Source organism: Lygodium microphyllum, chromosome 5 (genome assembly GCF_053477565.2).
Source record: "Lygodium microphyllum isolate KBCC chromosome 5, Lygodium_microphyllum_v1.1.10, whole genome shotgun sequence".
NCBI lineage: Eukaryota > Viridiplantae > Streptophyta > Polypodiopsida > Schizaeales > Lygodiaceae > Lygodium > Lygodium microphyllum.
The window spans coordinates 88,107,939-88,252,117 of NC_141139.1; the positions used below are offsets into that span (position 1 = coordinate 88,107,939).

Here is a 144,179-nt window from a genome sequence, read left to right on the forward strand (position 1 = left end):
CCTTCAGCTTATAGAGGTGGTTTAGCCGGGGGTTCTAGCACCCAAATCCATCAATTGCCAACATAATACCCTTGATCATGTAGCAATGCTTTGGATATCCATCGCGGCGTTGTGCTGGCTCTCCATCGATACCTTCATCTATAAGGCTTGGCCTTCTTTTGTGGTCTTCTACGATATTTGTAAGTCCAAAGCTTGTCCTTGGCATTATCTCCTAACCTTCTAGTTTCAAGCATGGCCCCACTCACTAGTTCTCTCTGTTCAACATGTGCTTTTACCAACTCTTTCAACAAGTCCTTGCTCTCGTTACTAGGCTTGCCTGGTATGTCAGAATGTTCCTTGCCTTTCCCTCGAGGTTTGATGAGGTCACCTTTACTAAAGGTTGTGATTATCCTCACACCTGGTAGTATCAAGTGTATCCTCTGTGTTACATAATCAGCCTCACACTTTGTCGCTCTTTTAAAGGGTCTTCTTAGGAGGGTTTCTTTTTCACAATTTAGCACTATTTGGAGGAACATGGAATAGGATAGGCAAGCTTTATGTTTCAATAGTTACAAGGATTTTGCACTTTCCTATAAGTGCTTTGAGTGTCCCCCGCAAGGACTAAGAGTTGCATTAGCCGGTGTGAGCTCTGGTTGGCCTAGTTCCATGCTTCATAGGTCAAGATATTAAAATCTACTCCTTCATCGATGAGAGCATCGACACAGTGCTCTCCTTTTGCGCTGAGTTTGACCCTATGATAAGCAAGTGGTACTATGTCTTCATACTCCGGGTCTTAGCTTGTAAATTTAAGCCTTCTGATGCATGCCTTCGCGTGTTTTCCCTCCAGCCCACTTGGGGAAAGTGCAGAGGGGGCAGAGCCCCCTCTGTGGGGGTCCAGGTGGGACAGTTCCCCTAGCCCGCAGGGCCGTTACGCTAAACACCATGAGTGATTTGAAGGACCGGTTTTGAACTACTTGCTCTAGATTTTGGCTCTATATGGTCTCTGGGTCAGTTTCAAAGGGCCTGCAAGTTAAAATTTGACAAAATCCAAATTCAGCCCAACAGGTCCAAATTGCAGGGGCCGAATGTCAAATTTAGCCCGTCCGAATGGCCGAGGGCCAAATGCAATTGGTCCGAGCGTCAAACTTGGATAGTCTAAGTGCAACTATCTGAGGGCCGAATCAAGTGGGCGGAGTCGTCAGGCCTGAGGGCCAAGTGGTTCATCCGAATGGGTCTGGGCTGCACGGCCGAGGGCCAAGTCAGCAAGGCTGAGGGCCAAATATTAAGTTGGTACGAATGGTTGACTTCTCAAACATCGTTCCTTCCTATTTGGCATGCTCATCCTTTGTATTGTCTACATAGATAGTAGAGTTTGGAATCATTAGGTCGACTTTCTTGACATAGATAGCAAAGATGGAATCACGAGGTCACCTTTGTTGACATCTAGAAGTCATTGGAATGGATTTGAGAAGAATGCTACTTAGAAGAAGAGGATTGCAAGTAAGAATAATTTAGAATAGTGGTAGAAATGGAGATGGAAGAAAGAAAGAAGCTAGAGGCTATGTAGAAGATATTGGTGATTGTGTGGCTATGGTTGTGTAAGCATACAAGAAGATATTAGATTAGAAGAGTTACGGATTGGAGGTAAGAGAATTATCAAACTAAAAGCATTTCAAGGGGAAGATTTTTAAAATTTGGGGGTCACCTTTTTGGATGCCCAATGGGACCCACCTAATAGATGGGTGACAAAAGTAAAGCATATGTAAAGAGGACATTGGAAGACAAGCCTATAAGTGGTAAGCCCAAGAGAAACAAGGAAATAGATAAAATGTGTACATGGCCCCTCTCCTATTCAGCCATCTTAAATCTCTTGCAATTAGGAAATTAACTCCTAAGCTAAAAGGCCCTTTTTGAGTCCATATTTCTCCTAATTTGCATCATCCCCTCTCCTATTCATCCATCTTAAATCTCTTGCAATTAGGAAATTCATTAACTCTTAAGCTTAAAGGGCCCTTTTTGAGTCCATATTTCTCCTAATCTGAATGTGTGGTGATGCGAAGGTATTGGGATTAACTCCTACATTCTTCACCGTTGCTTACTATAAGTATAGAAAAAAGAGAAATTTGATCATGGGCCACTAGGTTAATCAAATATGTGGCTTACTACTAGGGCAGCCACTTGATTGCAGAAAAAAAAGAAGCCTTACATCAATCTTTGATCAAGAGAGGGTCTCCAAGTCACACACACACACACACACACACACACACACACACACACACACACACAGAGTGTGTGTGTGTGTGTGTGTGTGTGATTTTTTCTTACAAAGAGAATGGGCCAATCTAATTTATATTTCAAACCAAGTCGATTTTTTCTTTTAAGATAAAATAACCACAAAATTTCCTTATTTAAAAAATGTCTTAAGCTACATGTGTTTTAAAAAAATAAGTTATAGGTCTTAAGTTGCATGTGTTTAAGCTAATCAATTATAAAAAGTATTGAGCATGCAATTGGTTAGTCTAGTATTTTTGTGATATCATTAGCATATAAGTAAAGTTTGGAATATAATTTCGGATATGTCTAATAGTGACAATCAAGTAGATGCCACGCTTAAGAATGTTGTAGTCTTAAGCTATAGGTAAGCATAGCCTTCTTGCCTTTTCAAAAGCATCAGTAAAAAACGGTCCCTAGATCATTTGATTAGGTATGATGAGCACATGTATGGGACAATTGGCCTTTTCAACTCTCAATTTTGCTCATTTGCTTAAGATATTATGTGTAACTTTTCTACATTCAAGCTTTACCTGATGATGGATATATATAACATCTTCCTTCAATGCAACTTAGAAGTTTCATCTTTTGAAACATCATTACTTAAAAATGTGCACATGTACAGCCCCCCAAAATGATGGATACATGACATCTTCCTTCAATACAACCTAGAAGTTTCATCTTTTGAACATTATATGGGTTCCATCTCATCCTCTTGATGCTTAGACAGGCTACCATGTCTATGGAGATAAAATTGGCTTGTCCTCCATTATCAAAGAAGATCAATGCAAGCTAATATTTGATTTCCCCCCATGCTCTGTAAAGTTTAGTAGCATCATCATGGGGATAACCATTCACTTCATCGAGCACCAAATCAATGGATTTTTTTGATTCTTACCCTTGGGACCTTCTTTTTTTTTTAGCTTTAACAACTTTCTACCTATTGGGATAGTCCTTTGCCATGAGACCCTCCTATTCACAAACAAAGCATTTATTTGTAGCCATTAATTTTCTATGTTGTGCAACCAATTTCCAAGTCTTCATTTGTTGTATTTACCTCTTATTAGCCTTATTTTCAAACTTTCCATTCTTATCAACCTTTGAAAACTTTTTGGATGGCTTCCCATCATATTCTTGGAAGCTTGAATCCTTTCCATGTAGCAAAGCATCGATTATACCAGTTGTCTCTATGAGCTATGACATACTAGTCATAGTAGTCTTTGTGCAAAAAAAAATCATTCCTTTAGGTATCCCACAACAATACTTATCAATTTGATCAGAAAGGGGAATTGGATGGTAAGTACCAAGCAAAAATAATGCATCCCAAAAATTATTATTATATTGCTCTACAATTTTACACTACGACACATCCAGTTTATTTCAAGTGGTCACAACATCCACTTCAAAAGTGCTTGTCAATAAATTTGAACTAAACATTTGCTTAAATTATACCTATCTTGATGGTGCTCTACCTTCCATTATAAGTGTGGATCACTAGTGCAATGCATTTTCTTCCTGAATAGGTTGCATCAAATTATTGAATGATACTCGAAGCTTTCAATCTATCTTGCTTGGATGATAGTCAAAACTTTCAATCTATCTTGTGCACCACTAGAGGGCTCAAACTTCACCCCTTTATAACCCTCATCATAGTCGTTTGGTAGCCCCTTTGGAGTCAAGTTATCATAAACTAGTAGCAAAAAGGGTGCATTTGTTGTATTGGCATTATAACCAACATCATATGACGCATTTCCATGACCAGCATTCATTCCTTGAGCCCCATGCATACTAGGGGGTGCATATGTATTACTATACATGCCACTTTGTACCCCAATGGTCATACCTGTACTACCATACATGGGGTTTTGCATTCTACTAACCATATCTAAATATATTGGGCCTTGCATTCCATGCATTGGTTGTTGCATACCATAAGGATTTGTACCATTCATTTCCCTATGTAGTCCTTGACCAACCATAGCAAGATGTTGTTGACAAGTTGGAAACTCCTAGTCCTTCTTGTTGCATGTTTGTGTACTACTATCGTTTCGATGAGAAGTGCTCCCCATGGCTTTGCCTAGAAAATTTAGAGACCAACCAATAATTCAATTGGCCAGGAAAATTAAATTGATTGAGAATTGCTCCTTATGGCTTTGCCAAGAAAATTAACTAAAATAGCCAACAATTAAATAGGTTGTGCCAATTTTTTATGTAAGTATTCTAGAGCATTTATTAACCCATGAACTAGCATTAATTAACTAATCAATGCTTAGTTTCAATTTTCATCATTGATATTAATGGCTAATAAAGTGATCAAGGCAAAAATTGTCATCCGGTACCACGTAATACCTATCAAAGTTATTACAACTTTCCCTTTGGCATCAACTACTATCTTGGGGTCCTTGGCAATGTCATTGTGAAGTAACTAACTTCCACATCACATGTGCAAGTAACATTTTCACATTTGATTAACATTTAATTAAATGCGAGGAAAAGTATCAACTTTTATATCATCATGACAATATTGCTATTGAACATAAAGGGGAGATTAGTTATTTTACTATCAAATCCCATTCTAAACATTACATGCCCTAGATATGACCAGCTCTCTTTCTCAAAAGCTTTTCCAACATCTAGTTGTAGGATAACTAATGTTTGCCCAACATACAAGTCCATTCCAATTATGTGAAGAATTCAAAATAATGTCCAATAGATACATCTCCTTGATAGAACCATATTGACACCTATTTATACATCTCTTGTAATACAAGCAATAGTTTAAGCATTAGAGCTTTAGTAAGAATTTTATGTATTGTACCCATCAAAGAAATAGGTCCCTAATGCCCTATTTTTGTACACTAATTATGCTTTGGAAGAAAAGTGAAAAGTGATCACACTTCTTTTTTAGGAATCAAATATGCCCCAGATGCCTATTATTCATTGACCATTTTAAAAATGTGAACTAGTCTAGCCACATTGACCATTTTAAGAATGTGAGCCCTGAGGTTAGGCTAGAACTCCTTGATCATTTCTATAGTCATACCCTCAGAGCTAAGGGAATTCTTGGCTACCACACTATTGAGTGCTTTAGACAACTCACCCTCATGGATTCCATATGCATTTTTATCCTCCTTTGATACCATCCTATTGATTGGTTAGAAGATAATCTTTAGAGCCTCAAGATCACAATGGTCATCCTACCCATATAAGGCATTGTAATATTTCTTTTATTCATTCATAACCTCCATTTGGCCAATTATCTATTCACCATCCTACATTTGAAGGATAGTAAGGCTCCATTTGAATCTACTTCTCTTCAAGTTCTTATTTTGAACTCCAAAGATAGACACTACAAATCCAGGACAAGCTTTCTATTTAAAAATAAGGTGATTTTCACCATTATCTGACAAATGAAGCATGCCTTATGACTTGCCATATCCTCAGCATTAATTTTTTGCTTGAGCTCTTATTTGCAAGTTTCTTGAAACCCCTCTAGCCCAATCAAGATCACTTTTTTCTTTCTCACACAACAAGATGCCTTGTGACTTTACGCAATATTGAGTAGTGCCCAAGCTTTACACTTGAGGATCCTACATTTTCATCAACATATGAGCCTTGAGAGCCTATATAGAACCCTCCACCATATAACTGAATTTAGCATGCCTAAAATACCTAGTGTTTGCCCCACAAGGAGCTTATTCTAACCTTTATCTCTATGCAATTCAAAACAGCTTAGAGTAAGCAAAATAGGGGCATGATCTAAAAGTTAATAGACAAAGTCAATATTGATAGAAACCTCTTAAGGAAGACAAAATCCTAGGTGTAATATCCCAAGTGGCTAAGGGAATTGAAGGTAAGATACATTTCTTTTAGATGCAAGTAGTGTGTGATATCCAAAAGGCCTTATTACTGATCGGCCCACTCTAATGAGCAGATTCCTTATCTTAGAGTTTGGTTGGTTGCTTTTGAGACAAATGCATTATCCTAAACCGGATTGAAATCTCCTCCAAACAAGCCTTTTTTAGAGTCCAAGTTACCCAAAAATGGTCCATATCCCCTTTCTTAGCCTAGCATCATTATAACCATACGTATTGATATATCCAATGCATCCCCTTCTTAGTATATGTTATTAATAATAGCATGCTATCACTAGAGTTGAGCTTGAGTTTGAGATGCTTGCAACTTCTTATGTCAGTGAAACAACCTCAATCAAATCTCTTCACTCCACCTACAAAGCATGCATAAGCTTTGCAAGAAAGCTCAATGCTAGTTTTGTGATGAAGTTTCTGCTCCTAAAATGAAGACCATATTCAAAATGCAAGTAGTCCTATTTTTGACTTCATCTTCCTAGCTATTGAATGTGGCCAACTTGATTTGTTCCTAAATCCAACCTCTCAAATCCCTTATTCCAATTTCCCCATTGCACCATGCTTATCAAACCAATAATTAACAAATATATTACCTTGTTTACTTTATTTATCCTTATTAACTTGGACAGCAAATCACTTGTGATGCTTAGATCCACAAAACTTTGGCCCATCATAGCTAGACAACATGTGCAATTTAGCACTTGTTCCCAAGTATTCTTGGTCCAATTGATCTAGAGGAATTTCATAAAGGTTGGGAAAGCATTTGCTTTGTCCCTACTACCTTTTGGTAATTGTGACCTTATTTCAAACTTTATTAACCTATGCGGTCTAGCCCACATGCATTTCAGGCTAACATCTTCTACTTAGATGGCACTAATTTTTCTTCCTAGTTGTTAATAATTTGCCAATCTTTCTCTTTGTCAACCTCATCAAAGTTTGTAGTAGTACCTTTTCCTTCTACTTTATTACAAGTTGTAACATAACCGTTACATGTTTGATGCATATTGTTGTCGAAAACTTTGTCCCAACAAGATAAAAGAGGATTGATTCTCATCTTGTTCATTGTGACACTCCCAAAAGTAGCACCTTTGTAATCCACAATTATAATAGGCCCTTGCAAACTTGCTCCAAGCTATTTTGTATCTAAGTTATCCCATAATAGGCAAAATATGTTCTTAAAAGGGCTAGCCAAGGCAAAGCGTACAAGCCTTTCCCAAGCCCTTTCATAATATGTGGTTAGATGTTCCAAGGTAAGCACAGACTTTTGGGATCCCCACTATGGCAAGGCACTCCTTAGTATGATCCTATATGTAGTTGGATGTTCCAAGGTAAGCACAATGTTCCAAGATCTCCACCCTTACAAGGCACTCCTTAATACAATCCTTCCCAATCTCCACAAGCTACCATGACATAATGTAGACCAAATCCGAACACCCAAAATGTATCCCTTGATTCAGGACTTTTGAGTAGCTTCCTTCTAGTTGAATGCGACTTTGAAGAATACCCTCCCCCCCCCCCCCTGGTAAATTTGATCCGCAATGCCTTCATCTTTGAAGATAGTTGACATTGCAATAGACTTTGTTTGTATCAAGCACCACCCTCTTAGAGGTACCCTCTTCCTTCTTCATATTCCTTTTGATGAATTCAACCAAGTCCTTAGAGATCAATTGTAGGTGTATAGTCTCAAGCTAGGGCTTGATATTTTCTTGTGTCGATAGCACGATTCTTAAGGTTTGGATATCCTCCAATGGTTAGCTAATGTAAAATAGAAGCATTAATTTTGATCAACTCTATGCTATCATATTTTCACCCACCATAGCTTCATTCTTCTGTGCAGTGCTTTAGATGAGTGCATTTGCTAGCTCCCATGCAAAGAGCTTCGTAAAGAGGTGGCCCCAAGGTGCCGAAGTAAATAGTATTAATCAGTCACACAAATGAAGTTAAAGCCGCTTCGCCACTTGCCCACAGAACATGCCTTCAAATGTTTTAGGAATTAATGTGAAACTTCTCACATGTCCTAGTTTGGCTACTGGCAGTGACACCAATATGTTGTTTAGCTAGGCCCGTGTTACTTGCCACAATCTCAATGCCTTCAAGGGTTCTTCACAAATTTTCAACAAACATTTAATCTTTTGACACATTGGAACGGATCACCCATCTCTAAATGAGGCTAGCCCTAGGAAGAGGAGGGTTGACTTGGTATTGAGGGACCAAGAATTGTAAATCCACAATACCATGGCATTATGCTAATGACTTTTTTCTTGACAACTACTTGGGAGTACAAAAATACTGGAGCACTAGCTTAGTTGTGAAGATATGCTAGGGTTTTCATTGAGTAAACACAGCATCTACAACCAAGACTAAGGGTTTTGGGGAACCACTGAAACTATCTCAAAGCACGCATCAAATTTGCATTTTTCATTATTTAAGCATGTTTTGGGGTTGTTTAAAAATGGTAATTAATTGTAAAGTATGCGTTAGTCAACACCCCCTCTCAAGCCCAAAACTGCGCCTAAAAGGGAAGGCCTACAATGTTTAGCCCAAGGTGCCCTAACCCAAAGTAGCCCAAGGCATTGGACAAAGGGTACACATTGGCTGCCTAGTCGCCTACCAAGACTACAGAGGCAATGGTTATCTTACCAACAACAAGGGAGTCCAAGTAGTCACCCCAGAGAGGACAAGGCATTGGACAAAGAGTGCTCACTGGCTGCCTAGTGGCTTACCAAGCCCTACAAAGGTGGATGGAACCACATTGAACTTTTTTTTTTTTTTGGTTTTTTTTTGTGGTGAGAAGTTAATTTTAGGGGTGGTGGACAATGAAGTAATAGAGTAAAATCGGTACACCCAACACATCGCAAAATAGTACAAGCTTACCTAATCACTCGAGGATGTCGATGACGAGGGGAAGGTCAAGAAGTATCATGTGAAGAAGGATGGTGGTGTAATCCGTCGATGGAAATAGCTTAAGATCCATCCAATGGTGCTTTGCACAATGGCATGCATAGGATGTTATATGCTAAGAATGCTCACGCAAAAGGTGCCACTTGGACAATGTCCCTCATGGAAAAATTGTTCACTTGCCCAAGCTCCCTAGTACAAAGATGATGAAACCATGCAATGCATAAGGAAAGGTACAATAGAGGGGGGAAGGCCGATTTGTCAAAGACAAGTACTAAAACATGTAGAATACCAAGAAGGGTAGAAACTCCCTCTCAACATGGATATTGATGCCAAAGAGGGAAGATGAGCCTGAAGATGTCGGTCTTCATGTGGTGCTAAGAACCATATGGATGAAGATGATGAAGCATCCCTACTAGAAAATCAAGGATAGAAGTTACCGCCATGATAGCATCAAGAGGGATGCTACATGATCCACCACAAGAGGGGAAGTCTCCATGCTTGTAGAAGAGCAAAACTCTAAGTAGATGAAACCATGAGAGAAATGACACCCATCTCATTTCTCCAACTCAAGAAGAACTGGTGCAAGCCTACATGTTAGCCCAACATTGAAATACAAAATTGTGCAAAAGATATCAAAAAATTTGCAAGCACAAAGGTGAGTAGTGAGATGCTCCAAAAACAAAGCTGAAAATAAAATAAAGCAAGGCTAAGTGCAATGCAATGAGTATGTAAGTATGCAACGGAAGTCTAAAAAGAGAAAGGCTAAGTACGTGGTCACCATCGCATACGACGAGGGGGGAAAGTGGTCCTACAAAGTGCACTGGATATCCTAGGAATGGATGTGTAAAGTGCATGCAATAGATGAATCACTAGCAAACCAGTCAACCAATCCTTCAAGAGTAGTGAAGGAGATAGGTTGTTGAGGCTATCTGCACGCCACATATCTAGCAGTCATTGGGGCAAATGGAGTAGATGATGCAGCAACAAAAGCGTAGCCCCACTCAACTGGCCAGCCACCAAAGTGGAGGCAGTCGCAATAGCCTACTGTGGTTTTCTAGGAGAAAGATCTTGGGCCTTGGTACAATACTTCTTATCCACATGATCGGATCTTTGGCAATGTGTGCAAAATCTATTTTTCTTAGGAATTCTTTGCCAAAGGGATCGATTTTCTTTAGTTCCATCAAAGGAAGTGGTGTCACCCTTGTTTTGGCTTGCCTTCGTATCTTGTGAGTTTTGGCCATTATTGGTTTTTCCTCCCAAAGAAGAGGCAACCAACCCTCGCCCCTCTAAATGGATGTATGTGGAGGACTTCTTGTGGACTTGATCATGTAGTCTCACATAACGCGAGAACTGACACTAGAACTCATAAAAGGTCGACAATCTAGGTAGTAAGATAATGTGTTGGATAAAATGAAAGTATTTGCCAGGCAACTTGTTCAAGAAGAATGTGCCCTAACTTCGGGGAGCCAATAGTGGCAAACTCGACTAGTAAACACCGATACTTGGCCAACTTGACTTTTAGATCATCCCCTTTCTTAATGAAAAACTCTTGAAGCTCAAAATCGAGATTGATAAGTCGAGTGCGATCTTGTGCCACATACCCGGCCACATAGCGGTCAATGAGATGACTCCAAAACTCTAATGCGAGGGAAAAATGTTGTGACTGAGAGTGGAATTCAAGAAGCAACCCCTGCATTAACTCAACATTGGTTGTGACATTGCGGACTCTCCATTGACGGATGTGATCAAGGTGAGCTAGTCAAGGATCCAATATAGGTTTGGGGTGAGCTAATCGAGGGTCCGACATAAACTCATTACCAATGACGAGATCCCAAAGTCCTTGAGATTCGAGCACTTGTTGCATGAAGTTCGACCAAGTAGTAAAATCTGACTCATTAAAATGAGTCTTACTCATGAAGGCATTCTTGGTCGTTGCAACAAGAGTGGTAGTGCTAGGAGATGGAGAAGGTGTGTAATGGGGATAGGGTGGATAGAGAGGATAGGGAAATAGAGCAAAGTACACTTGGAAAGTAATCCCAAAGTGTCCACCATGCATATGAGAAGTATGCATAGTGGATCCAAATGTAAGCAAGGGCGGATTGGATATGGACATGGTAACCGCTTGTGTAGCCCATGGAGGGATAGGGACACATGGAGGAGTGGATGAAAATCCATGCGTAGGAACAACCCAAGGGATGTGTGACAATAGTCCATAAGCAAAGGATGGATATCATTGCATCTTATAGGTCATGTGGGGCATTTGTGAGTGTCTGAGGGTAGTGAGGGGAATGTCTATCACAACCATCCCAAAGTGAAAGGACGGGGTAAAGTGGGGATAGGTGGAAGGTACAGTGCTAAAGGATGGCATTCCCCCTAACAATGCACCAAGAGTGAGAGAATGGAAGGTAGGTAGATTGTGGGATAGTAAATGAGAAAGTGCTAAGAGTTAAGATGGAAGATCCAACCCCAGTGTGCTTTGAGCGGAAGTGGAATGTAAACCAAGATTTTGGAATGAAGATGTGAGAAGATCAAAATGTGGAGAGGATAGTGGTGGGATGGAAGGGAGTTGAGAATTGTGGTTTACTTGCTCAAATAAAACAAATGATAGAGACATACCTGATGAAGGGTATCTACTTCGAGAGCCTCCTCTATTAAAGCTAACATACTAAAAATCATCCAACTCTTGCACACCAAAAGGAGAAACAAGATAGGGTTTTAGCTCATACAACTCAAATGAATTATACGAACCTGACATAAGGCCTGACTGAGATAAAGGAGATGGATTGCCAGACACACCGAATGTCGTGCTCCCTCTAAGATTAGAGAGATGGCCAATCTCACCAATTGGTCCAAATGGAGTAGTAGCACTCCTTGGAGCGTAAACCAAATTATACGTGATGCACAAATACTCCTCAAACTCTTCATCTGTAAAATGACCAAAATGAGAAGAATAAGATAGTAAAGGTAAAGGTGTATCTACCTCCTCTTCAAGACCATAATGCCTTCTCAGAGCCTCTAATGACAAAGAAGCCTAATATGGCATCATAGGGTCCAAAGGTGTGTGAGACATTATGAGTCCGAATCGAGTCACATGTGAGTCTCACACAAAGCATAGCCTCCATAATCACCATAGGATACTCTTTAGAAGAGCATTGGCTCTAATACCATGTGAAGATATACTAGGGTTTGCACTGAGGAAGCACAACATGTATGACCAAGATTGAAACACAAAGACAAGCAAAACTCAAACCCTAAATACAAAACGCAAAATGCAAAAACTCAAAAACACAGAGAAGAAACTCTGAAGTGAATGAATGGTGTAAATGAATATAAGAGTGTACATAATGTCTAAGGACAAAGCAATGCAATGTCAGAGAGTAATATCCACCAAAGACAGATCCCAAGTGTTGTGGCACGAGTCGGAGTGTCAAAGTGCGGGAAACACCAAACGGCAATCACTTGAGTGTCAGGAAACTGAGGTGACAACATGAGAGGTGTTTGTTGATATAGATGGCCTGCTAGCTAACAAAAACACAAGTACTGCAACAGCCATCTATGGTGGAGAGATGGCAACAACCTATTGCTTGATACCAAATGCTAAAAACGCAAGATGATGAGGCACTACAATGACATAGCAAATGGAGACCTCCAAACAAGGTAATGGTTGAAAACAAGCCGCCTAGGGCCAGGTAGTAATGGGCTACAATCATTGATGGTTGGACAACAAATGGTAGGTAGTTTATGGCTGAAACCTGCACGGGCTACAATCATTGATGGTTGGACAACAAATGGTAGGTAGTTTATGGCTGAAACCTGCACGAGAGTAAGAAACTTGCACAAAAAAATAAAGCTCAATGACGAACAACCTATCTATCTATAGATGTTGAAGGGTACCCCAAAAAATTAGGGATTTGGGACAAACACTCTCGAACGGCACACCAAATTTGCATTTTTTAATAATTGAGCGTGTTTTGGGACTATTTAAAAATGCTAATCAACTATGAATGACATTATGGGTGCCAATACGAGGATAAAATGTATTGCCAATGCATGACGCAAGATGCAAGCATGGAGGAAAATGAAGCAACGCTCCTATTAGGCATGGGTGACAATAGAGTAAGACAAAGTGAATTCGTTTGTTTGCCTACTAAATTTGGAAATAATAATTTGAATATAGTAATTTATTTACTAAGTTAGGTACTTTATCTTCTTTTGTATGTTCTTTTTAAGAATATCCTTTCTATACTTGTCACAAATCTCACTTTGCATTGGCATTCTCCAAGTTGCAACACAACTTATCCACAATTGTCCATCCTCAATAAACACTCTCCCTTTGCCTACGCATTGACAATCTACAAGTAGTTGCACAACTTGTCCCCATCTTATCAATGCTTATTCGTCTTCTCTCTTGTGGCTAGTTCATATAGTCAATAGCTAGTTATTGAAACCCTCCTAGATAAGAGCTTGTTCATACGCAGTCTTCAACGAGTTTTCAATATTTTCATCACCTCCTATGACCTAGAGGAACTCAAAAGTATTGATGAATACAACAAAAAAGATAGACCCAAGACTAACCAAGAATGGCATCTCTATAGTCCACGAAGCTGGTCATGGCATCCTACTAGACTTACCACATTCCATGCACTTATCAAGCTAGTCAAGCAACTTGGATGTGGCCAAAACCTCAATTTGCAATGAGTTAGCCTCCTTTCTAGAGTTAGTGGGACGCCAAGCAATGAAGTTAAAAATCTCCTACCAAGAAGCAATCAAGTGTGAAAGCAAAAAAGATGGAGGTGCTTCGGTTGCCTGCATCCAATCCAGAACATGCCACCAAGAGGCCTAGATTCTAGTGTGACCATGTGAGATGAACATTTTCTCAATAAAACCCATAACAATTTTTGCCCAAGGATGATGCTGCTCACAAAAGGATTGTAACAGGGCCATCCACAAAGCTATCATATGTATCTTGAAATCCAACAAGGCAGCATCACCCAAATACTTTGGCATGGTAACATATTGACGAGAGACCCATACTTCACCCAAATAAATTCCCTACTTTTTCCATGGCACAAAACCGATGGGCTGCACCAATTCTTGAAATGACTTTTGAGAGCAAGGAAGCAGAGGCAAGAAATAGAAGTTTATACTTATCATCACTGTCACTGCAACTTTGAGTTGCACATACAAAGACCAGCCCTGGTCTCTCTCTCTCTCTCTCTCTCTCTCTCTCTCTCTCTCTCTCTGCGCAGCACACAAGTCAAGCTGGCCTAGCATAAGTAGTGAGCATGTTAGATCAGTTATCCTAGTTAAATTCACAATTAAGAACTGAAAACCCCAGGCAAGAAATAGAAGTTTATACTTATCATCACTGTCACTGCAACTTTGGATTGCACATACAAAGACCAGCCCTGGACTCTCTCTCTCTCTCTCTCTCTCTCTCTCTCTCTCTCTCTCTGAGCGGCACACAAGTCAAGCTGGCCTAGCATAAGTAGTGAGCATGTTAGATCAGTTATCCTAGTTAAATTCACAATTAAGAACTGAAAACCCCGGTGTTGCATATCTATTAGTGTCTAACACCTTGTCACAATAGTAGCTAGAATTCATATCAAACCAGACCAAAATGCACAGATCATCATGCAACGTAACAACTACATATTGATGTCAAGGTGTTGCAGCACTCGCGGAGTGCATGTGTTGGTCATTGCATCACAGTCAACCGCCTAGATAGTTGAAACAAGTTGTTCCCCTGCTTTAGTTATGACAGTCAATCACCTAATCAGTCAAAACAGAATGGTTTCAGCTGATTGCCAGTCCCTTGAACCATTTGTAGCTGACCTGGAAAGCTCAGAGACAGATGATGCATTCACAGTCAACAACCTAGAGGAGCACATCTCAATCTAGCTCACAGCAAAAGAAACATTTCTATCACATGCTAGGAAATTTTCTATTACCCTGGAGTCTGTATAAGCTTCAGCAGCAGCTTGTTCCGACACTTCTAAATCCTAATCTAGACACAGCCAATGGCTGCCCCAATATGTACATACCGATAACCCATCCCCTTCATCAAGTGAGAAATCACATGCTAACATGTAGCAGGCAGCATTACAAAACTTCCATGGGGTTCTGTTGTATCTGTGAACTAAAGGATGTTTGCAGCTCGTAAGAGGCAAGAACAAGGTCAGCTACAAGTCAGCTGCACCAGAAGCATCCACCAACAGCAGATGCAGCCAAGACTAGCTGTAACCATCAAGCAAGCAGATTATTTACAGTCAATAGCACTTAATCAGCAGGTATTGAAATCATATTAGACCAGATTGTTGGCTGATTGCAGAGACTTCGGGTCCTCACAGAGAAGTCTACCACTAGTTAAGGCCTGTTGTAAACACTTAAATTAACAAATTTTTGAAAAGCCTTTGGTTCATGACAAACAGGCCTAGGGTTAGATTTAAGGCCCTTTGAAATCACTCAAATAAAACAATTTGAACAGCTTATTTTGAGCAGAGAAAGTTGTAAGTCAATCCAAGTCGAGTAACCCTGATCCCCATGTGTGAATAACAAACACCTGCACACAGCAACTGTTGTAGAACTTATATTATAGAGCTCCCTAGTCAGTCTTAACCCTTAAAAATCCCACCAGCTCAGCAAACTTAACAGTGAACATTCTACTGTCACCTGCACTATGAATTACACAGCTGCAAGGAGAGGGGCATCAATTTATTTACATGACTTTTTGAAACTTGAAAAATAAGCAAGTATTGAATCAGACAAGGATGCTGACATAGCAACAGAACCACCATGAGAGAATTACAGGTACCATATTAACAAAGCTCCAAGGGAATGAACAGAGTCTGCAAATGGATCAGAAGACACATTCCAATCTGATGAAGTCAGTGTGGATCTATCTCCAGACAACATCCACTCTTACAAGAAATCTGACAGTGATCAAGTTTATATGTCAGCCTGTGGTAATGTATGCAAAGCTTTGGGAAGTATATGCTCTGACGGTAAGCAAGCCCATTTATCAGGTGCCCCAGGGAGTTCATCCAATTCTTATTGCACTTTAGTATCCCTTCTATGATATAAGCCAACAAGAGCAGTAAACCTTGTTGCACAACTATACTATAAGGAAACTAACCTTGATAAATTGCCTGCACTACACTGGTATAAATCATATAATTGAGCATCCTCTTTGCAAACAAGATTGAATTAAGGAGTGAGACATTCAAGAAAATGAGTAGAACGTTTCCATGTAAGAGTCCAGATTTTTCTGATCAACCAAAATGAATAAATAGATGAATGATGAATGATGCAGCCATGTTGAGACAGCTAAATGAAGCGCAAGTCATAAATGCTAAAGTGCATTGATGTTCATCCTTGATTATTCTGTATGTAGATATCTATTGATTTCACATACAGACTATTGCTTCTTTAGTAGTCGAGAAGATATTATCATCGATCAGGTAACAATTCGGAAACTGATAAGATAACATAAACTAGAAACCAAAAAAGGCTTCATATTTGAATAAAGCTACACAGAGCCATACCTGTGGAGAAGGACAAGTCCATGGAAAAAAGAAGCCAATTGTCAGAAGCAATCCAACTAGATTTTCCAAAATACTTGTTCAACAAATATCAGGGCCTGAACAGATGCCCTGTTTAGTGATGTTATTGAGTACTGTCAAGGATTTCTAAGGACTTGGATCCGTAAAGGCAGGTAGACAAACATGTCATTGTTCTGCATGACTACATTCGGATCCAATGTTTTACAGCCTTCAGAAAAGCCCCATAGAGGCAGCCCAATTCCACCATTCGGTTTGCAGGTCAACCAAGCCTGCAGAGCCCATATTATGAAAGTTGGCAAGTCTTCGTGTTGCTTCCGAGCATGGAGTATGGATGATTGATCAGGTGTGTGTAAATTGCCACAAGAAAACTCGCTTAAGTGATTCATCTACTCCATCACAACAGTGGCTCCTGCAGCTGTCAGCTTCGCAACAATGTCGCTCCCCTCCTCTTTTGATATGCCAGTTTTCACGAGAATTGGCACTTTCTCCACAAGTTCCTTAGCCTCCTTCAGCCCAAGTGACGTAAAAGCCCTAATTTCCTTGATGATCTTGATCTTGGCGGCCGCATCGAACTTCTCAAGCTTCACATTGAATGTTAACTTTTCCTTCTTCTTCTCCTCGGCAGCTTCTGCACCTGCTGCAGCACCACCGCCTGCCAGAGGACCTCCTCCCATGCCAAACCCCATCATGGGCATGTTGCCGATCTTGAGCTTCTTCTTCAGGAGGTCTCCGACGTCCGAGACCTCAAGGACGGTGAGGCCGATCATCTCATCGGCGATTCGCAGCACACGATCAGAGGGGCGGCGACCGAGCTCAACAAAATGCGGGTCGTTGCACAGGTCTAAGAGAGAAGGGGTCCCTGCAGTTGCGACGTCGGGGGCGACAGCAGGTGCCTGTTGGAGCTGCGGGGGCGCGGCCGATGCATGGAATCGAGCTGAGGGAGCCGCAATGTATGGTGAGGGCGTCCTCCTGCGGAAGCGAGCCAGGCCAAGCGAGGAGCGGAGAAGCTTGGTGGACAGTCTCATGGCCGCCACAGGGATCTGCTCTGCTCTCCCTACACCCCTAAACCCTACTTACCAGGGGAGAGTTGTGATACACATGTAATCATGGGAGTACGACACCACTCGCAACAATTTCAGAGAGTGTTTTGAACCCCAAAACATTAGTAGGAGGGAGTTGCGAGAGGGGGGGGTATTTGTAAGGGCTTTGTAGTTATACCATGGCGTTATCACCGGAAACACCTATATAGAAAGTAGTAGTGACTCAAAGCCCTGCCTTGTTTCCACTCTACATGTAATTCTCTATATCCAGTGGTAAACCCTCTTATGTGTGGCGTCACGAGAATGTAGTCCTGGGATGTACCTATGTTATACCGCTTCTTTGATTGAATAATACAAGAGTATATCTTGATCTCACATATTGTGTTACCTTTCTATGTCGTGTTGAGTGCGTAACGAGTGCAGGTGTATCACACTTGGTAGGAGAGAAGATCCAATGCCCTGAAGTGAACGAAGTCGTAATGACCCACATCGTGACGTCCCGTGTCGCGACACCCCGCGTCGCGTCAACCCCCGTCGGGACACCCCCTCGCGTTGGCCCTGGCGTAATATCCCAACCCCGACACCACCCACCATCTGAAGACGTGACGCGGCTTCCACGCAGCACGAACGCTACCCCCAAAGGCAAGACGCAGCTTCCCCACACCGACAACACCACCAACCACAACGCAGCCTCCCCGCGCTGACAACACTACCAACCACATGGAGGACAATAGGGAGAATGTCACCCTCCCAACAATGGAGGAGATGAAGAAGAGTAGAGGGCAAGAATGGAGAGTAGTCCAAGAAGAGAAGGTAGCCGAATAAGAAAGGCACTTGGAGGGCATGTCAGGCATGCTGGAGTCAATTTGGAGGAACATGCAGATGAATGAAGAGGAAGAGGAAAGAAGGAGGAAACTAGAGGTGGAGCAGGGCTATAGAGATTGGGTGTTGCCGCAATAAGAAGAGAAGAAAAGACACAAAATGCAAGAGGAGATCGATAGAATGGGTAGAGAGGAGACGTCTAAGAGGGCGCAAGATACAAGGAAAGAACAGGAGAAGGTAGTAGAAGCAGGAAACAAGAAGAAGAACAAAAAGAAAGATAAGAAGCACAACCGAAGGGAAGAGAGAGACAATGATAGTTTAGAAGATGACTATGGAAAATTCAAGATGCCCCAACCTGGATTGCAGAGGTGGACAGATACTTGAAGTATGCCTGAATAACCGAAGATAGGAAGGCGGAAGTGGCAACCATTTACTTGGAGGAGGACACAGCCAGTTGGTACCTGCTGGAGCAAGAGCAGGGCCACACCATCTTTTCATGGGAAGAACTCCAAGAAGAATTCAAATACTACTTCATTCCAAAGTTTGAGAAATTCAAAGTGAAAGACGAATGGAGGAAGCTCAAACAAACACAAGGGAAGATGAAGGAATACGTCAGCAAATATAGGCAGATTATGTTGCAACTACCAAACATGGATACTGACACCAAATTACATGGATTTTTGTTTGGGATGCAAGACTGGGCTAGAAGGGATGTGGAGAGACAGGAGCCAACAAGCTTAGCAGAAGCCATGAGAATGGCCGAAAGACTAGTGGACTTGGAAGGCAAGAGAACGGCCCAGGGGAACCAAAACAGATTCAACACCAACCTCAACAACAATTCATGGACCCCGAGGCCCAATACCCCTAGAGGGTCATTCACGGACACGCGGAGCCAAACCCCCAATACCACACCAACCGCATCGCAATCCGCATTGGTACCAAGAGGAGCAACAGGAAGATGGGAAAACAACCATTACAGGCCAACTCCCAATGCATCATATGGATCCGCAGGATCAAATACAACATGGTGGAGACCCCCAGGCCCATCCATCGGAATTAGATGCTTCAAATGCGGGGGTCCACACAACCAAAATAGATACCCCGTGGAAGATACAACCTCATCAAGCAGGTCGAGGGTGAATGCCACTAGCACATATGGAGGAGAAGAACCACAACCACCACGTATCTAAGAAATCCCAAGCGGAAGTAATGAAAGCATGGACCACCCAAGGGTGGGGACAATCAATGCATGACCGCAATGCATGATGGCAGCCCGAGTAGCAGCACTCCACCACCTATACATCAAAGGCAGAGTGAGCGAAGGAAATCAAGCCATCATGGTGGATATAGGGGCCACGCACAACTTCATTACCCCAGAGTGCACAGGCAAACATGGATTGAAACTATCTAAGGCCCCATAAGGATTAACAGTAACATTCGCACAAGGAGAGGCCAAAGAAGTGAAACAAGTCTTTGCAGTGCAAGTAGAAGCTTGAAAATGGAAAGCAAAACTCAACTTCTTAGTAATCCCCATGGATGATTTTGAAGTGATCCTAGGCTTGGAATTCTATGACAAATATGTCATTGCAATGTTTGGGAAAGGAGTGAATGAGATGATGCTAGATATGCAAGGAAAAGGTGTCAGAGTACCCTACGAAAGAATGCAATTACCTAGCAGGACCCCAATCAAAGTGCAAATGAAGGAGAATAAGCCAGGAGTCTCATGCCAAACAGTGAAGCCAAGTGCAAATCAACCAAGAGGTCCAACCCAAGCAACACCGGTCCAAGGGACCATTATCAGGCCACGCATCATGATGTGCAATGCCAAGCAAGTAGAGAAATCAATCAAGTAAGGAGATATGGTCTACTTGTGTATGATTCAACCCATTGGGCAAGAAGACAGCAAAAAGTCCAAACATCAGAGCAACAACGCAGAAGTGGCAGAGATACTTGAAGAATTCAAAGATGTAATGCCAGCGGAGCTACCCAAGGGCCTACCACCCAGACGAGATGTGGATCATAAGATTGAATTGTTTCCAGGATCCGCCCCACTGGCCCGAGCATCCTACTGCATGAACCACATCGAGCTCATGGAACTGAAGAAGCAGCTGCATGAATTAGAGGAACAAGGTTTCATCCACCCTAGTAAATCCCCCTTTGGTGCCCCAATGTTATTTGTCAAGAGAAGAAGGATGGGGGACTTAGACTCTATGTAGATTATAGGCCCCTTAACAAAATCACCATAAAAAACAAATACCCAATGCCCCTAGTGGAGGACCTCTTAGATAGATTACATGGAGCCAAGTACTTTAGTTGCATAGACCTTAGATCATGTTACCATCAGATCCGCATAGCAAAGGAAGATATCCCTAAAACAGCCTTCTGCACCCGATATGGTAGTTTTGAGTGGTTAGTCTTAGGATTCTGCCTAAGTAATGAACCAGGCACATTTTGCAGCCTCACGGATGGAGTCTTTAGACCCAAGATAGATGTCCTTGTCATTATCTACATTGGTGATCTACTAGTCTATAACAAAACCTTGGAAGAACACAAGCAACACTTACGCTTGGTCTTTGAGAAACTGCGACAACATCAGCTATACACCAAACCTGAAAAATGTGGGTTTGCAGTAAAAGAGTTGGAATTTTTAGGTTTCATTATAGGAGCAGCTGGTATCAAAGTGGATCCTAAGAAAGTGGAAGTTGTCCAAAGATGGCCTATACAAAAAACTGTAAGAGAAGTGCGAGAGTTCCTCGGCTTCACAGTATTTTGCCAAAGAGTCATCAAGGATTACAGTCTCATCATTGCCCCCCTCTCCCACCTCACCAAAGAAGATAACTCTTTTACATGGGGAGTGCGCAATAGGTCTCTGGCCTCTTATTACCCTATCCAGTCCTACATTCACCTTAGTCTTGCTCCCCTTACCAATATTTAACCCAAATTTTCATTTTTTGCCCTTCTTTTCCCCGTTTTAGCCTGTTTACAGCAACAGAAAATCCTATTGTGTGCTCCAATGTTTTACTCCTATCCTACCTAAATGCAAGCAAAAATCATAAAGGAAATACATACACTATTCCAACCTACTTTTTCAAATCCAAAAAACCAAAATCCTACTCACTAAGGAGATCAAATACCTCTTCAAACTCCATCGCTTCCTACATATCTGCCTCAAGCATTGATTCGGAAAAAACCCTACTTTAATGCTTGATTTGAAGCATGCAAGTGCTCAAGGCTTGAATCCGTTGGTCTCGGCCGGAACCAAAATGTGGAGGCGCTCAACCAGCAAGACCCACACACTGCTTATTTCTTCAAGCATTCCAAGCTGAGCACTAATGGCTACCTCTCACATAGCCAACATGCCATCCATCTATATGAGTGTAATGAGCCTACCTCCATGCCCGATCGAGTTACCTCCTCTCTCGAGCACTCCGGTATCTCCACGATCCAAGTGCAAGCTTCAAGCAAGCTCCATCCTCAAACTCCATGCTCCAAGCTCCATTGTCACAAGCAAGAGAAGAGAAGAGAAGAGAAGAGAAGAGAAGAGAAGAAGAGAGGAGAAGATTGAGAGCTTTGCCTCCACGGTCCCTCACCCTCACACACTCACTCCCTCATACTCTCACACTCCCTCTCTCAAGCCTAAGCTCAAGCAAAGCAATAACAAGAAGAAGAAGAAGAAGAGGAGGAGAGCTACTTTTGGCCACACACAAGAATGAGCTTCTCATTCACTTTTCAACTTTATATACAAAACCCTAAATCCCTTTTGGGTGGTCAACCCCTTATCCCCTTTTTTACATGGTCGTGGCCCTTTTTCCCATTGTCCTCCTATCTTCCTGACTTCCTTCCTACCGCCCATCTACCTTTACAAATTGCACGGGGTGAAAGCCTGGCGCTCTTAAAATAAATCGTGATGCGCCTTGCGCTATTTTACAAAAGTATTGACTTGTGCTTTTCCTTGTGCGCCTTTCTCCTTGATTTGGGACTTTTCTGCACTTCTTGTGTTTCCATATTTTTCTTGGCATGCCTTCATCTTCCGTTTCACTTTTGCCTTGGCCTTTGTCTTCTGCTTTAGATTTTTCAAATTTTCCACCTTATTCGTCTAAGGGTTAACAGAGGTCCTTATTATTTACAAACTGTCCTCAACTTAAACTCACTATGTGTGTGTGTATGTGCATGCGTGCTCTCTTCCATGCACCATGCGAAATTAGGTTTTTAGCTTTTCTTAAGTGCACTTCAAGTGTTGGAAAATAATTCTTATTGCGAGTACTGTGACAATTATAGCTTTCGCACTCTCATCTATGTACTAGGCCTAATGGGGCTCTAGGCTTGATTCTTGGCTGCTTTCATTGGTCTCTAGGTTTGTGCTACATCGTTCAGCTTACTCAGGGTCACATGGGGTCTATAGCCTATAGCTCTAAGTGAGTGGAATATGTTGATGTGAGTGTCAGCACTTTGCCAAGTTGTTTAGTTGTGGTTTCTAGGGTTAGATTTTCCTGTAAGGCTTACAGTGAATTCTTTCGTTGCGGGTTGTGCTCTTTGTCATTTCGGTCAAGCTAAATTTGTCAATTTTGATATGTTAGAATCTAGTCTAATTCTACAGAGTCCGATTTTGTAGTGTACGATTTCAGGAATCGGGCGTCCGATTTGATAAGTGTCTGATTCTGAGATGTCTAATTCCGAGTGGTCCAATTATGGGAGGTCCAATCGAATAGGTCAAGATGGTGGTCCAATTTGAGTGTATCTGATTTCCAGAATAGGACAGGGTGGTCTGAGAGTTCGATTTTCAAAATCGAATGAGGTCACGTCCGAGTGTCTGATCCTCAAGATCGAACGCATGGTAGTGGTTGGATTATTGGGGTGTCCAAGTCTGGTGTGTCTAAGTGTTCAATTATGATCAAATTGGTCAAGTTACTCCAAGTGTTGGCCATCTAATTCTTGGAATTTGATTGGTTTAGGGCATCCGAGCATTCGATTCGGGAAATCAGACACCTGCCGATCACATTTGATTCTGCCGGCACCTAAATAATGGGGACAAAAATCTCTTTGTGCCAATGATTTTTTGCCACGTACACTAGCAAGATTCACTAGGCTCCAAGGTTAGATATCGAGAAAGGTCTCTACACACTTGATCTAAGCAAAAAACTCATATGGTCTTCGATCGATTCGCCAAAAGCACCAACTCTTGCACAAGCTCTCTCTCTCTCTCTCTCTCTCTCTCTCTCTCTCTCTCTCTCTCTCTCTCTCTCTCTCTCTCTCTCTCTCTCTCTCTCTCTCTCTCTCTCTCTCTCTCTCTCTCTCTCTCTCTCTCGCAAAACCTGAAAATGACGTCTCCCTTGCCTTCTAGGTCTTAAACCCTTGCTAGACTCAGCCTTAATCTACCCGATCGCTCCCTATGCAATTCTAACACCTCCAAGCACCCTTTTTTTCCATTTTTCTCCCTATTTGAGCCCTATTTGGGCCTGTTTAATAGCAAAAACCCTAAAGGTTTTTCCCTCAATTTATTGGTTCTAACCTACTCTAAATGCAACAAAAATTAAAACCAAAATATTGAAATGATTCCTCCTACTTTTCTAATCACCAAAAAACCAAAATACTTACTTGTTGTTGCAGAGATTAAAAACCAAAAACCTCCTACCTATCTCAAGCTCCACTTCGAGCATGAAACCCTTGCTTCGTAGCTCAATTGTGGTCCTGACAATGGAACCAAAATTTAGGGGCGATGAGCTCACGCTCAACTATCAAGACCCACAAACCACTTATTGTTCAAGCATTTCAAGCAAACACCAATGGCTATCTCTCACCTAGCTAATGCACCTTCGATCCTATCGAGGTGTAGTCAGCTTACCTTGATGCCCAAACGAGTTGCCTCCTCCCTCAAACACACCGATAGCTCCACGATTCATGACACGAGGTCAAGAAACCTCAAGCCTCCACCTTCAAGCTTCATTCTCCATAGCCGCACGCGAGAGGAGAGAAGAGAAGAAGAGGGGAGATAATGGAGAGATTCTTCTCATTGATCCCTCACCCTCACACACTCACTCCCTCTCTCAAGCACACACAAGCAAAAGTAAGAAGGAGAGAAGAAGAGAATAAGATGAGTCCACTTTGCCACACACCAAAGAATGAGCTCCTCATTCACTTTTCAACTTTATATACAAAACCCTAAATCCCTTTTGGGCGGTCATCTCCTCATCCCCTTTCTTATATGGTCGGCCGTGGCTTGGGTCCTTTTTCCCTATTGTCCTCCTATCTTCCTAGCTTCCTTCCTACCACCCATCTACCTTTATAGTTTGCATAGGAGGGAGCCTATCACTCTTTCACAAAAAGCGCATTTAAAAATGCGCTTTTGCCCTTGCCTTAGCTTTTGAGGCCGCCCTTGCCGCTTTCGATTGTTTCCCTTCTTGCTTCTTCCGTTGTGTCCGATTTCCTTCTGGGCCGCCACTTTTAGGTCCCGACTTGTACTTTTCCGCTTTTTCTTGTACTATGGTTGAGAGAGAGAGAGAGAGAGAGAGAGAGAGAGAGAGAGAGAGAGTGTGTGTGTGTGTGTGTGTGTGTGTGTGTGTGTGTGTTTTTTTTTTTAAGAAAGTGTGAGATAGCTAACTAAAAATTGATCGATGCATCAAGTAAACATGGGATTGTTGAGATTTAGAGATCATATCAATCTAGCAAGGAAAATCAAGAGTATATGCTTATACAAAAAATTCCAAATCATGGGTAGATGATTTAAATTACATTGAACTATCATGAAATTGATTGAGATATGAGACATGAGAGTCATCCAATAACTGGAACACTCATTTGCAGGCACAGAAGTGTTGAACACATGATGAGATGATAGCTTTGTCACCTACAAACAAATTGATGATACAAATTAGTGAGCATTGAGAGGTATTAGCAAAATACAAGTGTTAGGATACCACCTCAATACCTATCCCCTTCCCACCATGTAAATGGTACCTAATTTGAGGTAGAAGATACAATGATGTGATCCAAAGAGTAAATAAGAATTGCCCAAGTCTCTCAAAAGCAAGTTGTCTTTTAAAATGTGAAACACTTAGGTTTGAGAGAGTGCATTTTGAAGGCCAAGAATGTAACAACGAATGTAATAGATGTGTAGGAGTCAAGCAATGCACTTTAGATAGGTGAGAAAGGAGGCTAAGAGAGTATGGCTATGAGGGGTGAGAGTAACAACACTCTATGTGAGACTAAGGTAGGACAACTATATAAAGCCGTGATGGGGTCGACCTGCATGTGTGTGACCATGGCCATCTTTATTTACCATTCATGATATTGAGGTGAAGACAAAGGTATTCAATTTCTCTTAATGGTGGCCACTCCAACACAATAGCTCTTCCATACTCATTTCCAATAGTGGTGATGGCTTTTTATTTAAGGGTTAGGATTTCTAACTTCCAAAATTGTGAAGGATTTTTAATAAGTTAAAGCCTTTTGCCTTCCTAAGGTTGCCAATAGCTTTTCATACTGCAAAATAATATCTCAATATGAAACATGTAGATGCCCTCCATGGAAAGGGCTCAACTAAATGAGGAATAGTTGAAGATTTGGGATGCCTAAGAGGTGTCATACTAAGATGGATTTGGAAGGACAGAAATGAAAGAGTATTCGGGAAGAAAGCCTATTGGAAGAAGCAGCTCAAGGAAAGTTGGTCAGGACCTTAGGTCCAATGTCCTACAATGTCTCAAAGGTCTTAGAAGCTATAGTCAAACCTACAAGGTTAAGAATAGTTGGACAAGGCTCTATGTGCGTGCACATGTGCACGAATTTAGGCTTGAGCAAATGCATGTGTGAGACACACACACATAGATATTTACCAATAATTTTTAATCAAAGCACGTGAAATATACATAATTAGAGGAGGGTGTAATCTAAGTGAGAAAAAAGGTTACCACCCATCAAGATAATCATCTCTACCTGAACATACAGATTCAATGCTAGAGGTAGAGACCTTGGATGATATCCATGATGCTTATGATTGTCAAGATGAAATTTAACATTTGATCATCAAGTTTGACATTCATGTCATAATGGCTCAAATCATTTGTGTGTGCAAATTCAACAAAAGAATTAAGAAGAAAACCTACATGCCACATTAAATCTAGAAAAAGCTTTTGACTTAATGAAAAGATGGACCTCTATCTTCTCATCAATTGGCATTGAGTGTGCTTCAAAAATCTAAGAATATTGTAAGTGATGCCAGGAGGCATATTTCACGGTGGATTCCGTGCCACGGTGGATTTCATGAGGTTTTACGGTGGATTCCGTAAACTTTGATGATCGGGGCTCATACACAAAGTGGATTCTTTGTGCAAGAAGTTGATGGGGACGCCTATCCTTTTCGGGCGTTTCATTAATTTAGTGTGTACATGGGTGATTCCGCAAAATGCATATTAAATTAATAAGCGTTTATGAGTTTAGAGTGCGCACTCGTAATAAATTAAGGTTAGGATTGATTTCTAACCAATTGATTTATTTATGTAGTTGAAGACTGCTAGGTATTCACTTTTGTCGGTTTAATTGTATTATTTTACTAACGATTGTGAATGCTTCAGTTGATGTGTAGAGATAGCAGCAGTGGCGGAAGAAAGCATTGGAGGATAGCGAGTATTCGATTTATCATTTATATTTTGATGGGCGCATACCTTAGGCATGGCGCCTATATTTTGTCGTGCCTATTTATTGAGGCGTTGGATATTTATTTATTATTTTGTATGCGCATGGGTGCACGATTATGTTATTTGTACTTAGACATCGTATTGGGTATGCCAGACTCTTTGGGCACCGCCCACTAGCTTTATTTCTATTTGTGCTAAAGCAAACTCAAAAGCTAAAAGCTTGCTATTTTGTAATTTAGGCTATTATTTGAGCTTGAAGATGATTAATACATAAAATACATGCTTTGTGGAGTGCTCACACAAGGCATGGGGGAAGATTGCACCCAATTGGTCTCTTGTTCATGTTGTGCATGCTTTTTACCTTGAGTTTTGTGCAAAAAGTAGAGTTCTTTTGTTCTTGGGGACCTTTCGGTATTCACTACCCGAGCGTACAGCATCCGATCTGCGCACCAGTGGTATCAGAGCGAAGCTGAGATCAAGAGCTTCCAATCGCTATCCATCTTGTGCGAAGGCGGAGCTCTTGGAACGATCGAGCTCTACAGTCAATCTCGTGGCGAACGGTCGATACGGGTGGATTCCTGGCGATCAAGAACCTCTGTTTCCATCTTCAGATCGCGAAGGACCGGCCTGCAGCAGCGGAGGACCACTCCTACATCCTCTTCTTCAAGTCGTCAAGAAACAGAGATAAGCTCTCATAATCTCAAAAGTTTAAAAGCTTAATCAAGCTTCATAAGCTTAATAAGCTTGGTTTAAGCTTAAAAAGCTTAAACTAATCAAATCGTCAACGACTGGTATCAGAATATGTCCGTGGAATTTTCGGCATCAGAAAAAATGGCCCCCCTCCTAAAATTCGCCGTTTTGATTCTCATAAGCCACAAGCTTAATCACTTAAGCTTTCAAATCTCACAAGCTTCATAAATTCTGCAAGTCTTCCAAGTTTAAGTTCTGCAAGTCTGCTAAATCAGCAACCAAGTTCTGCAAGTCTTGGTACTCTGCAAGTCACATAAGTTTGCAACTCTGCAAGTCAGACAAGTCACCTGGAGTCAAAACTGACTTTTGTTCAAAACTCATAGAAGGGCTGTTCCTGCGCAGAAACTCCGAACTGCAAAATTGTTCATTGGAAGGTACTGTTCATATACGCAGGTTTGCTAAACCATTTTCAGCACACGCAGAAGGATAAAACGCAGATTTTTCAAAGATTACAAATCCCGCAATAGCCAAAGACGAAGATTGTGAAAGCCACACACAAAAATATATAAGCCTTGTACACTCGATCTTGAGCTATGCTCATCCCGCTAATTTTATTATGAGAGTGTGAGGTCTTTTGAGTTTTGCAGGATGATGGAATCACATATGGATGATTTAATGGCTGAAGGTGATCTTCCTGAACCTACAATGGAGCAAAAGCTGGACTTAATTATGATGCAGTTGGATGAAGAACGACGAGCTAGGCAAGCATTGCAAGTTCAATTGGCTAATTTACAAAGGATGACTACCGACAAAGACAAACCTCAATCTGAAGACCTTATTCGACGTACCATCGACGCGACTCTCGAAGCTCAATCCATCCGCAAGGAAACAAAGATAAGTAAAAGAAATTTCAAATTCCGTACTTTCAATGGCACTCGAGAGGGAAAAACTGTTCTTGCATTCATCAATCAGTTTAATGACTACTTTCATGAGGAAACATATGTAGAAAAAGATAAAATCAAGTGTGTCACTAATCACTTAGTGGATAGAGCATCTCTTTGGTGGACCGTGGTTCGTAAGAGTATAGATTGTCCCACTACTTGGGAGAATTTCAAGAAGAAGTTTATGCAGAGTTTCCTTTCTCCACAATTTCATGAAAAAGCCATAAAGCAATGGGACCTTCTTCAGCAACGAGATTGTGAGCCTATTCCTCAATACACTGAGCGCTTTTGGAATGCATTACTCCAGTTACGCATGCTTAAAGACATACCTGAAGCGACACACAAGCACAAGTATATGTCTGGATTACTTGGGCATTACTACATTGAAGTTAATATGTTCAAGCCTGCAACTCTTGAAGACGCAATTTCATTAGCTCATGACACTGAAGACAAGCTGCGAGGAAGAGACAAGCGTCCACAGCAATTCCAAACCAATGGTAACTATGGATCTAAGCAATTCAACTCAAATTTTACAAGATTTAATCAAGGTCGTTTTCCTTCATCATCTTTCCGTAAAAATTGGGCAAAACCACCTGCTTTACCATCCAATACCAACCAAAACCCTAAGCCTATTCCACAGCCAAATCCTAATATCCCTAGACTTCCTGCCATTGCAAACAATGTAACCAAAGCCAAGCCTATAGTGTGTTATAAATGCCACCAACCTGGACATCTAGCAGCAAATTGCCATTTGAAGAAGCCACCTGTCCATATCAACTACCTTGGAGCAATGGAAGATGATGAACATGAAGAAATGCCTGATTTCCCGGAAGATGAGGACGACATTACTACTCCTTCGGATACTTTACCAGGTATGCCAACTCCACATTCTTTATTGACAATGAAATGTTTAGTGCATGGAAAGGAAAAGATTATTTTGCATGATGATGGTAGTACTCATGATTTTATTTCTGCAAAGTTAGTGAAAGAATTGAAATTACAGACTGTACCTACGCATTACCGCATTAAAGTAGCATTCTTAGGCACTAGGTATAATGGCACATAGGAAGTGCATGATTTAGGAATTCAAATTGGTGAATACACTGAAAGAAGAAATTTTCTAGTTGTACCATTACAGTCCAGTGACATTATTCTAGGTATGCCTTGGCGTCATCAGCATAACCCAGATATAGATTATTCCACACATTCAATTAATATTCAATTTCAAGGAAAACATATTACATTGTATGGTATGCATGCATCTTATGCTTTTCCACTGCTTTCTCATACTCAAGCTAAACGTGCATTACGCAGAAGTAGTAAATCCTATCTCGTTTGGGTGAATGAACTGCAAGTTAAAGAAAATCATATGCACCCTAGCCATAAAGAATTTCTTGCACAATTTAAAGACTATTTTGCAGAAGATCTACCACGTGGTTTACCTCCTTCACGTCCAAAAGACCATAAAATAGATTTGATTCCTGGTATACAACCACCTTGTAAAGCACCATATAGGCATAACCAGATAGAGCAAAAAGAAATTCAAAATCAAGTTGAGAAATTATTAAATAGAGGATTGATTAGACCTAGTAGTTCTCCATTTGGTGCACCTGTTCTGTTAGTAAAGAAGAAAAATAATGCCTATCGTATGTGCATTGACTATCGTGCTTTAAATAAGATCACAGTAAAGAATAGGTATCCAATTCCTAGAGTCGATGACCTTATGGATAAACTGCAAGGTTCTGCCATATTTAGTAAAATAGACCTTAAATCTGGTTATCATCAGGTAAGACTAGATAAGTCTGACATATTCAAGACTGCATTTAGGACACAATTTGGTCATTATGAATTTTTAGTGATGCCTTTTGGATTGACTAATGCACCTGCTACATTTAGTAGAATGGTGAACCGTATATTTTTGAAATACCAACATTGTATTATTGTCTTCTTTGATAATATTTTGGTGTTTAGTCAAAATGAGAAAGAACATTATGAATATTTGTCCTTGGTTTTCCAGTTATTAAAAGATAATCAACTGTATGCCAATCTGAAAAAGAGTGAGTTCTTTAAAACAGAAATTGAATATTTAGGTCATATCGTATCATCAGATGGTATTAAGGTTGACCCTAAGAAAATAGAAGCAATATTGAATTGGCCTATACCTAAAAATGTGCATGAGTTACGATCATTCCTAGGTCTTGCTAGTTTCTATAGGAAGTTTGTGCGTAATTTTTCATTACTTGCTTTGCCTTTGACCAAACTTTTGAAGAAAGGTATTGTTTATCATTGGTCCGATAATCAACAGAAATCCTTTGACTTATTGAAACATGCATTAACCCATGGTCCTGTATTACAACTACCTCATTTTAATAGACCATTCTTTTTAGTAGTGACTGATGCTAGCAGATTTGGAATAGGAGCCGTACTTATGCAGGACAATCATCCTATAGCCTATTCTAGTTGTAAACTGAAACCCTCCAAACTTAAATATTCCACATATGACAAAGAATTATTAGCTGTAATACAAGCTTTAAGACAGTGGAAACATTATTTAATGGGCTCTGAATTTATGATTAAGACCGATCAACAAAGTATCAGACATTTACTTAGCCAACCTCAAATATCTGACCGACATATCAAATGGGCAGCCTTTATTCAGAGTTTTCATCCTATTATTCAATATCAACCCAGTAAAGAAAATGTAGTGGCCGATGCATTAAGTAGAAGACCTGCCATTCATAATATTTTTGTTATATCATTTGATTCTTTAACTCCTATGAAAGATACTTATCATCAAGACATTACTTTTTATGCTGATTGGAATAAATTAGTTAGAAATAACTGGATTCCTATTGATTCACTGTCTTATAATGATGGATTCACGTTTTATGAAAAGAGATTATGTGTTACAGTTCCATTCAGATCTTTTGTTTTGAATGAGATTCATTGTCCTCCATATCAAGGTCATAGAGGTATCATATCTACTTTACGTATATTAACTGAAGATTTTTATTGGCCGCATATGGACACTGATGTATCTAACTTTGTTTCTGAATGTTTGATTTGTCAAAGAGTTAAGAGACATCATGGTAAATAGTATGGATTACTTATGCCTTTATCTATTCCATCAAGACCATGGGAACAAATTTCTATGGATTTTATTACTAGTTTACCTAACACTAAAGCTAACCATGATATGATCTAGACAGTAGTAGACAGGTTTAGTAAACAAGCATATATCATTCCATGTAAGAAAACTTTAACATCATCATAGGTAGCACAGTTGTTTTTGAAAATTGTTTTCACTAACCATGGATTACCAAAAGTTATTATTTCTGATCGTGATTCTAGATTTTGTAACAACTTTTGGATTACTTTGTTTGCTAACCTAGGCACAAAGATTGATTTCTCATCTGCATTTCATCCTGAAACTAATAGACAAAGAGAAGCCACTAATAGTACTATTCTAGATCTTTTACGTGCTTACACTATTTCTAAACCACAAACATGGGACACACATTTGCATTTACTGCAGTTTGCATATAATAATACACCACACACATCTACAAAGAAAGCACCGTTTGAAGTGATTTATGGTTATAGATTGTCTACACCTGTTGCATCTTTATCAAATAGAATTCAGAGTGCTGATGATATTGCTAATATGCACACTACTATTTTTGATGAGGTTAAAGACATGATTGCTAAAGCCCAGCAATCATATACCAAACAAGCCAATAAGAAAAGACAAGCAATGAATTTCAAAGTTGATGACTATGTTTGGTTGAGAATAGAAAAACGTAGATTACAACGTGTAGATAGACATCCAGTTGTCAAATTAGCCCCTGGATTCTATGGACCATTTAAGATCATTCACAAAATTAATGACAATGCATTCGAGTTAGAATTACCACCTCACTGGAAAATTCACAACACATTTTATATTAGTTTATTAAGACCCTTTAGAGGCCAATTACCTGTACACCCTATTTATGAAAACCCACCTTTGTTAGAGGAAGAGACTGATATACTTGAACCTGAAGCTATCATAGACACTAACTTTATGACCACTAGAACTGGCCGAAGATATTCTAGATATCTAGTCAAATTTAAGAACCATACTGTAGAAGAAGCCCAATGGATGCACGCTAGAGACTTAAATGCTTTCCCCACTCTACTAGCTCCACATTGAGCTGATAGCAATTGAGGTCAATTGCTATCCCACCCCGGGGGTATGATACCAAGAGGCTTATTTCACGGTGGATTCCGTGCCACGGTGGATTCCGTAAACTTTGATGGCCGGGGCTCATACACAAAGTGGATTCTTTGTGCGAGAAGTTGATGGGGACGCCTATCCTTTTTGGGCATTTCATTAATTTAGTGTGTACATGGGTGATTCCATAGCGGGTGATTCTGCAAAATGCATATTAAATTAATAAACGTTTATGAGTTTAGAGTGCGCACTCGTAATAAATTAAGGTTAGGATTGATTTCTAACCAATTGATTTATTTATGTAGCTGAAGACTGCTAGGTATTCACTTTTGTCGGTTTAATTGTATTATTTTACTAACAATTGTGAATGCTTCAGTTGATGTGTAGAGATAGCAGCAATGGCGGAGGAAAGCATTGGAGGATAGCGAGTATTCGATTTATCATTTATATTTTGATGGGCGCATACCTTAGGCATGGCGCCTATATTTTGTCGCGCCTATTTATTGAGGCGTTGGATATTTATTTATTATTTTGTATGCGCATGGGCGCACGATTATGTTATTTGTACTTGGACATTGTATTGAGTATGCCAGACTCTTTGGGCACCGCCCACTAGCTTTATTTCTATTTGTGCTAAAGCAAACTCAAAAGCTGAAAAATTGCTATTTTGTAATTTGGGCTATTATTTGAGCTTGAAGATGATTAATACATAAAATACATGCTTTGTGGAGCGCTCACACAAGGCATGGGGGGAGATTGCACCCAATTGGTCTCTTGTTCATGTCGTGCATGTTTTTTACCTTGAGTTTTGTGCAAAAAGTAGAGTTCTTTTGTTCTTGGGGACCTTTCGGCATTCACTATGCGAGCGTACAACATCCGATCTGCGCACCAGTAAGGCTTAAGGTGTGGGAGGAAAACAAGTCATGAGGCTAAAGGCATGCCACTTTTATTTATAAGCACTCTCATACAATGTGGAGGAATATCGATGCTCATAGAGAGAGAAAAAATAAAAGCACGTCCCCGAAATCCATGAGTATGTAGGATTCAATTTGGGAAAAGCACAATGCTCAACGATTGATATAGACAATAATTACATTGGAGCCTCCCCAATTTCTAGACAAATATATAAAAGTAACATGCAAAGCATGGGAGTAATCTCATGTATAGGTAGAATTTACTTGTGCTAGTGAGGGGTCGATATAATCAACACTAGGATTCCTGGTAGGCTTGGTGCATAGGAAACACTAGGCTACTTCACTTCCCAAACTTGGAAACAAATTAAGAAATCTGTGAAAGGACAATACCTAACCCCATTGTTTGAATCCATTTAGATGAATGAGTTCTACATCAATTGAGCTCGACGATGGAAGGCTATTGCTTAAAGTTTATGAGCCTTCCCAAGTATGGCCCGCCAATGATGGTGTCTCAACAAATTGCAAGATTTTTCCAAGGGTTGAGTCCACTCCTAGATACTCATCTTGAATCAATGAGGCCAACAAACCTTAAATAATCCATCATGCAAGCAAAGTCCATAGCCAAAGATATTACTCGAGACTATCTAAAGTGTAGGGCTAATGTGAAAAGTGCTAGAGGAAATGGATAGGCTAATGCTATATATTTCAAGGATCAAGCATGCTAAGTAACAACTAATGCTACCAATGCAAGAAGACTTGACACTTGAGAGATGATTGCCCCAACCATCCTCAAAACCCTAATCAAAAGGAGCTAGTCAAAAGAGGCCATGAAAATGTAATAATAAGTGTGATTGAGGACAAGAAAGAATGGCCGTCTTGAGTGAACCATCATAATAGGCCAACGTGAAATACACCCTAGGAGAGAAAATTGAATGAGGATCCATACATGAAGGCATTGGAAATAAGGCAATAGGAACACCAGATTTATGTTATCTAGACTTAGACAATTTATATTGGGTATGTCCTTCAAAATTCTAATTGATCCCAGAAGTACGCATCCCTTTTTTGCATTGAAGATAGTTAAAAGATTGCATCTATAATTGATGGAAATAAAAAAGAAAAAGATAGTAAAGTTGGCTTGTAGGAAGGAAATTACCTCTATTGAAAATCCAAGGAAATTTTAATTTGAATTAGAGATATAGGAAATTAAACCCGAATTTTAACTTTTATCATTGGGAGATACTACAACTGCATATTGGATGTATCTTGAAAATAAAATGGCTCAAGAAGAAGAAATTCCAAATTCTGTGTTGAAGAAGAAGTTATCTTCCAGGTTTTGGAAGGGGACACCATAAGAACACATGAAAAAGCTAGGAGGACCATAGTCCAAATGGCGAAGCTAAACTGACTCTAAAATGGGTTAATGAAAGAACAAGTGGTCTATATATGATCCAACTAAACAAGGTTGAGAAGACGAAAGAAGAAACAATGACTTTGAAGATGTCTTGCAAAAGAGCTAATACCACTGCTCCCAAAACAACACGCTGATCTTCATGAAATAGAGATGAGACTTGGAGCCGAAATAGTTTCCAAAAAATTGTATAATATGTCCATCTCGAAGCCATTGAGCTTAAGGAACAACTGAGGTAATTGGTTGAGTAAGGATTCATCCACCCTAGTAATTCACATTGGGGCATGCATGTCCTTTTCTAGAAGAAGAAAGACGAATCCTTTAGACTCTACATTCACTTCAAATGACTAAACCAAGTGACCATCAAGAATAAGTACCCCATACCAAGAATCGGCAATCTCCTCATTTGATTATATGGAGCAAAGGTCTTTTCAAAGATAGGCTTGAGATCCATATATTATCAAATTCAAATCAAGGAAGAAGATATCTCAAAGAATGTCTTTAGGACTATGTATTCATTCTATGAATCTAGATATTATTAAATCCAAATCAAGAAACAAGATATCCCAAAGATTTCCTTTAGAACTAAACATAGATCCTATGAATGCTTGATCACGCCATTCAGGTCTAACTAATGCATTTGATAGAGATAAAGCAAAATGCTATTCTTATTCAAATAAATAAGCTTCATCTCATATTGTTAGAGATAAAGTAGAATGTTATTCTTAATAAAAGAAGTAAGCTTCCTCTTGCTTGCATTAGTTGTGTGATGTGCATGTCCTTACCTCTTTTATTGATATAATGGTACTCCTCATCTCTATGCTATGTTATTGTAAGTAACTTTGTTAAAGATATAGTTTACATTGTTTGCATAGGGGCATATGTAGTTTGTGTCATCATTGTGCTTGCACAATCTGTTCTTGAAGAGTTGCCTCCCCCTTCTCAATATGGCCACTTTACATTGTAGTTAGCCCTCCTAGAAGTCATCAATAATTCAATCACCTACATAGCGAATTAGTACTAATGAATGATGTTCTATACTTGACATACACAGCAAAGCTGATCATGACCATATCCTAATCGATCAGGTATCAAATTATCCACCATCGGAACTAATGTTGACAATTGATCATCTACATGACTACAATGGAAGTTGCATCAAGGATGGGATCAGCTTGTTGTCTTTATGCTTTGTAGTTGCATCAATAATGGGATCAACTTGCTATCTTTATGCTTTGTGATTCACGAGCAATAGTGTTCATAATTGGAAGAGTATCCCATTAATCCACAAGAAGTCATGGTTGTTTGGGAGACAAGTGGCGGAGTAGAGAAGGAAGTTGAGAAAAAAGACAATGATTAAAAAGAGGAGGACCATGAAAAAATGGGTGAAAAACTAGAGGAAAAAAGTGGTAAACTACAAAGGCAATGTAGGCAAAAAGTAGAATGAGTAGGAGAGAATTGGGCAAGAAGGGGCGAGATTAGGAAGAAGATAAAAGATATAGGTTGAGAGAGCGAGAGAGAGAGAGAGAGAGAGAGAGAGAGAGAGAGAGAGTGTGTGTGTGTGTGTGTGTGTGTGTGCATGTGTGCATGTCTTTGCATGTTATATAGGTGATCAACTCCACTATGGGACATGAGACCCATCCCCTCCATGCTCCACCCCCACCCTTGGCCCCCCCCACGGCCACACTGGCCACAGTGACCATGTAGCTTATTGCGCTTGCAAGTAAGGATAAATTCCTTGGGGTAAATCTTATCCTATTCATGAGGCAACGGGGAGGGGCTAGTCAACATCACCGATTTTCCTTAGAGGGAAAAAAAATCGCAAAATTTAAAAAATATACACTATAGCCAAAATCTAAAATGAAGCAACCCTTGGGGTGTAAGAATTGAACCTGCAATCTACACAAAATGATGCCACAATACATTTACTATGGCATAGCATAAATCAACAAAACCATTGACCTTTATTAACCAAAACTATATAGTTCTCCATTTGCATTTGCGTTTGCGTAATTATTTTAGCGCGTGCCTACTTACCCCTACCCATGTCCCCTCCCACCCAAAAGGGCTATTGCTATTGATCTCATGGCACATGTTGGGGTAAAGGCGCCTCTGCCTAGCTGCTACAAAGGAAGGCCCGGCCACACATTGTGGTTGTTGGAGTTTCCATTTTGAGTTTCACTCTCTCTCTTGCTCTTGCGCTCCATCTGCCATAGCTCTCATCGCCAAGCTTCTTCCTCCTGGGTTTCACTTCCCTTTCAACTGGTATCAAAGCAAAGGCATTGGAGCTTGCCTGGCATTCTCTTCGGCCCGGATTTGAAGAGCTTCAACCCAAGCTTCAATGGAAGCCATTGCACCTTCATTTGCAGGTATGTTTTGATCTCTTGCCTCCTCCCCGAGCTTTCGGACTTCCATTGGCACCTTCCAGGGCTGCATCAGAGCCCCCTCGACACATGCATTGACCGTTAGAGGTGGCAAACATAGCAGGAATGATAATGATCATAAAGGGCAGGGACTCTTAGAAGTCCATGTCTAAGTCACGTGGTCGCAGTAAGTCCCGTGGACGAAAGTGGGAAAGTAGGACATATTAGGCCGCAGTGCCATAAAATGCGCGATGATAAGTACAAGGAAAAAGGAAAAGAGAAAGTGTAGGAAAAGTCTTCTGAGTGCAGCATTGTACCTGCAAAGTCTAGTGTGAATATAGAAGAGGTAAATGTCATGCAGGCCACTAATTCAGATGATGATTACATACTTGCAGCTTCTTCATGCGATGCCTTATAGGCTTCTGAGATACATTCTATGTATGCGCAGTGCTGGCTCTTGGATTCGGGTGCGTCATTTCATGTAACACCCTGTAGAGATTGATGTATACCTATCGTACCATCTCTGGTTCTGTGCGTCTTGGTGATGACAAGTCTCTTGACATTGTGGGCATTGGAGATGTTAGGCTGTAGTTTCCTTCTGGCAGTTCTTTTGTTTTACATGATGTATGCCATGTACCTGCGTTGACTCATAGCCTTATATCAGCTAGACAACTTGATGATGCAGGGTATTTTGTATCTTTTGGAGACTCTGCATGTAAGATTACTCGTGGCAGGCTTGTGCTTGCAAGAGGTGCTAAGTCTGGTAGCCTCTATCCCTTACTTGTATCTGGAGCTACATTGGATCATGTTTTGTCTGTGGGTTCTATCCCCCATTTATCCCTTTGGCATGCTCGTTTGAGGCATATGTCCCTTAAAGGAATGAAAATGCTCTGTGCTTTGCACTATCTTCCGCCTTTTGACTCTTCACATTTTGATTCTTGTCATCATTGCTTGTATGGCATGCAGACTAAAAATACACATAAAAAGTCTGGTAAGAAATGCATGGGTGAGCCCTGGCCTCTTGTGCACTCAGATGTATGTGGGCCCATGCCCTGTCAGTCACTCGGTGGGGCAAAGTACTTTGTTACTTTCATAGATGATTACTCACATACAGTTTAGGCTTATCCCATAAAGAGAAAATCCGATGTCTTAGACACATTTCAGCGTTGGCTTGCATTGGCAGAGAACCAGTCTGGGAAAAGGCTAAAATGCCTAAGGTCAGATAATGGGGATGAGTATGTATCATGTGCTTTTGAGCAGTTTTGTGATAAGTAGGGTATTAAGCGTCAGTTGACCGCACCTTACACCCCTCCCCAGAATGGTATGGTTGAACACATGAATAGGACCATTCAAGAAAGGATGCATGCTTAGCCAGGCTAGCTTACCACAGCACTTTTGGGCTGAGGCAGTTACTACTGCAATGCATCTCATTAACAGGTCGCCTAACAGTGGCATTGACTTTCAGGTTGCAGAGGAGGTATGGGCAGGCAAGCCCCCCTCTTATGATCATTTGCTTGTCTTTGGATGTGAGGCATTCCGCCATGTGCCCAAGGACAAACGCAATAAGCTGGATCCTAAAAGTATCAAATGCATTTTCATTGGCTATGGAGATGTATAAGAGATGGGCTACCGTCTATGGGATCTGCAGAGCAAGAAAGTGATCTGCAGCCATGATGTCATCTTTCATGAGGACAAAATGCATATGCAGCCTACGAAAGTGGTTGAGACACGCAGAGTTATCTTTCAAGAGGAGCCACCTGCTCCTGTTCAGCTCGTTCCATGGCCAACTAGACAGCGTGCAGCATCATCTGATGCTCATGGCCCAGATGTTAGATATGCTGATGTTAGACAGGATGTCGACCAAGCAACAGAGCCTGGGTTGAGGCATTCTACTAGAGATAGATGACCTCCTGACCGTTTTGCGCCCTCTATGGATTATGTACTTGTTACAGATGCAGGAGAGCCTCTCACTTATGATGAGGCTATGCGTAGGGGTGATTGTCACTCTTGGGAGAGGGCTATGCAATCTGAGCTTGACTCATTGCATAAGAATCAGACTTGGGATTTGGTTTCCTTGCCTCAGGGTAAGAAGGCTTTGCCATGCAAGTGGGTGTACAAGCTGAAAAGTAACCCTGGACACCCCAAGCCGGCATATAAGGCTCGATTGGTTGCTAAGGGTTTTAAATAGAAGCGTGGTGTTGACTTTGATGAAGTCTTTTCTCCTGTGGTCAAGATGACCACCCTTAGTCTTGGCCTTGGTTGCAAAGCTTGACTTGGACTTGTACCAGATGGATGTTAAGACGGCTTTTTTACATGAGGACTTGCATGATGAGATTTACATGGAGCAGCCTAAGGGCTTTGCAGACCCTAGCAGGAAACACCTACTGTGTATGCTAAAGAAGAGTCTATATGGCTTGAAGCAGACGCCTAGGGAATGGTACCATAAGTTTGATGCATTCATGTAGTCACAAGGCTACAGCCACAGTGCTATGGATCCGTGCTTGTACAGGAAGAAAGCCCGTGACGGTTCTTTACTGATTCTGGTACTCTATGTGGATGACATGCTTTTAGCAGGAACAGCTCATGAGGAGCTAGATGCTCTTAAGGCTCAGCTCAAGAAGAGCTTTGAGATGAAAGATCTGGGACAAGCCTCTCATATACTTGGTATGTGCATTATGCACGATAGATCTCAGGGACTACTCTATCTGTCACAAAAGGAATACGTTCATAAAGTCCTTAAGCGCTTTTGTATGCAAGATGTTAAGCCTATTGGATGTCCATTACCTTCTCATGTGAAGGTTTCACAGACCGATTGTCCGCAGACAGATGAGCAGAGGGCCGAGATGGCCAAGATTCCCTATGCATCAGCCGTGGGTAGTCTTATATATGCCATGATAGCCACCCGTCCGGATATAGCTTTTGCAGCTGGGGTTGTGGCACGTTATATGGCTACACCTAGCAAGAAACATTGGGATGTTGTGAAGGGTATCATGAGGTACCTGAAGGGTATAGCAGATATGTGTATTTGCTATGGCAGCCATGATACAGGAGTCGTGGGGACTGACTCTGATTATGCAAGACATGCAAATAGTAGGAAGTCCACTTCTAGCTATGTGTTCACTTATGCTGGAGGGGCTATCTCTTAAATATCCAGGGCGCAGAAGTGTACAGCCCTTTCTACTATAGAGGCCAAGTATACTGCAGCCATAGAGGCTTGCAAGGAGGCTATCTAGTTAGGCCGTTTGATTGCAAACCTTGGTATGACAGATGTTATGCCTACACTGCATTCGAATTCTATGAGAGCCATTCAGTTGGCCAAGAATCCGGTCTTCCATGCGAAGACAAAACATATTGAGGTGCTGTATCACTTCATTCGTGAGGTCATTGAGGACAAGTCTGTTGACCTTGTCAAGATTCCGACTGAGCAAAATCCTGCAGACTTGCTCATGAAGAGCCTCACTACAGAGCGTTTTACCTTTCTCAAGAGATTGATGGGCGTTGGATGAGATGACGTCTTTTTCATTATCATGTTGTACATGTGTACATGTTGTATTGTTTTTTCTTTTTTCTCTCTCATTGGGGCAGATTCGCCTTTAAGTGGGAGGTTGTTGGGGGAGCCGCCCGTGTATTACTACACTGTCACACACCACTGCACACTGCAGGTGGTGGACGCCCCGTCACAGTCACTTATTCTTTATTCTTTTAGTGACACTTTGAATAAAGGAAGGCTCGACCACACATTGTGGTTGTTGGAGTTACCACTTTGAGTTTCACTCTCTCTCTTGCTCTTGCTCTCCATCCACCATAGCTCTCGCCGCCAAGCTTCTTCCTCCTGGGTTCCACTTCCCTTTCAGCACAAACAACAAAGTAGAGCCCAATGAATTTATCCATCCTAGTTTGCCGAAGTCCATTGCAAGTCATTTATTGAGACTAAGCCTCAAATATTGTACAGGTATTAGTTTGGCAAAGGATCAATTTTCGAGGTCACATAATGTTGTGCTAAACTAGACAAGATGACTATGCATGGCTACTTGCAATAGCAATGATAGAAAAAACCATATTTTGACAACACGATCAAATGAACTATGAATAGAGGTAACTTCAAAGGGTGGCTTATTTAGGGTTCTAATCACCTAGAAGGCATCTTGAAAGTTGCCTTACCATACTACTCAAGGTACTATTTATTAACCTTTAGTTATAGGATCATGCAATTGACATACTAGAGATAAAGAAACTAGAGGAAGTAATAGAAATCTTTATAGCCAAGGAATTCAAGTACCAATCCAATCATAGATTGATTGGATCCAAGCAATTCCACTCAATGACAATACTAATTAATTGGTCTAATTAAAATCCAATCATAGGTTGAATAGATCAAAGAAAATCCAATTAACAATAATATTAAATAATTATTTTAATCAATGATAACTAACTCACTAATTATACGAATTAATTAGTATAAGTAATGATAACTAATGATAACTATTAAGTATTAATAATTAAGTAACAACTTAACCAATGATAACTATTTAGTTAACAACTTAGTTGATACTCTAATTAGTTAATTAATCAACCACCTAACTAATTAGTTAATTGATCGTGCTATTAGTTTGTGATGGCTTGGTGTAACTACTCAACCAATTAGTTAAATCGTTTGTAATAGCTCATTATATTAATCAATAACGAGAGAGAGAGAGAGAGAGAGAGAGAGAGAGAGAGAGAGAGAGAGAGAGAGAGAGTTCTTGCAAGACTAGGGAATGGCACCCTCCCCCATATCTATAAAACAATGAAGAGACTTGTGACAACTCTTCAACATGTTTCTTGTATATCATGTTCATATGGTTTTTTGTACTACCTATATGCTTTTAAGAAGTTATAAGTCTTAACAAAATAAAATTAGAGAAATATGAAAGCCATACATCTTAAACTTTGACCAAGCAACTTTTTGGTTTTTCATTTTATGTTTTGGAAGATACTCTTCATCAATACAACATGTTAGAAAGCCAAAACCGATTTCCTTCCAAAAAACTTGTGTATTGTCCATCTAATAAATAGTTTTAAAGAGGCATTTCATTTTGATTAAATACGGATAGAAACACATTTTTTCTTTTGCTTAGATATGATCAAGAATGCATTACATATAGATTAAGAGGAGAAACCATATGTAGTGATACAATCATATGATTGTCATGAATACACATACATTTTCATACTAATAGAATACACAATAACAAAAAAGAAACACAATATCACTACCTAAACCTAGCTGCACGTATTGACCTAGTTCAATTTTAAAGATTAAAACATAATTTTTAGATACTTAGAAATGTGAAATACACTCTTCTTCATTATGTGGAGAGGTGTCAAGCAAAGAGACGAGCTAACTCATACTCTCATATGCCTCACTAAGTTAGCTTCTCCCCTCTTCAACAAATAAAAGATGAAGATCTAAAGCTCTTGGTTCAATGGACTTTGGGTTTTCTCAACATGCTCTCCTCCACCTTGTCATGAACTCTTGAGCCTCTCCCTTTATGAAATCCACAAGTTGTCATTAAATTCGTTGATGTTAGCATTCACCCTATTGTTCTCTTCTTCTACATCGAGTAATGCAACTTCAAACAATAAACTCTCACATTGAAAGCTCATTGTATTTGTGGGCGAGTTCGGATGGCGAACTCTTGTCTCCATGTTAGTCTCTCAATCTCACTATCTTTAAATTAGATCCAATGTCACTCTCTGAATCTCATTGTCTTCAAATTAGATCCAATGACATGTTAAATGGAAGCAAACATTTCCCTCAATATACAAAATTGGTGCCCCAAATTCAATCATAGTGCATCCTCATCCAAAAGACCTAATCCAACCTAATCAATTGTCATGAAGCTAGTTGATAGAAGGGCCAATTCATCAACTCAAGGGCTTTTTAATGGTTTTCACTCAAGTTTATCCATCAAATACTTACTCATCATTATGCACATTGATATGCGTGTGAGTATGAGTATATCATATGCCAATCGCTCTTATGCTATATTCAATACAATCAATAAGTGCTCATGAGTGACAATGATACCTTGATCAACTTCTAGAAAACATATAATACCTTAATCTTGAATGGCATTTTCATGTTTGGCATGTATAAATAGCAACCTTATACAACCATTTTAGAGGCAAATAGATATTTTATTTTGCCTTTGGGGATGTTTTGCATAGGGTTTGAACTCATACACTCTTATAACTCAACTCACACCCAAACTACTATGCCACAACCCCATTGGCTTCTACAACCATTTTGCAATCCACACAAAGAAAACTTTTTAATTTTTAAGAAGCATCTATTATATGTTTGCTTTTCTATCTAAGTGTTCTATCTATCAATCTTCTATCATGGCATTGCTTAACATCCCTAATTATAAGCTTAGGAATAACCAAAAGGATGTGGTAGATTGTTAAAGAGCTCAAGCATGTGTACAAACTTTTGCATTGTATTCTTTAAGTGAATTTTATTTTTTGTTAGTGTAATAGGGTGGAATGCTACCTTTGGCTATCCTCTAATGGAACTACAAGGATACCATCTCTTTCAAGAGGCATGAATACTTTTTTAGTAAGATTTAAAAGCTTGTAAGAAAATTTTAGTTTTCGTATTGTAATAGGGCAAGATGCTACCTTTAGCTATCTTGTAGTGAAACTATGGGAACACAAAATGCAAAAATACTTATTGCGTTGAATTCAATGGCCCACTAACATTTACTCAATATGGTGGTGTCATCACTATATCCAAGCCCGATGCCTTCTTAACATTGGTTTACAGTTAGTGTAGATTGACAACTTTATTTTTTTCAAGTTATTTATCTTGTTTTTTACCACTAAGAAATGGTACAACATTATTGCTTGACATTGGAAAGGCATGCTCCCACCATAATTATGAATTCTTGGAGAATACAATGCCAATTCTCCACCATACTAGTGTCAGAGTGCAGCGATGCGGAAGCGTGGGACCAAGACTGAGAGAGAGAGTGAGCACAGAGAGAAGAGAGAGAGAGAAAGAGACAATGGAAGATGAAGATCTGCTGTATAAGGTGTGCTGTATACAAAGATATGCAGATATATACACGAGCGCAGTGCGTGGGACTGCGTGTCTCCACCTCGACGATGCAACCTGCTGTCCATCTCGAAATACACTGTAGTCTGCACGAATCTCCAGCCTGAAATCTACAAACAGAAGTGTGGAACAATGTGTAGAACATCAGCTATAAATAGCCAAAAAGAATGAGATCAAAAATGGCAGGTCGGCTGCATTAAATGCAGCCGACTGGTACAGTCTGACCAGACTGCCACGTGCAGCTGACATGGCATGGCCAGGGGATGACAATCGCTAACACCCCCTCTCAGAGCCTGGACGGGGCAAAAGCCTGAGGGATCTGGCATGTCTCCGAAGTAGAGCCTAGGGAAGCGCCTTCATAAATAAATCTACAAGATTGTCCTCCGTCTTGCAGTACTCCACATCTATGGTCTCATCCAGAAGCTTCTCCCTGATGAAGTGGTACTAGATCTCTATGTGCTTCGTCCGGGCATGGAAAACAGGATTCCATGCCAAGGTAATGCAACTCTCATTGTCGCATCGTAGAAAAGTAGGACGAGTCTAAGGGCAACCAAGCTCCTCCAACAATCTCCGAAGCCACACAGCCTTACATGTGGTGGAAGACACGGCCCGATACTCCGCCTCAGTAGACGAAAGGGCTACCATGGGCTACTTCTTGCTACTCCATGAGATAACACCTGCACCCAAGGTAAAACAGTAGCATGTAGTAGACCGCCTGTGGTCCACATCGCCAGCCCAATCCAAGTCGCTCCAACCTGCAAGTACAAGATCTGAACCACCTGTGCCTGCTGGATAATGAATCCCTAAGTCAGAGGTCCCCCTCAAATACCAAAGTATCCTCTGGGCAGCCTGCCAATGCACCGTCTGAGGTTCACTCATGAACCCCGCCAAGAGACCAATAGCAAAACAAAGATCAACACGAGTGTTGAGGAGCCAAATCGATGATCCAATCAACTGACGGTAGCGAGAGGCATCCGCCAAGGGAAAATTGGAATGTGAAGTGGCCTTCCAGTTCGGATCCATAGGAGTAGAAATGGTCCGACAATCCTCCATCGCAAAAGAAACCAAGAGCTCCTGTACATATCTCTACTGAGAGATGAAAATCCCCCTCTGAGATTGATAAATCTCATGGCCCAAGAAGAAGTGGAGTAGACCCAAGTCCGTCATCTCGAACGCCTGATATAAAGCCGCCTTCGTCTCTTTGACCTTCTGAGCATGATCACCTGTGACAATCAAATCGTCAGCATACAACACAAAAAGCACACAACCATCCCCAGAAGTGTGTACATAAAGCTACGGATCGGCCTTGGAACACCGATATCCCAATTGTGACTGAAGGAATGAGTCAATCTTCTCGTTCCATGCATGCGGAGCCTGCTTGAGGCCATACAAGGCCTTCTTTAACCTGTAGACTTGCCCATCTGAAGATCCAAAGCCAGGAGGCTACTCTACATAGATCTCCTCCTTTAAGTCACCATTGAGGAAGGCCGACTTCACATCCAACTGGTAGATAGGCCATCTCCTATGGCCAGCCAAGGCAAGAATAGCTCGAATAGTCGCCATACGAGTAGTGGGGGCAAAAGTATCATGACAGTCAATCCTTGGGCACTGTGCAAAACCTTTAGCAACAAGGCGAGCCTTGTGCTTGTCCAAAGAACCATCGCTAAGGTACTTGGTCTTGAAGACCCATTTGACGCCAATCACCTTCTTATGCGAGGGGCTAGACATGAGATACCAAGTGCCATTCCTCTGAATAGCCTCCAACTCGGCTTCCATAGCTTTCTTCCATGGTGTGGACTGTAAAGCCTCCTTCACGAAGGTGGGCTCTCGATCCTGCATAACACGGGTCATCAAACAATAGTTAGAGCAAACAAGCTCCGTAGAATGTGCCTAGTGCCTCCGTGACCGCCGCGGACCATCCTGCGGTCCCCACTCCTCAGGGACCCCCTCGATCCCTGAATCTCGAAGTGTGTCACAGGCCCAACGAGGAGGAGGCCGGACCTCTCCTCGTCGCTCTCCATCAGCTGAAGACTTTGGGATATCCGCAGGTGGTAACTCCTCGGGGGTGACCGGTGGAACAGTAGACTGTGTATCGGAAACAGAATCGGAATCAAAAGGCGTGGGCTCCAAAGAAACTATCTCGGGAGCCCAACTCTCCCCTGGATCTCCAAGAACGGGATGCTCCTCACCCGCTGCTATGGCCGGAACCTCCACGAACCGCACATCTCGACTGGTATACACATCCTGCTTGACGAGATCATACAAGCGATAGCCTTGGGACTGAGAGCTGTAGCCAACAAATACTTGTCTTCGGGAAGCCGCTTCAAATTTATCACGATGAGTCTTGGGAATGTAAACATAGGCATCACACCCAAAAACCCTAAAATAAGAAACATCGGGCTTAGTCCCAAAGTAAGCCTCAAAAGGTGACATCCCATCAACAGCCGAAGTGGGGGATCGGTTAAGGATGTGAACTGCAGTAGCCACAGCCTCGGCCCACAGAAACTGAAGTGTCTGTCGGTGCTCCATCATGGTGCGCGCCATCTCGATCACACTTCGGTTCTTCCGTTCAAGAATGCCATTTTCTTGAGGAGTGTTGGTGTTAGCAAACTCCTGGTGAGCTTGGCTCGCACTTTTATGGTCTTTGGCCGTCTCCCTCGTACACGCAAATCCCTTTGAGGTACGACTCCTTGACAGAAGTACCAACTTGCGAAATTTGGCTTTGGAAGGCCTTAGGGTTCTTGTGAAGGCCCTTGCGGCAATGGAGGCTTGAGAGCTATTCTTCTCCTTGAAAATTCCGAGGTTAGGAATGGTTTTGTGGGGCCTTGCGGAGAAAGGGAACTCTAAATCCCAAGCCTAGGGGCTTATGGGTGATTGGTGGAAAGGGATTTATACTTATTTTCTTCAAAATCCCGGGGGTTAAAGATTTTGTGGACAAGGGGTTTAGGGAAATCCTCTTCTTCTCTACAAGACCCGGGGGGAAAAATAGGGATGGGCTTATGGGGGAAATCTAGTGGAAAGGGCCTAGAGAAACCGCTCTTTTCTTTACAAAGAACCGACCCTAAGGCCTTCTGGGAAATTTGGTAGGAAGGCCTTATAGGCTTCCTCTTCGAAACCCAAGGAGGAGAAGATGATCTACTAGGAAGAGCCTTTGTCGCCTCTTTTTCTTCAAGCCCGGGATGGGCTTATTGTGTGATTTGGTAGGAAGGGGTGTTATGGAAGCCCCTTAGAAGCTTCCAAATAAGAAGCTTCTAGGAGCTTCTGATCACGGACAGCAGCGTGGTATTACCACGTGGGTTGAAATGACGACGATCGGTCGGATGGAAACGGTGGACTTTGACTTGGGATGGTGGTGGCCTAACAAGCCTCAGGCAAAGCTGGCGGCGGCGATTGCAAGTTTAGAGCTTTTGATCTGCAGGAAGAGCCAGTCAGACAGGCACCTTCCAATCCATTGATCGTCTGGAACTCCAAGTCAATCTCTGTAGACATCTTCACCTGTAATACCCGCACAAACACAAAAGCAGCCCCCTCGACTGTGAAAACGCAGCCTGCTAGGGCTCTTTCTTCCGCGTTCCGAACCTTCTTCACCTGCCGGAGGCGATGAAAAAGTAAAACCTGCACTTGAAAGTTGAAAACACAACCTTCCTCCTCTTGAAACAACAGTAAACAGCAGCAAATCCACCAGCTGGACTCCTTTCCCGCGCGCCCACGCTCGCTTCAACCTTGTTCCGATGCGCAGCCCTCTCTCTCGCCCTCGAACGCTGAAAACGCAGCCTTGTGTCGCGATGGAATCTCCTCTTCAGACAAGTTCTTCACTCAGTCAGCCCTTCTTCACTGCTCTGATACCATGTCAGAGTGCAGCAATACGAAAACGTGGAACCAAGACTGAGAGAGAGTGTGAACACAAAGAGAAGAGAGAGAGAAAGAGAGTGAAAGATGAAGATCTGCTGCATAAGGTGTGCTGCATACAAAGATATGCAGATATATACACGGACGCAGTGCACGAGACTGCGTGTCTCCACCTCGACGATGCAACTCGCTGTCTACCTCGAAGTACGCTGCAGTTTACACGAATCTCTAGCTTGAAATCTACAAATAGAAGTATGGAACAATATACAGAACGTCGGCTATAAATAGCCAAAAAGAATGCGATCAAAAATGGTAGGACGGCTACATTAAATGCAACCAACTGGTACAATCCAACTGGTACAGTCCAACCAGACTGCCACGTGGCAACTGATGTAGCACAACCAGGGGATGACAATCGCTAACAACTAGCATGTTCTATGTTCCATGTTTGTTAAGTGCTTGTGCCTAGTCTCATCACTATACATACATCTTCTTTATCAATTGCCTAGCCTCATCACTATACGTACATCTTTAACAATTGCCTTATTTGCTTCTTTTTCGTGCAAGATGCTACAAACATTGGTCGTGCCTCTTATTCACATGCTCAACCACAACATTATGATTCTTCAACAATATAGAGTAGATTTTCATTTACCCTTTCTTTCATTCCAAGTTATGCATTAAAAATTTTGAGTTAAATACAACACAACATATAATCCCATACAAATTGAATTATACAATTAAGTATTATAAGCTAACGATATTTGCGATGAAGAGTTAATTTTTCCTTTGAAATTGCATTACCAAGAAAGTATAAACTAAGTTACATGTGAAATGATAACATGTCGAGCAACATTAGAATGTCTCTTCTAACCAAAATCAATATTATTATGAACTCAAGTAAAGATCATAGAAGGCTTGATATTATATGCTTAGCTTTGCTAGGGCAGGTTTAAGAAACGTTTGCTTTATTGTCACTCTTAGCTGCACACGTCTACCTAATGTTTTTTTTTTTTTTAACTTTTCTTTAAACCTTCTTGACCTAACATCTAAATCATGAGGCATCTAAATTAGCCGTTTTCATCTCTTCTTCATCAAGATACGTAAAGTCAAAATAAAGGAGAGATGACAGCAGCATGTATCTTGTCTTCTTCACAAATGTTTTATATTTTTTCACTTATTTGTGGAAAATTAGCCCTACACTACACACAAAAGCCCTTTGGATAGGCCCAAAAAAGAATGGTGCCGAGAAATATTCAAATTTATTTTATGCATGTATCACTACAGGCACTATAACTAAGGGCACACTCTCTCAAGCCCAAAGCACACTGCAAAAAAAGGGAGCTTTTCCAGTGTCCACATGGTTTTCTTAATGAGCTAGTGCTGTGTTCTGCACAAGTGGTGAAGTGCATATCATAGGGAGATCTCAAAGGCATTCGCTGCCTTTCGAATGCCCACCACTGACCTAGTTAACATCAAGACCACGTAGAAAACCAGCACTACAAAATGAATGCCTTGGGAAACCTACTAAGCTAAAGTTTGAAGTCAGCACCATCAAACTCGCCACAGATTCCACATGAAGCACCTCACTGCAGCTTTCTATTGGTTCTCAGAAATGATTGCAGAATGACTAAGTGTGATAAACACAAAAAGGCACTCAATGAAAGAATGTCTTCTCAACAACTATGTTCTATGAACTTTTTCTTTTTTCAGTCCATTTGAAAGGCCAGCTAGAACCTAATATAGACAAGTAGTGTCTAACTGTGCAGCCTGCTATTGTTATTTGAATGGAAGAGACAATACATAGTTAACTCCAATGCACTATTCGAATGGAAGACACAATATGTGGTAACTCACTCAAGAGGTGTGAGATTCTCTGGCACACATTGACAAGAACTGATATTCCATATATTACCACCACAATTAAACAGAGCATGTCCGCAATATCCAAAATCAAGAGAATGTATTAGGCGCTCAGATGGAGACAGTACCGTGTTAAGGAATGAGTACACATTCCACGACTTCCAATAGCTTTGAAGCCCATAAGGAAAAATTTGGATGGACCTCTCCACAAACTCCAGAGAAAAACAAACAGAGATGTAATATGATGAGGCAAGACCTCAGGGGCATCCATTCCGAAAATTGGCACATCTACTCTCTTCATAATACAAATCTGAACCCCCTTTCTCTGACCTGCTTCAAAATTGCACCATGCAAAAGTCCAAGTGGATTGTGAACAATCATCACAAACGATGAATTATCTTTTCAAACTGCCCATCGCCCAGTACACATTTCTTATTGTAGCTGTTATTTAATTTCTATAGCCAATTCCAAAATGAAACCGTCGTTGGTTTATGTCATTCAACGCATACTCAAGCCGCAGTGGACCAAGAGGGGAGTCCACACGGATACCAGCTCCGTATCCAAATCCTGTCCCAGGTTTACCTCGAGCGCCAGCTGGGTCCCCTGCATTTGAAGAGATTATCAAATAGAAACTGTCCAACTGCCTTCATGCTCACAATTCCCCAAAAACAGCAGACAACAAAAGAATACTTCTCACCTGGAACAGTATGTCCAGAACCAAGATCTGTGCCGTAATCAGCAAAAATAGCACCTTCCACTGGTCCAAACTGGTAAAAGCATAAATTTGGAATCAATGAAATTCTGCAGCAGTCATTTGACAGAAAACAAAGCTTATGCTTGTGAAAGGCTATGAATTTCAAATACCAAAGAGTCACATCGTGGGTGCGCATTACTGGACATCATCGTAGAATATAACCAAACTATAACAAAGATAAAATCAAACTTAGTGAGAGAAAGAGGAAGTCATCAAAGAGCTTGCCAAAATATTAGAGATCCATGGTGTTGATCGTTGATCATTGGATCGTATGTCCAATGCCTAGCATCACACAAGGATTTTGTAATTTCAAGAGATGGTACAAAATGAGATTCTAACAAGGGAATTGGAGTAATAAGGCCATAGGACCAGCCACTACATCAACTGTCTTTGGGTTTTTTTTTTTTTTTTGGGAAAGGCGAGGGAGGGTTTTAGTTGTGGTGGTGTATGTGTGAGGTCCCTGCTTCCCCTTCCCCACTTTGGAGCTTTGTAGCTATTCCTTGGCATGATGTCCAAATGCACCTATATAAGTAGTAGTGACTCTGAGCTCTACTTGGTTTCCACTCTACATGTGATTCCCTATACTCAATGGTGAACCCTCACTTATGCGGTGTCATGAGTGTAGTCCTGAGATGTGCCTATGTTGTACCTTTTCTTAAGTAATATGAGAGTATACCTTGCTCTCACATATCATGTTACTTTTTTATGCCGTGTTGGGTGAGTGATTGATTGAAGCTGCATACCCTTGGTATTAAAGCAACTCTTGCTCAGAGTCTAGAGGTGCTCATGAAAGCAAGAGGGAAGATCCACTGCTCCAAAGTCATGCCATGGCAACCCACATTATGATGCCCCGTAGCATAGTTGCACTCGTACGTAGTACGAACTGGTTGGTACTATACGGCTCGTACCGTACCGTACCGTACGAATTCATACCAAAAAACAAACACTTCTTTTTTCTTCTTTTTTTTTGCATGGTGATTGTTGGTGGTGGTGGTGATTTTGTAGCCTTGATCGATCAACCAAGAAAGGGGGTGGAAGCTTGATTAGACTCCTCATACATGTTTTGTTATGATTTATCCTAGAGCCAAAGGCCATACATAAGGTATTCAAGCAGTTCCAAACGTTTCTAATTGATGTCCCATCATTTTTCACAATATGTTAGTGTCATTGATAAATAAATTCAGCACCATTTGAGAATCATCAAGTAGCTTAATCCTATTGATTTTACCTTTGTTCACAGCTCATTTTGCACCACCCAACCCAAAGCATTAGTACACATTGCTAATAAAACTAGGCTAGAGGATAGCTTGGCCTAATGTACCTTCTGAGAGTACACGAATTAGTGAATGTACCATCAGTAGCTACTTTAGCCTTAGCAATGCCAAACAAAACCATGACAAAATTCATAGATCTTTTACCAAAACCTTTGGTGGTTTGTTTGGTAACTGTTGGTCTCACAGGTCATTTTGGCCTCTTGTAGACGTTAATAAAGCATCTCATGTCATTTCATCTCGCTCTCTCTCTCTCTCTCAAGCATACATGCCTCTTCTTTGTATGATCATTCATGTATGATGTATACCACTCCTATGTATGTACTTGTAAGTTGTAGCGCATGTTGCACATGCGGCATATGCCATAGAGGTTTTGGCATGTCACCCTCAAGTATTCATCTTATATACTCCAATAGCATTGCTATTTAAACTTTAAACATCTGTTCTATCATCTATAGTTCAAAATAATGAAGTTTTTTTTTTCGTACTAATATCGTACCGTACCTTATAAAATCTTAAGGTACCATTTAGTATCGTATTTTATCGTATCGTACCATACCGTATTTTTCGTACCTGACAACTATGCCTCATAGTATGATGCCTGTCACGAGGATATGAAAATTTGATGCTTTGCTTATGTTTAATTGACATTTGATTAAAGGATTAATTAAATGTGCAATTAAAAGATGCACATGTGAGGTGCAAGCTACTTTCTCACAGTTGAAGACCGAAGAACCCTGTCAAAAAGATGGGTGTCAAAGGCAAAAGTTGTAACAAGTTACACTTGTTAGATTCTAGGTGAATTTTGGTGTCAGTTTGCCCCTAGGACCATTAATTGGCCATTAAGTGTCAGTGGTGACACTAGGGACTAGGCATTAATTAATGGATTAATGCTTGTCCAAGGGTCAATTAATGCATGGGACCACTTTGGGTTGCAAATGGCCTAGCCAATTAATTTTTGGATGGGCAAGGCCAATTTTCTGGGCATGGATTAAGGGCTGAATTAATTTTCAGAATTAATTAATTCTGAAAATTAATTAAATGGCTGGAAATTGCTGAAAATGGATTAAGAAAGCTGCCACTTGGCAAAACTTTCCCATGCAAGTGGAGGAAAGGCTAAATAGGGCTGAAGGGAGAGAGAAATCTTGTTTTTTCATTTTGGAGCTATTGGAAAGAGGTGTTGGATTGTTGCTGCCAGCTTTTGGAGCCAATTTCCAACCATTGGAGACCATTTAGTGATGGAGATTGTATATTCTTGACCTTTGGGATACATCAAATCTCTTGATTTGGTGGGACCGAGGCACCTAATTGCAAGCCAAAGCTTTGTGCTAGTGCTAATTTTTTTGCTCAGCTGAGAAATTACGGCAACATGTCTTCATACAGTGAGATGAAATCAAGCAGTGATGATGCCTCTCAGTATGGACATTCTCATGGGAATGAAGGAAATGCAATGCCTAATCTTGGACAAGGCTCTCATGATGGACAACAAGCTGAAAATGTTGCTGTTGGGCAAGATGTAGGGCCTTCAAGCCGTCATGAGGTAGATGACCAGCAAAGTGAAAAGGAATTTGATTACCAGTTCAAGAATCGGATGAGGACAGCAACAAATCTCTTTGCTGAATTGGCAAAGAATCCTCAGTTCACTCGATTTTTGAATGCTCCGAAGAAGGACAACAAGAGCAAGAAGAAGAAGTCAATTTCTACACCTTCGGAACAGCAAGGTGCACCGAAGGTAGTGCCAAATCCTTCACTTGAAGCTCCTAAAGAGGCCAATGAAGCTAAACAGTTGGTACCTATGGGCAAGGAATGCAAATGCAAGGCCATTATGGAAGTGCCAATCCAATGGATTTTGGACAGCCGAGCATGCATGCTATGATGGGGCAGCCAAGATACTTTGGTGGTAGTACGAATTTTCATGCAATGGTTGGCCAAGGGCCGCATACGGAAATGCATGGCACAAATCCCTATGGTATGCAACAGCCAATGTATGGTGTGCAGGCCCATTGTTTTCAGGTATGGTTGGAAATGTGCAAAACCCTATGTATGGTAGTATTAGCTTGATGCTTGGGGCACAAAGTGGAATGTTTGGTAATGCATCTGCGCCCCCCAAATGCTTATGGGGCTCAAGGAATGACTGTGGTCATCCAAATGCTTCATTTGGGCTTGGTCATGATGTAAATACAGCAAATGCACCCTTTTTGCAGCAGCCAGTGTATGACAACTTGACTCCCAAAGGGGAAGCAAAAGACTATGATGAGGGTGGAAAAGCAATGAAGTTTGAGTCCTTCAGTGGTGCACAAGATAGGCTGAAAGCTTTGACCTTCATTCAGCAGTTTGATGCAGCCTATTCAGGGGGAAACTTCACCGAATCCTCTAAGATTCGAAAGGCAGCCACTTTCTTGAAGGGGAATGCATTGCAGTGGTGGTCCACGCTCTTGATGCAAGGTAGAGCACCGTCAACATGGGTACAATTCAAGCAAATGTTTGCATCGAATTGGTTGACTAGTACCTTTGAGGTGGACATCATGACAGCTTGGAATAAGCTTAATGCAAAGGAATGCAAGAATTTAGAGCAATACAATAAGAAGTTTTGGGATGCATTGCTGCCCGTCACTTCTTATCATGCCGTACCCCTTCATGAGCAAGTGGAAAAATATGTATGTAGGCTGCCCAAAGGAATCAGGGATTTTTGCATAAAATCCATCGTGTCTAGCATGTCTCAGCTCATACCTAATTTACAGTAGAAATTAGGGTTTAGCAGCCACCTTGGGATCTGTGCCATAGATTGAAGGCTCAAGGGACTGAAATCAGCAGCTGATAATTGAAGATTATCAAGGGATTTCAAGAGCCAACCCATCCCGAATTGATTTGGGGCAACATTTGGCTAGCCAATGGTCAAATTGGAGAATAAGTCTTCGGTGAATCAAGGGGCAAATGACCCAAAAGGCTTGCTGGTCATTTATGATAGCAAAAGCAATTGGTTAGCAAGAGGCGATTGAAGAATCTCAAGTTGTACTCCTTCCAATTGAATGAAAGCTAAAGAAATACCGCAAGGGGCACCAATTTTGGGGCCAACAGGGTGTCTACTATCCAAGAATGTTATGGTAAAGTATGTATTTCATTTTATGTGCATTTATTTATTGCTGTAATTAAGTGCTTAATCAGGTTAAACCACCCTATTCCGAGAAGAAAGGCTGGCTGAGAAAAGGGGCATATTTGAAAACCAGCCTGAAAAGAGGCCAAAACAGCAAAGAAAAGACTCGAAAACATTGGCACAACGTAGGGAATTGATGGCTGCAAATAAATGCTTTATTTGTGAACAGGAGGGTCTTATTGCAAAGAACTGTCCCAATAGGCAGCAAGCTGCAAAATCAAAAAATCAAGGAGATCCTAAGGGTAAAAGGCCCAAAACATCAGTGGGATTGGTGCCCAATGTTGTTAGTGATCAGCCCAATGATGATGCTACTGAGTTGTGCAGAGCATGCGGCAAAATTAGGGATCAGCATGCATTGATCTTCTTTGATAATGGTGCACGAGCCAACTTCATCTCTACTGACATGGCAACCCGTTTGGGCATCAAAGAGGATGAGATGGGAGCCATGGGGGAAGTTGGAATGGCATGTAAGGGTCAAGCAAAACCTGTCACACCACTCATTGGAAAGCTTCGGTTGCACATACAGGGATATGTGGACAGTGAAGAGTTTTACATTGCTCCACTTGAGGGTTGTGATGTGTTGCTTGGTATGCCATGGTGCCACCGTATGCATGCAGTGATTGATTCATATGCAAAGGAGATCACTATTCAACATAAGGGAAAGACACTCACACTTAATTTAAAGTTGAAAGGGGAATCTGTCCCTGTTGTATCTGCAGCTGCTATTTCTAAAGTAATGAAAAATCATCTTTCAGCGTATTTAGTTTTTGCTAAGGATAAGGATGATAGTGAGAATGTTGGGAATATGTCTAAATTAGAGAATGATCGCATGTCATTTCTGAAAATGTATGTTGATTGCTTCTCTCAGTCACTTCCAGGGCAGCTACCACCTAAAAGACCCAAAGATCATGACATAGACCTTATCCCTAGAAGTAGCCCTCCTAATAAGCCACCCTAGAGTAAGTGCAGCCCAACAGGAGGAGATTATGAGTCAGGTAAATGAGCTGTTAGAAAAAAAGGGCAGATTCAGCCTAGCTCATCTCCTTTCTGTTCTCCAATGCTTTTGGTGCAGAAAAATGATGGTTCATGGCATATGTACATTAACTATCGTAATCTGAACAAGATCACGATAAAAAACCGCTTTCCGATCCCTCGGATCGATGATGTTATGGATAGATTGCAGGGGGCAGCAATATTCAACCGTATAGATTTGAAAAGTGGGTATCATCAGATACACATTAGACCGGAGGATGTGCCTAAGACAGCTTTTAGGATATCTTTTGGGTTATATGAATTTCTTGTCATGCCTTTTGGACTTACGAATGCTCCTGTCACTTTTAATCGGATGATGGATCGCATCTTTCGGCCACATAGAGCATTTGTGGGTACTTTCTTTGATGACATGATTGTCTATTCAAAGAATGAGACGGAGCATAGAAAGCACTTGGATATTGTTTTCAATGAGCTACGTAAGCATAGGCTGGTTATCAATGATAAGAAGAGTGAATTCTTTTTGCATGAAATCCACTTCTTGGGGCATATTGTATCGGCTGATATTATTCGTATGGACCCTGCTAAGGTTGAAGCAATACGTTCATGGCCAGCTTTGAAGAATGTTCATGAGATCCGCGGCTTCTTAGGTTTAAGTTCTTACTATAGGAAGTATGTACGCGGGTTTGTTGAAATTGCATCTCCATTGCATGATTTGCAAAAGAAAGATGTGCCATTTAGATGGACAGCAGTGGAAATTTCAGCATTTGAAAAGTTGAAGGAAAAGATGACTTCAGATCCTGTGCTTGTATTGCCTGATCTAAGGAAGTCATTTGTGGTTCAGTGTGATGCATGTGGTAACAGCATTGGGGCTGTCCTTATACAAGATGGCCGAGTTGTGGCTTATAAGAGCCGAATTCACCACGGTGCAGAGAGGAATTTACACGTTTATGAGAAAGAGCTCTTGGCTGTAATTCATGCATTGTCTACGTGGAAACATTATTTGTTGGGGGCTAATTTTATAGTGCAGACAGACCATCAGACTTTGAGGTGCTTTCTGACACAAACAAAGTTGTCAGAGAAGCATGTGAGATGGGCAAATTTTCTCTCTATGTTTCATTTTCAGATTATACACATTGATGGTAAAAAGAATGTTGTGGCTGATGCACTGTCACGTAAGCCACAAATTTCAGTCGTCACTATGGTTTATCACACTGAGTTGGATGCCATGAAAGAGCAATATGCTGCTGATTCGGACTTTGCTAATGTTTATGATCAGCTTTGCAATGGCCAAAGGCATGAGCATTTTATACTAAGAGATGGATTTTTGTTGGTGCATGGACGACTGTGTATCACAAAGCAGTTGAGGCCTAGAGTGATCATTGAAAGCCATGCTCCTCCATACGCAGGACACAGAGATATTGATGCCACAGTCAAGGTAGTGGAGCATTTCTTTTATTGGCTAGCTTTGAGGCATGATGTAGAGCAGTATGTTAGGGTATGCATCATATGTCAGAAGGTAACGCATGATAGGCAAAAGATGTCGGGCTTGTTGCAGCCCTTGTCTATTCCAGATAGGCCTTTGCAGAGCATTGCTATGGACTTTATCTTTGAGCTTCCTAGGACATCTACAAGGAATGATGGGATATGGACTATTATTTGCAGGTTTAGCAAACAAGCCCATTTCATTCCGGTGAGGAAGAAGATAAAGGCTGATCATATGGCACGATTATTTATGCAGCACATTTTCAAGTATCATGGTAGGCCTGAGTCAATCATCAATGATCGAGACCCTTAGATGACCAGTCTATTCTGGAAGGGGTCGTTTGAGAATATGGGTACCACACTGAAATTCTCATCATCCTTCCATCCGCAAACAGATGGTCAGTCTAAGGAAGCAAATTTCACAGTGTGGGATCTTTTGAGGTGCTATGTTTCAGACCACAAGACACAATGGGAGCAGTATTTGCCATTGGTTGAGTTTGCATACAATAATACGGTGCATAGTTCCACTGGCAAGGCTCCATTTGAGGTGGTTGAGGGTGGCAAGAAAGTTCCACCTATTTTGCACACTAAGGATAAGATCTTTGAGGTTGATCGCTTTGTGGAAAGCTTGGATGCAATCTATTCAAAGATAAAGTATGCACTTCAGAGATCACAGGACAAGTAAAAGTAGGCAGCTAATCGCCACAGATGTGCTTTCTATTTGCAGAGAGCGATTATGTATTGCTGCGTTTCGAAAAGGCAAGGCTGAAAAAGATGAAGAGAAGAGAGAGGTTGTATCCGAAGTTAAGCATAAGATACTATGGGCCCTTTCAAGTATTGGAAAAGGTCAGCGATGTTGTATATCGGCTGAAATTATCTCCACATTGGCGGATACACAATGCCTTTCATATAAGTTTGTTGAGACCTTTTCGTGGTGATATGCCAGAAGATGTATCTGTTGAAATTCAACCAGAGGTTGACGAACTAGATGAGATCTTGGTACCCGAGAAGATTTTGGCACATAAGGAAATGAAGGTCAGAGGTAAAGTTTCCAGAAGATATTTGGTGAAGTTTCAAAACTATTCACCAATGGATGCAAAATGGATAGAAGAGGATGACTTGGCAGACCATCTTCAGTTGTTGCAACTTTATCTCGATGCCTTTCAATTAGAGCCGACTTTGAATTGGACTTACTCAAGTTCAACAGAGCGGGCGTAAGGAGTATTGCCTGATGCTTAAGGGGAAGGTAGCACTTCCACTCCACCGGTTTTGGACAGCTCTCGTATGTAGTGGATCTCGGATGTATTCAGCATGCATCCAAGGTACTGTGCCAACAGTATGTCTGCCATGAGGTCACTACTCGGTGTACTAGTCACTGTGAGATACATGTATATGAGTATGGTTGTCACCGGGCTCTGAGACTATACTTATGCATGAGGTTTTGGACCAGTTTGGCATGAGTTTTTGAATGAGTTTGGCATGAGTTTTTGCCTCTATTTTGAGATCAATTTCTGATTAGTGTCGGCTCAGTTTTTGATCAGTTTGAGAACCGTTTATGATCACTTTGGGATCAGTTTTACATCAGCTTTTGCATCAGTTTCTGATCAGTTTTTTTTTGCCATCAGCTTGTGATCAATTTGAAGTCACATTTATAATCATTTGTGATCAGTTCTCATATCAGTCTTATGATCAGGTCATGCTTAGTTTTTAATAGTTTACAACTGATTCCATGGACAGCCGCATGTAAACAAATGTCATTGACAATTCAGCCATAGTTTTGGCTTGGTTTATGCTTTACTATGGTTGTGTAGTCAACACTGTTGAGAAACAAGAGTTTGGGATGCATCCGGTGAGTTTCTGGCAACAGTTCTGGACTATTGTTGAGCTTTATGCTATGTTTATTCTGGCTGGAAATTTTCAGCAAATGGTGGGCATATGAGATAGTCAGTCAGCAGTGGCCAATGTTGTGTTGACTATGATGCCTTGTGAAAATTCCAATGCAGTATTGTTTGCTTTGACACATTACAGTGCAATCGAGGACGATTGCAAGGATTTCAAGGGGGTGGTCTGTCACGAGGACGTGAAAATTTGATGCTTTGCTTATGTTTAATTGACATTTGATTAATCAAATGTGCAATTAAACGATGCACATGTGTTGCACATATGAGGTGCAAGCTACTTTCTCATAGTTGAAGACCGAAGGACCCTGTGAAAAAGATGGGTGTCAAAGGCAAAAGTTGTAACAAGTTACACTTGTTAGATTCTAGGTGAATTTTGGTGTCAGTTTGCCCCTAGGACCATTAATTGGCCATTAAGTGTCACTGGTGACACTAGGGACTAGGCATTAATTAATGGATTAATGCTTGTTCAAGGGTCAATTAATGCATGGGACCACTTTGGGTTGCAAATGGCCTAGCCAATTAATTTTTGGATAGGCAAGGTCAATTTTCTGGGCATGAATTAAGGGCTGAATTAATTTTAAATGGCTGGAAATTGCTGAAAATGGATTAAGAAAGCTGCTACTTGGCAAAACTTTCCCATGCAAGTGGGGCAAAGGCTAAATAGGGCTGAAGGGAGAGGGAAATCTCGTTTTTTCATTTTGGAGCTGTTGAAAAGAGGTATTGGACTGTTGCTACCAACTTTTGGGGCCAATTCCCAGCCATTGGAGACCATTTTAGTGATGGAGATTGCATATTCTTGACCTTGGGAAGCTGACAATTGCTGTTGATGCACTTTCTCCTGAAGATCACAGTCTCTGATGCTCCTATTGTTGTTGGTGCATCCGTTTGGGGCTGGTACAGCAGGGCAGCAGCTGATTTTGATCAGTTCTTCGTGACAAATCTCAAAATTTTCTCTCTCTACAGCATTCTCTCATCTCCTTCAGCCTATGCTCAGCCATTCTCAGCAATTCTCAAACATTCAGAGGAGATCTCAACCATTTTTGGTGGGCTGATCTGTAATTTCTGCAGTAAACCCTAATTCACAGTAAAAATTAGGGTTTAGCAACCACCTTGGGATCCGTACCAGAGATTGAAGGCTCAAGGGATTGAAATCAGCAGCTGATAATTGAAGATTATCAAGGGATTTCAGGAGCCAGCCCATCCCAAATTGATTTGGGGCAGCATTTGGCCAGCCAAGGGTTAGATTGCAGAAGAAGTCCTGGGTGAAACAAGGGGAAAATGACCTAAAAGGCTTGCTGGACATTTATGACAGCAAGAGCAATTGGTTAGCAGGAGGAGATTGAAGAATCTCAAGTTGTACTCCTTCCAATTGAATGAAAGCTAAAGAAATACCGCAAGGGGCACCAATTTTGGGACAGGGTGTCTACTGTCCAAGAATGTTATGGTAAAGTGTGTATTTCATTTTATGTGCATTTATTTATTGCTGTAATTAACTCTTAAATCAGGTTATCACCACCCATTCCAAGAAGGAAGGCTGGTTTCAACGCCCCCGACATGACATACCATCCAAAGTGGAGATGCGGCTTCCCCGCAACAACACCCCTCAAGCTAAGATGCAACTCCCCGGCAACATACCACCCAAAGCCGAGGCTTGACTTCCAACAACACTATAGGAGACAACATAACTAGCACTAATGTCAGGGCTGAAGACAAGAAGAAGAGTCATGGCCAAGAATGCAGAGAAGCTTAGAAGAGAAAGTAGTTGGATTGAAGAGACTGTTAGAAGGCATATCGAGCCTGTTGGATTCCACCTAGAGGAGTATGCATCAGAAGGAAGAAAGGTAGGAAAGGAGAAGGAAGATCGAAGATGAGCAAGGGTTTAAAGAGTGGATGAAGCAACAAGAAAAGGAGGAGAGACATAAACTACAATAGGAGATGGATGCGTTAGTAGATAAATTAGCCCAAGAGGAAGCAACTAGAAAATATGAAAAATGAATGAGAATGAAAGAATTAACCAATGCACAATAATTCTCGATCACAATAAAAAGTAGTGTATTAATGTGTGTGTGTGTGTGTGTGTGTGAGTGAGTGAGAGAGTACAACACTCAAGGCGATTACGCTGAATAATACCACACTTGTGCAAATGATGCACGAAGTGCCTTTAAATAATGAAAAATGAAACCCTAACAACTTCACTGTCATAGGAAACCCTAAAATGCACCCTAGCCCTAGTGTCACTTAATGCCACTAGGCACTAAGTGACACTAGGGGCAACAACTGTGGTGGCACTAAGTGACACTAGGAGCAGCAACTACATTTAATGACAATTCAAATCCCTAGAGAGCCCCAATTATGAATCAAAGGGCAACAACATGTAGCCCACGAGATGCCCTACAAACCCCTCTCCATGAAATGGGTGAACTGATCTAGGAAAAGTAACAAACTCCTAGAAAATGAAAGAAAATATAAGGTCATGGTTGCACAAGTTCATCCAAGTGGATATAGCAAACCTATGACAATAATGTTACCATGCTTGTGTTAATCATGTTAGCCTGTGGTTGTGAGCTCTTGTCAAAGTTTGACATAGAGACATAGGAACTCTGGCAATTTAAGTGCATTTTCTTTATTTGACAGCTTTCTGTGTGCATTCTTAGACCAATTGCTGCCTTCCACAGTCTGCCTACACTTACCAAACATGGTCATTACCATCTAGGATTTTTCTATGGTGTCCCCTATTTTTTCTAGCATTTCCTTCTATGTGACCAACATTTAATGCTGATCAACCAGCATTTATGGCTTCTCTTGGATTAGGTTGGTCAGTTTTTCCATGAAAAGATCCGCCAAGTCGTCTTCAACGGGTATATAAGACAACTTTATTTCTCTAAGTGGCATCCGCTCACGAACATAATGATAATGAACTTTCTATATGCTTTGTGTGGGCATGGAACACTAGGTTCCACACAATGGCCAACCAAACACACTCCACTGTGGCTATGAATGCTGCTCTACACTCAGCTTCACAACTGGAAGTAACAACTATAGTTTGTTTCTTGTTGAATCAAGAAACAAGAGATGCACCCAAGAAGAAGCAATTGCCACTATGAGAGACACGAGAATCTAAACATCAAACCCACTCACTATCAGAATATCCATGCAAAGAAAGTGAAGAATCAGCCTCGTAGAGAAAGCCAAGATCCTAGGTGCCTTTAAGATACTAAAAGACATGCTTCACTACCTACCAATGAAGTACTAAAGGACTATGCATATATCTGCTCAACTAGGAGACAGCAAACTGAAGACCGAGCCTCGTGTGACATAAATAAATCAAGCATTCAACAACCTGCTGATATAAAGTAGTATCAAAGGATATGCTACCATCATCACAAGTGAATCTAAATCCAAGCTCTAAGGGATTAGACACAAGCTTACAATCCTCAAACTGAAAGTGTTGAAGAAGTTGTCCAATATACTTGGATTGTGTCATAACGATGCCCCACCTCATTGGTGGCAAATTGGATACTCAAATAATAGTAAAGTAGGCCAAGGTTTGTCATCGCAAATGTTTGCTGTAAATCAGCCTTAAATGCTGCAATTTGACCAGCATTGGTCCCAGTGACAAGCATGTCCTCAACATAAAGCACAAGGATAATAAATCACATCCCTCATGTCGAATATAAAGAGCAGCCTCAATAGGGCTATTCTGAAATCCAAGATGCAATAGATGAAAATGTATGCGGACGTACCAAGCCCATGCAGCTTGCTTTACATCATACAAAGCCTTCTTGAGGCGATGGACTTTATGCTTAAAGCCTTTTACTACAAATCCTGGAGGCTGAGAATATATACCTCTTCAGCGAGATATCCATGGAGAAATGCGGTCTTGATGTCCAACTCATGTACCTCCCAATGAACGTGGGCAGCAAGGGCAACAATACTCCTAATGGTACCGATGCGAGAGCTAGGGGAAAAAGTATCCTCAAAGTCCAGTCCTTGCTGTTGGGCATAACCCTTCGCAACAAGGCAAGCTTTGTACCTGTCAATAGAACCATCAGATTTTCTTTTAATTTTATAAATCCATTTGGATCATATTGCACACATTTGAAAACACATCTCTATAACATAGAGATTCTTCATTGCATGTTGTAGCCACCAATGCACATGCAATAAGATTACCTTGATCCTTATGAGTAGAGGATCGTGAGGAGGCAACCAAAGGAAAAGGCTGTTTATTGTCCTAAAGAGTGTCTAGCAGCCACCAACGGACTCTTTTAGGCTGCTGAATTTCAGCCCTTCTATGCTCCAGTTGATCAAGAATAGGGCGCTACTCTTCAAACAAGGTATCATGATGCTGTTGTGGTTGTAAATCAGCCTGAATAGACTGCTGTAATGTATTTGTATGTGGTGGAAATGAAGGCTGAGAAGAAGGATCAGCCATGAAACCATTATGGAAAAGTGGTAGTAGGCTGTCAAAGATGTCTAAAGCATCAATAGTAGGCTGTTTTTGACAGTCCAACAGCGTTGAGAAGCATTTTCAGCAAAGATAACATCTTTGTTGTGACAATAACCTCGCTTGTAGAGGGTTGAAAAAGACAGTACCCTTTACTTTCAGCACTATATCCAATAAATATGCAGCGAACAGCCTTATCATCCAGCTTATGCCTTTTCTGAGGAGGCACATAAGCATACGCCAATGATCCTAAAGTCCTCATATGAGAGAGAGAAGGCTTGGAGCCAGTCCATGCCTCATAAGGAGTACTGGTGCGTAAAGTTCTTGTGGAACACCTATTCAAAACATAAGTGGCACATAGAATAGCATCGAACCAAAAAGATTTAGGTAAATTCTTACTCTTCAACATGCATCTTGCCATCTCCATAAGTGACCTATTCTTCCATTACGCTACTCCATTTTGTTGTGGGAAAATGGTGCATTGATTATGAATACCATGGGATGCAAGATACTCTCAAAACTGTTTAGAAAGATATTCACCCCCTATCGGTGCGAAGGGTCCGAATGCGAAAGCTGCTTTGGTTTTCCACCATGGCAATAGAAGTCTTGAAACAAGAGTAGACTTTAGATATAGATTTCAAGCTATATACCCAAGTGAATTGAGATTTGTCTTCTATGAATGTGACAAAACATATAAATCCACCAATGGATTTGATCCGCATAGGACCACAAACATCACTATGAAGGAGATGCAAAATAGATGGCGAATGAACATGAGAATCCTTAGAATAGGAGAATTGATGCATCTTACCAAGTAAACAATCTTCACAAATGTGATTTGATGGCAAGAGAATTTTTTGAAGATCTTTGACCATATCCTCTGACTAGAGCTTTATCAATGCTCAATAGTTAATGCGACCAAGCCTCTAATGCCATAAATGTGTCTCATGAAAAGATTCCCTTGTTGATAAGGCACTATCAATAGGATTTTCAGCAAGTTGCTGATCATTAGTATCAAGACAATAGAGAGTTTTAGTGAGGGTACCTATCAAGACAACGGAAGAAAAAACTTGAGTCTAGCCATCTTGTTTGGCAGACTTGGATTGGAATTGGAAGTATTTGACAAAGATATTGTCCATAAAGACTATTGTGTGTTTGTCCCGCACATAGTGATTCTATTTCCTAAGGCAATGTTTCACTACTAACACTCATTTCTCATGGATACTCCAACAAGTCTCTATCTCTGCAAATTTCTTGGATTCATATGCAACTGGGTGCCTATCCTGCATCAACACTTCCCCAATGCCACAATATGAGGCATCCATTGAGATCTCAAAAGGTTTGGTGAAGTTTGCTACTTAAAGCACACGGGTCTTGCTTAGTCTTGCTCACACATCCCTTCATAAGGTCAAAAGTTACCTATTGATCATTCCTAGACTTGAAATTCCCTTCTCCTTTGGTAAGTTGAGATAGTGGAGTCGTTATCATGTTGTAATCTTTCACAAACCTTCTACAAAATATTGTGAAGCCTTAAAATTCCCTAACTTCCCAAACTATTTTGAGTATTGGCCAATTCTTCATCGCTTCTATTGTCTTTGGGTCCACTATGATTCTTTCCTCCCCTACAATAAATCCCAAGAGTTCTAACTCCTTTTCTACAACTCATATTTCTCTAGCTTTGCATATAGTTTGTGCTGTCTCAATTTCTCAAAGACCATTCTTAAGTGTTCTTTGTGCTCTCCTAGGATTTTGCTATAGACTGAGAAGTCATCTACATAAATGATGATGAACACATCTATATCTACCTTGGATACTCCATTCATCAATCCATTAAAGGTTCCCATCCCATTGCTAAGTCCAAATCCTAGGACTAGCCATTCAAAGCTTCCATATCTAGAATAAAAGCCAATCTTTGGGATGTCTTCTTCAGCTATGCAAACTTGGAGGTAGCCTTGACCTAAGGAGTATTCAACTGAAATATTTGGCTCCACAAAGTCTATCTAGCAAGTCATCTGCTAAGGGCATGGGATATTTGTTCTTTATGTGGATCTTGTCGAGTGCCCTATAGTCTAAGCACAACCTAAGTCCTCCATCCTTCTTAACAAACAACATTGTGGTGACTTACTTGGATGGATGAAACCTTGCTCTTCCAACTCATGCAATTGTGTTTTTAATTCCATCAACTTGGTGTGATTCATTCAGTATGGGCCTTACCTGGTTGTACAAATCCTGGAATTAGCTCCATCTTATTATCTATATCTCTCTTTGGGAGTAATCCTTTGGATAACTCCGGGAGCATCACATTTGCATACTCCTTCAACACTTCCTCTACTTCTTTATTGCCTAGTTGTAGTTTCGGTGCTTTGGGTAACTCGTTTTCCAAAGGTCTCATCATACATAGGTATACCATATCTCCTTGCTTCACTGACTTCTCCACTTGCTTAGCATTGCATGTCAGGATTCCAAGCTAAATGCTTGTGACAGATTCTTGGATTGAATGATGGAGCCCTTGGGTTACTTCATAGTAACACGGGATGGGTTTTGGGGACGGGGACGGGAACTGTAACCGGAACGGGGATGCGGGCAAAAATTGCCATCCCCTGTCACCATGAGAGGGGGCTCTAATGTAGGGCCATGACTAGGACAGTATGGGAAAGGGATAGAACTAGGATGGGGAGCTAGAAAATCTCCTTCACTTGCACTTTGATTAGTGATCTATTTGGAAGTTGCATTCCCTCACATGGGACTCGTACTCCTCCTTGCATATCTAATAACATCTCATTGACTCCTTTCCCAAATGTTGCAATAACATACTTGTCATAAAACTCAAGGCCCAAAATGACTTCAAAGTCATCCATAGGTATCACTAGAAAGTTGAGCTTAGCCTTCCATTTCCCTGCTTCAACTTGAGCTGAAAATGCTTATTTCACTTCTTTTGCTTCTCCTTGCGTGAAGATCACCGTTAATCCTTTTGGTGCTTTGGTCAATCACAATCTATGCTTTGTTGCACACTCTAAATTAATAAAAATAGTGAGTTGCTCCTCTATCCACCATGATTGCTTGATCCTTCTCACTTACTATTCCCTTCAGATAAAGTGGTGCATTTCTACCACTCATGCCGCAATGCATTGGGGGCGTGCACTTACTATACCCACTCTCACAGTTCTCCTTGCTCCCATTTGAAATCTCTTGAATGCGTGGGGGTTGTGGCTCATCTCCTCCATATACACTTATAGCTGCCACTCTAGATCCACTTGATGTTGTGTTTTCCATGAAGTATTTATTCTAAAAGTATGGGCCGCCGCACTTGAAACATCTCACTCCCATGGTCAAGGGTTGGAGTCTCCCCCACGATGCATTTGACCCCATCGACCCACAAGGATGCACTTGGAGATGGTCTACAATGATTGTCCCCTCACCTTTCGATTACTCCCCTTGGTACCAAGGCAGACTGTGATAAGACTGGGTTTACTCCCGAGATTTAACTTCTAACTTCAGATACCAAGTCCTCTAGGAGGGGTTGGCCTTGGGGTCCAAGTGTTGGTGGTAAGGCTTATGTGGAATCTGGTTTGGCTCCCTTGGGTTGTCTTCGTTCCTTCTAAGTCCACTAGTCTTTCAACCACTCTCATAGCCTTGGCTAGGTTCTCAAGTTCTTGCCTCTCCACATCTCTTCTTGCCCACTCTTGCATGCCAAATACAAATCCATGTAATTTAGTGTCTATGTCCATGTTTAGGAGTTGAAACATCAATTGTCGGTACTAGTTGACATACTCCATCTTCCCTTGTGCCCACTTGAGGTTCCTCCACTCGTCCCTAACCTTGAATTTCTCCATCCTTCAAATGAAATAGTTCTTCAGCTCCTCTTGTAGTTTCTCCCATGAGAAGATGGTGCCACCTTGTTTTTGTTCCAACAAGTACCAACTAGCCGCATCCTCTCTAAGATAGATGGCTACCACTTCTCTTTTCCTCTCTTTGGGTAACTTGACATACTTCAAGGACTTATCTGTTGGGAATAAAGGCCTCGTGCCTTTAAATGTGCTCGGCTGTGATCACACCCTTAGCACTTGTACTTACACATATATATCTATCTAAAAACCTAAAGGTATACTTTCGTCATTGTACCTACAAACGAGCTCAATCTTGACTCTACTCTATCTCACTCTCTTTGTCTCTCACTGTGTGTAACGACTGTCTGTCTGGATCTCCGTACCTAACCCGTCACTACAAACTGGTATTAGAGCTGCGGTTGAGGCGTTCATGCCTCTCGGAGTTCAAGCAGGACAGACGAGCAAGTCATTAGCTGCAGGTATCATGGGTAGTTGCAAGCAGAGAGGACAGTCACGACAGACACGCCACAACAGGCAGCGGACAGGTCACGACAGACAGGCCACAACAAATAGCAGTTGACGGGAGCAACAGTCGACTGGAGCACGCAACTGCAATTGACGTGGACTAGTGGGCGTGACTGACAGCAGCTGACATGCGACCGGCGGGCAGGCATCGTTGCGTGACGACTGGGCGACTGGCGACAAGCGCGAGCAGGCATTGTCAGCATCACGCGACGCTTGGTGGGTCAACAAACTCGTCATAATTGACTGTCAAAATCAATTTCTTTTTTTTTTAATCCCTTTTGCCCACTGACGGGCGTTCACACGTGGAGGCACAACATAAATTTCCGTGCAATTCAAACCCAAAAATTTGGGGCTTCTCCTGAATTTGGGAATTTCAACGCAGAATTGGAAAAATTGACTCAGAAATTGCAAAGTTGGTGCACATTTGCCCGGGAATTTTGCGTCTTTTCACATTTTAGTGAATTTTTTTCAATTTCACTAAAATTAGTGCACGCAAGACTTGGAAAACTTGGGGATTTGTGTAGATTTGATGCGAGCAAGATGCAACAGTGATATCTGTCTTAGAAATAGCAGGAATTTGTGAAATTTTGTCCCCGACATTTGGGGCTTTTCATGTACATGCACAAATTGGGCTGCAATTTACCCAATTTCTCGACATTGAGGCACATTGGACCCCGTGCAATGTGGGGCTTTCGTAGTTTGGGCAAAATCTGTGCAGCATTTGGTCATTTTATGTACATGCAAGTTGAATTCCACGGAATTTGGACATCAACACTTGGTAAATTTTGGGGGTTTTGCTGAAATTTCTCTATCTTGGCAACATTGGCCTATTCTATGCATGACAGAGAAAATGCAGATGTGTGTTTGATGCTTTGAGAACAAAATTTTGGGGCTTTTGACCATTCGTGTCAAATTTTGTGCCCATGGGTACATGTACAACAGAAATTGCAGCTAAAATTTGGGGATTCTCATGTAATGTGATGCATATGCCCTTGGAACAGCTGTAATCAGTTGTGGAATGCTGTAGCACATGGTTTGCTGCTTCTAAAAATTTATTGACAGATCTGAAATCTGTGCTTCTGCGTGGTCATTTATTGCCGGTTGGTACTTGTTTGTACCTTGGTCACTTGGGTGACAGTTTTGGGCCTGCATTTGCTGTTTTATGGTCACATTTGCACTGAAAATCATGGCTGGCAGCAATGATAGCAGTAATCTAATGCACATACAGAAGCTTTAAGGCGCACATAACTTTGCAGTTTGGCAAAAGCAATGCTACAATATCCTTTTGCAAAAGAAGCAGGCAAAGCCGATCAAAACCAAAGGGGCAAAGTCTGCAGACATGGAACAGGACGATTGGGATGAGATAAATGAACTTGCACACTCAACCATAGAGCTATCGTTTTTCAATGCCTTGCTGTTCAACATTGAAGGTTTGGGTTCTGCATATGCTATATGGACTAGACTGAAAGAACTGTATGCACAAAAGAGTACTGCAAGCAAAGTATATTGGCTGAAAAAGCTTATGGATTTGCATATGAAAGAGGGTTCAGCAATATCTACTCACCTGAGTGACTTTAACTCCATTTTCAGCCAGCTGGTTGCCTTGAAGTTCATGATTGATGAGGAATTTAAGGCTACTTTCTTGCTTTGCACTCTACCAGAGAGTTGGGATACATTCAAGACTGCTATAAGAAATTCTAATGTGATCCTTTTGTATGTTCATATAGACAGTGCTCTACTTATGGAAAAGATGAATCGGCAGAACAATGCATCCAGTAAGTCTTCCAGTGCTTTGCATACTAGGAGCAGATCACAGCAAAAGAGCAAACATGATAGCAAGGGACGCAGTAAATCGCGTGGCAAAGCTGTTGAATATCATCATTGTGGCAAGAAGGGTCACTTTAAACATGATTGCTACAAATAGAAGAAAGAGAAAGCAAAAGGAAAGAAGACAGATGATAGCAAAGAAGAGAAGAAGGACAGTCATCCTAAGAAGAGCAGTGTAAAAATTGAAGAGGTGAATGTAGTCACTCATGACAGTGAGTGTGGGAGTGATGTACTCTTTGTCTCTTCACACTTTGGTGCACATGCTTTACTTGCAGATACAGATGATGACATGAATACCTCGATTCTCGATTCAAGTGCTTCCTTTCATGTCACCCCTCATCATGAGTGGTTCTCTACCTATACAGGGGGTCGACATGGTGTTGTCCATCTTGGAGACAATTATGCATGTGACATTTCAGGTATGGGCAGTGGATAGTTTCATTTCAGTATGGCTCTATCTTTATACTTCAGCATGTACGGCATGTACCTCAACTCAAGAAGAGCTTGATTAGCACAGGGCAGCTAGATGATGATGGTTTTCATACCCCCTTTGGTAATGGAAAATTGAAGATTTGTAAGGGATCTAGGGTTATTGCCAGAGATTGCAAGAGTGATACTTTGTATCCACTTCATGTATCTAGTGTGCGTGACCATGTTGTTGCCGTGCCAAGCAACCAAGCATTTCTTTGTGGCATGGCCGATTGGGACACATGAGTCAAACAGGAATGAAAGTGCTTTCTCGTTTGGGTTACTTGCCTTGTCTTCGTTATGCTGATTTTGAGCATTGTGATCATTGTATTTATAGCAAACATGCATAGACGTCTCACAAAAAGTCTCTTTGAAATCTTCTCCTCTAGAGTTATTACATTCGGATGTATATCAAATGCTAGGATTATCTTTACGGGAAAAAAAATATTGTCACCTTTGTTGATGATGCTACACAGAAAGTATGGGTTTACCCTAATCGTAGCAAGGATGAAGTGCTTGACAAGTTTTAAAAATTCTTGGCTTTGGCTGAAAATCTGACAAAAAAGACACTTAAGTGTCTTCGCCCAAATAATGGTGGGGAATATGTGTCCAAGGCCTTTCAGGCATTTTGTGACAGCAAAGGGATAAAGAGGGAGCTCACTGCCCCTCATAATTCGCCCCAAAATGGAGTTGCAAAGCGTATGAATCGGACCATACAAGATAAGGTCCGTACGATGCTATCTCATGCTGCATTACCCCATGGTTTTTGGGCAGAGGCTGTTATGACAGCTGTTCACTTAATTAATCGGTCACCAAATAGGTCTTTGGGGGGGGAAGTTCCCCAAGAAGAGTGATCAGGCAAGCCACCTTCATATGCTCATCTGAAAGTGTTTGGCTGTGAAGCTTTTGTGCACATTCGTAAAGAAAAACGCAGCAAACTTGAGTCAAAGTCCTATAAATGCATTTTCTTAGGATATGGTGACAAGGGTGAAATGGGGTATAGATTATGGGATCCCGAGAAAAGGAAAGCAATACGCAGAAATGACATTATCTTCCGGGAAGATCGCATGCACAAACAAGCCCAAAAAGACTGAGGAGGTCCGTAGGGTTGTATTTCGGGAAGAAATACCTTTTGGACAGCAAAATGCGCCTGTTGTACAACAGCAAATACCTGCTGTAAATAAACTTGTAATTGCAGGAAATGATACTGGAAATGATCAGCCAGCTATTGCCCATGAAAATGATCCACTACATGTGCAAGAATAGCCAAGACAGCAAGCTGTTAATGCTAATTTGCAAGCTGAAATGCTAGGACAGCATGCTGAAAATGGAAATTTGCAGGAACAGCCAACAAACAATGACCATTGGCTTAGAAGATCGTCTAGGCTACTAAACAACCTGACAAATTTGTTCCTGGTGCAAATAATGTGGCTGATTATGTCATGTTGACAGACTGTGGTGAACCGTCTTGCTTCAAGGAAGCAATGGACTGACAGGACAGCAAGAAATGGTATAAAGCCATGTTGTCAAAGATGGAATCTCTTGATAAAAATGGCACTTGGGACTTGGTGCAGTAGCCTAAAGGGCAGAAAACCCTTCCATGCAAATGGGTTTACAAGATGAAGGTCACTTCTGGTTCCTCACCAAAGTACAAAGCAAGATTGGTTACAAAGGGATACAAGCAAGAGCATGGAATTGACTTTGATGAGATTTTCTCTTCTGTAGTCAGGATGACTACATTGAGAACAAGTTTGGGCTTGGTTGCAATTGAGGATATGGAGCTCATACACAGATGGATGTAAAGACTGCGTTTTTACATGGTGATCTGCATGAAGATATCTATATGCAAGAGCCAGAAGGGTTTGTTAAACAAGGGAAAGAAAAAATGGTATGTAAACTCAAAAGGAGTTTGTATGGGCTGAAACAAGCACCAAGAGAATGGTATCATAAGTTTAATACATTCATGCAATCCCAAGGCTTTCATATTAGTCAAGTGGATCACTGCTTGTACACCAAGAAGGCAGCAAATGGCAGCCTGATTATCTTGGTTTTGTATGTTGATGACATGCTGATTGCTGGCAGGGATACTTATGCCTTGGACTCACTGAAGCAAAGTCTTCATGGCAGCTTTGACATGAAGGACCTTAGTGATGCAAATCACATTCTTGGCATGCGAATACTCAGAGATAGATCAAAAGGCTTACTCTATCCATCTCAACAGGAGTATATCTCCAAATTTTTGCAGCGTTTCAATATGGAGGGGGGAAAACAATTGAGGTTCCATTGCCCCCATATGTGAAGCTTAGTGCAGAGGACAGCCCTACATTTGATGATGAGAAGGCTGAAATGGCCAAGATAACATATGCTTCAACTCTTGGCAGTTTAATGTATGCTATGGTTGCTACACGTCCTGACATTGCCTTTGCAATGGGAGTGGTTAGTAGATACATGGCAACCCCTGGCAAGAAGCATTTGGATGCAGTGAAAGGTATTATGAGATACCTCAAAGGCACAAAGGAGTTGTGCATCTGCTTTGGAAAGCAGAAGGCATCTGTTGTTGGCTTTACGAATGCAGACTATATTGGTCATGCGGACTGCAGGAAGTCCACTTCTGGGTATGTGTTTACTTTCATAGGAGGAGCAGTCTCTTGGATCTCCAGGCTACAAAAGTGTGTTGCATTGTCTACTACAGAGGCCGAGTATGTGGCTGCCACTAAGGTATGCAAGGAGGCTTTATGGCTTTCACGTCTGGTGGGAGAGCTTGGCATCTCAGAGTTACCTGTTCTCCATTGTGATGGTCAAAGTGCTATCATGCTAGCACGGAATCTTGTCTTTCATGCAAAGACAAAGGTTAGGCACGGAGATCTAGACAGACAGTCGTTACGCGCAGTGAGAGACAGAGAGAGTGAGATAGAGCAAAGTCGAGAGTGAGCACATTTGTAGGTACAATGACGAGAGTATACCTTTAGGTTTTTGGATAGATATATGTATTTCAGCTTTGTACATACCTAGGTTTAGCTAATTCTTTTCTCCTCTTCAAGTACACCTTTAGGTGGGAGGTTGTAGGGAATAAAGGCCTCGTGCCTTTAAATGTGCTCGAGTGTAAACACACCCTTAGCACTTGTATTACACATATATATCTATCTAAAAACCTAAAGGTACACTTTCGTCATTGTACCTACAAACGTGCTCACTCTCAACTCTGCTCTATCTCACTCTCTCTGTCTCTCACTGGGCATAACGACTATCTATCTAGATCTCCGTGCCTAACCCATCACTACATTATCTACCTCTACAATCCACTTCTTTAAGATCAGCCCATCTCTCTCTCTCTCTTGTACTTAGTAGGTTGTGGCATCTTGAACTTCCCATAGTCATCTTCTCAACTCTCACCATCCTCCCCATCACTTGTCTCATACTTCTTCTTCTTCTTCTTCTTGGATGCTTTGGTTATCTCCTCCTCTCTTCTTCTCTTTGTACTTTCTAGCTACTTCCTCATGAGCTAACTTGTATGCTGCTAACCTATCTATTTCTTCTTTTAGTTTACGACTCCTCCTATTCCTATTGTCTCAACCGCTCTTTAAACCCTTGTTCATCTCTAGCCTTCCTTCTCCTTTCCTCCTCTTCTTCCTTCTTCAACATGTTTTTCTAGATGGAATCCAAAAGGCCAAACATGCCTTCTACCTATCTCTCCAATCCCACTACCTTCTCTTCCTGGGCTTCTCTCCATTCCTAGCCACGACCTTTTTGGTCTTCAACCCCAATAGCAATGTTAGTTGCATTATCTACCATGGTTATTGTAGGAATGGAAGCTATGCCTCAACTTTGGATAGCATGTCGAAGGGAATTGCATCTTGGCTTCAGGTAAGGTGTCACTAGTCGTGTCTTGCCTTCGGATGGCATGTCACGCCAAGGGCATCGCGATATGAGTAGTCACGACATGACTCATGGGCACCAAATCTTCTCTCCTACTTCCATGAGCACCCCTAGGATCCGAGCAAGAGTCACTCTAATACCAAGTGTAATCAATCTACACTCAAATCACTCACTCAAGACGGCACAAAAAGGTAACATGATATGTGAGCGCAAGGTATATCCTTGTATTACTCGATGAAAGAAAAGATACAATATAGACACATCTTAGGACTACACCCTTGTGATGATGCACATGTGAGGGTTCACCACTAAGTATAGAAAATTGCACAGAGTGAAAACCAAGCAAAGCTCAGAATCACTACTACTCCCTATATAGGTGCATTTGGGTCTAACGCCAACGAACAGCTACAAAGCCCTAGAGTGGCGGACACCATCTTTGAATTGGCATATCTGAAAGAAACATAATGCCTTCATTTAAAATCCATCCTAAATTATTAGTCGTTGTGTGAATTGAGTTCAAAGACTTATTATCGTGGCAAGTGAGTTCCATGATCTTAGCTAGTGTGGTCCTCGGAGAGGTACCTACTCTGACGATGAAGATCATCCGTCCCACCCCAACTGTATCCAAGTCCCACATCAAAATTTTCTTTTATTGTATTTCCTTTTTTCTAGGTTCTTGTGGTGGTGGTGGTGAGGTTGGTTGCCGAGGGAGGAAGGGGAAGAGAGAGAGAGATGTGTGGGAGCTCTCCATAATTACAACCACCAAATGGTTTTTTGAAAATAATTAACCAATTAAATTTATCATAAAATGAGGATAAGTTATGGGTGACTAAGAAAGTAAATAAAGTGTGGTCTGCTCAAGATAGTGAAGCTAGGTGGCATTATCGGTTGCTTTAATTATGGATGTCTAAGTAAAAGTTCTTATATGGAGGTTTCTTATTGGGGGTCTCCCCATAAGGGATATGTTGTGCACTTGTAAGATCTCCAATCGTAGATGTGTATTTTGTATTATATGTGATGAGACGCCTATTCATCTTTCTATCTCTTGCCCAATTGCTAGACAAGTCTAGGTTTCATTTGATGGAGAGTTTGTTGAGCTAAGATTGAATGCGACTAATAACACACACAGAGTGAGTAGAGAGCAGTAGAGAGGAGAGTGAATACGACACACTTGATGTTTAGTACAAAGACTAGTGTACCACTTTTAGGTTTTGATCATATATATAAAGTACAAGAAGTGAAGGGTGGGTTCACACCCGAACACGGTAAAAGGCACGGTGAGCCTTTAATCCCAACAGCATCCCACCTAAAGGCAACGTGCCTGAAGGTAGAGGAAAGAATCAGCTAAGTCTATGTATGTACAAAGCTGAAAGACGCATATACTATCCAACCCCCATCATCTAGTGGCAATGAGCAAACCGCTCCACTAGAAAACCCTTCCTAAGAAGGTTTGCATGGTTATCATCTGTATATACCTTGACAAGCTCAATGTCTTTGTTGTCAAGTACATCCATGATAAAGCGATACTTCACCTATATGTGCTTTGTCTTTGCGTAAAAGACAAGATTCTGTGCTAGCATGATAGCACTCTGACTGTCACAATGGAGGATAGGAACCTCTATAATACCAAGCTCTCTCACTAAACGTAAAAGCCATAAAGCCTCGGATGCAACCAAGTCCAAGATGGTTCGCAAAGTAGTCATTTTAACTACAGCAGAAAAGATTTCATCAAAATCAATTCCATGTTCTTGCTTGTATCCTTTAGCAACCAAGCGTGCCTTGTACTTTGGCAAAAACCAAAAGTGACTTTCATTTATAAACCCATTTGCAAGGTAGCACTTTTCATCCTTTTGGCAAATGTACCAAATCCCAAGTGCCATTCTTCATGAGGGATTCCATCTTTGATAGCATTGCTTTTTGCCATTTCTTACTATCTTGTCTGTTCATTGCTTCCTGGAAGCATGACGGTTCACCACAATCTATTAACATGACATAATCAGCCACATAGTTTATACCAAGAACAAATCTATCTGGCTATTTTTGCACTCTAGTTGACCGACGGGTGGGACCCAATGGTCAAAATGTGCTGGCTACTCAGCCTGCAAATCTGCATTAATAACTTCTTGTTCTACGGGTTCAACATGCTGTACAGCTAGTTCACGTTACTCCAGAGACACATGTTCTTGTTGAATTTGTGGGACATCATGGGCAAGATCCTGCTGATCATTTTCAGCATCATTCCCGGCATTTTCAGGGACATTTACAGCAGGTATTTGCTGCTGTCTAACGGGCATTCTTTGCTGTCCTATTGGTACATCCTCCCGGAATACAACCCTTCTGACCTCCTCTGTTCTTTCGGCTTGTTTGTGCATGCGATCTTCCCAGAAGATGACATCATTGTTGCGTACTACTTTTCTTTTCTCGAGATCCCATAACCAATACCCCATCTCACCTTCATCACCATATCCTAGGAAAATACATTTATAGGACTTTGGCTCAAGTTTGTTGCGTTCTTTCTTGCGAATGTGCACAAATGCCTCGTAGCCAAACACTCTCGAGTGAGCATACGAAGGTGGCTTGCCCGACCACTCTTCTTGAGGCACTCCCCCCTTCCCCCCAAAGACCTGTTTGGTAACCGATTAATCAAGTGTACGGCTGTCATAACAGCCCTTGCCCAAAATCCATGGGGTAAAGCAGTATGTGATAGCATTGTACGGACCTTGTCTTGAATGGTCTGCCTCTAGCTCGTGCTGAAATCTGCCTCTAGCATGTAATGCATTTGAAAACTTGTTTGCTGAGTTATTCTGCCTATTGAGTTTTTCCATCAGCAAAGAACTCTCCACATTAGAGTATAGCAGTTGAGCACTCGAATTACTCAAAGCTGTCCTGAAATTATCCCAACTTCCAAGTAAAGTGCATAGCAAGAAAGTAGCTTTGAACTCTTCATCAATATGGAAATCCAATGCAATCAGCTGACTGAAAATTGAGTTAAACTCATTCAAATTTATAGACATGGCTATACCTGCTTTCATGCGAAAGTCCATCAGTTTTTTTACCCAATAAACCTTGCTGGCTGCACTTTTCTGACCATACAATTCTTCACGCCTTTGCCACATTGCACATGCAAATGCACAAAGTGCATTTGCATGTGAACGCCTGATAAAATAATTGCAGAATTTAAGGAAACTTTTTTGAAAACAAAAAAAGGGCATGACTGATCTGTTTTTTGACCAAGACCCATCAGACCTCACGCCTAGCCCACGAACTATTGCCGGACTGCCCGCTATCTGCAGGTCTATGCCCGCCAAAACTGTTGCCTGGGCTGCAGCCTGTCGCCTGCTACCTGTAGTGTGCCCCTGCGGCACCTGCAACCTGCCGACTGCTACGCATCGAGCCTGTTTGCAACTCCTGCAACACCGCCTGCTACCCGACAAGCCCACCTGCAACACCTGTGACACTGCTTGCTGGTCCAACTGCCTCTCTTGCACTTGCTGAACGTTGACTATTGCTGCAGACACCTCTCACTTGAGGTTGCCTGACTAGTCTGTCCAACTTCGAAGATCAATAGAGAGGAGAGAGAGAGAACGACACACTTGATGTTTGGTACAAAGACTAGTGTACCACTTTTAGGTTTTGATAATATATATAAAGTACAAGAAGTGAAGGGTGTGTTCACACCCAAACACGGTAAAAGGCACGGTGACCTTTTACTCCCAATATCATTTTCTGAGTATAAACTTCGATGACACGTCAACATGCAATCATCAATGCTTGGTTTTTGAGCAAGATGCCAACCACAATCACTTTCCAGTCACAACATCACTATCTTTTCTATTTTCTGCATTGGACTGGCCTTTGCACATCTGGAAGACACTCCATGCATTTTATTTTCAATTCGGCCTCAAATATACGTGTCACATGGGCTATGTTCAAGGATTGTTATTAAGGCAAATTACTTCCATGATTTCAGCTGGTGTGATTCTTGGAAAGGTGGCTGCTCCATGGATAGATAACATCCACACCACCCTGGTTGTGCCTACTTCGTGATCCCCTTTGTCCATTCATGTAGCCTTGTGTTTTTTGTAGCCTTTTTGGCTCCATGTATTGTCTTTGAGTGTGCTTGGTTGGCTAAAAGGTCCTTTGTAAATATTTTAATTCATTAATTCAAGCTTCTTCATGAAAAAAAAAAAGAGACCATCTCTAAATTGGCATATCTAGAGGACACATAATGCCTTCATTTTTAATTCAGCCTCCAGTATTCCTAAATCCTAGTCATATGGGCCAAGTTTCAATACATTTTTGTGGCAAGCTCCATGATTTCTGCCAGTGTGGTCCTCAAAGAAGTAGTTGCTCCAAGAATGGAGATCATTCGTTCCACCTTGGTTGTACCCAATCCATCATTTCTTCTCTTATTATTGTAGCTTTGTGGCTTCCTATGTTGTTTTCTACCTGTTTTTAACATTGCCTGGTTTAGCCAAAAAGCCCTCTACAAATATTTCTTTAATTCAAAAATCCTTCAAGTGGGAAAAAAGAAAGTTATATAATATCTACAAGGGCCTAAAATGACCTATCAGACCAAAGTGATAAGTATAACTATGGTATATCACATCACAAATAAACAAAAAAACAAATGAAACCTAATATAAAACAAATGAGATGATGGCATCGTAGTATACAAAAATGTATGGCTTAGCAATGAGGCCTAGCTCAGCATAGCTTTTTGGATTTATCTATAGCAACCTCAGAGTATCCTATACTATGTGGAGCCAATACTAGTGATTCTACCTGTGCTAGTGATGTTGTGAGCCTAAAAAAGTCTGTAAGAGTTTGTTGTCTCATATCATGCATATCTACTACTACCTCTGTTCAGTTAGTGCCTCTCAATGACTGAATCTCCAAAAGAAAGCGGAGCATCTATGAGGTAATGCCATATCTTGTAATGGATCAAACCCCTCCTAAAAGAGATAGTGATAGTGGGCATCCTATCTCACAAAAGGCAAGGATACTACATATGTCATGCTCCTCTCTCATCACCTGTTGCATGTGGCACCTCTAACAAGGCTTGTCCTCCAATGTGTGTCCACTATCTAGGATATCTTGTTGGCCTACCTTACTTTGTCAATTTGTCATCTCCACGTTGTGAGCCCTAGTTAGAGTCTAACAAGGACGTTTTGGAGCTCTAACTATGTCTCTCTTCCTAGTCTTGGTGTGTTTGTTAGTAGCTATGCTGCCTTGCTGGATGATTTTTAGCCCCCCAAGGTGACTATGGTTTTTTCATGACTAGCCAAATGCCACATCAACATTTTTAGCATTTTTGTATTGTTGCTGACTGCATTTTAATGCAGTCGACCAGTTTTGCTGATTTTCAGCTATATACAACTGGTCACTTAGTTGGAGCAATCATTCACTTTTCTGTCTCACAAGTGCTCCGTCAGGTGGCTGCAGTCTTCTCCATCTCCGTCGTGGACAGCAGGCTGCATACTCTCCGTTTCCGTCACTGTCAAAGATGCTATCATCATTATTCAGCTTGATCCGGTGACCTCACTGACACCTTGGGTTGCGTGTAGGGACTGATCAGCCCTCATTGTATTCAGCCTTCTTCTTTGTTGAATGCAGATCATTCTTCTCTTCCTGCTTTCTCTTCTTCTCTCCTTTTCTCTCCATGTTTGTGATTCTCTTCCGTTGTGCACTTATGGTATCATTGCCTAAGTGAGGACACAAAGTTTCCAGCCAAAGAAGAGACCACATTGTTGCCAAAAACTCAAATTTCAGCCTGCTGTTTGCTGCTGTAAATGCAAATTTTTTTGTAGTTTAGAGGTGAGATTCAACAAAGGTGGGATATCCACAACTAATCTAGTACTTTGAGAACTTTGGCTGAAAAGTTTTGCCAATCCAACAATAGGGCAATGGTCCCCACTCCACAAACGGGTATAGAAGTGTTGTCACCAATGGTGAGAGATCCCCCCCATCAAACTCATATCTTGAAGCCAATCCTGTTGATAAGTCATGTAAGAAGAAGCCCCACTGTCCACAAGCCAATGCTTCTCCGCAATGGAAGAAGCAAGAGCAATATCCTCCTCTAACACATGCACGAAGACGGACTCAGTGGTAGTTGGGGTAGCCTTCGAATCCTTAAACCCCTCCTAAGGCTTCTATGCTTCATCATATGAGATTGTTGGGTCTTCAGACTCTCCTAGGATCTAAAATGGGGTGTTAGCCTACCTTATTTTGTCAATCTGTCATCTCTTGGTTGTGAGCCCTAGTCTGACAAGGACATTTTGGAGCTCTAACTATGCCTTTCTTCCTAGTCTTGACGTGTTCCTTAGCTATGCTGCCCTACAAACGATTTCTAGCCCCCTAGGGTGACTATGTTTTGTTCCCAACTGCATGTATGCCACATCAGCATTTTTCGTATTTTTTTGTTGCTACTGACTAATGCAATCGCTGGTCACTTAGTTGGGACAGTCATTCACTTTTCTGTTTCACAGGTGCTTCATCATGTGGCTGCAGTCTTCTCTGTCTCCATCACCATTAAGTGTGCTGTCATCATTATTCAGCCTGATCCAGAGCCCTTCCTGACACCTTGGGCTGCATGTAGGGACTAATCAATCCTCATTGTATTCAGCCTTCTTCTTTGTTCATTGCATATCATTCTTCTCTTCCTTCTTCTCTCCTTTTCTCTCCATGTTTGTGATTCTCTTCCGTTGCGCACTCTCACCTCTCTCCCTACATCAACTTGAAGTTGGTGTGAGGAGGTCCAAATCTGACCTAGCTAGTATGTGTGCACACGCATGCGCATGGGTGCGTGCATATGTGCACATGTGAGAGGAGATTCCTGTCCAGGATGTAATCCTCAGTTTTACTAATAGATGACACCTTAAGATTCCAAGGGAGTAACTCCTCACCACCAATCTGCAGGTACGACCTTGGAATCGTAAGGCGCCATCTATAAGCAAGATTAGACGGTCAAACTTTAGGAGGCCCTTGAAGCTACAATTCGGGACAAGGTAGCTTGCTCTAGCCTGCTGATTTTACACAGGAAGTCATGAAGTTTCAAAACACAAGCCATCAAAAATTAACAAAACATTCCAGGTATACAAGATATGGAGAGACTCAAAACTACATCCCTGATACAAGGTGGGAGGAGGATAAGGAAAGGAGAGAAGAGGAGAGAGAGAGATGCAGAAACATAAACACTTGAAGAAAGAGGAGAAAAGGAAGCTTGTTTCCCAATGAAAAGACTTCATTGTCTAAATATATGACACTCTGTATCTACCAATATCATATTATTGCATCACTACCCTTGATAACTGCCTCCCAGAGCAGATATTAAAGTTTGCAGCCCTTAAAAAACCAAGTGCAAATGCATAAACATGTGTATGTGTGAATGCATGCAACATCTCGCACATGTGCATATGAAAGTGCACACAACACAGGTGCACATGTACAAATTGTTGATAGTGGGTATAAAACATTACCATTGGAACAGAGATTTCACCACTTGCAACAATGCATGATCGACCAGAACCTACAGCTCCTTCCTCATATCCACGAACACTGTTTGTACCTCCGATAGGAAATGCTTCATGGGGTGCCAAATCACCTATAACAGTGCCACCTGAAAAGCTAATGTCCAAAAAAAAGGTTTGAAATGCTGCCTACATGCACACTGTGCAACTTAGTTTTATATGAAGCGTCTATTACCTTGCAATGCAACGGGCAGGACCTATTTGAACTCCTTGTCTGGCACGAAGGTTCAATCGGTTGAAAAACAACCAGTCTTGAGCAACAGGCATGCCTTGTTCCACATTGAGCACAAACTAACAAAGGACATGTGAGTTAAAAGTTTTACTCTGAAATTCAACAGACACTTCACATTCAGTGGTTCACCTGCGAAGAGCCATGATCTCCTGAGTCGGTATACACTGTTTCAAGCTTTGCAACAAGCATGTCATCATAGGCCTTCCCACTGTACAGAAACACCTATTCAACTGAGACAAAACCACCCCAAGTTGAAACGTGAGACTCAAGTATAAAGTTAAGCAACAGCTCACCTAAAAGTTAAAGGTCCACCATACATGTCTACGAGCTTTGCACACCCATTATCATCACGAGCACCTGCACGCTGAATATGATGACATGTGAGGATTCTATGATCAACCAGAAGAGAAACCTGGAAGGGGCTCACACCTAAATTTTATAATACATGTCTTAAAATTTGTTCTAGAGAAATGCATGGAAAATATAGACTCCTTTTGTATAAAACATCGTTTATTTTATGGATTGTGTTTCAATGCAAAAGCAGCTGAAGATCTGAAGAACCTATGCTTCAGATTCAAGGAGAACAAGACACTAAGACACGATGCAGTTGGTTTCACCAAACTTGCATCAGCTCCCTTAGAGTCTAATTACAAAGAAAATTGGAAGATTTTGCTCCTATGTTAGGTCTAAGCACCATTTCTCGAGGTCAAGGATGTCTACTTGGCAGAGTCAGCAGGAACTGGATTAGTCTGGAGAAGAGTTGGCTAACTAGAGTCATCACAGATATCTGGAAATGCAAGTTTCCACTGATCAGAAACAGGGCTTTCTGGATGATATAATCAACAGCTGCTGTTAACTACATGTCAAAAGACTCGGCTTGTTAGTTAAGAAGGCTGGTCATCTACCCTTTTTGTTTTTCCTTGGTAATTTGCTTTTTGTTAACTTTAAAGGGATTCCATGTCCTGTAAAGGAACTCTTGATGTGTCTAAACCTCAGAGAGCTAGAGACACTTGGGGTGTCTACACATTCTGAACTGTTGAATTGGACATTGAAACAAGTGAACCATACAGGGATTGATGCGTCACAATTGAAGCAGCAGACATTGAGAGTCAACTTTATCAGCAAGGACATATGAGATTAGCACACTTGATCAGGCTCCTCACACTGGTCTCTTTCTGTAGATGTCTGTCTCTACAATGGATGCCTGCTCATTAGTATGAGTTAAACAACTTGTGAAGTAGGCCTGCAGATACATTTCATATATCCTCATGGGCGAAATTCTATGTATCATCCTAAACTGCTCGACGCTACAGTTCTGATGTATCAGGCCTCACAACAATTTTCTATTCAGCCACCTGCTTCAATCATTTCAGTGGTTCCAGATTTGAGACCCCAAGGTTTTCACAAATATAAGCTACCATATCGTACATCTCCATGCTTCAGCTAATATTCAAGAAAATTCACTCATGGTAAAACAAGCATGAGTTCAAACATGGTAAAACATGCATGAACGTAGATGGTAGGCTATCCAAATACAGAAGCTTTTCAGCCATAGAAATGTAAGGAATACCTGAAAGGATATCCCTGCGGTTCCACTCCACTTAGGCCTCAAGGGACGGCTATAATCTACTCCTGCCGTTAGCCGACCAATAGTGACTCCCCCATGTAAGGGGCCTGTTGATCCCCTCCTTATACCATGAACAACAGTACCTGGAGTGCGAGAATTCTGTTCACCACATCAAGAAGAATGAAAAGATAGAGAGAACTAGTTGGTGAATAAGATGCCCAAACCACAAGGACAGATTCGCTTCAATGACACTTGACCTGCATAGTTATAGAGCGAGAGGTACGCTTATCATCTCCTTCAATCCAAGGATCAGTGTAATTTATTCTGAACATTGAGTCAACTTGACCCCGCTCCAATGATATGTTTAACTTCTGATTCTTCCCCATCACATTTCTATGGGAGTATGCAAAACTGGAAAAGGGCAGATTTGGCTACTTTGTTGAGATGCCTGAATTTTTTATAGCTATAGCAACAAAAAGACGAATCTCTTACTTTACTGCTTAGGGAAACACTAAAAGGATTCCAAACCTGCCAATGAGACCTGACAGAGGACCACTTGTAATTCTGCAATACAACCAAAATGATGTGTATAATCTTAGTCACCCTTTAAACACTGAAAGAAAATAAACAATAGTTTGGAAATATGGCACACACCCATTGCCTGACAAACCGCCTCCTGCAGAAAAGCCTCCACTGACACGCTCCACAACATTCATTGTCAGGTCAACCATACCAGTATCTGTTTATAATAGGAAAATATGAAACTCTCAGACCAGTATTTTTCATCTTGCAGCACTTCACAGAAGACAGAGAAGAAACATTATCCCAAACAAACTGCTTGGAATTAAATTGATTTACCACCAGCAGCCTGAGGGACAATATTTACATCCTCCATAATGCCCATTGTTAGAACCGTCTCAACATCTCGTCTGCCTTGCTGCAGACTGTAGACCTGAAATATATAGATGTAGGTGTCCTCTCTCTTAAAATCACACTAGTGTAAGAAAAATATGTAAAGTTTCAACCCAGCAAAACAATACATCTTTTTTGACAATTGGCTAGATTACATCTCCACCCAAGTAAATATGAATCATAATAGCCTCTATGAGATGGTGTGAGGTTTTATCCTAAAAAAAGATGTAGCACTTTCAACCCAGTAAAACAGTAAATATTTGCATGATTGGACATACTGGCTAGGTTACATCTGCTCGATATGACTATGAACCATAACATTCTCTGTGTAATAATTAGTACAAGAAATATAACATGCCTGCCCCTTTTTAGTTGTAAGCTGCCTGAGAAGTGTCTCTGGACGTGTCTTTCCAGTTGTTGGCTCTCCACTGCAAGTGCCAAAGATGTGCTTGTTGAATTTCTTTACTAGGATTACAAAGTTATCATGGTCAAGAAGAAGTCCTTTGAAAGTACATACGTCTTCCGATCAAGAAAGCGAATATTTATGTTATTCACTACTGCTTCTGATACTTGAACTCGTATGATTCCCCCTGATAAAAGCTCTACATCCGTGACCTGCAAGTTTGAAAAAGCAACAACATATCATCAATTTAAGCCTTGTAAAAACCTTGAAATACTAAAAGATCTTACGTCAAACTTACTTGTGCAAAAAGTCCTCTCTCCATGTACCAGCCATTCAGAGTATCAAGAACTTTATTCAACCGCTGGATATTGATTACTTTTCCTGCACGGGGTTTTAATTTAACAGGAGAATAGGCAGATAGTTTAGATGGGAATCCAGATCTGAAGATTGAGGCAGATTAGGTAAAAAAGACAGAGTTCAAGAATGTCTCATTGCTATAAACTGCAACATCACAGGCCCCCCCCCCCCCCCACCAAAAAAAAAAAAAAACGCACCAAAGTCATGTCTAAAAGCATCCTCAACAATTTTTGTTGGGAGTACATTTGCACCTTCACAAACAAGCCCTTTCAGTTCATGATTCGGCTCCACCTGCAAAACTTTTCACATGTAGTAAGCAACAGTGGTGAGCTGTTCCAAAAATCAATATAAATTTACAGGGGAGAACTGCTTGAATGATTTTAAAAATTAAAAAGCTAAAGGAATAGCAATATCAACAAAAAATATGATTTGTGATGAAGTGGCCCTTCTATTCTACTCAGACAAAACGAACATTGCACAGTATGCATGAAAAGAAAATGGTCAACATCCACATATAGATTATAAAAGTCATGTAATCTATTTCAAATCTAACAATCATTATTATGTGGTTAAGCAAATGTGGGACTGTCCTGTGAAAGGTCTCACTAAACCTAGGAAGTCTCCATGGGGTGTGTCAATCCTTGCTAAATAGGATGTCACAATGAGCTCCTTTCTGGATTATAAAACCTCAACAAGGTGACCATCAAGAGTGAGTAGGGCTTGAGCCTTGGACTACCGTCCAAACCATTAAGCAAGTGAAATCTTCCTCTTTCTTTCAAAAGTCATGAATGATTATGCCAAAATAGTTAAGTCTTGGTCCTATTTGCTTAAGGAAATCCAAAGAAGAAAAAACACATTAGTCTTCATACCATTTGAATAATGAACTCAATCCATATTCTCATAAGGATGTGAATTTTTTACTAAATGCTCTTGAGATACTTAAGTTGTGCACATGTAAGATTAATTTGAATGCAAGTCATGATGACAAATAATCCTAGCGTGGGCAATTGGGGACATTGGCAAAAGTGGTGGTGGACATAGGCCAATGGGATACCTAGGTCAGATCTATTAGCCTACCTGTGTTAGTCATGTCAGTCTGTCATCTCCTGCTGTGAGCTCTTGTCATAGTCTGACAAAGACATAGGAGCTCTGGCAGTTTAGGTGCATTTTCTTTAATTGTCGGCTTCTTGTGTGCATTCCTAGGCCAGTCACTACCTTCCATATCTTGCCTACACCTGTCAGACATTGTCATTGCCATCTGAGACTTTTTTTAGGTGTCCCCTATTTTTTCTGGCATTTCTTTCTATGTGACCAGCATTTAATGCTGGTCTGCCAGCATTTATGGCCTTTCCCGGATCAAGTCGGCCAGTTTTTTGGTGCTCTTGCTATTTATAGCTACACACCCCCCCCCCCCACCTTGGCAAACACACACACTCTTCAGTCTTCAGCCTTCCCTTTGCAGGTGCACACTCCGACTCTCCGTGCTTGGTGGCACGTGCTACCATCGTCATCAACCTGATCTGGTGCCCTCACTAATGCTTTGGGCTGCATGCAAGGACTGATCAGTCCATAATCATTGGATCAGCATTCTTCTTCAGTCAGTGCAATTTTCTTCCCTCATCTTCTACTTCCTCTCTCTCTCTCTCTTTTTGCTTCTCTCTATGTACGTGTTTCGCTTCCATTACGCGCTCTCGCATTGTATTAGAGCCTAAGTGACGACATAGTCTAGATATTTATTGCAAAAGCGCAGGTTTTCATCACGGAAGAGCAGCTCAGATTTCCAAAACACAGATTTTCAGCCTGCATTTACTGCATTTATAGCCCGAACAGGTGGTTCACTGCCCGTTTTCACCCCCAAGCAGTTGAGCAACAGTCTCCAGAGACCAAGCGGTAGCTTTTCTGCATCACGTGGCATCAACTTTTGCGTTTTGACCAAAACACAAATTTGCATTTTTTGTTGTTGTTCACTCCCTATGGTAGGCATCAACATATTTCTGCAAGCGACAGTTTCCTCCACCTTGGCGATAGCTTTCTGTTGTGGGTGACAATTTTTGGGCAGGTCCCAAGGTCTAGGTGGCAAGTGACAGATGTTTCTTTTTATTGAACGCAACTTTCTAGTGATTACAAATTCGAAGATGTCTTACCAATTCACAAGCTTTGACGACTCAAAGGAGGAACTTCTTTCTAGACACTCTTCTGAGCAGAGACGCGATTATCGTGATTATAGACAACATGAGGAGTCCCCCGTTTGCACCCGCCCCCCTTCTATTCATCTTTCACGAAAGGCTCCATCCTCAATGAAGATGCCATCCTTAATACCTTCCGTACAGGTGCATGTCTTACCTTCATTACGCAAAGAAGACAAAGTTGATGGTTCGAACTATTCATTGTGATCGTGTAAGGTGGAGTGCATACTCGACACCTTTGATATTTGGGCTCTTGTTTCAAATTCCAACCCCCGTCCTAAGGAGGATCTTGCAGATGGAACTTCTATGGACGGTGCAACCTTGTGGGATCGGCTCAACTCTCGAGCCTGATCCTTCCTCTTTATGAGTTTGCTGGATTTTGTCCTTGTGCATGTTCTCAGGTTCAAGACCACAGCAAAAGTGTGGAAGAAGCTTGCATCTTTGTATCAGCATAAGACATTTGCCCACAAGATTTCCCTAGAGAAAAACTTGCGGATGCTCAATCTTGATGATTCCTCCTCTATGAAGGAGCACATCACAAAGATGGAGGACATGAGAGGTGAGCTTGTCTCTCTTGGTCAGATGACATTCTCTAAAGACATGGCTATGATCCTTTTTGACTCAGCTGCCATCTCCTCGGTTCGATGTCATCTACACCAGCTTTATCACATCGAGGATCCGCGAGACGCCCTTATGGGCGAAACTTTCACCGCTTGTCTTGGAGCATGACCAGTGACTCAAAGAGGTTGTGGCCCGTAGTTCTCGCTCCACCAAGGTATTTACTACAGGTACAGATAGCGAGAAGAAGAAGGTACAAGCCAAGGACAAGACACGCAGCCCGAGGAACTGCTGTTTTGGAAGAGCTGCTGCTGTTTTCAGCTCTGCCCGCCATTTTCTCAGTCCTACCCGCCAATTTCTGCAAACCCTAAAATGTGCAAAAACCCTATTTTTCAGATTTGGTATTTTCTCAACATTTCTGGAATTTCCAGTCTATTTCAGCCATCTCTTCTTGAATCTCAGCTCGTGCCGCCCAAAAATTTGGGGCTTTTGCTACTTTTTGCTCCCGGAGTTTGAATTGACAACCAATTCAAAGAAATTTCTCAATTTCTTGGACATTCCCACCAAAAATTTGAGGGTTTTGCCCGATTGGAGGCCCTTTGCACAAATTGTTATCAAACTCATAGACATTGCGCAATTTCTTCCACATTGGCTCAAGAAAATTTGGGGCTTTTCAGTTTTTTGGATCCGGCATGCATCACAAGGCAGATTTCAGCTGCTCTTCACTGCTAGCACGCACCCAAGGCGACATTTCTACAGAAATTCCAACTGTAAGGTACAAATTTCTTCGATTTCTTTGAAATTTTAGAAAGAAATTTGGGGGTTTTGCTCAACTCGCACTCCAAAGCAAGCAACAAGCAGTACAACAGTATTTAATTGCTGTACAGTCAGATTGGGCAGAGAATTTTGGGAAAATTCAATAAATTTTGGTAAGAATCAGCATTGAGTTGCTGTATTTTGTACTTTTGTGGACACACATTTTGAGGCGGGTGTAGTACAGCAGTATAGTGCTGTAATTTACTGGTTGAGTGTTGATTTGGGTGGCATTGTGCACACTTTGGCATTTGAGTGATAGTTTTGTACTTGTTTCTTAATCCCGTGGGGGATTTTGGTACTTTGAGAAAGTATACTCTTTACTTCAGCATTGAAGTATTTGGCTGCAGATTTTTGTCTATCATTGACAGCATGGCACGTCAGGGGAATAATGATCAAAGCAACATCCTCGGTGTCCTCACTCAGGAGGACAAACTTGATGGCTCAAACTACCCATTGTGGAGTTTTATGGTCCGTAACCTTCTTGTGGCGAAGGACTTGTGGGACTATGTTACAGGTGATTTGCAGCGACCAGGAGGTCTTGCACCTCAGACACCTCAGCGTAACGCTCGATGACAGGTTGTTGGTGCTGGTGGTGGTGGTGGTGGTGGTATTGGTGCTGCTACTGTTGCTGCCCCTCCTCTCCCTTCTACCGAGAATCAAAGAAAATGGGACTCAAAAGATGCACAAGCGCTTTCTTTGATTGCCTTGTCAGTGAAAAGGACAATTATTCCGCACATTCGGTCTTATAAGACCTCAAAATCAACATGGGATGTACTTGAGCATATGTTTGCAGCATGCAATGAGACCTGGATATCCTATCTCCGTAGAGAGTTGGCCAATGTGACCATGGATGAAGGTGATAGCATGACACAGCACCTTACTCACATACAGGATTTGCGTGAGCAGCTACTCAATGTTAATGAGGTCATTTAGGATGTTGAATTGGTAAACATCACATTGAACTCTCTTCCAAAACCATATCTTAGTTTCCACACCTCTTTGATGTTGTCTTTGAGGAGGGGGCAGCAGCCCTTTACATTTGTGGAGTTGGAAGGCCACTTGTTGCAAGAGGAACAGACTCAAGAATGTGGCATTGCATTCAGGTGATGTGGCTATGCTTTCCAAGTTCAAAGGCAAAGGAAAAGTCAAGCAAAATATAAAAAATCAACAAAAGGGTGATGCTGGACAGCTATCAAATAAGGTTGTCCAAGACACAGAAAAGACTAAAAAGAAGGGGAAATGCCATTATTGCAAGAAACCCAGTCACTATATCGATGAATGCAAAAAGAGATTGGCCAAAGAGAAGAAAAAGAACTCCGGTTTGGCTGTCCAAGAAACATCAGCCAGCAAATCTACTAATGATGATACTTCAACCAACTTTGTAGAGGAGGACTATGCATTTCTCATATGCAGTTATGATTCTTCAATGGCTGATTCAGCATTTAATGCTGCTGAAACACAGCAAACATGGTATTTTGACAGTGGGGCGTCAAAGCACATCACTTCCAAGAAGTGTTTGTTTACCTCTTTGAATTCAGCCCCTGCTAGGAAGCGTGTTACATGTGCGAACAGCAGGGGGGCGTTAGAATTTGCCGATTCTAGGGTAGCACCCAATGTAATTTGTGTGGTGTAGACACTTATTAAAGTGTCGATGTAAGGTGTATACACAGTGTGTCTTAGAAACTTAAAATAGTGACACTAGGCTCTAGAGTAAAATAAACCTAACTCTAGTTAGTTGGTGGAAGGCTGGTTAGGTCAACCCTCAACCTGAACATAAGTTGTACTTTCATTCTAGCAAGTACACTCTCTTTTTGCTTCAGCTCACTCTCTTGCTGTCATTGTCTCTCCTCTCTCTCTCCATAGCTGGCTGCCATTTTCCAACACTACCGACTTTGCTACTCCATCCGGACCGGTTGGTGAGGCTAGCCACCTCTCCAATCATGGAGGACATATGGCATTCGGGACAACTAGTAACCCATCTTCTTCATCTTAGTCATGCCCAATGTCAAGTCTGTACAACCCCTTTGAGTCATTTGAATCAAAACCCTCTCCTATTTCTCCTTTGGTTTGCAAGATCCAAATGATTTTCAATATATAAACTTCAATAGAGGAGGCTATCGAAGCAAACATCCTTCATCAAGTATATCTACATCTTCAATTTCATTTGAGCATGTAATCCAATCTTCTCAAATCCCTCCCATCCCACCCTCTTCTAATCCACACCTTGATTTGCTCTCTTCTTCATTCCAAAACCTCAAATTTCACTCGAATTGCACCTCTAGCACACTAGGAGTCGGATCCTCCATCTCCCCTCCTAGCACTTTCTCTTTCTCCGCAACATCTTGTTGAGAAACCCTTCACCCCCAATTTGCGTTTTTGCGTTTCTGCATTTTGCATTTAGGATTTGAAGCCCCAAAAAGAGGAGCCATCCCAAACTGACTGTGCCTATTTATAGGCCACTCTCTCATTCATTCCTTACGGCTGATTCATTCAGTCCATCACCTCTTCTCTCCAGCCTCTCCATTACCCTCACACCCCTTCAAGAGGACATTGTGGTTCGTGGTTCGTGGTTCGTGGCCGTCTTCATCATCTTCCTTGTGCTACGACACCCTTGGTCCCTTGTATCACATTCAATCCATGATTCAGAACTTCATCATTCCATTCATCAGAGTTTCTTCTCTCTTCTCTTCTCTTCTCCATGTTTGCTGAGTTCACTCCGTGTTCCTCCCCGCAAACCCTACTGTCTCGCTGGTATGTCATCTTTTGACATGGTATCAGAGCTGGATCTGCTCAAACAGCAGCAAAGATCCTCCAAGCCAGTGAAGGCAAAGACCGGTGGCGAGTTTGGCATCGACTTCTCTTCTTCTTCTGCTGCATCAAAATCTCGTTTTTGCAGATTTCAGGTGTTTAAGCTTGCTGCCCACACCCCGTTCGCAGAGGACATCTCAGCTGAAGCTATCCATTGCTGTCTCCATTAGTAGGCGCCTGATTTCCAGCCCTCTTCACACAGTTTGGAGCTGATTCCACAAAAGCGACTATTGTTCCTATGCAGACCTGCTACCATACAGCCTACCACATCATCACAGTCCTGCTACCTGCGTTTTTAGTCTTTCTCTCTCCTCACCTGCGTTTTTCTACTAGTTGCAACCTCTTATTGCTGGTCGCACCCTCCTCCCACTAGCAGCTCACTTCTAGCTCTTCCACTGCCTCTCACCCTTTGAGACAGACATTGCAGTTCGTGCTTCACACTGCCCTCATACCCCTTGAGGCGGACATTGCGGTTTGTGGTTCATGGTGACTAACCTCTTCCTTCTTCAGCAAGGCACACTAGTATCCATGGCTTCTTTACCAACAAATGTCCAGACTACCGGGTACTCCTACTGTGGCATCACCAAACACACCACCGATGCTTGTCGACATCAACCTTTGCTCCCCACACCTCCGGAGTACATGCATCTTCTACCAGGCACTCCTTGTGCCACCTCTCCTTTCTGGGCCACAGAAAACGTTGCATCGGCTATCAGAGTACTATGCTCAAGGCAATAAGACACATCCGATGCGCACTAAGTCCTTTCGAGCACATGGAGGATCGATTGGCACTACGATCTCCTGGATATCATCGCAATGCCAGCGGCGATCTTCTCCCACTTATTTTCAGGTACAATGGCTTCCACTGCCTACGTATCTGCAGTCCACTCCATTGAGAGACAGTGATTGTCTGATACCGTCTCTTCGTCAGTACACTCCTTCGAGAGATAGTGGCTGCTCGACTCCTTCCTCTTCTTCGGCTACCTGGTCCGCTCCACTCAGAGACAGTGACTGTTGCCCACCTCTTGCTCATTCTCAGCCCCACCCTTCCCCACCCTCGACTACTCAGGTTCGAGAGGCTACCTCTGAGAGCTCTTCAACACCCCAGATACCTTCTTCGGCACGATCGATGGCACTTCCTTCGTCATCAAATATTTCGGAGTCCGTGATCCATGAGTTTTTGGATTCCCTATCTACTTCAGAAGAGGATTCAAAGGGGGATGTTATTTCTTTGCCCTCAGAAAGGGCATCTACTTCTTCTTTGACTTCAGCAAGGGCCCCTCCACCTCCCACCGCAGAGGGGGAGCCTACTCCACATGAAGTTCTTCACCCATCCTCTACTTTCTTAGGGTGGCTGTCTTCGACCAATCATCTCTTCTACTGATACCCAGGATCTTCAGGTACCACCTGGATCGGGACCTCGGAGGTTCAGCCGCGACTTGGTGACGAGACCTTCATATTCCTTCCAACATGGATGCACGGAGCTAGTGGCTTCTCTCCCGAGGTTGTGTTTCGGGTTCTCCAGTTCACTCTATCTATTGGTCTTTACTGCAGGTTCCCTTTTCGATAGAAAATCTTGGATCTTAGGGATCCTCTACATCTTCTTCCTCCTCTTCATCTTCTTGCCTTGGTCACTTGGTCAACATGGAGCCACCTCCTGAGATCGAGTACGGGCATATCCTTATGGTTCTCGGCATCACACAAAGTCCGACATTCCTTCTATGCATTGCATGATTTCATCATCTTTGTACTAGGGTGCTTGGGCAAGTGACCGATTTTCCCAGGAGGGACACTATCCAAGTGGCACCTACTGCATAAGCATTCTTTAGCATGTAGCATTGCATCTCCACCTCACTCTTCTCTTGTTCCCCTTTTTGGGCCTGAGAGGGGGTGTTGAGAAACCATTCATCCTTCACCCGCAGTTTGCGTTTTTGTGTTTCTACATATTGCATTTAGGGCTTGCGTTTAGGGTTTGCAGCCCCAAAAAGGGGCGCCATCCTAGACTGACTGTGCCTATTTATAGGCCACTCTCTCATTCATTCCTTACGGCTGATTCACTCATTCCATCACCTCTTCTCTCCAACCTCTCCACTACCCTCACACCCCTTCAGGAGGACATTGCAATTCGTGGTTCGTGGTTGTCTTTATCATCTTCCTTGTGCTATGGCACCCTTGGTTCCTTGTATCACATTCACTCCATGATTCGGAACTTCATCATTCCATTCATCAGAGTTTTTTCTCTCTTCTCCATGTTTGCCAAGTTCACTCCGTGTTCCTCCCCGCAAACCCTACTGTCTCGATGGTACTCATCTTTTGACACATCTTCTACCTGCCCTCACTCAATTACCCCTTTGCACTTCAATACATGGTCAAGGAAAATGTCACCCTTTAAGACTATGCCTTCCACATTCTTGCAAGTGAGCACTTCTTTTCACCCTGGGATAGTTGTGATGGGCATTCCCCTCACTACCCACGATCACTCACCTCCCCACTTATCGACCTTCCAAATGCAGGGATTCCCATCTTCTGCTTATGATGCATCGTCACACACCTCATGGACCACTCCTATGCAAGGATTTCCATCTTGTGCTCCACATATCCCTCTCTCCCCTCCATAGGCTGCTCCATTGTTGCCAAGGATTTCTGAAATGGGAGGTATGAAATAGGTTTCATATAAGTTTCACAAAACTTTAGAAATGAGTTTCATTCGAGATGGAAGAAAATTGTGGAATTGTGGGCCTTTATATATATAGAGTACCACCCATATAATGTTATCTATCATGATTCATGAGTTGTACAATGAAAATGGAGGTTCAATGTAGGATCGATATTTTCATGCGTCATGGTTCATTATCCATGAAAATATTAGCTTTGATTATAAAAGAAGCCATCAATATGTACATGTGTTATAGAAAACCACTTGACCATAATTTCTACAATCAATGTCATTATCCGTGTCAAGTAAAAAACAAATTTGTGATAAATGTTGTCATTATCCATGTCAAGGTAAAAAACAAATTTGTGATAAATGTTGATTCCAAATGCTCAACTCCATTTTTTAGGTTAGGCCTTTTTTTGGAAGTTTAAAATAGATGTTTCATACATTTCGAAAACATTGAGTATGAAACAAGTTTCCTAACCTTATGAAATGAGTTTCTTAGCCACTATGGGGGCTACCCATGCGATCACCATGCCCATGCCTCGTCAGTCCATTCCCACTTTTGGATACACAATGCACACTTCCCACTGTGAGAGTGCGCAATGGAAAGAGGAAAGTGAACATGGAGAGGAGACAAAGAGAGAACGCAAGAGAGAGAAGGAAGAATATGACTTCAATGACTAAAGGTACAAGGCTGCAATGGTCAGCCCCAACACTCACCTCTACACATCAATCTGGGCACTAGACAGTAGCAGGGGAATGAGGGAATGAGGAGGGCTGGCTGATCACAAAGAATCAACGATGGATAATGAAAGTGGGAGGGCAGGCTGCCTATATATAGGCGAAAAAGAGGAAAATCCTTAAATGTGATCAAACCTCCTAAAAAATAGCCAAAAGTGCACAAAAAGAAATGCACTATGTCAAAGCTCCTAATATCCTCATCTAACTCAAACTAAGACTCACAGGTAGGAGATGACCACATGAGACACACGACTACTAACATCCCCTCTCAAATCCTAGATGTGGTTAACCAAAAGAGATGCAAATCTAAGGGTGGCAAGAAGAGTGCCAATGTTGATATAGTCCATCGATGAAGAAAGTCAGCCAAGGAGCAAGACCCCCTCTCCATATAAAAATCCAATCAAACAGAAGGCCACCAAAGGGCAATGGAAATGGAGAGGCCTCAAACAGATCATGCCAGAAAACTCCACGCGGGGATGGGTGAGCCAAGCCTCTAACCCAACTATGAGATAATAGCGAACAATCGAAGGAGCTATAAGCTACATAGAAATACCACGGACCAAGGACCAAGCGGCAAGGAATGGTGGCTCGATGATGAAGAAAAGGGTAGCCACATAAAAGAAAGACCCAAAGTAGACTGGAATCCCTAAAGCTGTTGGGGGTAAAGGTGCCTCAGCCTAGCCACCCATGGATTACTACACTGACAATACCCATGCCTACATACTGCAAGCGGCGGGCACCCGTCACCGTCACTTTATTCTTTATTCTTTTAGTGACAGATGAATAAAGGGAAGGCCAGTCACACATTGTGACTGTTGGAGTTTCCACATTGTGACTCTCTCTCTCTCTCTCTCTCTCTCTCTCTCTCTCTCTCTCTCTCTCGCCATAGCTCTCCCGTGCAAGCTTCGATCCTTCTCACCTTTCAAAAGCAACTCCTCACAATAATGGAAAGCCTCTTCTGAAATACAAAGGGCCAGGAACTCCACAGCTGCATTACCGACATTATCCCTCTTTAAAAGGAATGGGAGGTACGAGGGAACCACCAGAGGAGATGATGGGGGGGGTGAAATCTATGGGATAAATGGCACACAATCGGGAACAGGTGCAGCAATAGAAAACTACCCAGAGAGCCCTACACAATGGAAGGGGAATGGAGCATAAATAGCCCCCTCTCTTGCCAAACTGTCACAAAAGTGGCTCCTATAGAAAAATCCTCCACAAAGATGGTCAGCTCGGTGAAGACAACACAGGTCTTGGGTCTAGGAAGGCCATGAATTGAGAGGAGAGAGAAGCCCAAGCCCGGAACATGTAGGGCCTCATATATGGAGCTCAATGGATGGTCAAACAATAGAGGCAAGGTGCCAACACCGCTCATAGGCACTGAAGAAATGTCTCCCAACAGTGACAAAACCCTCTAACCAACAAAGATCCTATAACAAATCACCTCATGAAGTCATAGGACTCAATTCCCTGCTATCTACTCTTCCCCACAAAAGTTGATGACTCTCTCAATGAGTCTTCCTCCTCTCTAGGTCTAGGTCTAGCCTCTAGCTATGTGGCCTCGACAATGGTTGCAAGGGCCTCCCTTCCAGGTTGCTAGTACAAATGATGCAATCATCCCTCAACTCTCCAATGCCAGAGAGGAAGTGTTAGGGTGATGAGATGGGAACCTCATCTATGCAAGTATATAGGTGGGTCAGTGAACCTCATCTATACATGTATACAAGTACACAAGTTCTTAAGAGGGGTTTTCCTGGCGCATCAACCACAATCTCCCAAGTTCAAATCCTCGAGCTAGGATTAACATCCGCGTTTACGATGAGCTAGATATTTGACAAGGAGCGAGTTTGGCTCCTAATCTGAGCTCACATGAGGGGACACTTTGGCGGTCTGACCAAAGGTGAGGAATCCATGGTCACATATGTTTAGAGGCATTTTTGACGGGCTATCATCGACATTGACATCAGGGTCTCTCCGAGGCACCTTGGTTGTGGCTTACACACCCACTACTTAGGTATCCATGGTTCTACTTTGATGGTCCTTGTTGTATGTACTATGATGGGCTTTTATCATTGTATATTGTATTGTATTAGCTTAACCATGATCTAAGAGAGGGTGTTAGTATTCACGATGAGCTGATTATTTGAGAAGGAACGAGTTTGGCTCCTAATCTGAGTTCACATGAGGGGACACTTTGGCAGTCTGGCCAAAGGTGAGTAATCCATGGTCACATATGTTTAGAGTCATTTTTTACGGGCTATCATCGACATTGACATCAGGGTTTCTCCGAGGCACCTTGGTTGTGGCTTATACACCCACTACTTAGGTATCCATGGTTCGACTTTGGTGGTCCTTGTTATATGTACTATGATGGGCTTTTATCATTGTATATTGTATTAGCTCAACCATGAAGAGAGGGTGTTAGTAGATCTTTCAGTTTATGGTTGAGTCTGTGCATGTGATGTAGTGGGCTAGGGCACTAGTTTATTTCCTAGATTATTTAGGCATTTTATCTAGCATTTTATGATGGCTATTTTAGCATTTTATGCTAGCCAACCAGCATTAAATATTGGCCAACGTACTACCATTTATGGTATTATTTTTGCCTATTTATTTCAGGTCCTCCACAATCATCACATTCATCATCTAATAAGTTCCAATGGAGGGAGAGGACCAAGAGCCAATGCCTTCACAGCCAATGACTCACATTGGTTTTGTATGGTTGAGTCTGTACATGTGATTCAATGGCCTATGGCACCAGTCTATTTCCTAGATTATTTAGGTATTTTATCTGGCATTTTATGATGCCTATTTCAGCATTTTATGCTGGCCAACCTACTGCCATTTATGGCATTATTTTTGCCTAATTATTTCAAGCATTCCTCCGCAGTCATCACATCCATCATCTGACAGGTTCTGGTGAAGGGAGAGGAGCAGGTGCCAATGCCTTCACACCCACTGACTCACATTGGTTTTGTATTTCTCATATCTTGGTAAATGGATTTCATCTTTGTAAAGGGCACTTGGATGAGTGAACAATTTCCCCGCGAGGGACACTATCCAAGTGACACCTGTTGCATGCACATTCTCATCATGTAGCACACTCCTCTATGCAACTCATTGTGCAAAGCACACCTAGGTGAATCCTAAGCTGTCTCCACCAACGTCCTTCATCACCCTTTCCGTCGTCATTGACACCCTCAAGTGGTTGGGTTAGCTTGTTTGTTTTGTGATGTGTTGGATCTAACCATCCCTTTTCATTCTCCCCATGGGACATAGTTACTTGAAAGGTCACAAACCATTACTTCTCATTCAAAAAAAAAAAAAAAGGTTCAATGTTGTTCCACCCACCTTTGCGGAACTTGGTAGGCCACTAGGCAGTCGATGAGCACCATTCATCCGATGCCCTATCCTCTCTAGGATGACTACTTGGACTTCCTTGATAAGATAGACATCACCTCTATAGTCTTGCTAAGCCATTGGGCAGCCGACATGTACCCTTTGTTTGATACCCTGGCTGCTTCAAGGTGGGATGCCTTGGGGTAAAAATGGGCTTGAGCTTTTCTTCTAGTCCCTTCTTGATTCCAATTTTGGACTTGAGAGGGGGTGTTTGTTAGTAGTCATGCTTGTCATGCCTTGTCATCTCCTAACTATGAGCCTAAGTCCGAGTCAAGTGAGGACTTTTGGAGCTTTGACAAATCTGTCATGTGTTTTGATGGGAGAGGCTACTCATTCTAGAGCAGCTATCTAGGTGCATTTCTTTTGTTTGTCAGATTCCAATGTGTTTTCCATGGGCAGTTCCTGCATTTCCCAAGCTATCCACACCTACTAGCCTTACCAATCAAACTTTTTGGTGGCCATCTGACCATCTTTAGGCATTTATTGTGCCACAACCAGCATTAAATGCTGGTCAGCCAGCATTTATGGCATTTCCAAATTTCCGTTGGCTAGTTTAGGGGTTTTGTGGCTATTTACAACCATTCCCCACTTGGAGTCATTCACATCATGTTCCTTCCTTCCTTGGCATGAGCACACACTGACTCCATCATCTTCCTCCATCTCCGATGTTGCCATCATCATCAACCTAATCTGTTGCCCTCACTAACACTATGGACTATGTGCAAGGACTAATCAGTCCTCCCATATTCAGCATTCGTTCCTTGTTCAATGCAGGTTTCTTTTCTTCTTCTCTTGCAAATTATCTCTCTCTTCCTCTGTGTTGGAGTTCCTTCTTCCGTTGCGCACTCTCACATGGCATCATCGCCAAAAGAGAGGACAAGGAGCTGTGTGGTGCTGCAGCACACCGTCTATTGCTGAAGAGACCACTCCAAAGTGTAGGCGATCATCCCAGACTCCTCCAGACACCTCCCAAATCTGCATTTTGCCGTCACCTAGCTAATTCCCCTATAGGCGGCCTGTTTTCTCCCCTCTTTTCCTGCATTTTGCTGCCAGCTATTGTTTATATTAGCAAATGCAAACTTTGGCGGCACAGGCGACTGATGCAATTAGCATGCAACAAGTTTCTTCATCATTGTTTTCAGCAAACGCAGCCTTTCTTGTGTGAAGGGAACAGTTATTTTCCTCCAAGTGGACCATCTACATCAAATCCTTCAAGATCCTGTAGCTACTTTCCATTGTTTGAGGGCCTGTCTCGTCCAAACGCAATTTCTGTGGGTGTTTCTCTTGCAAGATATCGAACATGTCTTATCACTAGTTCTTTGTTGACTCAGAGGATGACGTCTTTATATCAGCTATTGTTTATGTCAACAAATGCTAACTTTGGCGGCACAAGTGACTGATGCGATTAGCAGGCAACAAGTGTTTTGCTGCCAGCTATTGTTTATATCAGCAAACGCATCAGCAAACGCAAACTTTGGCGGCACAGGCGACTGACGCAATTAGCAGGCAACAAGTTTCTTCATCATTGTTTTTAGCAAACACGGCCTTTTTTGTGTGAAGGGGACAATTAATTTCCTCCAAGCGGACCATCTACATCGAATCCTTCAAGATCCTATAGCTGCTTTCCACTGTTTGAGGGCCTATCTCGTCCAAACGCAGTTTCAGTAGGTGTTTCTCTTGCAAGATATAGAAAATGTCTTATCACTAGTTCTTTGTTGACTCAAAGGATGAGGTCTTTATCCCTTCCTCTAAAAGACAAAGAGATTTTCGAGCTAGTTCACGTGACAAATGGGGGTCACCAACCCATTTGTTTGGGAACCCCCTCCTCCCCGTTCTATCCATGTTTCATAGAAGGCCCATTCTCCTGGCCTTCATATGCCTTCCATGGACACCCTCTATACAAGTGCCCATACTCCCTTCTTTACCCAAAGAGGACCGACTTGATGGTTCAAACTACTCGCTCCGGTCGTGTAGGGTGGAGTGTATCCTTAATACCTTCGATCTTTGGGAGTTTGTTACCCACCCTATTCCCCATCAATGGAGGATCCCACAGTTGGAACATCAATGGATCGTGCAGCCTTATGGGATCAACTCAACTCTAGAGCTCGATCTTTCCTCTTTATGAGCTTACAAGATTTTTTCCTAGTGCATGTGCACAAGTTGTAGAAAGCAGCGCAAGTGTGGACAAAGCTTGCTTCTTTGTACCATCAGAAGACATTTGCTCACATTACTCTCGAAAAGAAATTACGGATGCTCAATGTTGATGATTCTCCTTCCATGAAGGATCATATCAACAGGCTGGAGGACATGCAGGATGAGCTTGCATCCCTTGGCAAGATGATCTCTTCCGAGGGTATGGCTATGATTCTTTTGACTCAGCTGCCATCTCCCCAGTTTGATATCTTCTACACTAGCCTTCTTACATCAAGGATCCATGAGAAGCTTCTACGGGAGGAGTTTGCCCCACTTGTTTTAGAGCACGATGAGCACGTCAAAGAGGTAGCTAGTGGATCAACCTCCGCCAAAGCTTTTGCTACTGGTTTAGGAGGGGGAAGCAAAAGAAAGGGAAGTCAAAGGCTAAACAACGGGAGAGTTCTTCAAGCTCTGACTCTGACTCGGAGAAGCCTAAATGCCCATACTGTGGGAAGGGGACATATTCAGAGGAGAAATGTTGAAAGAAGTACCCTCACCTTCGTCCGAGAGTAAAGGATGCAGCTAAAACAATTGAGCCTTTTACCTCTACTCCAATGGTGACACATGAGTCACTGTTTCTTCATATTGTTGACTTGGAGGATCCTTCTTCAATGGTTGCCTCATCTTCTGAGAGGCCTTGGCTAGTTAATAGTGGAGCTTCTAGTCATACGACTCCACGAGGTGATTTATTGCAGGATCAACGCCCTTATGAGGGTTCTGTCATTGTTAGTGACATTGTTTCAGTTCCCATTTTTTAGTGTTGGTACTTTGCTTTTATTTCCCAACCGCACATCAAGCTCTCTTTCACGGGCCCTTTATATTTCGTACTTGGGCTTTCTACTCCTCTCAGTTTATGGCCTTACTAGGCTTGGTAACTAAGTTGTCTTCATTGAGCAAGCCGTTTATATTGAGGATTCTTCTACAAGGGTTGTTCTTGCGACAGGTTGGCAAGAGAGTGGGCTTTAGAGGCTTCATTCTCCTTCTCTTATGCAGGGTCCTCCGAGATAGTTGTTTATTGCTACACCCATTCCCACTTGTGCACCATCTTTTCCACAAGTTTCTTCCCATCCCCCACCCTCTCCTTTGGTGGTTCCCTCATACCCCTATCCCTTTCAGAGGGGGACAATCTCAATGATGCAGCTGTGGATTTCCTAGCCCTTAGTGTTTCAAAGGGGGTTTCCAATCATCGGTAGTCTTCATCGATAGACTTCCTCGACATTGGCGTTCCTCTTGCCACCCTAGGATCCGTTTCCTCCTTGGCCTTGCACCACATCTAGGATCTAAAAGGGGGTGTTAGCAATCATGTTTGTCATGCCTTGTCATCTCCTACCTATGACCCTCACTCTGAGTTAGACAAGGACTTTTGGAGCTCTAATAAGTATATCATGTGTTTTGATGGGGAAGGCTACTCAGTCTAGAGTGGCTATCTGGGTGCATTTCTTTTATTTGTCTCGTTTCAGTGTGTTTTCCATGGGCAATTTCTACATTTCCCAGGCTGTCCACACATGCCAAACATTGTCCTTACCAATTGCATTTTTTGGTGGACATTTGGCATTTTTTAGGCATTTATTATGCCACAACCAGCACTAATGCTAGTCGGACAGCATTTATAGCATTTCTAGATTTCAGTCGGCCATTTTAGGGGTTTTGTGGCTATTTATAGCCATTCCCCACTTGGAAGTCATTCACATAATCATCTTCCTTCCTTCCTTGGTAGATGCACACCTCAGCTCCATCATCTTCCTCCATCTCCAATGTTGCTGTCATCATCAACCTAATCCGATGCCTTCACTGACGCTGTGAGTTGCGGGTAAGGACGGATCAATCCTCCTATATTGAGAATTTGTTCCTAGTTCAGTGGAAGTTTCTTTTCTTCTCTTGCAGATTCTCTCTTTTCCTCTGTGTTTGAGTTCCTCCTTCTATTGCACACTCTCACAATGTTGAGGTAAAAATTCATTACACATTAATTAGCTCTTTAAAATAGCCCCAAAGCAGTAAATTACCAAAACTTTCATTAGACACAGAGCGGTTCTAGATGGTTTCTATGTCCCACATGCAAAACCCTACTTTGGGAAGATATTTCCACATCTATAAATAGACAAGTTGTTCCACCATTCAGCCCTATCCTTGTCTTGCTACCAGTGATTAACTTCCATCATCTACATCAGGTTGTTTTTGTATTATTAGCACTTTCTTCACCAGCCATTGCTCTAATTGGTGGTTTCTACACTCCAGATTCATCTTTGGTAGATAAACCGTCACAACACACATCGACACCTCCCTCGGCCTACTCCCACGAGAGCCACCAGTTGTTGGGCATCTCTCCCCTTGAGCATTCTATACATTCTCTCATTTGTTTGCAGCATTCGTCATTCCACTTTAGAGTTCTCTCTCTTCTCTATTTGTATTCGTGTTTTTCCATTTTGCGTTTTGCATTTAGGGTTTGAGTCACTGTTTGAGTCTTTGTGTTTCAGTTGTGGTCGTACCTTCTATGTTTCCTGAGTGCAAAACCTAGCATATCTTCACTGAACCTGCATAGTGAAGGGAGCGAAACAGAGGAGTCCATGCAATAGAATATTGAAGTAGATGCTGAAAGATGAAGGGCAATAGTGTAGGGAGTGAAATGCAATCCTCAAGAGTGAAGAAAACACCAAAACACAAGTATCTAATGTGGGATTGATAAAGAGGGTATAACTTGTTGTAAAACGGCCTGAATGTGTTGCAAACAAAGCCTTCATAAATTGACTCATGGCTGAAAACTGTCGATGGGTGCTAGGGTGGCCAGAGGAGCTGAAAACACACAATAATGATAAAGATAATCTGTTGTACCAATCCAAGGAGGAGTGAAACCAGCAAATGCAGCAACAAGGATAACGAAGAATAGGCTGCTAGGCTGAAAATGCAGCAATTTGGAGCGTTTGATGGTGATGTGAAGTCGACCTCTAGAATGAAATCCCCTGTTGGTATAGTGTGCCGCATCACAATTGGCAAGACAACACCACTAACTGAGATATCCACCAAGGTAGGGGTGTGGACACCAGTGCTAGAGGGCCAAGGCCAAAGGTGTGATGAGGGAATGATGAAAAATGAATATGAGAGTAAGTGTGAAGTGGAGTAAAGAATGGATGAATGCCCATGACCTATTTATAGGCACATGAGCTATTGAAGTCTCTTAGGTGGCACCCCAACTCTCTAGAGTAGCCCCCACTGAAGTGTCTCCGTGTGGTGTCCCAACTCTCTTGGGTGGCACCCAAACACTAACTAATGATACAAATAAAGCCTTTTGGGGGCTATAAATGGAAACAAAAATAATCATTAAGGTGATGAAACGAACTTAATGAATGGGTTTCTCAACAATCCCTACTCATCGTATGGTTCTTTACATACCCTTTATCTTCTTAGGGTAGTTGATATCTCCATGCCATCTCACCCATTGAGACCAAACCATGACTTGGTGGCTAGACCTTCATATTCTTTCTAGCATGGAGTCCTGAAGCTTGTGGCTTCTCTCCCAAGGTTGAGTTTCAAGTGCTATCCACTGAAAATGTTTATTGTTCTTCACTACACCTTATCTTACAAGTGGAACTGAAACCAGCCTTTCTTCTCAAAGAGGGTCGTGAAACCTAATTGAGCACTTAATTATAGCATTTAACAAATTCACAAAACTGAAATGCACACTTTACCATATGATCTTGAACATTGGACAGCCTCTTGGTCCCAAAACTGGCGCCCCATGCAGTATTTATTTAACTTTTATCGCAAATGGATGAAGTACAACAAAGATCCTCTGACCTCCTCCACTAATCCAAGTGTTTGTTGCTGTCAAAACTGACCACCAAGCCTCCAAACCAATTTGCCCCTTGATTTGCTTGGGGATTTGCCTTCACCCTACTCCTTGAAAGACAAATTCAATCCCAAACCTCATATTGGTTAGTTGGCCTCTTGAATCTCACTGAAATTCCTTAATTTTAGCTACTAGAATTCAAGACCTAGGTCCTCAAATCTGAGCACGCATCCCGAGGCAGTTGTCAAACCCTAATTTTTGCTGTAAATTACGGTTTATAGCAGAGATTGACTAAAATCTCTTCCTCTGATGGCTCAAACTACTAGAAAATATTGAGATAACTTAAGAGATGGCTAGGAGATGAGAGAGAATGCTTTAAAGAGAGAAATTTCAGAGTTTCATCGCAAGAAACGTTGAAAAGCTACTATTGCCCTGCTCAAACAGCCATAGAAGCTATCACCTACAGCTTAGGACCACCAAAAATACTGTTGCCCCCTCTTGTATGCTATAACCTGTACCAAAAGGACCTTGGGCTGCTGTCACGTGCTCCTGAGGGCTCCAAATTGCTATCACTTGCTATAGGACTGATCCTTGGCGGTTGTAAATCATATGAGCAACCTCCCTTTGCTCTCTAGCAACCTTCTTCTCTCTCACAATAGCTGGAATAGACTTCCACCAGCCCCAAAAAACGTTTTTCCCACTTGCATAGGCAAGCTTTGCCAAGTGGCAACCTTCTAATCCCATTCTCCAACATTATCTAGGTTATTAAATTAATTTAATAATTATTCTAGTACTCAAAAAATTAATTTCACAAGTCAATAATTAAATTGGTTGGACCAATTTGTCTTCCAAGTATCCCTAAGCAATTATTGACCCTTAGACTAGTATTAATTAATTAATTAATGTCCGGTCTCTAATGTCACCACTAACATTAGTGGCCAATAAATAAGTCTAGGCCCAAATCTGACACAGAGTACCACCTAGTACTTATCAAGCATAGTTTATTACTTTTTCCTTTGACACCCACTACATCCTTGGGATCCTTGGCCTATTACCATGAAATAACTGTTAGCAGAGTATTTGTCAGCTCATGTGTGAGTCTGAGCTTGATCTGGGCTGGGCATTTTTATTAGGTATTTTAGGTATTTTTCTGGTGTGGCATTTTATGCCATTGGGGCATTTTTATGCATCAGTCGGCCAGCATTAATGCTGTCCGACCAGCATTATTGCTCCCCACTTTTTCAGCCTATTTATACTCAGTGGCTCCTCCTCAGTCAGTCACTTCATTTCACCATCTGCAGACTCTGTAGAGAGAGGAGCCAGTGCCAGTGCCCACGCAGCCAGTGACTCACTGTTGTATGCGACTGTCTCGTGTTCAGATATATGGATTCCATTTCCCGTGCATACATCTGAGTTCTCATCTGTATCGTTTTCTTTTCTTTTCTCTTTTTGTCTTGTGTTTCAGCAGTTTATTTCAGCACATGTTTATGCTTCCACCGCTGCTCCACTTCTGACATGGTATCAGTTTTCAGGATTTGTGTTTCTGCTGTGTTTTCTTCCTGATTTCAGGACTGTTTTGTACCCCTGCTGATCAGACGACTGCTGTCGCAGCCAGGCGACCTGTTTTGGGGCTGTTTTCAGCCTGCGTTTTTTGCAGTTTTGCCATCGCCTGCTGCCTCTGCACCCTCTACTGCCTGCGTTTTTCATCTGCAGCTGCTGGCGACAGTTTTCTACCTGTTTTTCTCCAGTTTACAGCCTGCGTTTTGCTGATTCAGCATCTCTCGTGGCTGGGTGACTGTTACTTCAGGCCGTTTTTGCTGTTTTTGGCAGTTTTTGACTGATTTTTTGACTTTCTGCAGCAGATTTTGTCTTCTATTGATCAGATTTTGGGTTATATTGCATGTGACCTCACTATTTTTGGTGTTTTTGGTTGCGTTTTGGCTGTGTTTCCTCTCTAAATTCCATCTCTTCTCTACTTCTCTTCTTCTCCTCTCCATATGGCTCCTCCGTGCACTTCCCCTGATGATAAGTTGCATGAGACATCCTTGAGATTACAGGGGCGGCTTCCGGCACATTATGGAGGTGAGGCTTATGTAGCTTCAGCGAGGGGTAACGGGAAGACGAAGTCGAAGGCCCAGTGTTACCACTGTGGCAAGAAAGGAAATTTGCGGAAGGACTGCAAGAAGTTAGCGGCTTCCAGGAAGAAGGAGCAGAAGAGGAAGCGGGATGCTGACTCTACCGATGAGTCCTCTCCTTCATCAGACTCCGATTCCAATCCTCCGACCAAGGTGAAGTCCAAGGCGCGGAAGGGATCCTCTTCTTCGGATCGCGGGAAGGGCTTGGTGGCCCCTTCCTCGGCTGCTTTCTAGTGGTGGTGATGAGGTCATCCCTCACGACTCTCTTGTGCCAGAGAGGGAGTGTGAGCGGGTGTTCAGATGGGGCAGCCGCGCCTCATCTATACTTTTATACAGGTGCACAGGTTCCAGAGAGGGACGTCCCTGATGCATCGACTTCAGTCTGGCGGAATCAAATCCTGGAGCTGGGATTGACATCCAGGTTCATGCTGAGCTGGTTATCTGACAGAGAGCGGGAGGCTTTCGTCTGGAGCTCACATGAGGGGACACTTTGGCGGTCTGGCCAAAGGCGGGAAATCCATGGTCACCTATGTTCAGGGGCATTTTTGACAGGATGGACTTGTATGCTACTGCAAGATATTGGTGATGGACACAGAGACATGCTATGATCTTCTCTATTTTCAGGTGTTTGGTACGATCGACATCGACATCAGGTTCTCTCCGAGGCACCTTGGTCGTGGCTTGATCACCCATTGCTTGGGTATCCATGGTTCTACTTGGTGGTTCTATGTTATATAGTTTCTGATCCCTTTTCATTGTACTATTGTATTGTATCAGATCACTCATGATCTGAGAGAGGGTGTTAGCAGAGTATTTGTCAGCTCATGTGTGAGTCTGAGCTTGATCTGGGCTGGGCATTTTTATTAGGTATTTTAGGTATTTTTCTGGTGTGGCATTTTATGCCATTGGGGCATTTTTATGCATCAGTCGGCCAGCATTAATGCTGTCCGACCAGCATTATTGCTCCCCACTTTTTCAGCCTATTTATACACAGTGGCTCCTCCTCAGTCAATCACTTCATTTCACCATCTGCAGACTCTGTAGAGAGAGGAGCCAGTGCCAGTGCCCATGCAGTCAGTGACTCACTGTTGTATGCGACTGTCTCGTGTTCAGATATATGGATTCCATTTCCCGTGCATACATCTGAGTTCTCATCTGTATCGTTTTCTTTTCTTTTCTCTTTTTGTCTTGTGTTTCAGCAGTTTATTTCAGCACATGTTTATGCTTCCACCGCTGCTCCACTTCTGACAATAACTGCCATGTGCATCACACGTGCTAAACAACCTTGCACATTTGATTAATATCTTAATCAAATCTTATCAGCAAGATTAGAGCATCTCAAAATTTCACGTCCCCATGACGGAAACACTAGGATTACTAGGTGGATCTTTTTCTCTCTCTTTCTATCTCACCTCTTATGGCTCCTTTTTGGGCCTGAGAGGGAATATTGAGAAACCCATTCATTAACTACACTTCTTTTTATCAATTTATTCAAGTTTCACTCTTGCAACCCCAAAAAGGTTTGGGCGCCCACATTCTAGGGCACCACTTGAGATTGTTTATGCCTATAAATAGGGCACTCGCTCCTTCATTCCACACACTGTTATTCATTCATCCATTCACTCTTTCTATCAAATCACTTTATTCTATCAATTTTCTCTCTATTCCTCTGCCTCTACACTACTATTTACACCCCACTAAGAGGATGACTTAGTTCGTTGCCGATCCTTCACAGTTGTCTGATGCCTAATGGCATGTTCCATTTGTTGCAAGTTGCGTTTATTGGTCAGATGCAGCCACCTAGCAAATGTATCATCAAGATTGTTGCAAGCGACATCATTCGCATCATCATGATTTGTGTTTTGCAATCTAACATCTCCCCATACACCCTACTATCTCTTTCATATGGTTAAGTACATACCATCCCGTTACTTTTCTTGACAGAGGGGCTAGTCAACTCAATGCGAGGTTTCATACTCGTTAGGTTAGAAATGCAATGTAAAAGTATAAAGAATCACCATCCTCCAAAGAAAGAAAGGCCTAGAACCTAGTGCAGATTTTGGGGCATGAAGAGTTAGAGCAAAGTTCGTACATGCTTCTTGGTGATGTTTTGGTTTTGTTTCACTTATGGATAGATGCAAATGGATGGAGGAGGATAACTAGACAGATCATCCTCAGTGATGCTGCATATACTTTACCTTGAATTGTTTCTATTAAAGTTGACTTTGGATCAGGCTCACTAAGGTTTAGCAATGCATAAAGGGTCCAAAATATTGCCCGATACTCAAGGGGAAGGTTGCATCTCCACTCCCCTAGAGATGGACCGCTCGATTATGTAGTGGATCTCAAATGTACTTGGCTTGCATCCAAGGCACTATATGATTATGATATTTCTATCATTGGGATCACTATTTGATGCACTAGTTATTGTAAGTTGGTAAGCAAATCTGTATGGTTTGCACCTAGGCTCCAAAAACATACATTTGCAAGGCTATGGGCATGTATAAAATGCATGGAATGTACATTTGGATATGATGTACATTTCAAAGCTATGTATGAGACACATGGATGGTATCCAATATACATTTGTAGGTGATGCAAGAGAAGTACATTCACCTAAGATACATTTGGTTTGCGGTAAATATATGCTTTACATAAGTATCATGTGGTACATCACTGCTATGATGCATTTTTTATGCTCAATTTACTTTGCCATAATAGTTAGAACACTAATGGGTTTTGGCATGTGGATGCATCCCTTACTTTTGACAATAGATATGATTTATGCACATGGATCGTAACTAGCTTAAGTGGCTAGAATTTCACATATATAGAGAGTATGAGCATGGTTATGGTTAAGCAATAGGTACACATGTTTGACTAAGATACCAGCATATATTTCCAATAATGGCAACGGATGCTTTAACAAATTGATGTGCAATCGAGGATGATTGCAAGGATTTTGTCATAGGGACATGAAATTTTAATGCTGTGCTTGGCATTTTGACTTAGGCTTTAATTAAATGTATACATGGGAGATGCATGTGATATGAAAGTTAGTTAAGTCACAACAATGGACCAAGGACTCCAAGATGTCAATGGATGTCAAAGGCAAAAATTATAACTTGTAATAAGTTACATTGGTCAGGTACTAGGTAGTGCCTCATATTAGTTTGGACCAAGGGTATTTAATTAGCCATTTAGTGTCATTGGTGACATTAGGAACTACGCATTAATTAAATAATTAATGTCAATTCAAAGGCTAAATTTTCAGAATACTTAATTCTGAAAATAAATTTAAATGACTGAAAAATCTATTTAAAAGGCCGCCACTTGTTAAAACTTTGCCATACAAGTGAGGGAAAGGTCATTAAAGACAATTAGGTCCTCATTCCAAATTTGTGGAGGTTGGAAGAGGAAAAGAGAGAGCTATTGCTGCAATTTCCCTGCCATTGGTGATCAGTCCAGCTATTGGATACTATCAAAGAGCTGCCCCCTCCTGATCAAGAGGCCATTGATGATTGGAGGCAAGTGACAGCCCCTAAAGACTATCTACAAGCAAGTGAGCAATTTTGGGGCCCACAAGGGCAAGCGATTGCATGTGGGACTGCTATTGATAGTACGTTCCAATCATTCAACCATTTCTAGTAGGGAAGCAGCAAATTTGAGCACTTTCTTGTGATAGAAATCAGAAATTTCTCTCTCCTCTACAAGAATTCCCTCAATAGTTCTCAATCATTTTCAGGCCCTATTGAAGAGCAGCTGTGTTTTTGCTGCTATAAACCTAATTTACATTCCATGCTAGTAAAATTGAAGGCTTAGTTCTTGAAATCAATAATTGGAATTTCAAGAAGCCAACCATCCCAATTGTATTTGGGGATCATTTTGACTAGCCTAGGGTCAATTAGAGCCTATTAGATCAAGGGGCAAATCAATAAAAAGGCTTGTTGGTCACCTGTGACAGCAAGAGGCACTAGATAGCTAAGGAGATTTGAGAAATCTCACTATACTTCTTCCAATTGCAATACAAGTTAGGGAAATACCGCAAGGGACACCAATTTTTGGGGCCAATTGGGTGTCTAGTGTCCAAGATAAAGTGGTAACATTTGATTTCTTTATGAGAATTTTACACTTGCTGTAGTTAGTGTTAAATTAGGTCATTAACACCCATTCTCAGAAGGATTGGCTGGTTTGAGAGAGAGAGCAAGAGAGAGAGAGAGAGATGCGAATTGCAATACATGCCTTCCTAAATGCCTTTTCCTCTCTAGACTCGTGTTAAAATACAAGGGGATTGCTTGTATCTCATAACTATTCACTCAAGGAAACTCTTGTTGCAACTTAACTGTGAGGTCCAAACTTGTTTCTTTATCCATGCCCAATGTCAAACACTTCACTATCAATGCAATGATCACCATGTCGAAAACTAGAGGTACTAAAATTAGAATTCAATTTACTTAAATACCTTAGGTGAAGTTTAGTTTAATCAACAAATGTCCTTCCACATTTCTCATCCTAGTGGCACACATCCAAAGGGCATAGTTAGTCCCATCCAACTTCTAAACTTGGGGAAGGTTGGGAAGAATATGAGAGCAAGATGAGGAATAGATGTCTCGAAAAGGGAAGGGGATGAGCACAAGGGGTAGAGGGTCAATCACCATGATCCACTCACAATCTGCATGGTGATCATTATGATCTGGATGGTCCTCTTGGTCCCATTAGTAAAGGCGCAGAATCCATGGTCATGCTTGTAGGGTTGTTCATGACAAGCAAATAAATTTTGCTATTTCTACTTTCATTGATTGATTGACATCAACATCAATGTCTTCTTCAAGGCGCCTGAGACATTGACTTGATTACCTAAGGTATCAATCATTTATTAGTTGTCATTGTTATATGTACTATGGTCTTGTCATCATGGCATATTTATTGTACTAATCATCCATGAATCTGAGAGAGGATACTAGCTATGTCACATGTCATGGATATTGCCTCATGTCAAGGGTGTTGTAGGGGCTACATTACACCCCAACAGCATGGTTGACATCTTTCTTCGCTGTCCTACCTCATGCAGGTCGGACCTGTTCTATGGTCAACCTTCTCCTTGTTTGCATTTCTTTTTTATTATAAAGCTTCAACTCACTTCTCATCGTCTTATTGTGGAGACACGGAGACATGGATTATTCCTTCGAGTGTTCTTCTGTCTTTATATTCCTACCTAAAGGAGTCACATTGTGCTCAATAGCCTTCACATGAGGCCTAGGTTACAGAAGCATATTGGTCTGAGTGAAAATTTTTCTCTGTGCTCATTAGAGAACAGAATAAAATCAATAAAAAGAATGACAGAACAACCTGAAAAATGAGGCGAATGCCATCCCTGGTATCTTCAGCTATGGGCATGCATGCTGAGAAGAAGCCTGTCTCGATGATTCGATGTACGTCCTCCTGAACCTCCTGTACAGTGAGAGCCGAATTTGGCTTGGCGGCCTTGAGGGCCTCGCTGGCGGTCGAGAAGAGCTCCTTGTTCTCCAATTCCTCTCCATCTTTGTTCTGGATAAGCACTTCACTGATGAGGACGCGCTCCTGCTCCTCCTCGCGTCCATTCCTCGTGGACCCGGGGTTGCTGCCAACCCTACGGCTGCTCCTCTGAGGGGGGGAGGCGCTGCTAGGGGCGAGCTCCTTGCCAGGCTCACTGTTGCCATTGACAGAGAGGGAGGTGGAGATGAAGAGAGGAGTAGGTCGGGGGAAGAAGAGCTGGTCGTGAACGAAGGTGTGGAGTAGACGCTGGAAATGGTGCAGGCAAGGGCGGAGCTTGGCTATAGCGAAGGAGGAGAGGCCATGGAATTGTTGGATGGGGAAAGCGGGAGGCGACGGGCTGGGGATGGGCAATCTGACGCGGGAGAAGGAGACGCGAGCTTGCTTAAGCTGATGAGCCGTCCTAGAAGTATTATCCGCCATCGCTGATGCTTCTCCTGCTAGTACTTCCCATCCCGGGAAAACAACGCCTGCTTCCAACGCCCGTTTTGGCCCCGAGAAATGTTGCATTGGTCCCCGTTCACACCATGGCGTTGCAATGTCTACCGTGCCTTCAGGCATTCAAGTCCCAGTTTACCTAGGCCCCTAAACTGGCCCTGGGTGCTTGGTGCCTATCCTCGCCAACGTAATGCTCGTCTCCCCATAGCTATCAAATGAAGGAAGTGGAAATAAGTAGACTTTGAAGCTTAAGGGTTTGGCCTTGTGATAGCATTTGCACAACCTATAAAACAAAACAAAACTTATTACACGTTGGAAAAGCAAAGAATTCGAAGGCCACCTCAACTAGGGTGAGAATGCGCAATAGAAGCAGAAGAATCACAATTGCTCAACACTCAGAAGGATGAACAGTGAAAGACAAAACACAAGAACTCAACCAATGAATGAATGAGTAATGGAATCCATAATATGATACAACGTATTTACCTTACAAACCATACAAGTGAATGGCACATGTGGTGACCAATAATACCTCCACACTCCCTCTCTCCAAGTGGATGTGATCCAAAGTAGCAAGAATGGACGAGTGGAGCATATATAGACTCTAAGGTGAGACTTGAGACACATGAGCTAGCCCTACATGGACTGCCCAAACGCCCATAAGGTGGCCAACAATAAGCTTGATAAATAGCCTGACGCCCATGAAATGTACACCACATGAGTGGTCAATATGATGAAATAGACAATGCTGGGGAAAAGCATGCCGTTATGAACCATTACCATGTCCCGTATCATAAAAATGATCTACTTGAAACCTATATCACTAAAGGACATATGACAATGACAAGGTATACTTGAAGAATACAATCAAACTACCCAAATGCACCACCAAAAGTACTCTAGCACAAGCTCTAGGGTTGCGATTCCCAATCTAAAAGACATCCAAAGAAGAAGCACCAAATTGATGTCAATCAAACTCAAATCCTAATCATAGAAAGTGGAATAGCCGAGTCCTCATGCTTGTAATGAATGTCTATAGAAGCACATAATGACCATGGATTCCCCACCTTAAGCTCAGTCAAATCATTAAACTATCCCCTCATGTGGGAATAGACTGAGGGTGAAACACCACTTATTATTCAAAACTTTCGTCATGGAGTTGAAAGTCAAACCAACTCTAGGATTTGAATCACCAGACTATATCAATGAATGTAGAAAAGCCTCCATTGGGATCCACCACATAATAAGAATGTATGATAGGCATCAACTAGCTCAATTATTTCCCTCTCAACATCATCCCTCTTTGGCCTAAGGATATGTAAAGAACATCACTCCACTACTACGGGACAAGGATATCCTCGTATTGTGCCAACTCATGCAACAAAGGAGGATAGGTGTTGTAGCATAGGAGATCAAAGAATGCCTAAACCCACATAAATAAACATGCCATGCACTGATCTAGCCAACCATGTCATAGGAGAAATCAACTTCCCTCCTTAGCATGGGACTACCTTCCAAGTCACTCCCAAGGGGTCAAGAGTCAATGGAGCAACCATTTGTCTAGTAGATGAGTATAATTAGCCAAGCCACTGAAGAACATGGTGATTCTCTTTGCATTAGTCACCACCCTTGATCAAGCATCAAGATCACCATGGAAGAAGCATGACACTATCTCATCTTGATAGCATAGAGGTGGGGCCACCAAAGCCATTGGAAAAAGGCCATAAGAGAACCCAATGCTAGAAAACATTATCCATTGAGATGACTTTAGGACCACTAGAGATGCAAAGTGAATCAAGGAGACTTGAAACGTGATCAAAGAAGAAGGTGAGGAGGATAGGTCTCATGGTAGAGGAGATCAAGAAATGTCAAAACCTACATAGCAAAACTCACCAAGCCATGCCAACCATGCCATAATCAACACGAAACCACCATCCAACTCACTCCAAGGGGTCAAGAGTTGGTGGAGCAACTATTTCTCTGGTAACCAAATAGAATGAGTCAAGCCATCAAAGAATAGGGTGACATTCTCTGTGTCAACTCACCACCATCAATTGAGCAATAATGTAATATCCCTAGAAAGCCCCACATGATCGAGGGACTATTACTAAGGGACAAAATCATAAAGGTTTAATAAACATTATAAACTCATTCCTTTTTTTTTTCAAACATGGATTAAACAAACACCATCTCAACTTGAACGTCGCCTTGATCTTCACAAAATACATCGAATTGATCGTTATCCTCGTCGTAAACACAATCTAGGAGGACACGAACCGATAGTCATCTTTGACAAAGGCAAAACCTCAAACTGCAATCCACCATCGATCACAAGTGAGAGAGTGAGATAAGTAGTTAAAATGTTAGCAATAAAGAATGATAACAACTATATAAGCCTTAATACAATGGGTTTTGCCCCCCTCTCAATGTTTACCCTCTTTGTGACAATGGTACAAGAACACACACAAGGGGAGCAGATAAGAGAGAGGAATATATAGAGAAGCAGAGATAATAGGGAGTTAGAAGAAAAGGAATATCGAAGGCTTCATCAACATACGATCGTCTCCCTCATCTCCATTATTCTCATTGATGCTTCCTCCTCCACATCTATTAGCTCCCTAGTAACCTATTGAATCTCACTCTCATCTAAGCCAAATACCAACTCCTATCTTTATATACCTTTCACCCTACCCTATTTAGAACCTCAAGGTAACAATCCTACCTTGAAATAACTAAGAGAGCCCATGCATGTTACTCAATTTGCCCCAACCCTAGCTCTCCATCTCTAGTCTACATTATAGCTCATCCAAAAGCCACCTTTTTCATAATTCAAGTATCATTCCAACACTCCATTTTTTATCAATCTCATCTCTATTCCTACCCACCATAAATTGCTAAGCACCCTCTTATCTAAGCCAAATAACCCATTATTCTTAGCCCGAGCCCTACTTCAAAGATTGAAGAATAGTGAAAAAGCTTAGGAATGTACAAAGGAGTGTGAAGAGAGCCAAATAACAAGTATGAAGCATAGATGAAAAGGCGCGAAAGAGTGGGAACAAAGGATCATGATGGCACAAAAGAGGAGCATCACTAGAGCTGGATAGGAAATCCTTTGACAAGCAAAGCTCCTCCATCTGCACGAACTCCTATCTAAGTGCCACTGAAATCTAATAAATACTAATATTATAATATATGAGTTTTAAAAGCTATTAAGGTTGCTTGAAATGTTCGCAATAAAAGGATTGTTTAGATCCCTAATGTAAAGATAACTATTTGCATAGGGAAGTAAGCTAAACTCATATAATTCGTGGTAGTTACTATAGGTTGTTAAGAACCAATCTTAGGAAGATTTGGTAAGATTATAAAATTGTCCTATTGTTGTGTTCATTATGGGTGACGAATAAGAGATGTAAAGCTTACAAGAGGAAATTACCCCTTAACACAAGTACTATGCTCAAATATGCACTTGCTAAGACTCTGCTTTACTCTTGTGAGCATTTTGATGACTAAAGAAAGTCAATGGATCAAGGACTACTCCTCCTTAATTGTAAGTGTTATTGTATTTCATTCATAGATTGTGAATAGTCCAACGCTACTAAATCATAATGTCTTTTCCTAAGGATAAGACTTATTAATAAGTCAACTAACTAGAAACATCCATTAAAGCAACAGATTGTTAACAACCTTAAGAAATGGGCTAAGAGAACTTGAAAAGACCAAAAAAATCCAAGGATAAGAAGAAGAGACTTGAAACTCCAAATGCAAATACTACTATAAAAGGGGAATCTTGGGAATGATAAATTGAATTGACACTAGAGGTGCAAGTTGGTAAACAAAATCTAATACTCAAGAATTGGTCCGAGTATGCTTAAGTTTAAATATTCTCACACATAGGCCTATAAAACATGGACCAAAGACCCATGAAAGAAAGCTCTAGTACATAACACTAATTGTTGAATCTTTTCGAGTTATTACTATATGAAACCTCCTTGTGGGATACTCAAAGGGATTGTTTGATTGTTATTGTGTCTTGGAGAGATGTTTTTCTTGTTATGGGAAAAAGATTGTTTTCCTTAGTTTAAAGATATGTTGTTTGCCTTTTGTAAATTGAATCTTGGAAATTTTCCAAGGGGGTAAGTTAATGAGCCTAAGTCTCTCACAAGATTTCCTCACTAAGAATCAAGTTTCATCCAAAAAGCTAAGACTAGCTCCAGTGACAAGAGGTATTTCCACAGCAATGGTCGACTCTACTCTTGAGGTGCATGGGAACCAATGGGGCTCTAGTTGTAAATCCCATTGTGTGCTTGATAGCAAACCAAGATAGAGTAGAAACTCTGTGAGCCTAGGATAGAGTAGAAACCTTGTGAACCCATGAAGTTATTTTTAAAATGCTTCGATGCTAGCTAAGGGCATATTGGTAAATTGTGTCCATGGGACTTGGAGATGGTATCCAAGTACTTTAGATATAGATCCCAATATAAGAGATGAAATCCTGGAGTGCCATTGCACCTTGGAGAAGGTATGGATAAATACATTATTGCTACTGTTTTCTAAAGGTTTCTTGACTTTTTCTTTGCGTTGTGTCTAAAATTATGTGAATGAACATTATATTAATAGATTATTAAAAGGATTCATTTTTATCTATCAAATTAATTGTGCTAGATAATTTGATAATTAAGGAACTTTGTCAAAAAAGAAAAGCGAGAGGGAGGATCCACTGGGTGGTCTCGGTGAATTGAGAGCTTTCCCTCAAAATGATAGGATAGGCAAAATAGAAAGGACCAAAATGTTGACCATCCTAGGAAGATTAGATTAAAATTGACCTTATATCATTTTATGGGGACTAGGGTGAGACTTTGCCTTATGGGTAGAGGGGTCGATATACTAGCTCTTTGTTGTTTCTCATTGTTTTTGAACCAAGTGCAACACAATTCCACCTTCGGTTGACTTGTACAAGCAACTACTCGTTATTAACATTAGATAAACTATTAGGTGATGCTAGCATTGTTTAGGAGCCTTATTTTCAGGTCGATCCTCATGGGAATGATGTAGACTTTCCCCTGCAGGTAGACTCAAGCAATCCTAGGGTGGAAAGTCTATGATATTCCAAGGGAGTTCTGAATGGCCTTATCTAGGATTGTCTCTTAATGGGCTACCAGAATCATGCAGTCAAGGGAGGATTTGATAGACATGTTACACATGGCATCAAAAACAAAACAATATGAATAAGTTAACAAAAAATTATGCACGTGTATATTGAACATTTTGACAATAAGCTCAAGAGTAAAAGAGTTCAAGATATCGTGAAAGAAACAACCTAAATGATATTATCTTGGATTGACATGCACCTTCTGCAACCATGAATGCTCAACTTGAAGAAAAATGCTTCCTCTTAAAACAAATCAAATTGCTTAAATTCATGGGAAAGAGACCCAACGTCAAGATTGATGTAGAAGTTAGGACCAAACCCTTAAAAGAGTATTTTGATGTGGTAGGAATAATTGCAACTAACAAGGTCATATTCGCAAAGCTACAAGTACTATGCAAGGCGTGCTTGTGGTGGACGTAGTGGTGTTGGGACATTGCTACCAGTGAAAACTCTTGTAAGCTAGGAAGATATCAAGAGGGCCATAAGATAGAGACACTTGATGCCTTCCTATCCTTCTGTCAATATGAATGAGTTCTTTACCTTGATAGTAATTAGAATTAATTTTGGAGGCTTATTGCTCTTGATTCACAACATTACAAAAATATGTATTGCCCATGTATACTACCCAACAAGTGGCAAATTTTGCCATGGATTGAATCAACCCTTGGATACTCTCCTAGAGTCCCTAAGGCCAACTAACTTGCAAGATGCTCTTATATGAACCAAAGCCTTGATTGGGCCAAATGGAGTCCAACTTCTTGAAGATAGTTACCTCAACGAGCACTAGAGGTCCATGATGACTCAAAAGACTAAGAGAAGGCATGCCACAAGTGCAATGAGATAGGGCATATATGGAAAAGATGTCCTAATCATCAATGTTTCTATTACAATGAGTTAGGATACATTTAAGCAAATTGCCATTAATTGGATGAAGAAGACAAGGAACCAACAATGAAAAGAGGCCACACAAGTTCAATATTTGGCCTACCTTAAGAATCGGATAATGATGAAGGCCTAAAGTCCATTATAACATTTGAAGATTACTAGAAACCCTAGAAAGATCTTTATAAGATGAAATAAGCATTGTGCTTGTAATGGGCCCTACCCTTTTAATGACAATTGAGCCATAACATATTGCAACGAGAACTATTTTTGGATTTATCATATCGCTTAAAAGTTGGAATGATTATGTGTAATCATAGTAGTACAACGAAAGCATGATGGGTCCTAATCCATAGGTTTTATTATATAACTGGCCCTAGAGAACAATACCCACAATTCTCTCGAGATGAGAACATCTTGATTCCTCTAAGGGGGAAATGATGTAATATCCTTGTAAAGCCCTACATGACTATGTTGAGCTAAAAAATCATTAGCTTTTATTAATAGTTCCAAAACTCAATTTAATCAATGAAATGAACCTTTTATTTAAGAAGAAACACAATCCTAGAGAGTTTTAGTGTCCCATATGTAAACCCCCAATTTAGGAGGCCCCAAACTTTTTATAAAGAGACAGGTTACCTTCCCATTCAGTTAATCTCATTTTTGCATATTACAGGTATTGAAGCTTCATTGTCCATACAAAGGATATCTCAACTAGAGTTGTCCAACACTACTATCCATCCACACTAATGCATGCTTCTCAGTCTTTCTACACAAATTCGGACTGTTTTACCCACCATTCACTATTGTCCAACCTAGGCGATTGTTGTTGCACCCTTTCTCTATTTCCACATGATAGCAACTAATGTATTTAGACCTATTGGCTATTGCCCTACTCTTTTTTACTGTAGGCAATTGTTGCGTTTTGAACATAGATACACCAACCTAATTGCCGCATCATCACTCGTCTTTTAATTTACTAATCAGGTCGCTGTCAACCTGCCATATCACCACCAGTTGTGTTGTGTTTGTAAAATTTCTCTCTCCTTTGCGTGTTTGACATTGATCCAACTACCCACTACTATGTTTGCTACTCTACCTGATGCTATTAGAGGTTGCCTAGTTACAATTTGGGATCCCGTCTGAGTATGAAAATTCTTTATTCTTTCTATGAAAATAGAATAAGAGAAGGCCAAACATGCTTTCCTTGATAAGACTCATTTTAATAGGTCTAACTACACCACCTAGTCCAATCAGATGAGACGTGGACTTGTGACTCTTGGAACCTATGAGACTTTGTGCAAGGGTTGGTGTAGGATCAAGTTGGAACCGTAACTCGATTGTACACTTGTTCCATATGAGGTTATCCATTAATGGAAGGCTAGGAATGCCTACTTTGCCATAGTCGAGTTGATGCAAGTTCTACTCCTCAAGTTTCATTTCTACCTTTGACCTAGCATCTAAGCGATGGGCACACTTGACTAACCACTATATAGCTTGGGATAGAGCCCATTGTATCACACTTCACCATGAAGCTCAAAAATTTCAAAATCATTGACCAAGATGACCTTAGGGTCAAGTTGGTGACTTCTCGTCAAGTTAACTACCATGGGGGATCCTAAGCTGTTTGATGACCAAGTCATGTTGTTTTTAAATAAGTTGTCGAGGAAATACTTCCATTTTGTGCAACATGTAATCTAATAGCCTACCGTGCCCATCTTTTATGGATTTCAATGTTAGCCACTACATTATGCTCGACTATTTGATTAGTTTCATGGCGCTTTATCCTAAAAGGGGCCCTCATTGCCACTTCTAAGAAGGAGCAACAAAGGTAAACCAAACCAAAATTGAAATCCAAATCAAAATCAAAACCAAGCTAGTGAGTCATAAGGAACATCCTAGTCATCTCTTAAACTAGGGTGGTAGAATGTACCTAAAAGGAATAGGTATTGTCAACATCATTAAAAGGCTAGCATTTTTACAGGGAGTGTCATTAAAAGACAAAAGGCACACAACAACAATCAAAAGCTTGGACCCCCACCCCTCAATTGGGCAACCCCCAATAGAAGAGGCAGGGTGGTGGCAACCAAAATCATGAGCAGTGGCATGGTTAGACCCACACTGCCATCATCAGTTAACTACATAGTCAACTTCATACTCAATGCCAAAGGGGTTGTCTAACTGGTATGTCAAGGTGTACTTCATCTCTTTACAAACATTCAAGGACTCCAATCTCATTCACATGTACGAGTTCTTCTGACAAGGTGCCTACGGAGGCCTACTCTTCACAATTTAGCACTTATTCTCCAGTCTGGATTATGGGGGACAATGGAGCTACCCATCACATGACCCCTATTTGGGATATTTTTATCACCTAAGCCCTTGCAGGCCGGTTGTAGAGGCGAGCTCACGCTCAACTGCCAAGACCTACAGAATACTTATTGTTCAAGCGTTTCAAGCAAACACCTATGGCTATCTCTCACCTAGCTAATGCACCTTCGATCCTACTAGGGTGTAGTGACCTTACCTTGATGCCCAAACGAGTTGCCTCCTCCCTCAAGCACACCGGTAGCTCCATGATTCGTGATGCGAGGTCAAGCAACCTCAAGCCTCCACCTTCAAGCTCCATCCTCCATAGCCGTGCGTGAGACAAGAGAAGAGAAGAAGAGAGGAGATGATGGAGAGCTTCTTCTCCTTGATCCCTCACCCTCACACGCTCACTCCCTCACACTCTCACACTTTCTCTCTCAAGCACACACAAGTAAGCAAGAAGGAGAGAAGAAGACGAGTCCACTTTGCCACACACCAAAGAATTGAGCTCCTCATTTATTTTTTAACTTTATATACAAAACCCTAAATCCCGTTTGGGCGGTAAAAAAGAAATAAGGAAGAGCCAAATTGATAAGGGAGCGCAAACTAATTTGAAATACTGTGAGAGTGAAAAAGAGATGTCAATTATGACGACTATGATGACTATGATGGCTATGACAACGATTACCCATTCTTGTATCCCCTTTTTTACATGGCCGTGGCCTGGCCCTTTTTCCCATTTTTCTCCTATATTCCTAGCTTCCTTCCTACCGCCCATCTACATAGGAGGGAGCTTGGTGCTCATTTGCAAAAAGTTTTAGGGGCGCCTCGTATTCAAAAGTGCACTTTTTCCTTTGCCTTAGCTTTTGAGACTGCCCTTGCGCTTTTGGTCGTTTCCCTTCTTGCTTCTTCTATTGTGTCCGATTTCCTTTTGGGCCGCCTCTTTTAGGTCCCGAATTGTGCATTTTCACTTTTTTCTACTTTTTCTTATGTTGCGGTTAACATTATCTCCCTCCTAGCCTAGTGCCAATCCCATGGCACTGATGGGTAGTAATTGGAAGGTGGGATGGGTGTAGCCAGGTGGCTTTTTTGAGTTTCTATATAAGCCCTGGCAAGGGATGGTGTTGAATGGATTGACCCTTGAAATTGAATATGGAATTGGGACTGATCCCTTCTTGACGTTGACAATGGGTGGGTGGATATGTCTTTGAAATTCACAATGGTGTTGGATGGGTCCCCCCCTAGGAGATTGGTGCAGGGGGGGGGGGCAGATCTATCTTTAAAATTTAAGATGGTGTTGGACAGATCCCCCTCTCGCCCTCCAAGGTTGCGATGATACGAGTGTAACATGGCTTTTTCCTATTCCCTTCAAGTTGCCTTATCCCTTCACCTATGTCCATTTAGAGTTTACTACTTGCACAGGAGGAAACCTGCACTTCTTACAAAATGAAATACATTGCGCCTCACACTTTCCTTGTTGCAAGAGCCTTCAGAGGTTCTCCCTCATCCTTGAGAGAGCATTCTTCATCCTTGGCAGGGCCTCTCTCATCCTTGAGAGGACCTCCCTCATCCTTGAGAAGACCTCCCAAAGTAGTCGGAGCTCCCCCACGTTTTTTCTTAGGTTGCCATCTCTTGCACTTGTCATGCCTAAGCAAAATGAGCTTCTTTATTCACTTTTTAACTTGGGCTTCCTTGGTCTTCCTTTGCTTTGTTTCTACTGCACGATGACATGCATGCGATAGTGGTCATGAAAGTCAGTGATGATAGGGTTTCATGGGGATTGATCTTGGGGACCAAGGGTGAATTGAGTGGATGATGGGGCCTCCAAAGTTAGTGGGTTGCATAATTTGTATTTTCTTGAAAAGAAAAGAAGGTGCACCATCTAGGGAGTGTCTACATTACCGTGTGGTGCATTGTGCTCATGCTAGTGGAACTAGGAGTTGGGTTGAACCCCTTGGGTGTTGTCCCACGCTTAAGGACCTAGTTCATGCATCGTTAGAGGTGCGGTGCGCAAGTGTGAATTGGGGAATGAAACTGGGCTAGGGGGTTAGGGATGAAGCCAATCGACCGAAGCCACCAGACATTTCTAACTTGAGGTCCCCTAGGTGCAGTGACTGTGACTTGCAAGTGTTTTTCCTTAAGCCATGCAGATGATCTCTAGCTTTTTCCTTAAGGACTCAATGGCCTCCTCTTCCTTAGATTGTGTGGCATCCAAGAGAATGCAGAGGAAGGCACATTGCTGGGCTTCCAAGGTCACCTGTGCAGCCTCTGCCCAGCTCTTTGCTAGCACCTTGTCACCTTCTGCAAGGGCTAGTCGCGGCGCACTAAGGCACTCACTTTTTCTTCGCTCGTATTCACCTAGTCATATTCTTTCTTCTTCATTTCTTCCAAGATTTTGTTGTGCTTGTAGGCTAATGCCTTTAGCCTCCTCTCATGTTCTTCAGTTTCTCTTCCAAGTACTATTGTTCTTCAAGCTCTGAGGCTAGCCTTTGTTCCAAATTTGCTATATGCTTTTGGTGCCGTCGGCTTCTCTCTTCTTCTATCGTTGCTAATTGTTGTGTAGCATCTCGGATCTTTTCATTTTCTTTTTGCAGATCTTTGTACAGTGCCAGCAACTCATCGAAACTGCATTGTAGGCTCATGAGGCTATGTGTTTCCACTGTGAGTTTTACTTGCCATCTCTTGTCTTCTCCTCCCTTGGCCTCGAGCTTCTCTTTTAGCTCCTTTGATCTCTTTTTGATAGATGGCCACTTGATGGGTTCTCTCTAACTAAGAGGTTGCTATTGTCTCCCTTTCGGCCTCGAGCTTAGCTACAGCTATCTTCTTGTCTTCCTTTGCTCGTTCTAGCTGTGATAGGAGTTTTTGCACACATAGGCATCGTAGGTTGTGGACAACGGCAATGCAGCAGGACCGTTGGTTGTAGATGCCTCTATCTTCGATCATTTGAGGTTACGTCTAGATTCCACATCAAGCTGCTTGTCTTTTTTCTCCTGTCACAGGGGTTTCTGAACTGGTGCCTTGAGTTGCCTCTTTGTTGACCAAGAATTGCACCCATGCCACAAGATTGCTAGCATCTACCATGGTAGAGGAGTCTTGGATGGGTGCAGTGATTGGGGTGGCAGGCAATAGGATGGGTGGGATAGGGTTGATTAAACCCTTGCCCTTTTCCTAGGTCACTAGGGGCGGTAGGTTTTTGGGTGTCTTGGAGCTGGTGCTTGGACCTTCGTGTTGGGGTAGGCTCATGGTTTCCAACTCTTCTTGTCTTGAAGGTTGCTCCACTGAGAGGCAGATAGCGAGAGCTATGTCTTCTTCCTCCTTCTTCCTGAGCTTCACCTCTTCCTCAGCTCTTCTCTTTCTCTCACCCTCAACTCTTCTAGATTCCTCTTTTATTCTCTTTGCCTCGTCCCTTTCTTCTTTCTTTCATCATTCTTTCATGCTTTTGGACTCATTTTGTGTTCTGTGTAGGTCTATTTTCTCCTTCTTCCCCTTCTCTTCTTTGGCCTTCTTCTACGGAGTCTCTTTCTTTGACTTCTTGGCTCTTCCTTGGCTAGATTGTGCTTCTTGCTCTCCTTTGTTCTCACTCACGGTCCTTTCGCTGGACTGCTTTTGTCCTTGGTGTGGAGGGGACCTATTTGGCATCTCACGAACTACATCATCACATTGTGCTTTCCTAGCACCTCTCTTATGATGGCTGTCAAGATTCCTCCGAAGCCAATGGTGGAGGCCTTTGAGGATGGTGATTTCCTGGCTTTGGAGGCTGGAGACTCTCCCTTCGTGGGTCTTCCATCTCACCGGTGGCTAATGATTTTGCCGATGTCTCTATCGTCTTCCTCTCACGAAGCCATTGAGGTTTACCTGGTCGAAGGATCGGGTAGCAATGCTCTCCAGCATTGGTACGTTGATTCTGTTCATTAAGGCATTATACCATTGACTGGAGAACAAGGCGTGGACCATTTTGGCCTAGATTTGAACCTCGAGGTCAGGGATGTCGGCTAGACTAATGCCATCATTGGTGTGGACTATCACTTTTTCCATCCTCAACATGTCGTACACATTCTGTTTTGACCATTTTTTCACTTTGTTTGAAGACCCAGTGCTCTCTATACTAGCTCCAAGCTCAAGTCAATTTCTACTTGGCGGGCTTCATTTTCTAGGTGCACTGTGACAATGCCCTGCTTTCTATTGAAGGTCCAAAGGAACTCAGTGCACTTCTCATAGTCAATGGCTTGGGCCACCTTCTCCACATACCTCTGCAGCTTGCACAGCTTCACCAGTTGTTGGACGGCTGATTCTTCGATGACTATGTCTTCTAGATTCAAGATATGCCTGAATTTGAACTGATTCTCTATACCATCTCAAGGCTTGGCTTGATTTCTACTTGGCGGGATTCATTTTCTAGGTGCACCGTGATAGCACCCTAGTTTTTGTTGAAGGTCCGAAGGAGCTCGGCGCACTTCTCATAGTCGATGGCTTGGCCCACTTTCTCCACGTACCTTTGTAGTTTGCATTACTTCACTAGTTACTGGATGGCTAGTTCTTCGACGACTATGTCTTCTAGATTCAGGATATGCCAGAATTTGAACTGATTGTAAGCCCTCGTCTCCAATGAGAGGCCATAATTTGCATGCTCCTCTTTCGAGAATGGAAGTTTGATGCTTTTCTCTTGACTTGCCATAGTGGGTACCTGTCACAATGCCATAGTTCACCATTAGTGTCCTTAAGGTAATTTCTTTACTGAAAGATAAGCATGAATTAATTATGCTTTCAAGGGAAGAATAACATGCTTAATTACAAAAAAGAGCATTTTTTCCTTCAAGCAGTCCAATCATTCCAAAAATTTCACGACTTTCCATCAGTCATCACGAGTTGATTTTTATCCGCTTCTCTTCTAACCTTGGACATTGATGGATGTTTTATCCGTGAGTTTCATTCACCTTACCTATTTACATGTTTGATTTCACCTTACCCCAGAATCCTTCCTAGCATTAAGGTTTGAGAGGTCAAGGGCATTCAGCGCTGGCTTGTGGTATCTTACTTTCATATGAGCCAATCATAGAAGTTCAAATTATATTCTAGATTGGCATAGCAGTCTAAATTGAAAGGACGGATGCCGATTTTAGTGTAGGTGAGCACATCCGTGAGGAAATCACCGGAGTCGATCCTACTAGCAATGTGTAATTCTTCCTCAATCAGAATTCAGTCTAAACGTGGGTGGGTCATGATGTGCTCTTCTAGGGGTAGATTACAAATGGTGGTCAACACCCTATAGGAGGTTGGAGCTACATAAGTGGGATCATACTCGAAGGTCTTAATGGCACGTCGTTACTCAACATTGGTCATGATTTGGTAGCCTTCTTGTTCCCATTAGAGTCTGAGAGCATACCACTTCCTCAAGAAAGATGAGTCATTATTGGCTAGTCGGCGAAGCTCGTCTAGCTTTTGGCTTATGGTAGTAACTTTTCTCTTGCTATAGGAGGTGATCACTTGTTGTTTGAGGGCTTGGTCTCAAGATATCTCGACATTGGTGATCAATTCTTCTGTGAGACCGTGGGGTTTTTTACTGTCATCACACCAATTTGTATTTCTCCCAGGTGCATGTCATGGAGCAGACCTTTGACGCTAAGAATGGATCAAGTGGGACTAGGTCAAAACACTCATAGCTTGTGACATCCAAGCGCTTCATGCAGGTGATCAGGTCATCTCTTGTGCTATTAGGTAGGTCTTTAGCCAATGCGAGGATCAATCGTCGTTCGTAGGATGGCTTAAGACCTGTTGGCGGGTAAGGTTTGACTAAATTAGATAATTTGGCAGCTAATGGTTGTGTCTTTGGTTGCTCTTGAGAGAGTGTGGTTGGGCTTCTTGTGTGATAGCCTTGGTTAGAGTTAGGGGTGCTGCACTACTAGACACTAATGAGGTCTTAGGGGCACTAATAGGGCTGCGTTGAGGCATTGTGTGAGTAGCATGGTTCAATTTTGGTCAATAGACTTGTTTAACGTCTATCGGATTTTGCGTTTAAAGCTCTATGTCTTTCGCAGTTTGAGTTGTTTGTGGCATTGGTGCCTTTTCTGTCACATGACTTGGTGTGGGTAAGTTTAGGGGCATTGTTGGAGTGGTGTCCTTGGCCATCTTGGCTTTAGATACCCAGATCTAGGTGTTACCCTCATAGTAGTGTTGTGCTTGCAATAAGGTCTTCGGAACCCATTGCAGCTTGACTGTTCATTGATGCCTTTAGTTCCTTCTAGGCCTCCTAGGTTTCGAGGGAAGGTTCCTAGCCTTGCGAATCTGTGGTTGGGGGTTGGTCCTAGGCGGCGGTCGTGGGTGTTTTGGCACCCATTGGAACTGGTGTTCAAGGGTTTTAGCTTAGTGGTCAGCTCCTTTTTGCTGGTGCTAAGGTTTGGCGGGTGGTAATGAATCACAACCCCCCTCCTTAGTCTCGATGGTGGCTTTCTCTACTGGTGGCTTTATAGACTGCGACGGAGTTGTGAAGCCCTTGCTGAAAGCCGTAACTATCCAAACAATGCCAATGGCAAGGTAAATGCGCTACGAGTAATAGTCAATATTGCAGTGTGCTTGTTTCTTGAATGTACATCCTAGCAGCAATTCCTTACTAGCAGTCTTAGTGCTAGGCATCACGTAGAAGATCATAGGTAGGCTTTCAGTCTCAATAGAAACGGTTATTATGCACTTCCCAAGTAGTGAGTAGGACCTCCTCCAAATGGATTGAGTTTGGTACTGGTGGGCGCTGCACTTTTGGTTGACTGACGAGGGTCCAATGATTGTGTGTAAAGGATGTTATAGTCAGCTCCCTTGTCAATGAGTGTGTTGAAGACGTGTGTCTTTTGGGTAGTCACTAACAAGAGTAGGTAAGTAGGTGCCACCACTTCCTCATCTTCATCTTCAATTTCTATGATGGCGGCCACTCATACCTTGACAGGGTTGGGTTGTCTATGAGAGCTCCTCTCCATCATGCAGGTTGGTACTAGAGGCATGTCATTAGGCTCACCAACTGCCTTAGCAGCTTGCTTGTACTTCTCACTATTCGAGAATGGCAGATCGATTGTGGCTAGCACATGCATCCAATCTTGCTCATCCTCATGATAAGGGATGTACTTGGTGAGTGGCCTGTATGATTTTCTAATTTGCGCATCACCCTTTAGTATGGTGGAGATGACATCTAGGTCGACTGGTGTGGCCTTCCATGTATCCATCTCTACTTTTACTGCCTCTGTTCGATTGCCTAAGAAGATTAGACCATTACCATAGTCTTCTATGACCAGTGCATTGCGCATCTCGGGCCAACCTAATAGGATGTCATAGTTCACTCCCTTCATGACTATGAAGTCAATAGAGAATTGGATCCCTGTGATCTTCAATGGCCAATTCTTTAATACTCAAAATGGTTGCACTTTCATTTCATTGGCTAGGGTGACATTGAACCTAGCATTCTCAACAAGCGGGTTACCCCAGTCTCCTGGAGAACTATGTGGATCAGCACACTAACTCCTGCTCTTGTATCCACAATCCCCTTTCTCATGGTGTCTCCTAGAGCTAGGACCAATAATACTGCATGCATTTCAGTGCCTTCCCAAAAAGCATTGACATGTAAGGACTTGGGCACTGAGTGTAATATTAGACTGGGTATTTGAGTTACTGCTCATGATCATGTAGATCAACTGCCGCTTGCTCCATTGGTCCTTCAACCCACTGCTTCAGCTCTTGCCATAGTGTCGGATGCTACCTAAGCAAATCTCCTAGGCTTAGAGTCACCATGGTTGTCACTAGTGTGGTGAGGAGATCATTAGCTGCTTTCCTCTCTTCCAACTTTACATTTCTTGGCCAATGGCCCCCACTAGTTTGCTAGCTTGTAGCATGTAGGCTCAGTTTCAGCGGCACGCTTGTGGTAGGGCCGCGTCCCTCGACTTTGGTTGTGGAGGCGAGACTGGTGTGCTTACACTTGAGAGATCATCGATCTCATCTTCCAATATGGGCTTAGCATCCCTCAGGTGCTCCTGGGCTTCCTTCACCCACTCCTTGACCTTTTCGATGGCTTCGAGTTGGTGCTTCGAATTGGGGTACTCCCCGACCTTTGCACTCCTCCTCTCGGCCATCTTTGGAGCTGACGTTTTTGCTTCTATGTCATCTGTCACATTTTTTCGATAGGTAGAGTAGTGGCACTCTCGGTTTTTAGCATGACCTTTGCATCAACTTTCTTTCTCCTTTGCCTATGGCTTTTCTTCCTGATTGAGGCTGCATCTAAATTGTTGGGTCCATGTACTGATATGCCGGCCTAGTTTGTTGTCTGCGTGCCGGTCATGACATGTAACGGGATGGGTGTGTCCTCTCCATTAAATGTCTCAACTCCAAATAGTCCCAATGGCACATATGGCTTGTTTGCTGCATTAGAGGGATGCCTTCGTCTAGGGCATTCGGAAAACATGTGAGTGATTCCACACTCTAGGCATTTAAGATCAACCTTTTTCTGATTATCTTGCTCCAATTTAGGGCAGCATGAGGAGATGTGTCTAGGGTGATCGCAATTCCAACAAGAAATCGGTTCTAGGGTCTGCCCTCGTAGGCCTCTGCCTCTACCCCTACTACCTAACGCCATCACCAGTACAGGTCGGTAATCCATAAGGATTGCATTGTCCTCTTCGGCATATGACATGTAGGGGTGCACATAAGGCTCTTTGTCGTTTTAGCTCCTCCACATAGTGAACTAGAGCATCGCTTGTTGGATGGGTTACGTAGGGTCCGGGTGGTCTAGGTATGCTTGTGGGGTTTATCTCCATCCTAGAAATGGCTGGTTTGGTGTCATTAGATGCCGAGAGAGCCAATGGGGCTCCCCTTTCGAAAAAGTTTTGCGGCCTATTTGCTAGGTAAGGTTGTCCGTATGGTTGTGAGTATGGGAGTCTCCTCGGTAGCCTGCAATGTAGTGTATCATGGCTGAACCTACCGCAATTGGCGCAAGTTTGAGACCTCAAGTCTTGACACTTGGCTGGCAAGTGGTTTCCATCACAATACACGCATTGGACATGAGGGCGTGTTGGTCGTCTCATCATCTCTTGTAATATGGCTAGCTCTGTCCTCATCTCTACTAGCTCCTGCTGACTTGTGTCCATGCCCTTTCCTTTTTCCTAATTACTCGGGCTAGATTTTTTGCTTGTCACTGAAACTTTGAGAGTTTCTAGCATTAGTCTCCTCTCGTGTCGAGCTCTTGGAGCTTCTCTCTTTGAGCTGATCCTCCACTCTAATTGGCTCGTCAAAGACCCTAGCTAGTGCATCTCATTGCAAGCTTGAATTGCCTACCAAGGCCTTATAGAGTTCCTCACTTTGTATCCCATTGATGAAGACTATGGAGACTGCTCTTTTGGTGGGTTGCTCACCAGTTGGGATTCTCTTGAAGAGACTCCGCACGTGGGTGATGTAGTCTTTGATGTTCTCTTTGTCTTTCTACTTGATATTCATCAACTGCACTAGAAGGTTATTAGAGTATCCAGGCTCAGAGAGTCTCTTAATGAAGAGACTCTTGAGGTTGTTGAAGTCAATCTGCTCAGCAGTGTCCAGACTCGTGTACCAGGTCCTACCCTTATCTCCTAAGCATAGACTGAAAGCTTGTGAGAGTAGAGTAAGATCGATGAGGCCGTTGGCCTCACACACTTGCTCGAATTGCTCAGCAAAGCTATATGGGTTATCATGTGGCTGGTAATTGTCTAGTTGCTTAGCCACGATATGGATTCTTGATTGGCTCTTAGGACCCTAGTTGACTCCTAAACCTGCAAGCGACGAGGTTGCCATTATGGCAGCGCTCTACTTTGCTGACGAGTTGTCTAGTAGTCACTTCATAAGAAGCTTGCTCAATGTGAAGTCACTTTCTAACACTCTTTCCCTCTCTGTGTCAGGTCCTATCCTATTTCTATTTGCTAGGTGGTGTTATCCATAGTACCAAGTTTGGACTCTACAGGACCAAAATTTTAGAGATCTTTGTTATTGGGTTTTTATTACATGGTCCAATTTAGTTTATACTATACCAAATGCTTGAATTTGGTGTTTGTACTTTAACGTAGTACTAAACTTGGAACTGCACAACACCAAATGCTTAAATTCTATTGGTCTTGTCAATTTAATATAGTTCCTAGTTTGATTTTATGGCATACCAAATTTGGCACTATATAGTACCAATTTTTTTGGTACTAATATAGTACCGAAAACTTTAAGTCCTTTGTTGTAGCTTCTTTACTACACAACCAAATTTGTAATATGCAACACCAAAGCTCGAAGTCTATTTCTTGGTACTTAAATAGAGTACCAAACTTGAAGTTGCATAGTATCAAATGCTTAAAGTCTTTTGTTCTTGTTGCCACTTTAATACAGTGCAAAGCTTAAATAATATAAAAATTTGATACTGTAGAATACCAAGCTTGCTACTAATATAAATGTCAAAGGTACCATAATCACCATTGACATTTTTAAAAGCCCTATGTTCACCATGTAGTACCACCTACAATATCATAATCAACTAGACCCTAATAGCTCCATTAGTGCTTCAGAGAGTACCAAAGAAAACAAAACATCATCGCTTGTCAAAAAGTGTAGATTAAAAAGATTGGAAGTATCAAAAAGTACCCAAAAAAGTACATAGACATAGTACCAAACTTAAAGCTACATAGCATAAAATTCTCTTTGTTCTTAGCACTGTAATACAGTACCAAGTTTAAATAGTATTAAAATTTGATACTTTAGAGTACTAAGCTTGTTGCTAATATTAGCACCAAAGGTACAACAATCATCATTGATATTTTCAAAAGCCCTAAGATCACCATACAAGTACCACCTACAACATCATAATCAACTAGATTGTAATGACTCCAATGGTACTTATGAGTATCAAAGTAAAATGTCATAACTTGTCAAAAATTGTAGATTAGGAAAGGTTGAAAGTACCAAAAAGTAGCATAAAAAGGCTTTGATATTGACAATTTGATACAAAAATCAGTACACAATGTGGTAGGTAGGAGTGGCTGTGAGTAGCAAGGCTATCATGCAACTTGTAAATATTGGGGTTGAATTACAAAGTGCATAGAACGTCACATGCCAAAGACAAATCATACATTTGGGGGTTTAGACTTATATGAATAGCCTTCGATTTGAATAAAGTAATTAGCCACCCATGGGGAGAAGTCATCTTTGACATCAAATATCAAATGTTGTCTATGGTAGGCCAGTAGATAGGGATCTTTGATCCATCGTTGAAGCCAAGGCTCAACTATATTTATTAGATACGAGGGACTATCACATAGCTCAACTTCTGGCACATAGGAATAGCTTGCTAAGCAATTTTCATATTCATTCTTCAAAGACTTATAACAAGTGTCTTCCAAAAGTATCGTGTTACTAGTATTGAATTGAGGGTGTTTTGCCCACACTTTCCACAAGTTTTTTAAAACACAAGTTTTGGCCAACATTTAGCATCAACATAAGGAATGTCACAAAAACTCTCCCACCATACTTCACACTCTTCTTAAGAAAATATATATGTTCATATAGAGATGGTAATAGAAAACTTAATAATTAATAAACTATGGAATACATAAATACCAACGGCCTCCAAGCAGCTTTACCTGTAAGAACATATGAGTTTTTCAAAGTGTACAAGAAGTGTGTAGATAGTCTACATCAAATTTAGCATCCTACAATAGCTCCATATCATGACATTTGCTTGAGATCCCAATTCCAACAGGAATGTTTTGGCTTTTCCCCTAACCAAATAGTAACATTTTCTATTAACCCAAATTGGTTTGACCTTTCAATAGCGAGTCCTATTTATAAGGAACTTTTTAGTCCTTTAAGAGCACCTTGTTGACATCCACAACTATCAATCTAAATTTGTTATAGGAAGATCATTTGGAAGCTTACTTTCTAAAGCATTATGCTCATTGATCCACCAAGGTCTTGTGGCTTACAAAAGAAATTAACAAATAGTATTGTTGATATGGACTATCATGAACAAATATCATGATATTTGTTTTCTCTCTTGCAAATGTCTCTTGCATGTGTCTTAGGCATACACATAGTGTTGTCATGTCTTAGGCATACACAGCGTTGTCACTTTAACATAAAAAAGTTTTGCTAGAGGAGCATCATCTTCTTCACCTAGATCTATTGCTAATTTTCTATAGGTTCTATAATAGGCTCCTTCTCTCCCTTTAGCTCCCCCTTCTTCCCTTCAAAGATAGGAACTTCAATGGGCTACTCCTATCCCTCTAGTTCCCCCTTCTTCTCTTTATAGACAATAGGATTAGTGGGCTCATTCTCTCTCTCTAGGTCCCCCTTCTACACTTCATAGTCAATAGGTTCTCCCTTGTGGTCCTCGACTCCATCCACCTTGAACTCTAGCTTCACATCATGCATACCTTGTTGTCTTTCTATAGTAGCTGTGTCAACCATCATCTCATCACACGACTTAGTAACTAAGGGTGATTTATGCATGGAACCTCTTCATCCACATCAAAAACTACCTAGGAGTGGGAGCCTATGAGGTTGATATGCATCTTCATCAAGTCCCATAATAGGGCCCATAGATCATCTAGCATGTCTCAAATTTGTTTTGTACTGGTGTTGTTTCCATGTCATCCAAGTTTTTGTTGGGGTCATTAACCCCTTGCACATCTTCCATATTCTCATCAAAGTCATGTCTACTTTTGAGTCCTTGCTTGTAGCATGGTTGTCTGCATACTCCATATTTGTCTCATAATCTACAAAGTTCAACAAGACAACCCATTATAAATAAGGAAAAGCAGAATAAGGCAAAGAATATAAAAAAGAAGTAGATAGTTACTTACTCACTCTTTTGAAGATGTCTCTTGTGAGTCCAATTCTTTACCCTCTTTATCGCTTGGGGATTCATTGATTGCATCTAGCTTTCATACAAGCATCACTTGACATGAGAGTGGCAGTAAAATAAAGGGTATGGTATTGGTGCATGCATGCCAGCATAAGAGAACCAACCACACATGTAGAGTCTAAGCACTCCCCACAAGCAACACAAGACCCCAAAATATTGATTGTATTGCCTTCATCCACAATGTGGGGTCTCGAAAATAGGGTGAATCTTCTATCTCTTTTCAGTTCTACAATCAACATCTTAACAAAGCCATTATAGACCTGAGCCTCTTGAGACCTAGCCTCTTGACATTCGACCTTGAGTAAATCACATTTTGTTTGCTGGACAAACATGAAATGTCATGTCATGAAATAATAGTAAGATGATGTCCTATAGAAATGTAAATAGTAACAAACACTAAACAATTGTAGTTGATTTTTAAGCAGTCAAGCATTACCAATGAAAAAGCACCTAAGTTTGAGATTAGTACTAAAAAATTCCAAACTTGGTACTTAAGATACATATACATGTGATGATCCTACCAAATTGTACTAATAGAGTTGTAATAAAACTACTAAAAAGTACCAAAAACACAACACTCTATATTTTTAAAGATGAGATTTAAAAACTTGGCACATAAAAGATAAAACTTAGTAGTAAAAAAGCAGTAAGGATATTTAAAAGTATATGAGCTACAAAAAAGAAAATTGACAAGACTAAACCACACAACTCCATGCAGTCCACAATGTATGGAAAATTTTTCACATGACCTATGCACATGTGTGATTGAAAGCGTCATTCTATGCAAATAAACAAGCACCCTTCCATAAAAAAATCCTTGTTTGTGCTAGGAGAATAGATTGTCAATGAAGAAGAGGAGTAAGCAATTGTATCATCGGTTGCATGATCAGATATAGTTATAGGATGATTTTTTGGTGTTGTGCATAACTAATTAAATACTTGTGCATTATAGGAAAAAACAAAATGGATGACTACCCAATACTCGGCAAATTCTCCTTTACAACATAGGAATACACAAGGATTATGCCCTAATCCTTGAGGGGAAGGTCACTCGAGACTTCACTAATGCTGATATTTCTAAGAACAATCCATGGCTCAAAGTGTCCAAGCTACGGTATCAAAAGAGTACCAAGATACACCTACACCATCTATAGTCTAGATTTCTTGGGGACTGTAGACTACTTTTCCATAAGGTAAATCAAGCCCACCCATCATGTGAGCAAATCATGGCGATGTTTGCTAGGTGTTATGCATTTGAGAGGTGTAGTGATACAAAAAAGGACCCATTAGCACATAAGATTACATGGGCAAAGCTTGTGGAAAATGTGTTAAACATGTGCAAAAGTAAGCATAGAGGCTAGAAAGATAGTTGGACAATTAGAGTAGGGAAAACTGCATGTTTCAAAGTGGCCAACCTAGGTCAAAAACAAAAAGATCATTGCACATAGTGTGCAAGAAACATTTGCATTGAAGAGAATCATATTTTGAAGTTTGGAGTTTTGAAGCATATCACATATTTTATTTATAAAGCATTGCCCCAATAGGGTTTTGAAAAAGTGTATATAGAAGTTGTGTTATCATGTTTGAGCAATGCCTTAAAAAGCTACACTAGCTAGGTCCACCTCATGCTAAAGAGCTTTTAAAAATGGAGGCCAATCTAAATGTATCAAATTGCATGCTTTGTCAACATGGAATCATTGAGGATTTATAGCTTCTTGCCTAAGAGGTGGAAGCTCAACAAGTGTGTTTGCCTTACCTTTTAGCATCTTTTTTTTCTTTTAGTAGCTACTGTACTCAATTGGCCTAGTGTTGCTTTTATTTTGATGCATTTTGAAAAATTTGGATCATTTGGTATCTTTTGGTACCCTTTTACATTTTGATACATTATTGCACATTCTACAATGAATATTTTTGTATGTTTTGATACATTCTAGTAAATTTTAATGCATTTTGTCATGGACAATTTTCTACATTTTGGTAATCTTTTGGTATTTATTCTTATGTCTATTTATATTTTTTGCAATAAAATGTTGAAAATTTATATCCTAAAGAAATAGAAATTGGCCTATGAAACTTTTTTTATTTCAAGTGTTTAGTACTTTTTGTACTATTTGCGAACTTTTTGTATATTTTTAAGTGTTCGGCACATTATTATATATTTTTATATGGACATCATTTTTGGTACATTTTGGTACATATCTTACTATTTGTTTGTATTTTTTGCACTAAACCTTTGGAAAGTTATATATTTGGTACTTTTTATATGGTTTGGGACTTGTTTGTACCTTTTTGTAGTATTTGTGGTACTGATTGGTATTGCTTGAATAGTTTGAATGGCACCTTTTGAACATCCTACGCTTGTGATTCAACATCTTCCCCTTCTGATCCATGATTATTCTCTCTTGCTGGATATTGATTGCATTTGTAAGGATGGTCTTCATCTTTTTGTGGCCCTAAAATTCCCTCCAGTAGATGTGAAGCTCTGTTGCTCTTTTCTGGTGGAGACTCATAAGAAGCTTTTGGGCTTGGTTTATGGCCATCGATTCTGTTTATCCCCTGCTACTATCAACGAGGCCTTTTTCTTACCTTTTGTAGCTTTCCTTATGCCTAGTGGTAACCATATATTATCCACTATAGAGTTCCTTGCCCTGTTGCTGAAGGAGACCTCTATTCCTTTGGTAGTGACGAATAAGGCTATCACTAGTTGAAGAGAGTATCAGTGGCACATATTTCCTCTCCCTTATGGAAGCAGTTATGCCAATTTCTCCAAGACCAATTTATGTTTGATCAAGCCTACATCCAGGTGTTTGTCTAGAGAACTATTCACTGCATCTGTGAGAATCCGTGAGGGGGTTAAGTTTAATTGGACAACCTTTCTATTGGCTAAAACGGATTAGCATTTTCAGTGTGTAAAGAAGGGTCAACAATACTATTTCCTATGGGGTTTTTCTATTAAAGATCATTCAATTGGCACCTCTCCCAGGTGGCATTCCTATGCCTGATCTTGTTCCACTTCCATAAGAGTCTCCTCCTTTTGTTCCTTCTCCTCCTATGCAACCCAACTCAGATTTAGCAGATGTGTCTCCTATTTGAGGATTATTCATAAGAAGCACTACACATAAGGTCCTTCTAATCTTGTCCTTGTTCCATCGCTTGTGGTATTGATTTCAATACATGAGGTGTTTGGTAGGTCCCTTCCTTCATTCCTTGCATGTTCTAATTTATTTGCGGTACAAAGGGAATGTACACTAGATTCACAAATCCCTTCATCCCTCCAGATGTTGATTATTGGCACCTTGTTTTCCTAGCTTATGTCAAATGTCCAAACTACAATGGAAAGCTTTGACTTCTTATCTCCAGTTTGTCTACATGGGAGTTTCTACCTCTTTCTAGGACAAGGTGGATTCCTTGACCTATCAATTGAGTAAGGGCATAGAAGACTTGGCTTTCGAAAGGTCTATCGTTATGACATCCATAAGAAAATTCAAGGAGCTACTATTGTAATGGATTCTCAAAAAACTGCCATTAGAGAGCTGGAAGTTATAAGTGTAAGCTTAGAGGCAGATAAGGTGTCCATCACGAAAGAGAAGGATGATGGTTTGGTAGATATGCTTACTTTAGCCATGAAGCTTAGTGTTTGTGAGGGTGAATTGAAACATGCCCAAGTGACTGTGGAATCTCAATAGAAGCATATTGATGAGTTGCAGTCTGAAATAGTTACCTTCTCTCTTCCCCCTCTTGCTCCTATTATTCCTTCTATTGTGCCTTCTAAGGAGGAGCTGAAAAATTTATAGGAATAGAGTCGGTTGTGTGCTGCCTTTGTTGCCAAGGTGGAAAGGTTACAATATCGTATAGATTGTGTACAAGAAGCTTTTGCTTATTACGATGGACTTGTTTCCCCTCTGCCTTACTTTTGTCTTAAATATCATTAACAGAGGTTGGCTTTATATATCTTTTTGAGTAATATGGATATACAACCTCCAGAGGGGGTGTTGCTAGGATCTTTGGTCGAATGATTTGCTTAAATCAGTGTTTGACAGAGCCTTGGATGGTCTGCTTGATCCTCAAGTCAGATTTCTCTATTTCATGTATACTAAAGGAGGAGACTTGGAATTTCCAGATGAAGAAGATTTAAATATTTATGTGGGGGATGTGGTTTTGTAAGCTATATTGTATGTACATTCTGTGGAGTTCAATCTTATGGATGGTCTACAAAATTTTCATTAGCGCATATCATGGTGTAGAGGAGTTGATTGGCATCCTCCTTTGATTGATATTGTCATGGGTCCATCCCATTGATAGAGTACTTTTTATAAGTCTGATATATATCAGTTACGTGCTAAAGTATTGCAACACCTTGTTGATAATCCCTTGTTTACTAGGGAGTTCTTCCAAAATTTTAAATTATGTTGTTCTATTTATCCTCACGATCTTATTTCCTATTCCCTTATTGTTGCTCACATTCCTTCTTATATTCATCTTGTTACTACTAATCCTAATTCCATTCCTCTTTTATCTTTTACCCTTGCTTTATCCCCTCATATTCCATTTTTTACTCCTTGTCCTTTTATTGGCTAATCCTACTCCCTTTTCTCCTCCTATAGAGATCCTTCTCTTGTTATTCCTCCTATTACTTCCACCTTTTGTTCAGAATCACTTAAAGTCCTTTCAGTATTATTTCCTCCATTTCCAACATTATTATCCTTGCACTTTCCATATTTCTATGGTTTGTCATATCCACCTCTTCAATGTTCTACCCTCATTCCTATTCCACCTCCTACGGAATATATCAATCTTCCACCTTAGTATATGTTGAATACTCCTGGTTCGAATTTCTATCTTCAATTTTATCATGTACATGCTCAGTCTAAGGATACTTCTATACGTCTTGCTGCACATTTCTATTGGTATCTTTCCTTTATTCATCAACAGTCCAATTTGAACACTCAGAATACCATTCTAAATCAGTCAATAAATCCTAATGAGGATGTGATTGTTGCTCAGATGGATGTGCTGTACTATTTACATAGGTGTTTCCTACTAGATTCATTATCTTGTTGTTGGAAAGGATGTGTTGTCTATAGTTCCTTTAGAATGTACCTCTCCATTTTGTGGATGAAAGAAAAACCCTAGAACGTCTCAAGCTTAGCATGAAGTCTAAGAAGAAATATCTTCATCTTGCATAACAGCGCTGTAGTCTTTGAATGACCATTTTTTTAATAAAAAGTCTCCTTTGTTTTTAACTCTCCATTTTTGGGGACTGGTACCATTCAGACTACATTTTGTTGTGTGTTTTTGGGTATTGTGTTCTATATTCTATGATATGTGTTGTGTATATATTATCCTTGTCACGAGGAGATGTTGAAGTTGCTGTTGACAAAGATTGAAGTTGAAGCTGATCAAAGCTGGATGGAGGTTGAATTTAAAGATTGTCTAGATAACTATGTGTTGCAATGCAGAAAGCTCTTATACCCTTTAGTAAATTTTTTAGTTCTAGTTTGGCATACTAAGAATTAATCTATACTTTAAGGTGTTTTCCTTTCGTCAATCTATCTGTTAAAACTAGGTTATTTTAAAGAATGGATGGAGTTGTGATTGGTTGCTACCTATTGGATGAATGCCAATTGATTGATAATGAAGATGAAAGTGATGAGCTAGTATTCTGAGCTTCTATTCTCCTTTTCTAAGGTCGCGAGGATGCTCTCTGATTTAAGTGTGGGGATATGTTGAGTGCTAAAATGACTGTATTTTTAGCTATTTTTTATTAATTTTTGGATGGTTTTTGATTGATATGAGGATGTATTGATTGAATTTTGATGACTTTAGAAGTATTTTGGGATAGTTTGAGTTCTTTTGGGAGAGTCATGATAGGTTTTGGTTGAGATCTGATGTTCTGATAAGTTTTGAGATGAGTCTATTTGATTCTATTAGGTCTGTTTTGCTTATATTTTGATTTATTTTCTTTTTGTTGGTCAGGTTGGGATTGTGAATAAGTCTTTTGAGGATTTAATGAGAGTATGTTGAATGTTTTTGGATGGTTTGAAGTGGTTTTGGTTGGAGCTGTATGGTTTTTATGCTTTTTCTATTGACCCTTTGTTGAGATTCTGTAGAGCCTCTCTCTCTACTCTATTTGCTTTATGAATGTTCTGATAGATGGATGTTTAGCTTGGGAATGTTTTATAATCTTATAAGAGGAAGAATTCAAGCTCAAAATAGCTCAAAGAAGCGAAAGAAAGAGTTGAAGAAGACTTGAAGTGAAGACTATAGTGACAATGGCAGTATTGAGTTCTCAAGGGACACTGTAGTGGCTCTGTTGACTCTTCATATTAGACATACCTCTTGGGAGGGGTACCCACGACCATGAGATGGTTATTGAGGATTATTGAATATAATTCCATTGTACTATTGAGAGAGAGAGAGAGAGAGAGAGAGAGAGAGAGAGAGAGAGAGAGAGAGAGAGAGAGAGAGAGAGAGAGAGAGAGAGAGAGAGAGAGTCATTTTTCTATGCTAAAAACATTGTATCTATATGGGAGAGACTATGAAGACATTGAAGATGAATACTATGTGATGAAATTCCATTCAAAGTTGATCTTTCTTTTGTGTTTTTGTGATTCTTTCATGGATCCTAAGAAGAATACAAAGAATGCCATCAATTTTGCTAAAGATAAAGTCATGAGAGATTCTTTATATGATGCTGTGTGAAGATTTATTGTGCTTGGTGTTCTTTTTCCTATTGTGGTTACATAAAAAGGATGAAAACAAGCTTGTTGATGAATACAATATATATTTTCTTGTAGTAAGATCCCTCTTTTCTTGATGTTCTCTTGAGAGATCCATAGGGATGCATGTGAGATAGGCTATTGCCTATGGAATCCACAAATTGGCATGGCTATCCACAGTCATATCTTTTAGGAGGAGAATCCTACTCCCATATAGCTAGCTAGAAAATTGAATCAACTCATGTTCTAGTGGCCCAATCCTCACCTATTGTGTAGGCATAGTCTGCTTTGAGACACTTGGGATGCACATCACGCATGATCAGTCTAAGGGACTCCTTTATCTATCATAGAAGGAGTATATCCAGAAAGCCCTTGAGCCATTTCATATGCAAGATGGTAAGCCTATTGGTTGTCCTCTACCTTCTCATGTGAAGGTTAGTCAGGCCAATTGTCTACAGTTTGATGAGTAGAAGGCCGAGATGGCCAAGATCCCTTATGCCTTCACCGTGGGCAGTTTGATGTATGCCATGATAGCCACTCATCCTGATCTAACATTTGTAGTAGGAGTTGTGGTATGCTATACTGCTACACATAGTAGACGAAATTGGGTGTTTTCAAGGGTATCATGAGGTATCTAAAGGGCACAATAGCTATATGTATATGCTATGATGGCTAGGAAATAGGAGTCATTGGGTATACTAACTTTGATTATGCAAGATTACAGATAGTAGAAAGTCCACCTCTGGCTATGTTTTCACCTTTGCTGGAGGTGGTGTTTCTTGGATGTCCAAGGTGTAAAAATGCATGGCTCTCTCTAATACTGAGGTCAAGTATATTGTAGCCACTAAGGCTTGCAAGGAGGCTCTCTGGTTAGGCCTTTTAGACCTTACAATGCATTCAAATTCTATGAGTGCTATCTAGTTAGTCAAGAATCTAGTCTTCCATGCAAAGACAAAACACATTGAGGTGATACGTTACCACTTCATCAGAGAGGCCATTGAGGACAGGTTTATTAACCTTGTCAACATCTCAATTGATCAAAATCTTGTAGATATGCTCATGAAAAGTCTCTCAATGTAGTGTTTTCTCTTCCTTAGGAAATTGATCGGTGTTAGATGAGATGGTGTTTTCCTCATCTTGTTGTACTTATGTACATTTATACTTTGTCACTTTTTTCTTGTTCTCTCCTCATTAAGGGCACATTCACCTTTAAGTGGGAGGTTATTGGGGGTAAAGGCACGTGTACCTATACTCGCATTATCTACACACTTGTACACTGTATGTGGCACGTGCTTATCACTGTCACTTCATTCTTTATTCTTTTAGTGATATTTGAATAAACGGAAGGCCGATCACACATTGTGATTGTTGGAGTTCCCACATCTTGTGTATCTCTCTCTCTTGCTCTTGCTTCTTCCATCATAGTTGTTGCTTCTGCTCGCGTGCTTCCACTCTGGACTCACTCCCTTCATCAACATGAACAAACTTCACAATTAAGCTAATATTTGCAAGTGTAAAAATTGATAACAAATTCTTTTTGATCTCTGTTGCATACAATACATCCATAACTGTGAAAATATTACCAATGATAGCAACCAACATAAATTTTCCAACTTCTTTGATAGGATAAGAAGAGTTATTGGCACATGTCACACTATTTTCCTTAGAGACAAACTTAAGAGAAGTGAATAGACTATATAGAGAAGTATTATGGTTTTGTGGCACCACTTTCAAAGTATCGTACATATGAATCCAAAATAGACATGCAAGAACCATGTAAAGAATAGTTATAACTACATTGCATACTAAATGACCATTTTGTATATTTCCTAATATTTGCATATTCTAACTTAAAAGGAGAGGCATTTGTAATAGCCATACTAGCCTCTTTCTTGTTAGCCTCTTTTGGAACCAATTTAGGCTAATCCTTAATGACATGGTCTATTGCCTCATATTACCTTTACCTTTCTGACTAGGTATAAAATCTAAGTTTGCAACATGCATAATGGACTTGTTTTGCCCAGGCTATTCTTAACAGAAACCAACTCATCAAATAATGAAGCATTCAGATTGCCTTTCATTATCAAACAAAAAGTGGATGCAAAACTTCGATAAGAATCATGAATACCATTGAGAACGATTTGTACAAGTGAACTATCTGGAAAAATTTCATCTATAAGTAATCAACTACTCCTTAAGATCTTTGATCTTTGTCCAAGAAACTGCCCATGGAGTCACCTTCATCCATACATGTGCTCTCTAGATTCTTCTATAGGTAAGAAACATGGGCCTCATTTCTTCCTTGATACAAATGTGAAAAAGTATTCCAATCATCCTTAGCTATTTTACATAAGCAAATATGCAACATCATGGTATGTTTAATAGACAATGCAATCAAATGATGAGTCTCTACATCTCTACCATCTCAATGAATCCCCTCAAGAGGAGTAGTGGTGCTCTAGTATTAATTGGAGTATAATTAAACTTGTAGCATCCTCAATAACACATATTTTTATTGCTTTTGCTACACTTAGAGTTTCTAAAAGACCATTATGACATCTTTCAATTACATCTACAATGTTCTAAAGCCTCTTTGCAACATGATGTATCATATAAGTGCACAATGGATATTTGGTTCCATCCAATGTATCCTCACTAGCCAACATACAAAATATCATTGTTTCCATCTAACTTGTCCTCACAACAGAGCTAACATACAAAATACATAATTGTTTCCAGCCATAGCCATTGATTGTACTTGATACAAAAGTTGCTTGCAAATTGAGTGATGTCAAAAATTCTATACAAAAGGACAAAAATTCTATGCAAGAGGACAAAAATTCTATAGGTAGTATTGTAGATGGAGGCCAAAATGAACCCGGATAAAAAATGTGAAGATATTGCATCTTTATAGGCCCACCCACTATATATGCTGACTTGCTAACACTTGTCAAATCTTGTCCAAATTTAAGGAAATCAAGAAAAGGGTGTTGACTACGTTGCCCAAAAGGATTGAAGCCTACTTTG

The 144,179-nt window shown here is 41.4% G+C and overlaps 1 protein-coding gene across 7 annotated transcripts; it reads right to left on the bottom strand.

Moving 5' to 3' along the window:
* Window positions 1-50,440: 50,440 nt before the first annotated feature.
* OEP80 (outer envelope protein of 80 kDa) lies at window positions 50,441-113,302 on the bottom strand. 7 transcript variants are annotated; one of them, XR_015690895.1, is made up of 17 exons: window positions 112,571-113,302; window positions 86,140-86,233; window positions 85,884-85,966; window positions 85,700-85,797; window positions 85,541-85,610; window positions 85,129-85,222; window positions 84,925-85,009; window positions 84,799-84,834; window positions 84,528-84,681; window positions 84,274-84,429; window positions 82,997-83,067; window positions 82,833-82,911; window positions 82,647-82,762; window positions 82,421-82,560; window positions 79,238-79,391; window positions 51,115-51,184; window positions 50,962-51,020 (listed from the first exon to the last, which is right to left on the bottom strand). XR_015690895.1 is itself a non-coding variant. In XM_087678089.1 (16 exons), exons 1-16 carry the CDS (start codon window positions 113,261-113,263, stop codon window positions 50,866-50,868), a joined length of 2,199 nt encoding a protein of 732 aa, XP_087534215.1. In that variant the 5' UTR covers window positions 113,264-113,298; the 3' UTR covers window positions 50,441-50,865. The 7 variants fall into 7 exon arrangements, 3 of the variants coding, with proteins under 3 accessions (XP_087534215.1, XP_087534214.1, XP_087534216.1); XR_015690893.1 differs by having other exon boundaries at window positions 50,965-51,020; window positions 82,421-82,568; window positions 112,571-113,301; XM_087678089.1 differs by lacking the exon at window positions 79,238-79,391 and having other exon boundaries at window positions 50,441-51,020; window positions 82,421-82,568; window positions 85,132-85,222; window positions 112,571-113,298.
* Between the last annotated feature and the right edge of the window lie 30,877 nt (window positions 113,303-144,179).

Bases quoted from the DNA above. Each gene is read 5' to 3' on its own strand.
- OEP80 (XM_087678088.1), bottom strand. From the start codon at position 113,263: ATGCAACATTTCTCGGGGCCAAAACGGGCGTTGGAAGCAGGCGTTGTT. The intron at 85,967-86,139 runs GTGCGTTTTTTT...AACCCCGTGCAG, and splicing joins TGCTTTTAGACATGACTTTG to GAAAAGTAATCAATATCCAG. The intron at 84,835-84,924 runs GTGTGTGCCATA...GTTGTATTGCAG, and splicing joins GGCGGTTTGTCAGGCAATGG to AATTACAAGTGGTCCTCTGT.